General features: G+C 43.2%; 1 protein-coding gene across 1 annotated transcript; it reads left to right on the top strand.

The window, feature by feature from the left end:
- The first annotated feature begins 63,616 nt into the window (after positions 1-63,616).
- FAM20C (FAM20C golgi associated secretory pathway kinase) lies at positions 63,617-124,453 on the top strand. Its single transcript, XM_052772933.1, has 11 exons — positions 63,617-64,401; positions 64,730-65,446; positions 67,281-67,453; positions 76,544-76,622; positions 109,752-109,844; positions 111,632-111,747; positions 119,846-120,026; positions 120,631-120,740; positions 122,298-122,379; positions 122,475-122,534; positions 123,305-124,453. The coding sequence occupies exons 2-11, from the start codon at positions 64,911-64,913 to the stop codon at positions 123,555-123,557; spliced, it is 1,683 nt and encodes a 560-aa protein (XP_052628893.1). The 5' UTR covers positions 63,617-64,401; positions 64,730-64,910; the 3' UTR covers positions 123,558-124,453.
- Positions 124,454-144,179: the final 19,726 nt, after the last annotated feature.

Here is a 144,179-nt window from a genome sequence, read left to right as displayed (position 1 = left end):
ACAAGTCACAAGCCCCAATCTCTTGGCTTTGGCTTAAATCTTGAGTCATTTTTCTGTTACACTCAAGCCCATCTCTTAGGATATAATACTGCTAAGATTTTACATACACCCCCCCCCCCAAGAAAAGTAACAACATCAGTAAATAGCAACATCAATAAAACAAGCTTTTCATGCATTAATTTATGGCCACTATGCATGGACAGTACCACACAGGCCTTTGCCAGGCACAGAAAGATGGAACATAAATTGGTCTTGGAGTGTGTCAGTACAACAGCTGTGATAGATCACTTTTTTCCAAAAAGGAGATTTTAAAGTTGAAAATGGCTTATATAAAATTGGCTTAAAATGAATTATTGCCAAATTAAGCTGAATGCTTGCTAAATTTTTTTAAATAGGGTTAAGAGACAGCAGAAACAGTTTTTCCTTGTGTTTAAGTATCTTGAGTGGAATTTTCAAAGCAAAAGGGATTTAATTGGCCAATGCTCATTAGCCCTGAGTGAGAACTGGGCAAACTAGTCCTTGAATTGGCTTTGATAATTGCAGATTAATATTTAGGAGTAGAAATAAGATTTCTCCTTTTGTTTTTAAAAGCAAGTCATGTTTATGAGCAAGAAAATTAAAACAGGTCTTTGTTCATCACAGGAGAGTTAAGATATATTTGAAGACAGAAACATGCAAAACCTTTGCTTTTAATTCCTCCATGGTTACCCACCCTAAGTGTTTACCCTGCCTGACCTTTCTGAGAAGCAGTCCTCCCCCCTATAAAATTATTTACACCCCTTGGACATGAAAGGTGTCTGCATCAAGACAGACATCTAGGAACAGACCAGCATTCAGGGAGCAGCAGGACTTACTGAAGAAAGGATTCAGTGAATGGAAGAGTTTTCTCCACTGCAAGCGCAGCTAAAGCTCTGCACTGCTTTGTGTGTCCTGGCTAGCCTAGGTAGACACTATGAGATCTTAGTAAGTTTGCAGATGACACCAAGTTGGGAGGGAGGGTTGATCTGCTGGAGGGTAGGAAGGCTCGACAGAGAGATCTGGACAGGCTGGGTCGATGGGCCAAGGCCGATTGTATGAGGTTCAACAGGACCAAGTGCCGGGTCCTGCGCTCGGCTCACAACAACCCCACACAGCGCTACAGGCTTGGGGAAGAGTGGCTGGAAAGCTGCCCGGCAGAGAAAGACCTGGGGGTGCTGGTTGACAGCCGGCTGAATATGAGCCAGCAGTGTGCCCAGGTGGCCAAGAAGGCCAACGGCATCCTGGCCTGTATCAGGAACAGTGTGGCCAGCAGGAGCAGGGCGGTGATCGTCCCCCTGTACTGGGCACTGGTGAGGCCGCACCTCGAGTCCTGTGTTCAGTTTTGGGCCCCTCGCTACAAGAAAGACATGGAGGGGCTGGAGCGTGTCCAGAGAAGGGCAACGAAGCTGGTGAAGGGTCTAGAGCACAAGTCTTATGAGGAGCGGCTGAGGGAGCTGGGGTTGCTTAGTCTGGAGAAAAGGAGGCTGAGGGGAGACCTTATCGCTCTCTACACCTACCTGAAAGGGGGTTGTAGTGAGGTGGGTCTCTCCTCCCAAGTAACAAGCAATAGGACAAGAGGAAATTACCTCAAGTTGTGCCAGGGGAGGTTTAGATTGGATGTTAGGAAAAAATTCTTCACCGAAAGGGTTGTCAAGCATTGGAACAGGCTGCCCAGGGGGGAAGTGGCGGAGTCACCATCCCTGGAGGTATTTGAAAGACGTGTAGATGTGGCATTTAGGGATGTGGTTTAGTGGTGGACATGACAGTATTAGATTAACAGCTGGACTCAATCTTAAAGGTCTTTTCCAACCTAAATGATTCTATGATTCAATTTTATTATCTTCAGCATTATTGAATAATCGATTCTAGTCTCATCTAGTGCCCTTGAATTGAGGGATGTAACAGCATTTTTATCTTTGTTTCCTAATGAGCAGCCCTCAGTGACCTTCATGAACCGAGGTTGGCCGAGTGTATTATTCTTTGTCTGAGCACATTACACAGCCCAACAGGACAGAGAAGACTAGTTCTAATGCTCCACTTACACTAGAAGGATCCCAGGCAGCACCCCAGTGCTCACTCTGTGACAGGCTGTTCATTTTCAAACTCTCCAGCCACAGAAGTATCTTTCCATTTTAGCATTAAGTGAAATGCAGATCCGTCTTTAAGGCGGTAGTAGGCGAGGGTGGTCTAGGATTTAAAAGGCCAACCAAAGCCTAATTATTCTACTATTTCTTTGACAAGGCTAACCCACAGCTGGCCTGTGCCTACAGCACACCAGACAGACAGACACCAAGTTCAGCCCATTCCTTGAGCATCCGCCCCAGGGTGGGATTAAACAGACACATACAGCATCTGTTTCCTTCTGTAGAGCTGTTCTGCAGAGAGACAAAGAATCTCCCTATTTCCCTCTTACACATGTGCATGGATAATTAACGAGCCCTATACAGTCAATTGCTCCTTCCAAGAGACAAGAGAAACAAGGTTACTCACTCTCCATTCATACTGTGCAGAGTGTTTTCAAGGCAGAGACCGTATCTGGCCAGAAGAGTTAAAATAAAGCCCTTCTCCCAACCTCTCAGCCATTTTGAGGATTTATCCATACCTTATAAAGCTCCATGACACCAGAATGCTTTTGAAAATCTGCTTTCTGCTTGCAGAAATGAGCAGCCAGGTGGACACCAGTCTCCATCCCTGCAGGACAGATAAAGCATGGAAGGGTCACAGGGAGGTCTTGTTACCAGGACTGAGTCCTACTCTGGGGAAACTACCTCTTTGCTTAGAGATCTAGACATCGACAAGGACCACTTACTAAAAAAACAGAAATCTGAGATCTGGAGACATTTTTGTATAAAGCTTTCTATTAAGATATCTTAACTTATCTCAGACCTGTTGGGCCGTTTCATCAGTATTTGTTTCTTTTCCTCCCATTCCCTTCTCTGGTTTAATCTCGTGAGACATCTTCTCCCCATTTGATTTTTAATTTTGTGGAAAAGGCACAGATGGAGGAAGCAAACAGAGCTTCCTAGAAGCAGCATCCAAACAGTCCCCCCTCCCCAAAATGAGGCAACTAGGCTTAGAGCACTGCAGAAAAGGCAACTTCCAAAAAAAGACTCTGCTACTTTACCTAACACCAACCACCCTCATAAGAGAAAAAAAGGGGGAGGAAGGAAAAAAGCACAATTTTCTCCCTACCCCAAATCCTCAACAAGTCCAACCTCCGCACACCCCAGTTTCAGTCAATCAAGCTTGCTGGAGCAAAGTCATTTTATGTGTAAGGGAATCCCTTAATTCATGACAGCTGTCCCTGCCCTGGCACCCCATGTACTTAGGGCATGCAGCTGTGGTCTCTCTTCTGCTAAAGAGAAGCACTTAACCCCTTCCCTGCTAATCCCAAATGAAGGCTACAGACACTAGAGCAGACAGAAAGTGAATGAGACTGATGACTTTTTATTAAACCTTGTGTATGTGGTTGCTATCGACTTTACAGCTGAAACAGATTCAATTTCCAAACAGAAACAATTGCCAGACTTTGCTCTTCCCCCGCAGAGTGACCACACCACATGCCATTCTGGTTTCCCCTTTTAATTTCAAATTTCTTCTCTTCTGGGAGTTCATCACCTGGCAATGAAACTCGGTCTCTGGAGTTTCCTGAATGATAATGAGTTCAGTAGATCTGCAGCATACAAAATAGAGATAACAGATGGTGAGTTTGTATTAGTGTGATAGTTCAAATCAGATAGACACGTTAAAGACAATGTCCCAAAGGTCCCCAAATTTGGTTCACCCTGCAGAGAGGTGCAGGGACATGTGAACTGGATTGCTTGGGTAACTTCAGCAGTATTACTCTATGTGCCAGGGGAAAATATCTCCCTGATAGTAAGGGTATTGCCAGTAATTGCAAAAACCAGGTGGCAGAAGAAGAGGGGGTAGGTATTGATATGGAATGGACCATGCTCTTCGTTCAGGTTAACGTACTAGCTGAAGATGGAAGGGAGATTTGTCCATGGGTGTGCATCTCCCATCTTCTTTGAAGGCATTTTGCTCCCTCAGCCTCAATGTTTCCCACACATATGCTCACTTCTAAGCCTCCTGACCTGAATATTTTTTAAGGACCAGATCTCATTCTCCACCACACCATTGAACATGGGGGAAATGTACCGTTTTAGAGTGGTTTTACTGAAAGGGCAAAGAGCCCCGTGTGGAATTACAGAAAAAGGATTCTGTGAGAAAAAAACTTACAAAAACATGGGGCCCAGCCTGAAGCTTACTGCAGCTTATGTGAATCAGGAGTAACTTGGTAAGTAACTGGTGAAGTTAAATAGACAGAATTCAGAGCAGAGAAAAAAGCAGACCTTTTAGCCTCATAAAAAACAGTGTGTGTATGTGGATTTACCCAAAGGCATTAAGGAGGGGCTGTAGTACCCCTTTAGTGCTGCCAGCTGCCACACACTCTCACTTCACATGGTAGTAGTCATATGGCCTCAAGACACCTTCACTCTCCCATCAAGACAGAGTTGCATCTGCCATTAGCACATTTCAGATCTAGTTTTGGACTCTGGTTTGCCCTGCAAGCTCCTGCATGCCATTTGGCAAGGGTTTATGTCATTATACACAATTAATCTGTAGCCTTCTCCCTTTGGATTGGGAAGAACAAGCTACAACTGTACTCAGCACACACCCTCACTGGGCTGCAGCTTTTATCCTACATCTGGATCCTCTCACTAAGTCAGTCAAGTACTGTAAATATATTTTAAAAACACCAAGACTTGTAAACGCTGCAAGAAATTATTACTGTCTCTAAGTGATCGAGAAGAAATATGCCCTTTCATAAATATGAACCATCTGACTCCAGAAAAGAAAAAAAGAACAAACAAGGGCAAGAAACTGCTGTTGCTTACAGTTGGCTTAATCCTAACTGTGCTACACAGACACCTGATGCCATTAGGTTTACATCGAGTGTCACTGCATGTTGACCCCACTTATAGATGTAAGAGGTGGATGGTCCCTTCATATTTTTCAGCAGCTGGGACTTGCGTGGGCTTAAATACTGTAGTCAGGTAGGTGACAATACTAGAGGTTTCCTGGTACATGGCTACGTGGGAATGATTAGTTTAATTAATTTCTGGGTCATTATAGGGATCAATTCTGGTGTTGTGGCCCATTAAGCTAGTTTGGTTTGTCCCAAAGCACTTGGTCATTATTAGCTCAGAGTCAATAAGCTCCATCACACAACCAGAATCAATAGATGAAAAAGAATTTTGAAGGAAAAGAAAGAAAAGGATGGATTTTGATCTTACTTAGATCAATAATTTCCCAGAAATTGGTGGGATTCCCTGATGTAAAATCAATGTGAGCAAGTTCAAAATTGAGTTGTTTTGCTTTGTCAAGAAGATAAAATGGAGAGCTTGGACTGTGCCTTTAAAGAGAGACATTTATAAATTAAATTTTATTTGCAGCATCTTGCTCTCCAGAGATTTTCTCCCCATTTATAACCTTGAAATATCTGTGTTCAGGGAGGGAATAGAGGGATTTTGCACATCTGCCTGAAAGGAACCTTTGATAGTACTTCAGGTCAATCATCATTCACAAAAATATTTATCCTCTGTCCTTGCCTAAGATAGAATAACTGATGCTCCATTTAAAACCAGTATTTTCATTTAGGACACACCATTGGAGACGGCTGACATTTATTCCCCATGGTTTTGGCATTAACCTAATGTGTAGCCTGGCACAAATGTCACCCACGGGGATGTGAATATCTTCAAGGGAGCAGACCCATTGCCCCATGCATTTTGCACAAGTGCGTTATCATTACAGGTGTGCTTTTGAGCGCTGTTAGCATCAGACTGTCCCACCCTGGGCTATAACACTCCATGGGGATAAATCCCAGTGTGACCGAGCTGGTGGCAGCCTTTAGGACCCCTTGAGAGAAAAGCTGTTGAAGGATATATAGATGGACCAAGTCCATACAGTAGGTGTTTCCAAATCGTAAACTGAACTATGTACATAGGTAAAATAAGCTTTTTTACTAGTGATCCTTTGAAAAAGTTCCAAGGTGGTTTTAGATTACTAATTGGCAAATCCTGAAGCACATTTCACATAGGACTCCAAAATGTGTGTAAAACCACACATAGTAGGTAAATGCATGCTCTGCTGAGTTCACGTATAATTAGTTTGTATGGCACCATTCAGTAAAGCAAACAGCAGGTTGTAAAATCATAGTTATATGATCAGGCTATGCACAAGCAAAAGAGGATCCCCTTACATCTGCAAGTTAACAAGTTATAGAAAGCTCTTCTTTCAAGTCCGAGCAGGACAGGGGATTAGTGAAACCAGTTTTCACCTCCAGAGTTTGAACTTGTGTTTGACCACTCATCCAAGGAAGGTGTGAGTGAGTCATACGGTCTCACCCTTGTGAATGTAATAAAACCCATGAACAGTACAAAACAGCGAAGCACACCTTGATGTAACGATCTGCCTCCGCTTCAAATTTCAAAGGAAGCTTTTGGTGAAGGAATAACATGGTGTGCTGACTACAGTCTCTGAGAGCTCAGTGTATCTCTGAGTCCATGGTATCTGGGCAGCAAGTCAGAGGCTCCAATCTTCAAAGGGTATGGGCAGGGGTTACTGCAGGGTTACCCTCAGCATGACCCTGTGGGCACTCCATTATTTCACAGTAATTGCCTGTTTCTAGCTGCTACAGCATTTCCCGCATATAAGAAAGTTCACTTCTTAACTGAGGTATTGCTCATTTACTGGGTAGGAGGTAAGGAACAGCTCTTAAGGGTAGTCAAAGAGCTGCAACTTCAATGCTTCATTTTCACTGCAGTGACTTGTTGAGCTCCTTGTTCTGTAAGAAAGTTACAGCTCCAACGGCAATTTGTAATCATTGATAACTGGTAATGGTGGTCCTCTGAGCTTCACTGAAAATCCTAGCCAAAATGATCATCTCCTTTGGCTATCAACTATCCAGTTCACTTACAATGAAAGTGCCAGAAGATGGAAACACTAAGAAAAGTCACTCCACTAGGGTTCTTTTTTTTTTTTTTTTTTTTTTTGTAAAATATTACATCTGTGCCTGCAGTAGTTCATTTTAGAGTTGTGACATTTGGCAAGCCCCCAGAAGCCCCAAGTGTTCATTAACAGCACAAGCCAAATGCTCAGCAAGGAGACTGACAGTGTGAGTCTCTGAACTTACCTCTTCAGGCTAAATCTTTGCAAAGAGGGAAAAACATGATAGCTTAGGAAGAGATGCAGATAGAAACTTCACACCCATTCTGGCCACCCAACTGAAGTTAACTCCCTGTCCCTATTTCAACTCTTCTCCAGTTAATGGTTGCTTTTTAATGAATGTCGACTGTTAGGATAGGAAGCACTGTCAGCATGGAGTAAAGGTCGTGATTAAGAACACAGATTTGTTTCTAATGTATTTGTAAAAAATACTGGAGCATCATTACAAACTTCCATGGGCTTTAGGCAGTTCAATCTCCAACGCTGTTTATAGACTGTTTTGCTACAGCTACTCAAAGGATGATAGTGACAGCAAGATATGATGACAAATTTTGCTCTCTGGACACTCATGGTGGGATTCTCTGCCTCCCCCTTTCACCATCTAAGGAAGGTGAAATTATCGCTGGTGTGAATTTTATGCAGTTGAGGGTGTAACAGAAAGGTTGAGTGAGTTCAGCTTTGGAGGTGGAGATAGAAGTTCAGGCCTGGGAACAATCAGGACTTTTTATCAGACATTTCAGAGTGTGAATCAGTGCACGAAACCAAACTCTGCCATGAGGCAGAGCAACAGCTCTGTTGCCTTGCAGGTGTATCTATTACTGATGTAATGCATCTCTGTGCTTCCAAAAAGTCACATCAGTTGGTATTGTGTACATTTTAATGTTTTGCTTGTTCTCCTTCCCTCTAAGAGAATGGTTATGGTCTTACCTCCTCTCATTCATTAAATCAAACCTTGTTCTCAGCACAATGAAGAGTATTCCCCACTGGATAAACTTGCTCTTGTGCTGAGACCTTGTCAGCTCGGTTTCAGCCTAAAGCAAAATTTTCTGGCTGGGTTTATAAGCTCTTCAATATAAAGGGATTATAATGGAAATTGCAATTTTGCCTCAACTCTGAGAGCCTGCATGCCCTGCAATGAGACATTCAGTACCCCACCAGACTAGTACACGTGCCCTCGGGCAGTATGAAATGACCACTTTCCTGTGTGACAGCCAAACCTCATGACTCGATACAACTGTGTGGTACGTTGCTCCACTGATTTGTTTTTATAGGAGAATAATTAATTCACAGTGACTGACATTGTTTTATTCCCACCCCATCACTGGCATCTTGTCTGAGTTACGTCATAACCCACAAATTGCATATCTTTTTTGGCTGCTGATGCTCTCTATTCCCCCTTCTTTAGCATGATACTTATTATAATCTGCTCTCTTATACTAAGGCCAAGACTCCTGCTGTGTTTCCAGGTAATGTATTCTTTTACTGAGTGATTCATTGGGGAGGAGAAAGGAAAGAGAGAAGGAAAAGCCTTGAGAGGAAAAATGTCCAAGTTTCATGATTTCTTAGTCTCTGAAATAGTTCCAAAATTCCTTGGTGTTCTGGAGGTCTTTCCCTGCACGATGAAAGCATTGGGCTTTTGTATTGTTTGCTTCGTTTTGCAATATTTTATGATTCTCATATATTCTGAGTTGTGTTGATTTGTGACTAGTTTTTCATCATTACCCCGGGAGGAATTTTCTCTGGAAACACAGGAAAGAAACAACGCCCTGAAGTGAGAGACTGCAAATGAGCAACTGCCATCAGACGATGGATTCCGTTATTTACCCAGTTCTTGCAGAATACTGCAGCATCTGATCACTTCCCAAAATGATAAAGTGAAAATAAAAAACTCTTTCTCCCCCTCCCTCCCCTTCCCATTTACCTCCTGCATCAGGTCTACAGGCTATTACATAGTGAGGAAGAGCCACAGTCTTCCCCAGCCAGGGAATAAGGCTCTGTGATTAAAGAGGTAACCATGGATGCAAAACATGTCAGCTCAATTCCATCCTCCAACACATATTTTCTGGAGCGAACTGCCTAGTACAGAGCATCTAAAGCCCCTTGATTTGTAATGAAACCAATAGAAGTTATAGATTTAAATCTTGTTAGGAAACAAGACTCCAGTCTCTCTCTGTCTCAGATGCAATCTGTGAAATGAGGATATTATCATCTCCCCAGCTCACAGGCAATAATTGATCCATGTAGATATAGAAAACACTCAGATTCTGAGGCCATGGGAGCTGTTGAAATATCTAAGAATGATGACTCCATCTCCTTGCTCTGGGGTTATTCTTGATTTACAGAAATATAAACGAGACCAACTTCTCGCCATTCATATTCGAGAACACTTCCACAAAAACAGTGATTCCTTGAGCACTAGAATTCAGGAACCTAATTTCCTATGGATTTGCATCTCTATGCTAGGAGTCCCTCTGGATCCTCTAATGAGCACTGAATTCATGATACAGCCATTCTTTCAACTGGGCACTAATAGGATTTCTCTTCTTTACCTAGCCGCCTACGTTCATGAAATGTGTTGAGCTTATTCTCCCTACCTGTCTGTCTAACCGGCCACCAAGGCTCGTTTCCACTAAGAAATTGCCTTCACTAATTTAAAACATTCATATCCTCAGCTGCTGTAGCAGAAAGGGTATAAAGCCTAATACAATTAGTTTCAAGCCAGCTTTACTTACATGGGAAAAAAATTACACTTGCTTTCAGTTCTGATCTCCCAAAAGACTCTCATCATTTCAAATTCTGTTTGTATATCCCTGAAACTATATTGACATCAAATCAGCATAAGTTAAGTGAGAATCAGTTAATGGAAATTTAATCTATATCACTTAAAATTTTGTTTGTCAAAATCTTGGCTTCACTATACAGTGTAAGGGGTAGATACAGAGCATTCTCACTACAGCTGGTAGAACTACTCCCAATGTGCTAGTATAACTAAAAGCAGATTTGCAAATATATCCATATCTAGGGAAAGTGGGTAAAATCCTAGTTTCAACTTTGTAGTTGAATGTAAGGGGCAATAATTTCACCACGAGTTTTCTCTGGAGCAAGAAAGAATGATTCCATCAGCTTGGAAGGGTGTTTTCATGTCCCATATCGTTCCGTAAAGGAAAATAAAGGCAGTAAAAGCTGATTTTCATTGGAATTTGCTTGACCAGGTTTATAAAGACTTGTAATATAGAAGCATCAACTTTGAAACACATATACAAGCCCAGATTTGAACAACAAGCTTCTGGTGCAGTCTGCATTTTTTACCTATTCTTTTGCTTCAAAAGCAAATGGGCCTTTTTTGGAGTATATATAGAACAATGTCTTTTGGACAGCTTTCACATTAGGTGTCATTTTATGAAGCTGAGTTTCTTATTCTTGGCTACTGACACTAAAGCTGCAGTTTTTATGAGCACATTTTAATGTATCAATTTATATTCAGAACAAAGAACTTAGGGTTATCCCATCATCAGAAATCCTTATGAGCTTGATTTTTTACTGTTTCCATCATGCAAAATTATGGTTTCCACAGAAAAATAAAACAAGGTTTTCCTTTATTTTCTTTTTTTTTTTCTTTTCTTTCCTCCCACAGTTTATTTTTGGAATAGCAAATACTTGTGGGTTTGTTTTTTTAAAAAAAAAAAACCAACAAGCATTTGTTGCATATTATAAATTGGAATGGAATGTGCCTTTTACTAACCTGCTAGCCAGATGTGTAGTTTGGCACACTGACTGAATGCTGGTTCTCTCATGTAAAGACCCACAAGACAGTTTGGGTCTGAGCTGTGTTATCTAGTAGGGCAAAATTCTTGCAGTATCAACCAGTACCAGATAAGGGTTCCTTTTCTCCATGTTTTTTTCAAAGCATTGAGAAAACCCTATAAACTCTAAACGATTTATGTGAAAGTATTGAAGTACCTATTAAAGATGTTCAGGTAGGGAAATTCTCACTAGTATGAAGTAGCCAAAAAAGAATCATCTGTTTCTTCGCACCGATACTCAGAGATCTGCTACTTATTCACAAGACAGTAAGATGACATGTCAGTATTGTACCATTTACCAGAATGTATGTGTGTGTTTATCACGGCAGCATGAGTCTATAACTCTCAAGGCAATTTTTTTTTTCCAATGAAAAACTGCAGAAATACATCAATTCCTCCACCTTCAGAAATTATATTTTCTTTTGAAAAAGCATTTTGATGGAAAATCCCTAGTCAGCTCTTCTTTGCATAAATTCTTAAAGAATTTATGTGTGAATTCTCTCATGCTTCTTAGTGGGTGATAGCATCCCCTGAGGGCAGAAACTCTTTGCAGCATTTCTTGCACAGAGCTGCACTGACCTCCAGGGACTGCACACCAGCATATAGCTCCATGTGTGTCACGGTCCTTGCAGGATCAAGGTCTTACCTGGTATTTTGGAGTTTTCATTTACATAAGCATCTGTGAAGGAACATGCTTTAAGTATTTTACTCCATTTAGGCCCATAACCTCAACAGAGGAAAGCAGAGCAGAGACAGAATTTATACCACCATAGAAAGGAGCTATGTTTTATAAATGTCTCTATCCATCAACTTAAATGTTTGTCTTTTTGTTGCCTCCTATACTATAATTCCCTTGCGCAGCAAACTCCTTAGGCAATACCTTCAGATTTTAAACTATTTGGGTGTAGTGAGAACTCCACATTTTTACAGGGTGCTCCACCTCTTTCCTGGAGTCTTGCCACGGCTTTGCAAGTCAAAAGAGATTAAAATGGACCTGGAAACCAATCCAGCTGTGTATTTTACACCAGATAATGCTGGAAAGATTTCATCCTGAGACTACACTCCTCACTCACTATGCTCAGGAAAGAGAATATATGCTGTATCCATGGGGAGAAAATGCATTATACAGAAAGCTGGAGTCCAGAAAAAGATTCCTAAGCCCCACCCATAACCCATTTTAAGAGAAATAGCACTCCAGCTCTTAAAAAAACGCAACTACTCAAAGGTACCAAAGATCCTCACGTCCATTTTCCAGAAGACGTTTGCTTTGGTTGCTTTCAAATCCCAGGGCTTGCTTTCTTTGCTATGTCTCACTCTGTTAAATCTTTAGTCACTTAAACTGAGACAGAGTTTGCAAGAACCTTCTTGAATGTTGCCACCTAGAAAAATCCACGTGCTGTCTTGACACAGTTCATTAGGAATTTATCCATCACTGATAGCAGAAACAGATACTCAGCATTCAATCCAAACATGTGACACTGCAGGAGAGAGCAATGGACGTTGAGTATATTTATGAGGAAATGAAAATGGAGAAAAGCTGGGCTTTTGGCTTCTGTCCACTAAGTTCTTTCACTTTAAATGTTTGCCCAGGCTTCACTGTATCTCTGCATATTGTATTAGCCCTAGCCTTACATAGCTCTGTTTTCATTATTAACCTACAGAGGAATTACTGGAAGACTCTGGTGTGTTATGTATCACATAAACCCTCACAGGGCTGCTATGGCAATAGGCTGGGCACCAGCATTCATTTTTTAACGCTCTGGGGAATGGACCGATACTTCAGAGAGACTAAATAAGTTGTCCCAAACTAAGTTACTTAGAGCTCAATATAATTACATTTTTCCCTGCAGAGGTGGTAACAGGAGGCTAAACTGTATTTTGGGCTTCCCATTCAGTAACATCCACTTTTCTGCAAAAAACAAAGTTAACTTCATTGTTTATCCTCATTTAAGATTACGAGGGACATTCAGGGTCCTGTGCAAGATGATTAATGTCTTCAGCTGCCAGTGAGCAAATGGGAGTTGAAGATGCTCAGGTTTGCACTTTAGTTAAATGGATTTCTGCCTGGACGCAGCCGCTGGACTGCAATATCCGCTCCTGAGGGAGTGCCAATGGCTGCGGTTGCTTTGCAATTAAGGAAAAGCTCCTGAAAACAGCCAGGCTGCACCAGAACAACATACCAGGACTCCTTGTTTCCAGCAATGCTCATCAGAAGATGTTCAAGAAAACTGGCTAAAAATGAGGATCCTTATAGACCCGCCTTTCCCAGATACACCCTCCCAGCTGCCACCCAGAGGTTTATTTCTGCTTTGTGAAGGTGATGTTATTCTCTCAAATTTCCAGTCTGTTCCGTGCTCATGGGACAATGGCATGTCCCTGCAGACAAAGGACAACATTCTCCATTTTGATTTGTCCCTCTAACCTGCACTGCACATTTGAATCTTGTCCCATGCACTCAAAAATCTGTCCCTAGCACCAGCAGCATAGATAAATAATATTTCCAGCCTTCCAAGAAGAGAAAAGGAATGAAGGACAAAAATGTCCCTTCATTTGTCTTTTGCGTGCTGGATTTTACTGCAGATTTATTAATGTCTGGAAAAAATCATTAGCATTCTTTAAAAAGTCTAACTCTCCAGCCAAAACTAAAATTAATTTGATAGATTCTCCTTGACTCTCAGTTATTAGGTGAGTGCAGAAAATGTTCATAAACATGAAGGACCTTGACACTGCAATCTGCAAATTGCCCTCATAATAAATTAAAGACTTTTTATAATGTAATTTCTCATTGCACATCTTGCCCTGCTCCTTCTTCCAAATAAGTTTTTTTGTATATATTTCAAGCTCCCTCACTTTCTCACAGTTGCAAGATCTTTTATGTGACTGAGCGGAGTATTTTGAAACATTATCTTCACCAAATAGTTCTAACAGCAAACATGAAATAAAAATGTGAGCAGTACTGTTCAGTATCACTTCAAGACTTCACAGTGTGCTACAGTTTGGTTCAGATGTTCATGAAGATATTCTAATTAAAAATCCCAGTGGATTTGCTTTCTAAGAAAACTATCATTTACATGATAATGTTTTATGTCTCAGAGAGAAACTGCAAATAGGCACTGAAAAGAGAAAGAAAGAAAAAACCCCTGTGCTGCAAGGACATTTATATATGAAAACTGGGTCAGAAATCATTACAAAGATTACAGCTATCAGAAATACGGTGTTTTCAGGTGGATAATTGGGTTTATCAAACTGCTTTTTAATTTTGGTGATCTGATTGGAAATCTGACATTGTAACCTGCATATGATATCCTTCAGTCCTCCCATTTCCATGTAAAAGAGAAGAGAATTTAGCCCACTGAGTGTGATGGGAGTTTGCCTTAATAAGCAATGAAAGTTTGGGTCCAACACGAGACAGAGCTGAGGGTGGAAGAGCAGTATCTTGCTGGGCACAGGTATGAGATGTTGTCACTAATATAATCCTGAGATATATTTTCCCGAATTTAAAACTGTAGAACCCAACTGTACTGTGTAGCCACATACATTTTATTAGATTATTCCAAAGTCCCTGTAAGTGGAATTTAATTCTTTTTTTCCTCTCTCTTTATACTATCCTTGGTGATAGTATCCATATGTCTCAAATGTAAGATAATTTTACAGACTTTATTTTGGGTTTTTATAAATATTTACATTTTCTCATAGTGCTGTTTCTTTCATATAAGTCACACTGTCTCTGTCTCACTGTTGGTCACACGCTTTCCTTGCTTGTAAAACTGTACAACATTTTCACACATAGAGTGAAAGCAATAAAATTCCCCTTTTGCTGGTGTCAAGAGCACATCAAATTAATTTACTTCAAGGTTCTTTTTTTTTTTTCAGATTTTAACAGTTAATAAATTGCTGTTTTGCTTTAGAGAAACTAAATGTTTTGCTTTCTCTGACAGAGTGTCGGAGGCTCAGTGCCACCCTTAATTACCACAAACCATGGGAGATCTATTGACTTAGGTGGAGCCACATCACTCTAACAACTGAAGACCTGGTCTCTAATGTGCTGTGAAAATCAAGTTTTCCAGGAAACGCAGTACAATGAACTTACAAGCTAAATAGGGAAAATGTGATCCTTCACTGCCTTTTTTACTGCACAGGCCATTCATAAGGCACCCAGCATTATGGCAACCCACAATCTTTATGCAGCTGCTTTAGAAGCTGAAAAAGACACTCCAAGCAACAGGCTTAAACATTCAACTCGGTCATATCTCAACCAGTTGCTCTACATTTTCAATAATTTTTTCCACAGTGAGGACTCATACTACAAGGCTTTTGTCTTGTGGCGTTTTAGCACAACCACTCTAAAACAAAATTGAAAAACCTATATAGACAGAAATTCAACCTATGTGTGTATATATATATATGTATGTATGTGAAAGTTATTCTTTCTCCAGGCTCTGCAGTCTTCACAGTGGCTGAACTAGTTTAGTTCAAGTTGCCAGAAATAGCCTTTTCAGGCACACAGAGCTCATAAAATGGTAGGTGAAGTTTTGAGCGATGGCAGCAGGGGACTGGGACAAAAGTTGTTAAGCTACCTTGGCTGTTTTCTGTGCTTGTGCTCCCACTGTGATTAACCAGTCAGCTGTACTGAGCTGGGATCCCAAACCCCACATCATCTCATTTGCTCCAGTAGTTCTTTTAAATCTGCAGAACTTAGAAACAAAGTAGGAAAATGAGTCTAGTGACTTATTGTAGGTGGACAATTAATTGTTCCGAGATTACAGTCATGATTACAGGGCTTTCATCTCAGGTGATGCTAATTAGGTTTTTAATTCTTCTGCACACATACATGACACCAGAGCAAATTCACTGCAATAGCACTGGGGAGGCCGCATGCAAATCCTCTCTGTTTATCACCACCAACCAAACAGCCCTAAAAACTACTAATCAAACATATGGTTTATTGAAATAAGGCACTGTCTCAGTTTATGCAGTGTCTAAAGCCCAAGGTCTCTGCTCAGGACAGTTTGCTAGTTGGGTTTAGGAATATAGTTTTACCTATCACCTATGGTAAAGCTATGCCCAGGTATGGCAGTCCACCCTGCAGCCGCTCCTCCAACTGCAGAGCAGACAGACAGACAGACAGGCAGGAGATAAATCTGGTGTATATGCAGCCCCGACAGAGTAAACACAAGCACTTTTCTTATCAGTGTTTGGGTGAAGTTCAGGCAAAGCCAGAAGCCGAAGGAGACATCCACTTCTCCCTGCTCCTGCTGAAGTTGAAGAGGACCTGGGGTAGGTCCGTAAGGGATCCAGAGGAGCAGGCAATTAATGCCACGTAGGCTGGGATCCATCAGCCTCAAAATGCCTGGCAGTGGGTGAGTGTGCAGTCCCTGCTCCAGCTTGGAAATTCAAGTACAGTCAGAGGGAGCTGCAGAGGAGCCGCACGCCCTAACGCGGACTGGGATGGGGCTGCTCTCTGCCTGCACACCCAGAGGTCTGGTGAGCACAGGGAGTTAAACTGGTTACGCCAGTGATGTGGAATCAGGCTGCTAATGCAGGAAAACAAGGAGGAGGGAGGAGGGCAAAGCAAAGCATGGGAAAGCACATGGGAAATTTGGGAGGAAAAATAATAAAACGGGCTATAACTGCTTAGTAAACATAATTTTTTTCTCACCCTGGGAGAACCCTGTTTTTCTGAATGTATCCTACATCATAATGGCACATGGAACAAATTAACTTGCAGCCATGACCTACATTAGGATCAGAAAAAGACTGTTCTAGCTAAAACAAAGTTGTGAGCTGATGTTGTCAAAATACTGAGCTGTTGTTTTCTTACAGCCTTTAGGATGATCCCCTGCAGCAAAAGGCTTCAATGTATTCAACAGCAGAGCGTGTCTGTTAATAGCTTTCAAGCATTTAAGTCCTCAAATCCCTGGGAAGCATGGCTATCCCTCAGTCATTAGCCTCATTTGATCTAATGGGACAAGCACAAACAAGAGCAAAACCAAGGAATGGCAGGAGTGGAAACAACATTTCCCAGAAACATTCAGTAGGTGTGAAATATCTGGAGTCCCCAGCATAACCACATCAAACTAGTGAGATATACATCTACTTGGCACAACCGTACTAGTTTTGAAATTGCTTTAGCCCTTTTGGATTATATCCAAAGTAGGAAAAAGCCAGTACAATCTCCTCTTCTGCAGAAAAGGCAAAGCAATATTTGTTCAAGGGGCCCGTGCACATAAATGAGCCATGCACACTGGCAGAAGGGCTGGATCCTATTTTTGAAGCCATATTTTTTGCAACCTAAAGATGCAAACCTGAGAAGGCAGAGATGGGTCTCAACCAAGATGTTGAGTCCCAAGCCCAGGAGCAAGCGCAGAATCTTCCCCTTCCCTCTGGCTGGTTTTAGTCTCAGTACGTTTTCAGCAGTCTGGCTCCTGCGTTCACTTCCATTCCCCGTGTCCCAAATTCAGCCTACACCCTGTATGTGGAAATTAGCCTCTCGTGAAAGGATTTGCAGCACTATTCCATAACAAAAAGCTCCAGCGTGCTCTCCCTGTCACTCTGTTCTCTGAGGCTGTTGAAGTGGATATACTAACCCATAACCAAACCACCTTTGCCAATGGACTTGAATATCAAGTCACAATTAGGAGGCTGCAGTTGACGACGCATAACACAGAAAAGTATGACAAGACTGACAAGACTGAAGGAGTGCCACAAAATGTCATCAAACATTATCAACCGCCATTGGGCCTGGAGCTTTCCCAGGGAAGCCTGCCAAGGAGGCAAGAGAGTACGATGTCTGTGACTCGGTGGCAAGTAGCTTCAGACAATGTAAGAGACCCAGAGTTGTCGTATATAAATCTCCAAAGGCTGGTTAAAAAACAGCTAGTGAAAGCAAGTGAAGCAGCAGGGAGAGAACTCTGGAGGCAAATGTTAGAGCATCACCGAACCATATGCAACCCTACAAAGATAATGGTGCTAAATTACCTCTCACTTGCATTGGTTCATTAAGAATTTGATAGAGCTCCACTGGTGCCACTGGAAGCCTGCTCAGAGAACTAAGTGGACTCTGGATCAGGCCCTAGGACTGGAAAATATATTAGGTCATAAAGCACACTATTACATATTTTATAAGGGAAGAGCTATCAACGTCTGCTCCACCCAGAGAACATACAAAAAACAGCTGGAAATAAAAACAGCTGTGCATATCCCAGCCCCTCTTTAGCTGCAGCTTCTTCCAGCTACTCCTGAGCTCATGTTAGAAAGACATTTCTATGGCTCCCTATCTGTAGGAGGAATCTTAAAACACTGAGAAAACAATTCTGTTCAGTGACGTATGTGAGTAAAATAATTACAGCATAAATAAGATATATTTGACATTATTGTCAATTATTTGAGCTACCCTCTGGCTATGCAAATGTGGACGATGAGAGATGTGTTTGCAGGCATCTTTAATAAGTGCTTCTTACATCACAACTTTTCAGCCAAGATTTTGATATTTGCTAGCCAGATTTAAAACTATTCTATGAATACAGTCCAAATAAAAGTATCCGTTGCTTATACGTAAGATTCTTCTGTTAAGGTCTTCACAGAACAATGGGCAACAGGGATATGTAGTGGGTGGAGGTATTGCTAATGAGACTACTACTTATTCCCAAGGCAGAGATTTTTAGACCTGTACTAAATTACCTGCCTCTTGGGCAAAATTCTTCACTCTCACTCACACAGCTGATTTTGATCACACGTTCTGTGCTAGATCCATTTGCAAGTCTACCACCATGTCATCTGCACTTCCAAGAGGGAAAAAGAAATATATTAATCTGTAGATGGATGGATCCGTGGTGCAAGCTGGACAATTTTGCATTTAATTTCTTTTCCATCATGTCTGGGAGTTGGACCCAAATGGTGTTCTTTCATCATGATTTGCCTTCTCCTTTAGTCATATAAACTAAAATATGTGTTGCATTGAACTGGCTGCTTGATCACTGAATCTAAATATCCAACAGTTGGTAAAGAAATTGGTTTACTTTTCTGGCATATAACCCTGGCTCCCTGGGAATAACAGACAGATATTTAATTATTATAAGGACTTCTATTTATTTTCCTAAAAATAAATGATAAAAAATATAGAATGCTGTACTTCTCGGAGTGCCCTTGTAAAATATAATGTATCTGAGTGGAAAACTTGCCCAGAGTTTTCCATGACACACCAAATTAAATACGAGCTCTGTTTGGAAAAGACATACAGTATGCCTAAGGCTGTTTTAGTACTGCTCACATGGAAACATCACACCATACAAGTCTCCATTGTAACCCACGCAAAACTGATATTGCTCCCCAGGAATTCAGTCTCATGGCCTGTGCTGGTGGAGTAATAGATGTCAGTCTGCATGGATAATTGGGAGATTCCTGGGTTTTTAGCTCTCTGGAGTAATGCTAGCCTCAAGTTGCACATAGGACAGATTCTAGTAATTCACTGTCTCTTTGACTATGGCAGAACTACAGATGTCTATACACAAGCGATGACTTTTGGACACTAGCGTTGCTGATGCATATATATCAGGCATATAAGTCCTGAAGTTTTAGGTGAAATGCTTCTCCCATCTGATTTTATCCATGGGATAAGAAGTAGAACTAAAACAATTGCTCAATCATGACAGAAAAGCCTGAAGGTGATAATATCTGCCAATTTAATGTGAAAGTTGCCATGACGTAGAGGAATTCCTGGGTGACATAGTGCTGTGATGGCAGTTCCCCCTCCCAACACTTAATAGTAAAGCTATTGCCGCTGAAGAGGAAGGGCACAGAGAACACCAGTGACATTAAGTGTCTGGGCCATGAAGATCGAGCCTGTTGAAATTAGTTTTTAATAAATATGCTAACACAAAGGAAATTCCTGAACACTGAACAACAGCTAGCGTGGTGCCAGGAGTCAAAAGTGGAGCTGAAGTGTGAGCCAGCTGGCCAGCATCAATGCCAGGCAAGGCAATGGAAAGTTGATAAAAACTTCAGTTAATAAAGATAATTAATTAAAATAATAAAGTATAGAAATATAATTAAAGCCAGTAATCATGGTTTTATGGAAAACAGGCCTCATCATATAAATCTGATGTCATTCTTTGATGAGATTACAAGTTTGATTGATAAAGATAACTGCAGAGATGCAACACACTTAAGAGTTTGGTGAGTCATAGAACTCAGCAGAACACAACACGCTGATTCTAAAAAAAATTATGAAACATCTGTAGAAAAGAGGTTGCTTGTAGCACGATATGGTTGGAGGTCAACCACAGTCAATGGTTGCAAAGCTTCAACAATCTGACATGCAGGAATCAACATCAGAAAATAAGAAGTTAATCACGGAGAGCAGTGTGCATCGTTTATCAATTTTGGGCACTTACGATGCATTTTAATCCAGCCAAATGCAAAGATTCACAGCTATCAATGAGGAATGTAGGCCGGACTTGCAGCAAGGAGGACTACATGGAAAGAAGTGAGTTGGGAAAGAGTTAAGCAACTGAATATGAGCCCTTGTTCTAGGAAAAGGAAAAAAAAAAGGCAAATAAGCAAATTTGACCTTTGGATACACTAGAAGAAGAGAATTGGCAGGTGGATTTTTACCTCTGCACACAGCACCAGCAAAACCATCCTGTTTTAGCACTTGCATTTTTTAAGGCTGCTGAAAATTGGAGTAAAGAAAGAGTCTAAAATACCTTAGTAAAATGTTTTACATATTATTTATGGAATCCAATCAGTTTAACTAACCAGCAAGACAACGGAAAGGTGACTTGGTTCTTGGTTGCAGTGTGTTTGTACACACAAAAGAAGAAAACACTGGGTATCAAAGGACCCTTTCATCTAAAGGAGCAAAGCATAACAGGAAGCAAGGTCTGAAATGTGAAGCTATACAATTTTAAGTGAGCAATTAAGAACGCATTTTAATAGGGAGAGGTATAAACCGCTTGGAGAAAACACTGAGGAAATGGTGGATTCTGCCGTTCTCAGCATACACAAATCAAAACTAGATTCTAGTTGTTTTTCTGGAAAAAAAATAAAACAAATATAAGTTTTCAAGCTAAATATAGGGGTAACTGGCCTTCATTAAACAAAATGTCAAAGTAAATGATCTAATGGTCCTTTCTGGCCTTAAACCAAATGAATCTCTGAAGAAACAGAGACCGCTTTTTCTTTAAAAAAATCACATGATGACTTTTGGTTTTCAGCCAGTTGAAAACATGATCTAAAATTTTCAGGGTTTTGACTGGTTTTCCCATTCTGCCTTGAGTATTTCAAGCAGATCAGTATAAATATTGATAAAACATATTTCCCACCAAAAAGGAGATAGTTCAGTCAATAATTTCCATTGGCATTCATGTATTTTTATATGTTTATGACTGGCTTTACAAAGTGCTGGATTCCTCTCAGCATTTCCTGGTGAAAAGCAGAACGCTTTGTCATTGAAACATCCATACAATTTTGTTTTGTATTTTCTTCTTACCTGTATATAATATTTTGTGAGTAATCAATGAAGTGAATGAACCTGACGTATGAAGTCATTGTTTATTCCTATCTCTGCAGCCAGAAAGAGTTACATCACTGCCATCTGCTAAAGTTTTTCATTTCTGTAGCACATGATGAGATCATATTAATGTGGATCAGTTTCTCACCGCAGCACTGTATGTGGTGTCACATTTTTTGCATACCTCCATTGCTGTATCATACATTAGCTTAACAGACAACTACGTGGATTTGTGCAAATTTTGGATCTGAAGCTCATGAAAGAAGATGAAGAAATTTAATTCACCTAATGGGATGGGACCTCCAGGACCAGTTTTTCCCAGCATTGCTTATGGTATGTCTTAGTCCTTCCCATCATTTTCCTATCACGATGGGAAGACACTGTGCTGCTGGACCACGTGGTGCTGATTCACGTGGTCTGAAGGGCTTGACATAGCTCACACCCACGTAGCAAAAACCTAAAGAAAACAACATCCTTTTGTGTCACCAGCAAGGTCAAGGCTGGGTGTTTATTTAGTGATACGGCCAAATACGAGTTGGTTTATCTCACTGGGGCATTCCACTTTGGGAAAACAAAGGATGAAGTGGTAGTTCCTCATGAAAGGCATACACTCTGCTGCGACCTACAGGCCACAGCCGGTATGCGTTTGACAAGAAATGCCTTTTTTTTTTTTTTTAGTAAGAGATTTTTCACTCGGTTTTCCTCTCAGTGTTCTACTGATTGTAAAGGAGTTATTCCTGAATTGTTCAATATCAATGAAAGGACAATTAGGTGCACTCTGTTTCCAAAACTCTTCCCTAACAAGTACCAACATATTGTCCTCCATCCATCTCCCACCCACGCCAGGCATTTACAGCTACTCTCTCTTTCTAGCACTATATTCACAAAGTAAAAAAAAAAAAAAATAAAAAAAAAATCCTGCTCCATACACTTGCTTAAGGTATATTTGGAACAAGTACACAGCAGAGTTGCAGTCAGAGCTGCATGCTCCATACCAACCTTCCTCCAAATGAAGTGAAGGACTCAGGGGGCCAAATTACATCCGAGGTGTCAGGTTGGAGTAACCTTGGGCATCTTCACTAGATTTTCCCCATCTACCAAGTTTGAGAAGATAATTTGTCAAATAGCCAAGTCTGTATTTCAACTCCTTTACTACAGACGTGTGAAGAAGCACTTATAATGCTTGGAAACATCTTCTCCTCCACCCATGGGGAGCTCACAGCCCCTTGGTTTTGCTGATGACAGTCAAAACTCATTCCACATTCCTGGTTAAAGCATCAGTTTTAATTATGGGAAAAATCAATCTAGGACCCCAAGGAGGAAGCCACGGGCTTTGCCCGGCTGGTAGTGGTCTGACTCGCCATCTGTTCTTCCCTTCGCATCATTTTCCTGTTGGGGGATGGTTGCAACCATCAAATTACTAAGTAAAAAAAAATGTGGCTGATTAGACTCCACAAACAATAAGTAACCAAATCACCTAGAAGATGGTACACATAGGATGTGGAAGCTGTGCTTTTCCGGTCTTTCACCGTTTGTTTGTCGCTATCCTTTGTGCTTTTGAACATCTCCCTTTGTACATGAACACTTCAGACGCTGTCAATGATTTGCTTGAATCATACACATTTCCAAATAACTACATGGCCCTGCACCTAATGGTAAGCTCAGAAACCAGAAGCAGTTTGTAAATCATTCACAGATCAACCAGAGAACAGAGCCTTGGAAAGTACTGTTTGAACAGCTATAATATACTTAACAATATTGCAACAAAATGTTGATACTTGGAAATCAATAGGGTCTGACAAACTAAGTATAACTCTGCGGTCACAAACCTGAGTTTAACTAACTTCAGAAATATTACTAGGCTGGATGAAGATGAAAATTGGCCTTTTCCTTTACAGAGGGAAGAAAACAATGATTTCCTGCACTGTGGTCACGTAGAGATTTCACCTCCCTGCTGCCGCACCGCTCTCCTGATAAACTGTTTAATCTCCCTGACCCAGGGAACACCGATTCTGCTGATTTTCTAAATGCAGTCAAGACACGCAACATGCCTCCATCTCAGACATGTCTGGAGCCCTGAATGAAGCAGCATGACAGGACATGCACCAGAGCTGCAGTGAGGCATGAGTCAGCCTCCTCCAGCCATAAATCTAAGTCATTGCAAAACTCCCTTCCATTTATTCCATCTGATCCTCTCCCCTGATTAATTTTGCAATGGTGTAATTTTAAAAGCACAGTTATACTCTCTGAAGGAGGTACAGGATCTCTCAGGGAGTCTTGGAGCAGTGTTGCCAACTCACATGATTTTTATCTTGAGCCTTATGATTTTTGAGCGTTCTTCAGCTTTGGCTGCCAGAAGCATGCAATGACATGAGAAACACAGCTAGCTCCTCTCTTAATTTTTATTAATAGTAATTTTCTAGACTTTATGATTGTACCCTAAAGACCCAGAAATCAGAACGCAAAGGAAAAAGGGGCCAATTTATTAATTTTAACTGTGATTTTTAAGATTACTGTGTAATTCATGAAATCCTGACTCAAGATACTTTTCTGTTGAAGTTGGCAGCACTGTTTGCTTTCCATCCTCACTAAACTGCCCCTTAATATTATTATAAATTAACTGTCTAGGTTATTAAAGAAATGGGGAATACAAACTCTCTGTATCTGGAGGCAGAACAGCAACCTGAGTCATTTTTCTCAGGTGCTTGCAAAGGGGTTGTTGGTACTGGTTGAGGAACGGGGCCATTGGGACACTGGGGAGGAGAAGGGAAGGAGCTAGGTCCTAAACGGAAAGGCAGAGAAGAGAAAGAGAAGGTGAATTTGCCCTCCCTTAAGGAAATGCCACTCCATAGAGCCTCCCGGAGGCAGAACACCCTCTTTGGCTGCTTCCTCCAGGATGAGATGAGATGAGATGAGATGAGATGAGATGAGATGAGATGAGATGGGCTGGCGAGAAGCAAAGGCACCTTCTGCAAAGCAGGTCCCCACGCACATGGCTGAGTCTGCTTTTCCTCTGGTTTCCACAGGACTGCAACTAAGACCAGCTCAGAGTCAAGGAAATACTGTCCATATTTAACCAGCTTTGAACCCAGAGGGACAAATTATACATATTCTTGCAGTTACCCAGCTTCCAAAATGAGTTTCTCCTTCACCTTTCCAGGTGCCAGGGGCTGTGCACACAGTGGATGCATCCACAGTATCACTGCTCTTCAAAACATAAAGGCTTGCAAATAAATGGGGGGGGGGTAATTCTGTTCTTGGGCATTCAGAAAGGCTTTTGCTGAAGTCTGTTGTGGCCAAACCATGCTGCTGACAGGGCCAAAATCTCTATGTCGTTAATATAGCATCCAAGCTCCCATAAAGGGGAGCTTTGTTAGGGACAACCAGTTTTGACCCTGAGGAGGCATACGACCATCAGAGCCACTGTGTTTTTCGGGGGTAGGCAGGAGGCTGTACACAAGTCACCTTTTCCTCTCTAAGAAAAGCTGCTTTGACACCAGTTAGGCAATGGGGACTGTTGCTCATAAAGGAAGTGCCTCTGCCCAAAAACATCATGCCAGAATATTCTGTGGGTGTATGTCCCCTTGCTGAGCTGTAGCACGGTCACTAGCTGGTGGCCACAACATGAGTCCTCTTACACTTGGCATCCTTCTGAAAATGTTACCTACTGAAAGCATTTAATTAACTGCTAATTCTAACCTTCAGAACAAACAAAACAAAACGCAACTGTTAAGCTCTGATGACTTTGCAAAGAACCCCAAAAACATAACCTAGGCATCCCCTGTAGGCACCAAAGGCAAGTGGAAAGGTTGCCAGACTTTGCATTTGCTTTCAGATACTGTGGTCATAAAGTCAACCTCCTACTTTTAGAGAACCTGACATCATTTTTGCATGGGAGGAGGCATTAACAGCCTATTTGGGCATTATCTTTGAGAGAATATTCATTTAGCAGATATTAGCTATCTCTGGATAGTAATGCGCCAGTGAAGAAAAATGTGTTTTGCTTAAGTGTTCATTACAATTGCAAGTTTCACTTGCTTTAAAACAACTTGCATATTAAGTAGCAATAATGTAAGCCTCATTAGGGGCTGCCCATATGTCTGGCAGTGAAAGGATACATAGCTCTGGTACTGTGAAAAAAAAATAAAGATTTGCAACAGTAAGCTGTTCCCAATCTTTTCCACTGGCAACCCCACTCTGCCAAGCTCCTTATCCGGGTGGAGGCTCCCACTTCTGCTACTGGTTTGACCTGCAGTCATTCCTCCTATCCTTTATGAATAACTACTCACATATCTTTCCATCTGTCAAGTGGTATATTACTCTGTAAGTGCAAAATAGATGACTGGTATGTCCATTACTAGATTGGACTACTAGCAAAATAAAGTGATATTCAAGGAAGATGAGTAAATGTATCAACATGCACCACTAAGGAAGCATTCATCCCAGTACAAATGGAGAATTATGCTCAGCTGTACTGAGCTTTGCCCCAGAGAGAAGGAGAGAGACCTGGAGAGCTGAGCCTTATAGCTTGGTAACGTATATAATAATATTGGCAGAAGGGTTTTGACAAACTGAACATGTAAATATGCCAATTTGCATTTGTAAATTTGCAAATGTAAATTTGCACACAAAGATGTAGATTTCTAAGTGTACTGAATATTCTGGGAATGTGGACCTTTGGCTCTGAGTGAAAAAATTCAAGATTTGGTGTATGAATAGCCAGACCCAAACTAATAATGGAAGTATTTCACCCAAAACTGTAAGAAGTAGCGTATTTTTCATGCCTCTAAGCAATAAATATTGGTATTTCCTGCAATCTATAATACAATTAACTTCAATTTCTTCTAAGCATGCATTTTTATGAAGTTAGAGGAATAAAAATTCTGACTTTGAAACACAGTCATACTAATAGTAATAAACTACAAAACATGTAAGATCCAGTTTATCATTATGCCTCAGTTGGATGAGATTAGCTAATCATGCAGCTTATTTTCCAAACATCTATATGCTGCTATTGTTTGTTTGTTTGTTTGTAGTTTTGGCAGACAAGCCTCAAAAGGATGAAAAGCATGATTAAGGATTTATTTACACTTTCTTTAAATATCAGCAGCATTATGTTATGAATGATGCTTTTAATCACCTACCCAATTCTGCGTTTATAATGTCACCCATAAATTTTGAGCACTGATTTTTTGACAAAGCATTGCTGGTTTTATGTGCAAACCTACAGACCCTCATCTAACCCTCATTAGAGTCAAGAATCAATAGCTCTTACATACATCTGGGCATTCAACCAGGTCCCATTGGTATCTTTTCAATCGCACAAGAGCAACTTGCAGCTCCATCTCACAATCTAAACTCATGTTAAATCTATAGTTTTAAAGCCAGTCCTTGGAGAGGCAGAGGTGAATGCACTCACTTTTACAAAGAGCAGACCTACTCTTATTGGTGGCTTTTTAGCAGTAGCTCTGAAATCAGTGTGCAGAAGAAACATTTTTATCCCTATATTTCAGATAGGCAAACTAAGCATGAAGTTACACAGCACGCCTGAGAAGATCCATCAGTTTACCATTGCTAAATGTGGGAATCCTGCTCCCTTTGCCATCACTGCTTCTGCCTCCTCCTTGCACAACCTGTCCCTTGTAAAATACACCACTGAGCCAGTTCAACCCACTAATCCGGCAGAAAACTATCCACTTTTTCCACCTGGTTAGCAAGTTTGCAGCAGTTACCTTAAAGCCACACTTTTACATCTCCAAAGCCACTTTATTGCAGAGGACTACCATGATATGATCACAACATTATATAAAATTATCAGCATCAATTATCAGCCTTGAGCCTGATTTTACCCCCACTCACACAAATCAAGAGGAACCTCACTAGCACATAAAAGAGCCATAATTGAGGGGAGACTCAAGGCTTCAAGATCCCTGGGTACCCCAAATTGGTCCTGCCTTTGTGGGCTGTAGTACACAGGCTACCCACTCAGTACCTTGGATGCTGCCTCTGAGAGGGAAGGGAAAAAATCAAAGGCTGAGAACAAAGAAGGTCATTCAGCAGCTGTTTCAATCCTATCTCTGTTTTAACCATAGCCTCCAAGAACTAAGAGCTGGGAAGACTTATTAGGTCATCCTAGTCAACTGCCTGCCAAAGCAGGAATACGCTCTGTAGTATTTTCTTGAGGGCTTTTATCCAGCTTATATTTAAATGATTCAAGTAATGGGGATTCCACGATCGACCAGACTTTGCTGTTTGGAAAAACTCACTGACAGCCAGCTTACATTTCCTCCTGCTCATTTTCATGCCATTCTTACTTGCCATGCCTGCTTCTACCAACCAACACAACTTTTCCTGTGCTTTTGAAGCAGCTTCCCTGTCCCTGCCATGCTGCACTCAGGATGGGATAGAACGAGGGAAAAGGTTGACTCATGTGAAGTACAGCTTTAAGCACAAATGTATCTCCAAGATCTTGGGAATACTTGCTTCTTGGCTGCTGGCATAAAACACAGCATTCCTGGGAATATCCTGAGAGGTCTAAAGCACAAACTGGTGATCTTAAACTAGATACCCTGCCCTGCTGGGTGTCTCCACTGTCACTACTGACAGCTGAATTATACCCCTCCCTTGAGCTTTTATTTAAGCCATTCAGGCTTCTTTTAAGCATCCCTCCATTTACAGCCCTCCCGCCCTAACTGACATCCTTCCAATCTGTCCAAGGGAGCTTTTGTTCCCCCGACCCACTCCAGAGAAACGAGGCCCTTTGCAAATTGCAGACCATCCTTTCAATTATATTTCTATAGTAATGCTGGCACATTAGTTCCACTTATCCTTGGTTAATAGTTCAGCTTATATTCAAACAGCCATTAACATAAAATCAACACAGCAATTTTGTATGAATTCTCATATCATTAATCCATTTAAAGTGGATACACAGTTCACACTCCAAATTCACTTAATTATTGACTTAATAACATTTAAAGAGGCCATGGTCTTTGGCTCCATTGGAATGCAATTTTTTTTTTTTTTTCCTCCCCTCTCCCTACTTTTATAGGTTTTCTGCAGAAGTTAATTTTGCAAGGTTTGGTTAATGCTTGGAGGCGTGTCACCTCAGTGAGGAAACCCCCACCTAATTATAAGTTCAATCTCATAAGGAATAACCTTACAGAGCCTGTGGGCTGATTGGTAAGAGGGTTGAAAGAGGAGAAATGTCCGTGACAGGCTGCATAAAATGAACGCCATTCACCCAAACCCTTCTGTGGGAGGCAGCCCTGAGCATCCCAGCCTGAAGCATCCCGGGGGGCTCTTTCAGCCTCCTCCACTGCCGGGGGCCGCAGGAAGCCCCCACGCTATCCTGCTCTGGTGGCAGCCACGAGCCCTGCTGAGGAAGGGGAAATAATTACATCTTCCTCTGTATCTGATATAATTAGCTCTCTAGCTCTGGCAAGGACAGCGGATATATCATGATAATTTCTAAGCACTACACACAAAATTAATAGTTTCATCAAAATTGTCTATGGAGAAGCTTGTTTTCCTCCATGCTTCGATTCAATACTTTTTTCTCACTCCTTCCCCATCCCTCTCTTTTCTCTCCTTGATGTCATCCATCGCAAATGATGTTTGCGCTTCAGCTGCTGTTACAGGGCAAAAGCAATCAGCAAGCAGCGGGTCTTGCATTTCACTTTGAAAAATGTCAGGTTAGGACTTGTCTGAGTCCTCGCATAATTTGTGCCGCTGTTGGAAGCCTTTCCCGGAGACTTGTCTTCCTCCAGTGGCTCCGGTGGGATTTGGGAGCACGAATGAAGATCTGGCAAGGATCAGAAAAACATCTGAGAGCCATGGGGAAACTTGTGCATGGCTGACAGACCACTGTCCCTTCCAGCCTCCCTGTGTGGTCTGGGCACTTCCCTGAGGGCCTCTGGTGACAGAGCGGAGGGTGCCCAGCACCACGCAGTGCCCCAGGCTGGATTCCACCTCACTGTCATGCAAGGCAGGGCTATAGGACTCAAGCAGTAGGTAAGTCCGTGCTGGACGTGCTGCTTGCCAAAAGCCCTTGAAAACTACTTTGAGCCACCCCTGTGATTATGGTAGCTCATTTCATTACCTTAAGGCCACTTCTGTTTGACCTGGCTACATGGCAAGCCACATCTCACAGTACAGACATATCCTACACACCCTTTTTCTCCTCTCCAGGATATCAGGGCAAGGCAGGCATCCCTGCTGCCCGTAGTACATTCATAGCACTATATTGGCAGGAAAACGTCACTATAATAGACACCAGTGGAGACTAATCGCATTAGGCTTTCTGCTTGAGAAGGGTCTTTGGAGCCTATGAGGCTACTCTGTTTTTCCCTGCCTTTCACAGAGAAGTAAATGCTTGGAGGACCGTATCAATGGAGAGGAGCCAAGTTTTATTAATGCACTCTTGCCACAGACATTCAGCAAAAGCAGAATCAGATGCACAGTGCTGCAGATTATAAGCAAAGATTTTAATTTGGATAGTGTAGTAAAGAAAAGAGCAGAACAGCCCAGGATGGACGATAACCATAGTGTGTGGTTTCTTCTTCTCAGTTGGGCCTTAGGGTGTTTCCCACATCTTCACCACACTTAACTCCATTCCCTCTTAATTGAGGCACATGGGAATCCCCAGATAGTATCTGCTTGTGACTGCCTTTAAGAGAATGGGTAGGAACTTGATAAAGCTAGGTGCAACTTTGCACCCATTTTATTGCTTGCTTGGTTATCACACTGAGAATAAGTCTCAAATCTCAAATAGGAAACAACATTTATCTGCACCAGTAAAAGCAGTCCTTTTTTGTTTAATGTCTGCTGATGCATCTACTTATTTTATAAGGCAACACTGTAATCCTGCTTTTACTAGAAAACACAATAAAAACATCGAAAGGAGTCATAAAACTGCCCCTGAAACTCTGTGACATTTCACAAATACTGGCAAACATCTCCATGTTCTTCCTAAATTTGCCACAGATTTTCCAAATATTGTGTTTAGAAAACACAGTCCTCATAAAGAACAGCTTCTCTAAACAAGGTCCAGAGCCTGATTTCAGGCATTATGCAGATCAGCAATCTCACTGCAGGCATTTACGTGTTCTTTGGGACCACGGCTCCTCTTGCAATTGCCGGGGAGATGCAGGAATTGAGCGCTTGCTTGTCCCTACCTGCACATGCAGCGGTGATCATGACTCTTAGCAATTTGAAGGGTATGACAGGACAGGAGAAAGTCTACTGAAAAACACAGACTGCTCCTGAACAGCCAGATTCATGTCAGGATATTCATCATATCGCCCAGGCAGCGCACAGTGTGCAGCACCCAGGGCAGTATGACTACAGCAAGGGCTGGACCTTGCCGTGGCCTTATGGCTCAGCCCTGCAGCTGAGCTCACTGCCCTACGGCACAGGCATCGTACACGAGACTTGAGAGCGTGAAAGGCTTTGTAACCAAAACAGCTCTATTTCTACCTAGCATTTTTAAGGGGGGGGGGGGGGGGAATAAATAACCAAACTCAAATTGTTTGAGTACAGCACACGAACAGGTCAGGGTGCAGAGCACACCCACGGTCTGCCCCCCCCAAAATCTGCATCAGATGAATCCCCCGTGCAGTGACTCAGACAGCGTGTCCCCTGAGCTGCGGGTCGGTGCATGCACTGCTGGCACAGGCAAGCTTTCCGGGCAGGCAGCCCTGCCAGCGCTAATGGTCTCACTGCGCTGCTTCTCATCCTTGAACGCCCAACCTGGGACGTGTCTGGACAAACGCGGCTGCTGAGCTCCAGCCTTGAGCCAGAACAGACTCGGCAGCCGGAGTGGAAAAATACCTCTTTCCCATGTGTATCCATTCACTCCTATCGGCTGCTGCTCCTACCTCCCCGTTCCTCTCCACGCTATACATGAGTTAATATAAACTAACTTGGAGGGCTGCCCTGCTTTGGAGATTCACGTCATGCTTCCTGTTGGGCCTCTCGCCATCCTCATAAATCTGTACTAAAATTATGGTGGTTGTTCCCAGAATAGATCATGTCATAATCAAATCTGGAACAATGCGGTTAAATATTTTCTCCATCTTACTGGATCCAGCTATTTGCTGTGGAGAAACACCATTGGAGGGGACAATTTAAGGTTAAGAGACCTCAAATTTAACACAAACACCTTTTCATGAAGACACTTAAGAGAAAGAAAGGAAATGAGTCACTGCTGGGCTCCTCTGGGGCATCCGCCAGCAACGCTCAGCCGGAGGGATGTACCTGTGGATGCCCCAGCTATAGCCAACTCCTGTACACAGCTTCCCTATTCCAAGGTGCTGCCTAAGAGGAGCACCGAGATGGTCAGAAATACCAGACTCAGAAATAGAGGTAATTTCCAGCAAGACAGCTGTCTACATTCCCATCGACTTTGGTGGGATGAAGATTCAGAGTCCAGTTGTAGACCTGGAGACCACAAGAAGGTCCAGCGATGCACAGCTGTAGATCAGAGAACAAACACCAAAAATTGTCTTTCTTTCCAAAAGGTGGAAGTTAAGCAGATACATCCATACACCCCCCGATGGCATTTGCACATAGCAAGTATTTCAGGGAGGACACTACAGCACAATCTGTTTTGTCTTTCTTGCAGAAACAGAAAAAAGAAGAGCAATACTTTGATTTCCATGTTTGTATGAAAACAACATAATCCTGATTACTGTATATGCTTCTTGAAAGGTAGAAGGACACATCTACACTTTCATCTGTATTTAAAAAAAAAAAAGAGTAAAATGAGAAAACATGTTCATACCAATCAACAAGACAGATTAGGATTTTATCCAGTGTATGTTTTAGACAGATGGGCCTTTCTTAATGCCTTGGATTTTCCCTCTCCCCACTTTTTGCAGTTAAGATGCTCAGCCAACTATTGAGTCTTTTCTATCTGTGCTGAACCATGCCTACTCCCCAGAAAAAGACGACAACAAACCACTTAAAAGCTCATGTCCAGCCTTGCTTCCCAGACCTGAGAATTCACTGTACTTTTTATAGAATTATGTCTCTGCTAATTCAGCTCTACCTGAAATCTTTAGATCCTCTCACAATTTTCATCTAGAGCTCTATGATCTACATAGTCCTGATCATTTCTGCAGAGATAAATGAAGTGCAGAAAGACTGAGCTACTTGAATAGAACATAAGAAAGTCTGTGTTAATGAAAGGACTTAAAGCCATATCCACCAAATCATTGATGGTGCTCAGAGCACTGGAATTCTATCTGTAAGAGCATTTTATTGCAGCCCTGGGTCACAACTGGACATCTTGTTTCATGGAGGACATGTTCAGATGAATTTCTCTTCCACATCAGAACAAAACACCAACATTTTAAAATTCCTTGCAACAGAAATTTTGGATGAAATAGTTGCTTTGGATTTATCAAAACATTTTGTTTCTGCATGAATTACTTATTTTTGACAGTTTCTGTGACAGTAGGAAAAATATAATTTGAAATTCCCCAAGGGGGAATTGAAGTTTCTTGTTTTACTACTGCAGACATGGACCATCCCAATACTGCTGCAATTTTTCTTGTCTTTTTTTTTTTTTACCCCTCTACAACAACAACAAAAACACAGCTAAACAATATGATTTCACGGTTTTGATTCTGTCCCCGATAGAAAGATACTCAGTGAACATTCCTATGGACAGTCCTGTCTTGTTGTCAGAGGTACCAATCAACTGAACAAGCAGATTTTGCTCTGCCTTTTTTGCTTGTAGATGTGCATGTACTGCCCAAGCACAGGGTTGCTGTGGTACCATTGCCTCTCTCCCACACTTTTTTTTTTCTTCTCCTTCCTTTACTCCATCAACACAACTTTTCTGCAGCAGAAAGAGATGCAAGGCTTGAGTCAGTCAAGCTGCAGTTCACAGCAGGATTCTAGAAGTGCTGGGGTTCTCAGATTGTGAACAAGGATTTCAAATAAGAGGTATTTGCTGTAACATGAAGCAGATATAGTCTAAATTGACTTTTTGGAGACGAGCAGGATTCTCAGCTGCTCTTTAGGAAGAAAGGCCTATCTAAATTGTTACATCAGTTCTGCAGCGGGGTTTCACAGTACTCATTAACTACCTTGGGGGTTTGGGTGGATTTTTTTTTTTTACTCTGCATCAAGTATGCATTGCTGTCCATGTGGGGTTTTGCTGTAGGCAGCCACATATTTTGCTATTGTCTCTTCCTTCCCGCAAAACCATTGAAAATTCCTCTGCCTCATGTGTTATTTACAAGTTTTTGTGGTTTTTTGTTTTATCAGTTTGAGTGGGTGGGGGAAACTCAGTTTTATGGATTTTTTTGCAGAAAAGTAGAGAATAGCTTATCTCAAAATCTCCCAGTAATGGTTTGCAATTTGTCAGGGACTACCCTGTTTTACAGAAGATAGAATACATGTTCCTCTGCTTTGGGTCCTGAACTGAAACAAACTTTCCTCTGAGCAGGCTGCGATACTGAGTGCTCAAGTCTGAACACCAGACAAAAAAAGCGAGCTAGCGCCGCAGTTCTGGTCATGCAGTGATCTGTGGCTGACAGCCTGTTTTCCACAGTGGTTTTTGGTGTACTTACTGGGTTAGGTTAAAGCTCCTCCCGTGTTACTCAGGCATCAAAGATGGGAGGCAGATTTCTACCCTCAGAGTATCAGGATCAAAGGAAACAGCAAATGGAAAAAGACAATAACTACATAATAAAAAAAATTGTATAAGAGTTTAGAAAACATGGCGGCGTGCATCACTGTTTCCTCCTTCTTGGGTAAAGATTACACAATGATTATTTCCTTTCCTGGTTCAATCTGTTTTAGCAGAGACCACAACTCCACCTCAGCGTGTGGCACATCAGGTGGCAGGTTGTACCAACCCATCCCGGAGAGATTCTTCCAAGATCCACGCATTGAACAGTCCTCCCCAGCCAGCACGCAGGAAAAAACCAGCTGTTTGACCCCCCCAGGGGCTGGGAACAAACAACACTCAGGACCAGAAACATTCACCTCTTGGAGCTAGCAAGGGGAAAAGGTCTGCATGAAATGTTCTGTTTGTGCAGGTGAAAAAAAAAAGAAAAAACAAAAACCTTGCTCTAGCTGAGAAGCCACCCATATTTTTTCAGCTGCATTCGGCACAATTTTGTATTTGCATTTAAATCAGCACCCTTGGAGCAGGGTGGAGTCCAGGTTTGAAAGCCAAGAGTCACTTGAAAACATCTTGCTCTGTGAGCCAAACTTTTCGTATTTGATATGGCCAGAAAGATGGGAAATGCCTTAATGGGGCCTTTGAGAGATGCTCACGATGAAGCGTCCTTTGAGCCTGCGTTCACACAACAGCCACGGGCTGCTCACGACACCCACTGCCTGGTGTGGGTGCCCTTACACCAGCAGAAGAGTGCCTGCCCCAGTGCAGCTTATTCCTCCAAGCCTAGGACTGGCTTGCATTAGGAAGGATGTGCTGGTACAGCTCGACCACACACACCCCTAAGGGAAATACAGCTCACACCCATAAAAGAATTCATTTGTCAGGATAGCAAACAAGCTATTACAGCAAAAGGATGTTGTTGCTGTATAAGTCTCTCTCCATCAAGGCTTTTCTCCAAAATTAAAATGAAAAAAAACGTAGAGAAATTGTACCTCTGTGAAGCAGTAAAATGAGGGTCAGCATTTGAGAAAAGATTTTTCTTTTTTTGGAAGGAAATATATATAATCTGGATCATTTTTCACTTCATTGAAAGAAGTCATGGGTGGATACTGTTATGAAACAGTTCTAGAGAGGTCACAGAAAGGTGGTGGAAATTGGCTATTCAGAATGAGAGAGAAAAACTCATGTTTAAGTACAGTACAATTTTACTCAAGCAACTAAGAAAGATGGGTGATAAAGATTAAATAACTCATAATACTATCATTATTTATAATGCTTACTACAGACACAGGACACAGATTTGAAATAGGAAATCAAGCCAATTTTTTAATTACTAGTGATAAAATGCTTTAAACTCTGCATTAGCTGCAACCAATACAGTGCCTTTGATTCCACTAATCTATCTTAATTGATTAAATGAATGCACTTCATCTTTGAATTTTATTGCCAGCATATTCTGCCACTTTCTATTACAATCCATTTCAGAAGATACCTGATGATCATACCTGAACACCCTTGATTCCATTCTCACTTTCATCCTCTGATTAATTACCTGGTTTCAAGCAAACCCGGAGCGCACGCGTCCCATTTCTCATGAAAAGATGGCCCCATTGGCTGCCAGCCAGCTGCTGACAACCCAGCTTTCCTGCAGCAAGGGACTCCAGCACATAAACGCATCCAAAACATAGCACATCCAACCTGACCGAGAACAAATACCTTTTCTACTCGAGTCTCTGCCTCGGTCAAGTGTTGCACTTCATAGAAGACCCCTTTGGTTCATGTATTCCTTTCCATTAAAGGGTCTTTGGGCATTTTTAAATGAGGTGTTAATATACAGCTGCTTAATAGAGAGTTTTGTATGTGTTTCAATATTCTGTTTAAATCTAGTTAATATTACGATGTTTTTCCTCTGAAATTTATTCTGGGTTTCAGGGTGCAATTCTCATTTTCTAGAGAATCTGCAGAGTGCCTCTATGAAGGGGAGGGTAGCGGAGAAAGCCCCAAGAATTTGGATAATGTGAAAACTGCAGCTGCAGTATTTGAGTTAGAGACAAAAGAATTTATTCACCTAGAAGGGAAATATTCCCTGAGATAGCAGGCAGCAGAACACCCAAGTTACATCTTGCATAACATTAATCATGAAAGTATAGGTACTCAAGCAGTCACGTAACGAGCAGTGTATTACAACCAAGTTACTAGAGGAATACAGGCCTGCATTTTGGTTATTTGTCCCTAGGGAATTCAGTCAGAGCTCATCATGTGAACTCAGAATACAATCTGACCCATATATGCTATTAGAGTATTGCACATAGCACTGACTGGATTTCTGAATGCAAGGGAAAATGTGTTAGCACAATCCCCAGAATCTATATTCATGAGGGCAAGTGAGGTAGATAATATGCAGAGACCAGCAGTGCAGATAATTAAGAGGAAAAGGAAAATAAGTTCTGCAAGGGAGAAAAATGGACAATCTCTCTTGCTCTGTCACTGTTTTGAAGAGGGAGTGTTCCAAGAAAAGAAAACTCTCCTGCTTGGTTTTGAGTTATCCTAATGACTGGGGATGCTGTCATCACAGTGATTAGGTTAGGCTGAAGAATGATAAACCTGCAAAATATCTTTTTGTCCTCACCACAAAACAGAAATTCAGGAAATACTCGTCCACATGAGACACAAGCCTCACAGCCGGCTAAGGTCAGCAATTTTTACAAATGATTGCCATGCATGTTAACATGGCATGAAGGCGCTCTCAGAGCAAAGAACTAAATTTCCTCAGCTTCCAAAAGCTCCAGAGGGGGAATTACAACCTGCAGATGATGCCTTTGTTACAATCCACAGTCTCCAACAGAAAATACATCTGGAGCCAGCAACTGGGATGTGCTTTAATACCAGAAACATAATTCCTCTATAACACAGTATAAATCAATGTCTATTTTCTTTTTCAAACTGATGCCTACTAAGGCTTGTCTCCAAGAAAATGGCTCTTCCAAGTTCCTGCTGCACTTAAGTTTTATCTTATATATAGATCTTTATCTTATCTACTGCATGAGTCAAGTAGGGGAGGAGGCTTTCTTATCTTTCTTAGCCAACAGGGAAGAGCTTAATGAAAAAAAAATATCTTATTGTTCTTCTGTTACAATCTGCTTGCAGCTCCCAGTGAGGCTCTGATACCCGATGGAGATACGCTGATACCCATCACACTGCTACAAACATTTCTTTAGATCCAAATCGCCCATCTGAGTTATTCTACAAGAGCCTAGACAGCATTTCACTATATTTTTCCTCCATCTTCTGGACTTCAGAGCATGCAGGTATGGCTATATTGTAATCCTTAGCTGGAAAGTTTCCTCATTAATATTAAAGATTAAGTGTGATAAAGTTAACCATGTTTACACATGAAAGGTGATTCAGATTAAGACAGCCGTCTTCATAATGTCATGGCTGTTTCTTAATAACTCCTTGTGCAGACAGCTGTAATTTCAAAAGATCCTCTCCAGAGCAGACCTTTATTTGGGGCATTTGTTGAATTCAGAAGTTAGTATCATCTCTGCTGCCACAGTTTCAGGAGAACTTGAAGACAATTTAATCTTACTAAAGAAATGCACTAATAAGTTTAACACCTAAAGGAGAACCACCAAAAGACTATTCCTTCTGAAGTGCTAGGAAGTATTTTGACTTTGCTAATTTATTCCTGCAAGGGAAGGCAAATAAGCTATCCCAGCATATGTCAGCTTTTATGTTTTTAAAAGTTTCACACAGGGATTCACACAGATATAAGTTTTTCTTACTCTTTCTGAATTACAGACACCAGAGAATCAATTCTTCAGGTGTACCAAGGGCCACAGCCCTGACTGGCTTTGCTTTCCTTTATCAAAATGCGATTAAAATACCAATTCCATCTTATCTTTGCATCAAATTTGTGAAAAGGAGCCATTTTCTTGCAATAAATTCCTAAAGATTTCGTGACATGAGCAGCAGAGCATAGTAGAAGTGCATAATAAATCAGTCCAAATTCTAGCTGTGTCTAAAGGGTTTATAGAAAGCTCTCTATCCGTTTTTCACACTCCAAAATCTGAATTATAATTAATTTCAGGAATCAACCAACCTACCCTTACTTTAAAAATGTCAAGCTGAGGAGTGCATTATGTGAGATTACAATTAATCAGAAGTGCAGGCGCGCACGCACACATCTTCCCACTTAAATTCTTTGGCCAAAAAAATATTACAGGAGCCTTGACAGATACTAAATGATCTTTCCAAGTAACACTTGCTGGTGATAAATGTTACAGTTTTGCAGCCTCGTGCTAATACAGAGCTTTTCAGCAGCAAACAGGCATCATTTGACAACTCCTGCATTAACTCTAACGACATGCTGATGGCCATGACAGCTTTCTTTCTCTTGCATTCGCTATCCCATCTGGAAAGAACTCCAGGGATGGAAGAGCCCAGCATGGTAAATTATATAAGAAAAATTATCAACATTCACGAAACATTAATGAAACATTAAGCATAACTGTTTCTTAGGACAATGTTGTTATTTACTCATTTTCTTGCACAGATTAAATGAGTTATGAATAACTGCTGCTGTCTTTGGCCCCAGTGGTGCTTGCTAGTCTTACATTGCCCCGATGAAAGGCAATGGGGCTTTCTCTGCCTGGGTCTAACACTCTTTCGAATATGTGACTGCACCCCAGACTACCCAAATGTCCTCCCAAAAAGCAACTTCACGTTTAGAGCAGAGCACTGGCACGCTTTTACATATATGACAGGAGCGAACACAAGGGACAGGGCTGGGTGGGCACCCAGCAGGCATTGCCCCTCTCTGGGCAGGGTCCTTTCCATGCCCTATCTGCTCCCTTCAGTGGCTAACCAGCCCTATATGCTGGGAGGGAGAAGAACCAGGTTGCAAACACCACCCTTAGCTAAAGCAAACCAAAATACGAGTGTTCACAAGCTCTCCCTCCCCTCCACTGCAGCAATGCCTGACCTTCCCTCTCCTCCTGCCCGGCCATCTCCCCAAATCTTCCTGCCTGGCAATCATACCAAGAAAGGGCATCTCCTTTCCCCTGCCTCAGCTCCCAAGGTGCTAATGAAAAGGCTGGACATAGTCTGTACAAGGCAATAGTCCCAGAAATATCATTTTGCTTCACTGTCACCTGCAAGGGGTGAGGAACAAAAATAACTGCTCCCTAATTTAAAACGGATTTCAAATAAAAGCACCTCCTCTTCCATTTATCTACCCATGGAGCTATTTTTGTCCAGTTCACTGGGAGAATTGTTACATTCTCTTGCGCCTAAAATATTTTGCTGCTTTAATCACTGCACAGGACTCCTACCTGCAGTAAATGAACTGAGCCAACAAGAGAAATTTATTACAGCCGCTGGCCAGAGATCAAATTCTTCTCTCATCAATTATTTGGGCCACTATTGTTTCTAGCAGTTTCTCCTCTTAATAAAACTGATCACAGCCAAATGTTTGGCTGCTTCCGTAGGAAATGCCAAGACTTGTTATTTCATTATATGTGTGTTCTCCTTACTTGTATATTCTCTGGAAGGGTTTTTATATAAGAGATGAGCATTGTCTGGCTGACAAAGTATGACTAAAGTACAAGCTGAAGAGCTGCAAGATAAATTCATCCTCGCAGTGCTGCTGCTGATTTTCTACGCAACAATTAGTAAAAAGCACTTTTCTTTTGCCCCTCTATCAGAGGCAGAGCTGACAGTTTGGTTTTTTGGTGAGAGGAAAAAAGAGTAAAGGAGAAAAAGTCTGGGCAAAGTCCATTCCCCTAGTCCAGCCCTGAAAGGAGGACATTACTTCTGTACAACCCTCCAGGGGAGGGCTGATAGAACACAGAGTCATCTTGTCCCTAAGAAAGCTCTTCCATACACTGTGAACCAAATGCAGGGATCAAGTGGTAAGGACTTAGAGTCTACATTACTTTTTCCTTCCCTTGTAGGGGCACAGTTAGGATGCCCTCTTCCAAAAAAAAAAAAAAAAAAAAAAATCCCTTGGCAATTCCCACCCCACCTCTAGAGCAGCTCCAAGGACCTGTGGATGGGAAAGCAGAGTCAGCCATAGCAGAGGCTAGGAGCAAAACAGGAGAGCTGAGAGTGATACTGGTCTGGCAGGGAAGATGCAACAGCACTAACCTGGGAAGGACTGGAGAGGAAACATGGCAGGGAGTTTCAACTCAGGAGGGGCAGAAAACCACTTCAGGAGTCAGAGCTCTGAGGTGACAGGACCCACGTGAGCTGGGGAGCAAGAAGCCGGAGGCAAATGCATCCCCAGCCCCTGGGTAAGGACTCTGGCACAGGGCATTATGCAGAGAGGGACTTTGCCATCTCAAGCACCAACCAACTTGTTTCCAAACCCACCAGTTGCTGGAAGGTGAAGCTGGATCACAGGATTTATCACTGGAAACACAGATGATTTGCTTGGAGGAGCCATCCTGACAGCTTCACAGAAACAGGAGATCACAGTGGCATGCCAGGAGATGAGCGAGGTCTCCCTGCCACCGTGAACTTGGCACCGGTGGAAAGGCGGCAGCGAGGGAGCTGCTGGGAACAGGCCTATTTCCGTATGTTTCTTTTTGAGCATGGCATCACCTCAGGAGGGATTAGTGTGAGAAGTCAGGGCTCTTCCCCAGGCTAACAGGAGCTCAGCATTTCATAAAAGATGCTGGCAGCTTTGGGGATCCTTGGCACACATGCTGCAGGAAAGACACTTGCTTGTCCTTGAATAAAGGGCTTTAGCATATTATGTACTGTGCACACAGGTGGGATGCTCCTGTTGGAGGACTAAAAACCATGCTCTCACCTCCCCGAAATGAGAAAAGAAACCAACAAGAAGGAATCGAGAGCCCATAAAAGCACTGAAATACAGAACATGTTCCTAAGGGTTATAAGCCTTCGCTTTGGCAGAGGTGCCATGAGAAATCCTCGCCAGGGATGGGCACAGAGCAAGCACAGAAATAGAGAGGCCTGGTTGTATCTCAAGGACTTTCCTCATTCAGCCTAAAAGCAGCTTTTACAGCAGTTTTCCTAATGGCATTAAGGCAAACGTCTCACAGCTCCTCTAGCTCAAACTTGCTTCATGTATTCGCCCTGAAGTCTAGTTCAGCAGCCTTAACCAACGATCACTTCAGCAGTCTCTAAAAGAACAAGTTTCCATAATCCATACTTCTCCAGCTCTTTCCACTGTCTCTACAACATTTACTCAAAGGCAATCGAGAAATATCAGCCAAAAAAGCAGGTGCTATAAAACTTCTTTTGCCCTGTGCTGGGCAGGCCTCAGCACCCAAACAGACAGGAGGAAAAACTTCTGCTGGGACACAAAGCAGGAAAGTTGCCGAGAGCAATTATTCCGACACCAGCAGGAAGATTCAGGGCTAACCCATTAAGGCACCTCGGTGCTACGTTGCTCTGCCAGGGCATGTGAGCTCTCAGAAAAACAGGATTTAAAAGCTAGAAGATTTAACATCTCTGCCACTTAGTGAACTGAAATTTTATTCCCATAAGAAGACTTTTGGGTCCCATTCATGTTTCTGAAGAGACTTCGTGGCTGGAAGTGAAGCTCCCTTAATAACAGTGTAGATGCGACTAACCGTGATAGTAAACACCATGAAGTGACTTAATCTGCTAGCAAAATCATCCACATCCCTAGTGATGTAGCACAAGATATTCTTAATCTTGGTTTCATGGATGGTAGGGCTCCACATGACAATGAAAATCTCTTTATTTTAGACTTCTTGTTTGTAGAGCTGGATTTCACAGTTGCCTTGTGATGTGGAGAGAGAGGTTACAGTCATGCGCAGGTCTGATTCCTGACAAACCGTTTTTATATCTGTTTTTGAAAATACACCATTCTGCAGCCCCAATCCAGGATTTCACTGAAGTCAGTGAAAAGTCTAATTTGAAGAAACTGTCATTCACTTGATCACCTGAATTTTCCTCTCATATTTCTCAATCATAATACTCTTATTCCCTCATTTTCAGCTATGGTTCATTGAATTACTTGTTTGAGAGGTCAAAACCCAAAACACCTCAAAGCTCTAGGTTTCTTCTCATTCTTCTGTTTCTAACCAACTAGAAAAGTAAGAAAGAAGTAAAGGCAAGACTCAGATCTCATTCACCCAGAACACAGCTGAGCACCTGCATGCACATAAGCGGTGTAAAGACCAGTCAAATTAAGCTAGAGAAAAAGGTTTGTACGCATCATCCACTGGCTCTGAAGATATATCCACTGAGTCTCATTTGCCCTGATTCAGGAGAAAAGCTCCAGAACCACTGAAATGAATGGCATCTTGCCATTCACCATGAGGACTTTAGAATTACCTCCGTTATCTTGCACGAGTCATTTTGCTTCCCTTTCACTCATTTTATCACTTTGGAAAGTGAGAATAAAAGTATTCTTCTACTTGACTGAATTACCTTTGAGATCTCCCAGTTTACCTTTGAGGCCTCCCCCAGTGGAAGTTGCCAGTCTGTGTTATTACAGTTAGATCAGTCTAAGACCAGCATTGGCAAAGCGTGTCAGAAGACCTCAACCTTGGAGGTCTAATTAGAACTCCAGTTTCTAGTGGGAACAGAGTGCTTAATCTAGAATATGAAGAAATTGTCTTGAATCTACTATATAAATTGATTTAAGAGATAGATGAAAAATTAAATGGTATAATTCCAAAGGTTAACAAACTCAAGGGAGTCATTAGACAAACTGTGAAAAGATCATCAGTTTTAAAAAAGAGCTGAATCAAAGATAATGGAATTCAACCATTTCAACTCAGTTTTCCTCATTTTCCTCAGTTGAGGAAACATTGTAAGCTCATGTCAAACAAAAGTGTTAAACGGTAATTTCTACAACGTTTATCTTTGAGTATTATGTTTAAATGAGGCTTTATAAGGTAAAGGCTGGTGACTAACCTGCTGTAGTGGAGAAGTATTTAAGATATTAAACATGATCTAAAAATTATTGCTATAACCCATCATTTCCTAATCCCTTAACTCTTAGGAAGGATTTAAAATAAATTATATAAGCTTTAGTAAACAAATAAATATACCATATAGGAAACTAAAAATTAAGCAGACTACTTGAAAAGGAAACGTACATATTGCAAGTGAGGTTTAAGGGAGAGTTTTCCAAATTACCTTGATGAATTAAGAACCTCATTCTCATTTAGGGGAACACTTCGGAGCTATGATAAGGAAAGAATTTCTTTGGGAAAATTTTAAACTAAAATTACATGACAGAAGTACTTATTTTATGATTTTTGACAACAAAAATATACAGTGCAAAAAGGCTCCTGGAGCTCCTGATTGCCTTCATTTCATTTCTCACCACAAAAGTGAAACAAGAGAATGAAGGAAAGATTACATTGCCAGGTTTCTCATTTAATAATGGTGAAGGAAATAGTTACCTTAATGCATTTGATTATATCTTAATAATCACAGTCACCCAGTTTCTTTTTAAACATACCAAATTCTGTAACAGAAAAATATCTTTATACCGACCGCAAACTGTTTGGTCCTGACCACTGACAAGTTGTGACAACTGCACTGAGCCTTCTGGGAGAGTGTAAATATAACTGGCTTTGCGCCCACGTGAGTATCATCTGTCAACACAAGAGCGTTATCAAAGCTGCAAGGAAGGTAGGGCCATGCATTGCAGAAGTTTCCTGGGGTGCTTCGGGAATAATAAAAAGAGCCATGCACATGCATATGTAGGAAAGGGCTCAGTAAAAGTGTGCAATACAAGAGCTGCCCTCTGAATTCCTGATGTTCCCAGGCTGTCCTCAGGGATATTCCCGGAAAAAAGTTCTTTTTAATACCGGTAGAGCTGGTTGAGGAAAACTCTGCACCTAAGATGTGCCCAAATGCTGAGATAAGGCTATCAAGTGTGCCAAGCTGTTAAAAAAACCTGATCCTTTAATAGAAAAATAAAAATCAGTCACTGGAATGTAACTGAAACATCCCAAGCCTGAAATGGGCTTTCTCAAATTTGAGCTAAAGCAGCGCAGAGGACTTTCAGGAGCTGCTTCCCTTCTCTTTTTCTGTTTTATATTCTATCTAGCTTCTGCGTCTCTCCTGAAGGCCTGACCAGCCAAGGCTTGCAGAAATTGCAGCGTGGCTTGTAAACTGCATCAGTCTCAGCCTTTTGTCTGCTGCCCAACAGAACCAAAATTCAGCATCAGAACTGAGACTCTTTTGTGAGGAGCGCGTCAGCAGTCACACGGGAAGAGCAAGAATGCAAATCCACCACCTGCTTCCCAGGGAAAACACAGACCTTTCAGCAACAGCTGCATCTGACCACCGCTTTGTCTCCTCTAGCACTTACTGCTAAGTAAAAGAAATTAGAAGTTTGAAAAATTAAATGTTTCTTTACTAAAAAAGCCATCTCAATGAAGTCACACGCACGGGCTTGTACGCTGGGACTTGGCATTCTGATACCCTCTGATGAGATACAGCAAGGCAGAATTTCTTCTACCCACCAGACTTTCTTGCTGCCTAAAACCCTAGGAGCTCAGCTCCCTTCTTAGTCCCTCACAGCTGGTTGTCCAGAGCAAGATCCTAGGGGGATGGAAATGAGGGAAGTGTGAAAATTTGCAAAAAAATATGCAGGGAGACGCACATGGAGGAACAGTAGCTCAGCGCTGCCCTGAGACTGCTGTAAAAGGATGCTGCAGATGGGAAGGGAATAATCTATTCTTCATGTGCATGGTAGGTTAGACAAGAAATAATGAGATAAAATTACAGCTAGGGAAATTCAATTCTGACGTCAGGAAATACTTTCTAATGGTAAAGACTGTTATGCCCTGGAATAGATAGCTTAGGGAGACTGGAGAATATATGGTGCTGGTGGTTTAAAGAGATAGATGAACTAAATGACCTCCTGAGGTCCCTTCCAAGCCCATTTTCTTTAATTTAGCATAAATCATTTCAAATTTCTCCATAGACTCTTGCACCTGTACTACCTCTAACTTTCCAGACTTAGTGGATGTGCTTACTTCTGAATTAATGGTGCCTTTGGGATTTTTAAGAACAGTATATAAACCAAGTAATAATAATTATAGTATTTTATGATATCGTTTTACCACAATTATACACAGACTATAGCTCCATTTAATCCAAGAATGTCATTAGGCATCTGGCTATGCATCCTTCATTCAGTCAAGAACATCAGCCATTTCAAATAACATTTTTCAGCTGCTCCCAAACAACATTCACAGGTTACAAGGCATTAGGCTGTGTGTTTAACAACACTAAAGTGTTTGAGGCAGTTAACTGGAATGGCTCAGTTTGTGGCATTACTCTGGCTGAACAGTTTCTGACAGTATGCATTGTAAAAACTCTGTGAGAGAAGCACTTTTGGGGGGTGATTTATTTAGCCTTGCCACTTATTTTTATCAAAATCACAACCTGAAGAGTGGGCCTAAAGAGGCAAAAAAATGAAACCATCCAGACCTCCTGCAAGCAAAAATCAAAACAAGACTCTGGTGATCACTACGAATCTGATCTTGCCACCCATTGTACACACTGGCATCAACCCAACAAAGCACTTAAGTGCATGCTTAATTTTAAGCATACAGGTAGTGCCATTTAAGCTAATGGAATCACTTAAGTGCTTTGTTGGATCAGGGCCAGTCTCCTCAGCATCTTGCAGTGTCAAGTATGCAGAGCAAGGGCTTCATCTAATTGCATCAGACTTTAATTGACAAAAATCAAAGTAATGCAGCCTTCAGACTGAACCCATCTCTCTAAGGCAGCTATTATAATCACAGTGAGTAGGGCACGGTTTGTTTGTGCTGTCCCAGTGCCTGAAGTGTCCTGTTGGATTTGATCCACCATGCCTCATCTCTGGTATAAGCTCTTTCTCAGCAGCTCTAAGTTTTCCATCCAACATGCTCTCATCGAAACAATTGATTTGTTCACCTGTCCCAGACGATTACACTAGCTTCTCACATAATTATGTTGTCTTTCATACCAAGTATGTTCTATCATTTGCTCTTATCTCCTCTTGATGTACACTCACGCTTAGGCTATGGACTCTTTTAGAAAGTGTTTTTACTTGTGCTTTGAAAGTCTTCATGCATCTGTGGAACTACAAAACAATTTATCAGGAGAAACACTATTGATGCTGCAGCAACTGAAGAGAGCAGATCACATAATGGACAAGCCTAACATCTCCATAACCTGAACAACAATGCTTCTTATATATCTAATTTATTATTCAACTTGCAAGCAAAGGAATAGCGTGTACATAACAACCCATTAGCCTAGGTAGTCTCACCTCTATATAAGCTCCTACAACAGCAACATTGCCGTTCTGAAACAGTCCATTTCAGAAAAAAAAACCCCAAGATATCTAATTCAGCATGGATGTAGAATGAACTTCTCACCACAGTGCATTCCTATAAACACAGTTATGAAAAGGAAAGAAATGACACATCTGGGAATTTGTCAGACTATTTAATTTAGTTAATGCAGTTACTGAAAAAGGGTCTTTGAGAGTTTTGTTAGTAGTGTGGGTAGAGCACAGTGACAGCAAAGTGTTGAGTGTTCCTGCATCTGTACAGCCCCACTCACATAGGCAAGCCCCTTGCTTTAATTGCCTTTATCCAAGCATGAAACAAGTGCAGGGCTGAGCCACAAGCTAGAATCAAGATACGGCAAGCAGAACAGTAATGGGTAAAGAGGGGAAGAAGTTTCCAGAAATGCAAGGGGAGTTTGTAACATCTTTTGTCATTGTATGTTTCCATGGTCACACTTAGAAAATAATCATCTTTCATCCAGAGTTGCTGAATAGACTTATGTCTGAAAGGCACATTTCCCTATCAAATAGGGAAATATTAAGAAGGAGGTGGGGAGGGTCACGTAGTTGGACCTTGCAACGGCAGTATTTCTGTAGTAGCTCTCTGAAATATAACTATGCCTTCAGAAATGCAACCACATTTTCCTGTGCCTTCTGCAGGAAGCGTATTTATGCAGTTAAGAGCTCAGGAAGCAGTTTTTCGCAACACCTAGAAATGATATGCCACTGAACATTGACCGTCCTCGCAGCAGCTGGGGGAAGCGACATCCCCCAGATCTGCAGCATCTCAACTCCTTATGCTCTCTCTGATAGTACCTCTGCTGCAATCATCCTCTAACACAGACAAGGAGGCAGGAATAATTCAAATACAGAGGTAATATTTAACATATCAACACGTTTAAGTTAGCACGTCTGCAAACATGATTCGTCTTCTTGCACAGTCTGAAAAAACATAAGTCTCCCCTGTATTGGAGAAGTTGTGCTGAATTTCTAAGTTCTTACCCACTCCAGACTCCTGTTGAAATTAACAGTCATGTGCAGCAACTTGGAAGATGTGAAGTTTCAAAAACAACTTGAAACAGCTCTTTCTGAAGAAAGACTTCACTTGTCGGCAACTTTGTAAAGAATTTTGTCTTTTGTAATGATCTTTTAGAAGAAGCCGAGCCCTTGTATGTACTTACAAAACAGGTAAAAATTAGCGATCCTCGATGAATGCACTTAAATGCACATGAATTTGGATACAGTAGCAATTTTGAAACTCCAGATTGCAGGTGCACCTTCACACCTCACCAATAATACAAAAAGTCATTGGGACCCTTCAGCAATTGAGTTATTCATGGGGTCAGACCCTGAATGAATGCGAGAGCTTTCCAATTGCCCTTTGCAACTACCTCATGTGTAAGGATCACTTTCTAAAATGTGTGGGCAAGACAAATATGAGGATATAAAAATCAATTCAAGGAAAAACTAATTTTAAAATGTCAACAAGTCTATCCCTCAGCATTTACTCAGATCTCATATCAAGTCCTACAACTCTACAGTGGCTATGTCTAACAGGGTCTTTTCCCTAAAAACCACATTCTAGCTGCAAAAGTAATCCAAACACTTTTTTTTTCTTTTGTGCCTGTCCCACAGAAAAGGACTTTTAGTTGTTAACTCAAAATTTAGCTTTTAATCATATCTGCTCAGAACAGGGTTGAAGCTGTGATGCAATGCACAGCTTTCCTGCAAAGCATATGGTATTTGAAAAGTGAGTAGAAGGGAAAAACGACAGACAGGAAAAGGTTCAGACTTCTCTAGCCTCGGTTTTGCACTGCGTGGTAATTATACTGAAGAATTCATGACTCACTTTGGTGCACTACTGTGCGCTGCTAAATTAGAAGTTTGGCAAGGACACCAGACAAATGATGAAAGATATAATATTGCTTTCTCCAGCATAACTCATCACTATAGTCTCATGGTGTTTCAAAGGCCTTTTTTTAGCACTCTAAGAAAACAAGGTCTTTTTTAAACAAGAGCACCATATTGAATCAAAAATGTACTGTATGGAAGTTGGCAGAAATAGGTAAAATTCCTCTTAAAAAAATCAGCCTTTCAGGTAATTTGGTTAATTGTTCCCTAAAAGTTCTTTCTGAGTCTACACGGAGTATCTTACATGGAGACTATTTAAAACCGTTGTGCATTAAAGCGTAAGTGACATGGAGATGAAGCTCTTCCACTATATATTATTCATAAAGGAAGAAAATGTTTTCTTACACCAGCTTACAAATGTGTATTGTCAAAATTATTTACATAAAGGCTCCCTAGTCATTTGACAGCTGCAATGAGGCCAAACACACTGGAAGATGTACACATTGGGATAGCACTTAAATTAACTCTTAAAGACAAAACCTTTTCTCGGAAGGATGGCAGTCAGTCTGGAATTATGCAGCACATTGGAATTAATCCAGTTTTGCCAGATGCAGCCAATCCTCCATGTAATGCTGAACTAGTTATTCTGATTTGTAGTGAGAAAGAATTGCTACCAGTCATAAGAAAGAGGCACCAGCATTTAAAAAGTTTGCTGTGTGACCCAGAATTAACTTCTCAATTTACCCAGATACAAAGCAAATAAAAATACCCAGCTCCCGAGCAGGGCAGGGATGGGAACGAACTGCTATTAGGCATTTGCACATCTTTGCACAAAAGTTATTGTAACATGCAAGTAGTCATAAAGATTTTCACAGCTCATGGCAGTCAGAGGGTTTGAACATGGAGAGAGTGCTTAAAATGTTAGCAGAAATCCTGTCTATGAAACTTGTCATTAACTTCAAGGCCCCCCTGCATAAACCTGGCAAATTCTCAGAAATAGTGGAGGCAATTATTAGTCTTAAAGTCTCCATATGCTAAACAACCGCTGCTCTGTATATTATGTATTTTGTTTAAAGGCAAGCACAGAGATTGCAAACAGTTATTTTTAACTCTTTTCAGTATACAGTACATCTGTTGTGTTTTTGATTTCCATTAAAAAGCAGAGTCATTTACTGATCTGGCTGTCATCCAGATTTCTACACGAAACACATGGACTAAGCACAAAATAATGCTGTTTTATGTGCATGGGTGCATGTATTTATTATCTGCTATGATAATTAGAAATGCAGTTAAAAATGCTTGGGGGGCTTTGAAGGAACAGCTTATCATACTTATCTTCTCATTTCCTCGAAGTCCCTGGGCTTAAAAACATTAAGAACAAGGCCATGAAACTTTTCGTCATGTTCACATGCTGCTGCTGTGACATACAATCCCATTGACTTCGCTTACTTGAGAAGGGGATCCTGAAGCTGACTGTAAAAGGGACACAGATCAGGGTGTACCAGATACCTTGAGCATAGCTTTAAAGAGCACGCATTGAGAAAAGCCTCCAACAATAACGAGCTACCGAAATATCTGCCAACATGGACCTCAGCCAGCAAGTCAAGCAAATTAAAAGCTGCAATCACTTCTCTGACAATTCTCCAGCAAAACTTGTCCTGAGTTTTGCCTCCCCGGTGAAAAACAGAAAATGATCAGTGTGCACCAAAGGTCAGTAGGTTCAGAGTATCTGAGACCAGCAAAGGGAGGAAATTAAAACGCTGCGAGGGAACCGCAGAGTGCCTTGCCAGCAGCCTTTTACAAGCTCACCCCAAAGCCTGCCGAAGTCAACCGGACTCTTTTTGTAGACACCACCAGCTTCAGGTCACATACCGGCTCATCGCAGGGCTCCAGTGCCCTCCTCTCCCCTGATCTCAAAGGTGGCAATGCAGCATTAGAGGGAAGAGTGACTCTTCCAAATAAGTGCTGAATTAGAGCTAGAGAGGCCAACACACCACAACACTGCTCTTACTGAAACTTTGAGCCGAGTGAAGAAAATATAAAGATATTCACTTGAATTTGAAGATTAATTCCAAGGTCATTGTCTTGGCAACCCTTCAGCATTTGTTTTCCATGCCTGCATGTGAGGAGACCTATTTCTAGCCAGGACCCTTATAAAATCAGCAGGCCTAAAACACGAACAACCAGATGTTCAGAAAAAGGTGAAATCCAGATTGTATATTTGATTTCTGATGCGGTTACATAACCTGTCCAGGAGAAGACGAGCCGATACCCCGCGGCTTACGCAAGCGACCCAGATGGAGCTTTGCTCGTAAGGCAATTCCTGTTATTATTAGCAAAGGCACATCTGGCTGGCCCCGCCATCCCAGCCACAGCCAGCCCCTAGCATACGTAGGTCCCAGCCCATTGCCATTAGGGGACAGTCCTCAATAGGGTGAGTTACAAGGCTCATCTACCTTCTGTGGCAGATTATGACACAGAGATGCCATTGGGTCCCCTCACCCCAAGCAGGGCAAGTGCTCACCATGTGCCCGCTTACCCACCGGGCAGATGAGAAAGTACAGTTGTTTCAGATGTGCAGAGTCTCAAATTTTTCCTCTTTAAGGACAATGTGATCTTCTCTCACTATGATTTATTCCCCTGGCCTTTATATGCCGGCTGCATATGGTACTAATTTCACACCCATTTTCAGATGATGCAATGAAATTAAATGACACGGCCATAGTCACACAGGGATGGCAGCATTAACGCAGACTCCGGGAAGAGCTCCTTGTTTTTTTGCTCTAAATATGGGTGTACCATTTTCTTTTATATTGTGTTACTGCTCTATGGCTGTCAGACTTGCCAGACAGACAATACCATCTTATGTTCCAAAACCTACAGTTCAATTTAACTTTAGTGTCCTTCAGAGGTTAAACTTCCATGGGAAATTATTGTTGGAGAAATATGGCTTGCATATGTTTGTGCCAGAAAGCCGTTCCTGCTGCTTTTCTCCACAACTGTGATCCCTGCATTTTTTTTTTTTTTTAAATCATGACTCAGAAAGACTAAATAAAAGTTCAGCTTGGGTTTCAAGAATGCAAATGTGCATATTCAGCACCCAGGGCAAGTTTTCCCACTACTGGCGTTAGCCTGCCCAAGTTGAAAGGATAGCACTTCTGGAGGCTCCGACTGGCAGCAATCGGAGTCGCCGCCTGCCCTTTGAATGCTGGGGTCTGGAGAGCAAAGAAAAGGAGAAAATAATTTTCCACAGACCTTTCTATTAAAAGACTTCAGAAGCGATTGCCACTGCTGTGTCTCTCACCTCTCTAAGCCTCAGTCCTTTTTTCTCCTCACTCTCCTTTTCTGCTGTTTGTTTCTCAGCCCTTCTGGCTGTCAGGTGCCAGTAAGTGAAGAACTAAATTACTTTAGATGGCACTTACTGCGGGGTACAAACAGGAGCATGTTCTTGCTGCCACTGCAATGAAGAAGCAGATGAGAAAGTGCTGCTGCATCGAAACACAGCCTCTATAAATTTAATGGCAGAAAAGAGGCTACAGGGGCATACAAACCGCCAATATTTCCCCCTGGGGTAAGGCTATTTGTATTTCAGTGCCTTCCAGCATCCTTACCCCTCCTGAACCATTTTGCAGCAATGCTGATGTCTCCCTTCTGAGAGCAAACCAAAATGCCAGACCAAGTACGGAGGGGGAGGTTCAGCTGGTTTCTTTGAAGTCTTTTACAAGCAAAACAGTTTGGGTCTGGCTGGACTTGTGAGATCCACTGGCCATTTCACTCTCATTTTGCCACGGGTTTGTAACACAAAACCAGGTGGAAAATAGAGTGATTAAGCTCTGACTTTTGTGCTGCCTCTGTAATGGGTTCACCCTGGAGTGTGCTTGGGCATCTGTTACACACCGCACACCCGCAGCAAGCCTCGTCCCTTACCCCAGTGCTGCTGTCACTGTGCCCCGAGCATCAGTGCAGGGGGAGCACATTTGGAGCAGCTGCACAGCAGGACCTTTCGGTCCTAATTTATATGCTGATCTCCACATCAAGTTTTCGAGTAACAGCTACGTGCCAAGAGTCTGGCAAATAGCATCTTCCTTAGCGCAGAAAGTAACCCTACGGACTTTATTGGCAGCGGTACCTCCTATGTTCTTCTGCACCTCTCCGTAGGTGGCAGACAGGACAAGTCACACGTTGTCAGTCCTCCATCAAAGACTCCCGAGGGAAAGCAGCCTTCACCCTACCGTTACGCACACCCCCAAGGCCTACCCAAATTCAAGCACATACTAGTGCTCTGCCCTTTGCCATCTGCAACCCCTCCACCCACTTCTGCCACTGCCAGTGGTACAAAGCAAAGCATCCAAGCAGTTCTTGACTACTCACAGTGCTATTTCTACCTCTGGTCTCTAGGGTAACACAGAAGGCACAGCCTACCTGTAATTATTATTAGAAGGAACCTATAATTATTATCTCTGGGTTAAGAAACAATAAAGTAAGTGGAAGAAAATAAAATAGGAAGTATAAAGCAAGTGTTCATACTGGACTGCTAGCACCTGCACAAATGATACTCAAAGCTGCATCTCATGGTCTGTTATTTCCTCGTTTTATTATTTCATGTCCTTCATTTTCAGTCCTTCTATACAAGACATTTTGTTCTTTTGCTTCATAATTTTGTTCTTTAATTTATTTGTCCCCGTTTCCTTTTGTTCTGCCTTTGATGTTTATCCTTTTAATGTTTCTTTCCAAAAGCTTTTCTTTTTTTTTAAAACCCTACCAGTTCCAATGTGCTGTCTTTGAAGCATTTTTGGATTTGCTGCTACTTTGCTCTTCATGCAATTTTTATTTTTCTTGCTGGCTTGTTTGTTATCTGTGGCACAGAAGCAATCAGATACAAGGAACCTCATTGCATCAATCCACATCTTAACTAAATACAAATATTAATTTTAATTCTCACTTTATTACCCCTAGCACTTGACTTACCTACCTCATTTCCATTTGTGGACTGGAATTCTAAAGTGGACCTTAGTGATAACAAGCAAAAAAATCTTTGTGGCCTTACATTATATGAAGGTCTCCAATATTATGAATGTGGGTCTTGCAGAACTCGGTCCAGCAAAGTGTTGACCAGTAGCAAGTTGAGGAGGACCTCTACTCACGCTGCTGGTGTTATGCACAAGGTCTCCACCACGAGCTGAGCAGGACCTCTACTCCTGGTGATGGCATTATGTGCAAGGGCTTCACCAGCCTTTCAATCTGTTTGGTCCTCGAATATCAAACTGCCAAGCTGAAGATCCACGATCAGAGCTCCTGTTGACTTCAGCAAGCAAACAAGGAATCCAGTCAGGTTTTGCTGCCACCTCAAGCTGAGGGGAACTGATCCAACTGCAGCAGCCTCTTCCATGTCACAACAAGGCAAGGAGCTCCAGGGGCATGGCACTACCCCTTTGGGGATCTCGAGCATTAGCCCTTTTCAGATTTTTCTGGCTACATCAGTGCTGAAAGGAGTAACACCTTTGCAAAAAGCACAAAGAAGTCCAGTCCCTGGGCCCCGACTAACCTGCCAGAAGGGCACAATCTATATTTGAAGACAGCTGGAAAGGAGATAGAGAGATGCATACCTTCACGCAGCAAAATGTGAGCATAGCAGAGCTTTGCAGCCACTGCTACTACAAACCCCTTGTGCTCTTGAAACTATTAGCTCCAGCAGAAACAGCAGATATGCCATCTGAAGAAGGATTCATATTTATAGAAGTCACCATATGAGCATTTGTGTGTATGGCAGTCACGTCTAAAGGGTCCCAGCTGAGATGTGGGCCACACTAGCCCTGCTCTAGCTAGCTTTACTTGAGTTTCTGGAATATTTTACAAGACAACAGCTACTTCACTGGCTTGTACCTATTCTGCATGTTTTCCTATGAGAAAGGACAGAAATCAGAGCAGACAGCCATGTACAGAACGCTAATCTAAAAGATAATAGGAAAAGCTTTGCAAGGAGAGAATTCAATTCACTTTGTAACAAGAAAATGTTCCTTTCTCACAGTGACACCCAGAATGGTCAATGCTTGGTTCCTGCAGGCTCAGCTCTGTATACAGAGGTCGTGATATTTTGTCAGCAAAGAAAACAAAGGTGCCGAGATGGGCTAGTCAATAATTGACTGAGCCTTGTTACTCACTGCAATCTCCATCTCGTCACCATGTCCCTGTCTCAAAGTTTCAGTTAAAACTAGAGAATCACTTCACTGAAAAAGAGTTCTTGCCTTGGGGAAAAAGAAAAAAAAAAAAAAAGAAATCACCATCACTGACAACAACAAAGACTTCCTATCTGGTTTTGTCAAAGGTCACTCAGCAGTTAGGTCCATTTACGCTGTGACTTCTATCAGCTGTAAAGAACATAGAACAAAATGCACACTAATATTCACTCCTTTGGTTTCAAAAATTTCCATGGAAACCTTTTTTTTTTTCTTTTTAAGTTACCTCAGTCTTCAAAGAACCAGAGAAGGAAAAAGCCTGCACTTGAAACCACTTTCACTTTGCATGTCTGACATTCATGTTTGCAGCCCACCCGAGAGTTATAACCTTGACACTTTTCTTGGCAACTGCCCAAAGTTTTTACCTTCCAGCAGAGAAGGTAAGCGAGCAACTGCTTTCACCACTGGATTACAGGCACTGTGCATATATATTATCCCCATCCTTCTTCTAACCTGTATTCCACCCGAGGACACTGCTCTCTTGCTGTAGGCACTGTACAAACACAGAATAAAGGATAGGCCCTGCCTCAAAGCATCCCCCCTCTGAAGAGACAGAGCAGATAAATCAAGTCTTATTACTCCTACCTATATATGGAAATCTGTGTTGGTGTCTCTCAACTAAATGACAACCCCAAAGGCAATTAGGTCTGACTTACAAGGGAGTCTACGGCAATTATGCTTCCAGCTCAGGCACCTAAGCTGTCTCAAGTGTTTGAACACATCCCTTGGAGAAGCTCAAGGCCTGACAAGAAATAAGAGAGCCAGAAAACAAACCTGCCCCAACACCCTGGCACGCTCCCATACTCATAGATCATCCCTCCCTCGTAACAGCACGGCTGCTTTACCATGAGGGCTACACACATCCTTCCACCTTCAACGGCGAACGCAAGATAACCACGTTTAATCGCTAGGGTTTACTGTTGCGACATATCGATAGAACAACCCAAGAAAGTGAGACTGTGTGAAAAAACCCTTAGGGAAATAAAGACAAATTTAGGACCAAAACTGTAGAAAAAACTGGCGACAAAACGGTTCCAGGAAATGCCATCCTGCTGATGGGAAGGGAGGGAGGGAGACACCCGAGACCCCCACCACCCCCCTGCGCAAGCCAACAGCAAACTCCCCACATCTTCATCAAGGGAAAGGCCAAGCCATCCCTGGGCCCACCTTAACTCAGGCTAAAATGGATTAATTCAGATCTCGAGGGTGTCTAGCAGGAACCACGCAGGCTGGGATTGGAGCTGCTGCCTCGGCCAGGTTACGGCAGCACCAGGACACCCTGGCAGAACGGGGCAAGGAGAGGCCCGAACCACAGGGCAAGTGGCAGTTCATTAGAAAGGAAATCTAGTTAGAAAGGAAGCTAATAAATTTTTAAAGCTACGTATTTGTTAGGGACTAGGAACACAGAGAGGGTACATTTTTAAATTTAAATTTTTACAGAATTGTGTTTTCACTGTGACCTATTAAGCAACAATTCATGAGGTGGGAAAGAAAAAGGGCTGCTGGAAACTCAAGCACCCTTTGCAAGCACCTGCCTTTCACATGTCTTTTCCTAAGCTTGCAGTGACTTTTATGGCAAGGCTTGATTAGACAAAAATATCATCAACTGTTGGGAAGAAGAGGCTTTTTGGGGTTTTTTGTTTGGTTGGGTTTTTTTGGTTTTTTTATGTGACAACTATTGCACAAGAATCCTCTGTGGTCAAAGTTTTCAGTAACTTTAATATCAAATTACCAAAAGTGGATCTGTGATTGCGTCTGAACAGTGTTCAGGAAAACACTTTAAGGACAGGATGCAAGAAAAACAGAGGGGACTGGGGAAAAGAGGAGGTGCAAGGGGGTTCTCACAAGCCCTGCTCTCATTAGAGAGACTCACTCTGCTTTGCATTTCCAATCACATCACAATGTCCTTAGGGATACATGATTGCTTGTCTATATAAGGACAGTACTAAGTTTAAGGCAGTTCATGACTCAAAGACTCACCTGAAGTCCCAGTGTTTCAGACTTTCCTGTGCAGAATGTTTTTAAGAGTTTGAGCTTCTTGTGGGGTTAAAGTCAGGAGTATGACTTATTCTCCAAAGAAGTGAGACCTAAATATCATCATTGTCCCTCTCCGGTAGTGGCTTTTAATAGATCTCAAAATGCTCTAGGTTATCCTTCCTATCAGATGAGGAAACAGAACTGAAGCAGCTTTCCAGCATCACATAGGCAGGGAGCATCCGAGTTGGGGAGAGTCCTGGTGTCTCCTGGGGGCAGAGTAATTTGCAGCCTGTGAGGTTACACTGCCTAGTTGTAAGATTCTCCCATGAGGGTTTTTTATTAGTATTTAAATTTCTATTTCAGGCTGTGGCATGCTTAAAATGTCTTTGTGGTTTGCTCTCTTACTTCCTCAGGTTTTTAAAATTATCTGATTGAAAATGTAGCCAGCCAAGAGGAAAAAAGCTTAAGTTAAGAAGTCAAAGCATCCATACAAATCAAAATTAGACAGCAACAGAAAAAGAATTCCCAGAAGAGCTTCTTCAGTATACAATTAAACTGTTCATGTGTGCATGCATTCATGTCTTTGTATGCACTCAAATGGGTCTGTGTGTGACTGCACTCCGCAGCATGCAGAAACTTCCTGCATGCATGTGTAACTACGTCTTGTTTTAGCAACAGGACACATTTTCTCCGGGCATAAATCATGTAGCTCCATCAATTTCAATGAATCTGCAAAATGATTTTATGTGTAATTTAGCAAGCCATGTTTTATACACTTTAAGATTCATGCACTATTACCCGAACTCAGAAACTCCACAAGGAATACAGGTTATTTGACCACAATTCTTCTTAAAGGAATCAGTTGTTATTGGAAGACAAAATTATGATAACTCAAATAGTGTATGCTCTTACATCATGTGCATCAAGATAATTTGTTTTGACTTAGTTTAAATAATCGTTTTTAGATAAGAACACAACCTCCTAACAGCTAATTTTCTTTATGACATCCTACCACTTAAGAAGGTAATTTTTCAGCCTCTTTGTAATGTAGCTATATGCAAGCTTACTGCTCCACTTGAATGACTAGAGCAAATGTGATCCCTCCACAGGCCAATCGCATTGCTCTAGCAACAACAATAACAGGTTTTGTTCTTGCATTGCCAGGCAGCTCTTTGTTCCAGCCAATGGAAGAATTAAGCATTGTGGACCAGATCCTCAGCTGATATAATTAGATGGCATTTCATTGAAATCAAGGCCAGCTGATACCAGCTGAGGAGCTAACCCTTGATCTGCAGCAGCAACAGCTGAGCAGTACTAAACAGGCAGGGAAAAGCTTTCTGTTTCATTGCCTTGATACGAATTCTCTTTCAACAGGTTTACCAAGCAATCCCTGGGGTTTTGGATCATCCAGAATATTGTATCCCAAATTAAAGAATGGGAACACTCAAAGCAAAAGGCTGAAGCTGGAAGCTTTGGCCTTCTGAAATCAGTTGAGGCTGGTGATGCACTTCCAGGGCGAGCTACCCTTTGCCCAGCTCTGATGACATGACAGTACCAGCAAGCTCTGCCAGTAACAGGGGAAGCCAATGACATGTCCCTCCTTCCGTCACTATTTAGCTCAAGCTTGCAGTTCAACGTCCCTCCAGTCAACCTTAGCAAAACCATTACAGGAAGGAATGGTTAGCCACACTGCCTGTTTGATTTGGGGGAGGAGATTTGGTCAAGTTTTGTTCAAAAAATATCACATAGCTAAACAAATCGTGGGCTGGAAGGCAACAAACACAACATTAGTTTGCCTTTTTTAAAAAAACATATATTAGCACACCACTTCAAACACCTATCACTGATCCTCCATACACCAACAAGAAGTTGACTACAAAATCAAGATTATGGAATTGCCTTGTGTTCAGTGTCAAGCATACTCCTCAGCAATAAAGGTGACTTTCAGTGTGGGAGGTTAATATGCAGTACCCATTAGCTTGCCAGTGTGATCTGTGTTTATAAGGCAAAGCACCAATAAATTGGGTCAGCACATGAATCTTCAGAGGGAGGAAAGAGAGGGAGGCCAGAAAGAGCACCCTAGGCAGCATCACCACAGGGGCCAGGCAAGGCATGTGATGCCCTCGGGACTTCCAGCATCATAGATAGAGGTTTTCAGAAAGGAAAATCCATTTTTCCATTAGAAGTAACAATAAAAATATTACGTTGATTGAAAATGTGCAATCAGGCCTGACTTACAGTTTGCCCTGCTGCATTCAGGCTTTACATCAGAAGGCTGTAAACTGTTATAACAGAAAATAATAGCTAGATATGTTTACTCACCTAAAGCCATGCTTCATTTATTTACCTGAATACATTATCACGTACACTGACCATTGTCACTGCTCAGTGAGGCAAGCAGACAAAAATGGGGAAAATAAACATCTACACAGATTTCACCAGCAGATAAGCTATTAATTCATGCACAAAACAATGAAGAAATGCCAGGATATACGACAATAACCACTCCTGAGTTCTTAATTGTATTATTAAATAAAAGCAGAAGTAGAACATGCAAAAGAAGTGCTTAGTATTAATTGGTAACATCAAATTAAAAAGCCTGTTAGATCCAAAGCAATCTTGGCTTGTGATTGTAGTAATTCAATGTGAAATTTCCAATAACATTCAAAGACTTCCAAGAAAACAGAGGAAAGCGATTTTAATTCAATGGCCAAAAAAGAAAATAAAGAGTTGATGTAAGGGACTTGATTTCATTGAAATTATTGAAATGAGCTGTATGCATAACTTATTAATATCATAATATTCTGTTAAGAACTTCTTATTTCCTTGTTTACATAATGCTAGCAATTATAGGGGTAATGCTGGTCCAACACACAGCAGAAACGAAAAGCTATTTGCCACGTACTGGAATTCCATATGAAGGCATACAGTTTAGATAAGGAGAAATATTTACATTTTTCTTACTGAGCCCAAGACCTTGGGAAGTAAAATAACAAACAACTAACTTCAACTACCCAAGTCAGGCGTTATTACAAATACTCTATGGCTCTACACACACAAGTTCTGTGGTTAAAAGCTTGTTTGAAAAAAAGGTTGAACAACAGTCGGCAGTTACCAAAAATGTTTGCTTTCCCATCAACCCCAAGTCTTGAAGGCAAATGTTTGAAACCAGGGAGAGGTAACTTGCATGCAAACGCTGCACTTGTGCCAAAAGCAAAGGGGCCAGGGCTTCAAGGTACATAGACAGGGAAGTAGAGCTGAAATCCAGCTGGCTGGACACAAATCCCCATTTCTTCCCTTGCAGCAGGAAAAGGGAACCATTCCTTACTGGGTGTGCATCACACACCCCCCAGATCCCAGCACAAGCACAAAAGCTCTCCTGCACCAAGCTCACGCTTGCCCCGAGTCAGCAAGGAGGTCGTCCTGGGAAGCTGCGCCAGCCTTGGTAGCCCTTATACCTGGTCCCTGAGCTTGCCTGCCCTGCCCGCTCCTTATCTTGTACCTGCCACCCAATTTCCAGGCTATCCTGACCTGCAGCCCAGCTCCTGACTTATCTTAGTGGCTTCACACATCTACAATCTGTGGTTTCCTAACCACAAGCCACCTCAGCCCTCCTGACCCAGCAGATATTCAAGTTCTCATCTCCAGCCTGGCCCAAACACCAGGCTCCCTGCCAGCCCCACAGGGCCACCAACAGGAATGCAAACACGAGATTGTCACTTACTTTTGTGTTCCCAGATGATTAGAGAGGCAGGAGGAGCCCCTTCGCTCACACCCAAGGCACAGTAGCTCCAAAACAAAAGCAAGGTTTCATTCTTGCACCTATTCAGGGGACAGATCAATGGGAAAGCAGCGAGGCTGGTATCCTCCTTGTGTTGAGATGTGCTAGAGATGGAGCCCATAAAGGAGAGGGAAAAATCTAGATGTGTCTTAGCTTCGTTCCCTTGCTTTACCAATCAGCACAGCTTAGAGGCACAGACAGGCTGTAATATACTACTGGTGCCATTCATTAACAGTCTCCAGGATGGAGGAAGAAAGGCTCGGGAAACAGAATTACACCTTGCCCCGTAGTCCAAAGCAAAGCCACAAGCTCGCTCTCTGCTAGTGTTTGCCAACAAGCCAGCGTGTCTTATTTCACAGATGACCACATCGACGGGTAAAGGCATCTGTAGATACTGAAGTTGCAAAACAAAGACTTATTTGATCTTATTTTCCTTTAAAGCTTGCTTTATTGCATTGAATAAGATGACAAAAGAAAAATCTGATTCAGGTAACAGCATCTGCTCGTCCCTGCTGGGAAAGACTGAAGCCTGAAAGATATCAGGCAATTTAAGGAAAATTATACCTGCAGACTGTCAATAGGAACACAGAACTTCACACTGAAGGCAGCCCCAGTTAACCAGTTTGCAAGATATTTCCCAAGACTTCGAGGAGACTGGGACCAGAGCTGACAGACATCCTCTTGTCCATGTAAGAATGGCACCAGCCCAATTGACTGACCCACGGGAGGTACAAAGGATGATCACAGCAGGAGTTGCCCTACTTTATTGCCCACACCTGGGTTACCAGCACTCTTCATCCTAAATCACCAGAGAATGAGGGGTACTTCAGAACAGTGCACTGAAAGACCCCATGGGTCTTTTTTTTTTTAAAAATCAGACTTGCTAAAAGCAGGTGTTACTGCTTATTTACCAAACTGGGGTGAGGTGGCCTTTGCCCTTCATGGGCACCTCCAAGCAGTTAGCTGCAGGCCAATAGAGCCATACCTCCACTGCAGATCATCACAGGAGATTCTCCAGCTGGTGACACTTGCTGTTTCAACATTTTGACTTCACTAGCATATGATGTGCTATTTACACTATAGAAAAGCTCCCCCCAAAAGTAGTAAGTATACTCTTGCAAAAGTGAGACTCAGTTCTTCCGAATCCCACAAAAAAGATGGAAGGTGAGGGAATAAATGCAGAGAGGTAAGACAGCTTTCCTTCATTCACATCTCGAGGGAACTGGCAAAACTTGTCCACAAAGGTCAGTTACAGAGGGGAACAGGGTACATCCACCAGTCTCCCATCTTCAGATAAAACTCACATGTTTGAAATGCTCAAGGAACAAAAAGCTCATGGAAGAGAGTTGGGGAGATGCAGTTCACAGGCAGACACAATTTAGATGAAACCATACTTAACTGGAGAGCGAATATGCACCAAAGGTCATACTGATAAGAACAAAAAAAAAGTAGTTTCAAGGAATCAGTTACTTGTTCACAATACTGCTATTTCACCTTTTGAAAACCATGTAATTAATTACATCTAGTTGCTTATATTTCAAAGCTAATCTCACTTTCATTATATAACTCTTGCACGTGGAGTTACAACATGTTTGACACAATGTTCTGTTACTGCAAAGTAATAGATGTATTCAAACAACTTTAAGAACTCATGTAAGTAATTTGCAACTTTCTCTTCATCATATCTGTAAAGGCTCACCCCCCATCTAATACTATAGCCTTCAGCTTTAGTAGGTCAAACACTAAGAAAAAAAAAATAATCTGCGTAGCTACAACCTGTAACCTACAAACCCTATTGTGCCATGCTAAAGCAGATAATGTGTCATATTATCTATTCTTACATAAAGTGCTACAAGCAGCTCACCCAGAACCCCTTAAAAAGCCACAGAAGAGGGAATACAAGTGATACACAGGGAACAGCGTATCCTGCACTCACCCCCCCCGGAGCACTAGCTTTGGCTGCCCTCCTCCATCACTCCACCCCCAGAGACACAGGCTCTAGCTTCCACCTGCCTCCTTTTGTCTCCTTGGGCTTGATTGATAATCCAGCTCAGCTGACTTCCCTAAAAGACAGCACCAGAAGGTCAGCAGGAGAAAGGCTGCAGCCACAGGCAGGAAAAAACCCAAAACCAAGCTCCCCAAAAAAACCCCAAACCAGGCAGATAGTCTTCCACATGCCATTCATGCGGCACCCCAATCACGTATCATATCGCCCTCCAGCAGCGTTGGGTTCCCCAGTTGAAGCAAAACTGCAAGGCTCTTCCTGATGGACCTAAAATGCCAACTTGCTAAACTAGGCTAAAATAAGCTGAACTTTAGCTCTCTGCATAGAGACGTAGTTAACTTATGAACCAAACTCAATTTCCCAAGCAGAACCGTACAGACTTGCTATCGAGCACTGGTGGGAAGCAATGGCACACAAGGAACCAGTGTTACTGTCCTCATAGCCGACTGCCCAGATGCCCCTTGGCTGAGCTGATCTTGGTGAAAAAGTGGAAAAAGATGGAAAGCCTTTCTTCTGGCTCCATAGCAAAATGGTTTGCTGTGATTAAGTACACCTGTACTTGAAGGAGCCAGGGTGACATATGGCTTCCAGGGGAATTGAAGTGCTGCATCTACAGTGAGTTGTACCTCTGAACCCTGGTACTAAGAGGTCCCCCAAGGACAGCAAGTCTCGCTCCTCCATAAAGGTACAGAGCAGTCCATAGGATCGTGGCCCCGTCGGCTGTTTTTTTTCTTCAACCTTTTTTTCCCATTGGAAAAGCAGTGGCTTCCCTTATGCAAAACATGGGGACACTGTAACAGTGCATGGGGGGGGGGGGGCAGAAGCACATTACCTTTCTCACTCCTACTGCAGCCCCACTCAACGACTCTTTGAGCCCTGCTAAGGACCATAAAATCTAGGGGACCCCCTGCCCAAAGACAAAATCAGCAGCCCAGAGCATCCCTGCCTGATCACCTGAAGACCATTGGAGTGGCTTTTCCTTTCCTCCAGACCGCCCTCAACCTCAGACAACCATCAACGGCACTCGCTGGGCTCCGGAGGCTACCCTGGCCCCAGGACCACCGCCTCCATTAGCCATTAGGCCACCGAGGCACGGAGCCAACCGTGCAGCTAACGGCAGCAGGAGAGAGGGCAGATTACCCCGCAGCACGCACACGGATTATCACAGCCTACAGGATCTCGGATTAAGAATAAAGACTATTCCTCCGGAGGAAGCGGAGCGCACACTTGCCGTGTTGACCTTGCTCCGGCGAGGGGCTGGGCGCGATGGGGAACGGCCGGCCGGCCGGCCGCTCTCCAGCCCAGGCAATGACAGAGCAGAATCGCTGCTCCCAGCCTGGGCGCACAGATCGCGCTTATACTTTGCAATGTTATTAGCGCAGATTCCTCTCTCCGCTACCATTTTTTTTTTTTTTTTTTGCAAACGTTTGTGGAACAGACGCCCTCTCCTTGCCCCAGTTGGAGCTGCAGTAGAATGAAAAGGGGGGTGGGAAGGAGGGAGGAGAGGAGGGGAAAAAAAACCCCCGCTTTTGGTTGAGGTTTTCCTGTTACTATCACTGTAGCGTTTATTTAGCCAATCTCCTAACTATGACGTGAGGAAGGCAGGAATCATGGCTCGCTCATAATATTTAACACACCCACTGAAAGCTGGAGCTGCAGAGCTACTAGTCCAACCAGTCTCCAGAATTCAGTGTAGCTGAAAGAGGTTTTCACTCTGCACCTGCCAAAGATCTCTCCCCCCTCTTCCCTTCTCTCCCCCTTTCTCTCTTCCTTCCTCTCTCTAAAAGGCAGATCTGTAAGACCCAGCAGAGATCAAAGACGGGACCTCTTTGCTAAAAAGAACCTCTACTGATTTATATTAGTTTCTTTCCTCTAATCCTTCCTCCCCCCCCCCCCCCCTTTTTTTTTTCTGTGCCATATTTAACCTTTATGTTGCAGTTTTGCCATCAGACAGTTTTGCAGCCAAAAAAAACCAACCCAAGCCAAAGCAAAAGCCCAGCTCGGATACAGCAGCCACCCAGACTTGATCTCAGTTGAAGGTATTAATCTCTCCCAAGCACTGGACGCGATGGATGAAGAAACTGGAACCGCTCTAAGAAAATTATTTTCCGGCCAATGTTCTTAAACAGTCTCAGAGAAGAGAGGGAGCGAAAGCGAGCGGGAGAGCACTTCTGCTGCATCACTGGTCAAATTCAAAGGAAGGGAGTCAGCGTTTCCAGCACAGCCAAATATTATGGATGATTTTTTTTCTTCTGTCGCCTTTCCGTACAGGTTTTCTTAATATTATTCTTCCCCCTTCCTCCTCCCCGTCTTTTTTTTTTTTTAATTATTATTATTTTATTTAATCAGAGCTAGTGTCTGATGCTGGTTTCTCTCCAAGAACCAGTTTTCCCTATTTGTTGTGATCCCTGTAATAAAAAGAGAGAGAAATCGTGAACAGATGGCTCTATATATTGCAGTGCCGCTGGCATTGTTTTCCTATTGATTTTAAAGGCTCGGTCCGGTGCTCCTTTTTTAATCCCCCCCCCCCCCCCTTTTTTTTTCCCTCCCCCTCCTAAGTTCTTGATGATACTGAGAAATGAGGACCTATTGTTTTTAGCCTGTTTGTTTCTCGGCGCCTATGGAGATAACTTTATTGACTTGATCGCTCGCTTCCCGATCCGAAAGGAGCAAGCCAAAGCCCCGGGGGGGGGCTGGAAGCCCCACGCCCGCCCGGGCTTTTTCCGCGAAAGCTTCTCCCTCCCTCCCCCTCCCCCGGTAATTTATTAGCCGCCCCGGCCATGAAAATGCTCCTGGTCCGCAAGTTCCGGGTGCTGATCCTCATGGTGTTCCTCGTCGCCTGCACCATGCACATCATGATCGACCTGCTGCCGCGCCTGGAGCGCCGGGGGACCGAGGGCCGCCCCGGCTGCTCCTGCCCGCCGCCCGCCGCCTCGCCGCCCCGCGCCGCCCCGCGCTGGCCCAGCAAGCACACGCTGCGGATCCTGCAGGACTTCAGCGCCGAGCCGGGCTCCAACCTCTCCTCGCAGTCGCGGGAAGCGGCCGAGCGGGCGGCGGCCGGCGGCGGCGGCGGAGGCGGCGGCGGCGGCGGGGGGGGCGCGGCGGCGGCGCGGCCGCGGCGGCTGATCGCCCCCGGGGCGCCGCGCCCGCCGCCCCCCGCCGCCGCCGCTGCCGCCGCCGCCGCCGCCCCGCTGGCCGCCCTCTTCCAGCACCCGCTCTACCGCGCCGCCCTGCCCCCGCTGGCCGACGGCGACCTCCTCTTCAATGTCAACAGCGACATCAGGTTCAACCCCCGGGCGGCCGAGCAGCCCGAGTGGTGAGTAACCGGGGGACCGGGGACAGCCGGCCCGGGTTTGGCTCGGCTCGGGCCGGCGGGGCTCCGTACCAAGGGTGGGGGTTGCTCCGGGTGTGGGAACGTGGCCCGGCGCTGCCCCCGGTCCCTGCCTTCCCTCTTACAGCGTCGGTTTTAGCCGGGCGTTCGCGGGAATTGATGGCATGGCTGGCGCGGAGCGGGCAGAGGGTTAAACGGGGCGATTCGGGGTCACCGGGAAAAAGGAGAAATCGTACGCAGGCTTGACCGGTTGTGTTCCTTCCGAAAAAAGCCATGAAATACAGAATAAACGCAGGAGCATGAGAAGGCTGGGGTACTGAGGCCAGGCCAAAGGGTCCGTCTGCCCCCATATCCCTTCTCCAGCCGTAGCCAGAGGCAGATGCTACCCAGAAAAACAGCGCAAGAAAGGGCGAGCGCAGAGAGCCTCCCTCTCCGGTACCTTCCCAGTCTCCCACTCGGAGGTGTGGGGGCTAAGCAGGGGGACCAGGCAGTTAATAGATGAACTTTTCTCCCAAGCAAGGTCTGGTATCACAAAGGCAGTCATCCGAGCAGGTATTTCGGCCTTCGGGATCTGCTCTGTGCTACGTTTTTCATCCTCAATTAATTCCCAGGGTCCTAGCACCTCTGCTGCTCTCCAGCCTTCAAAGCAGCTAGTTGCCTCTGTGAATCGTATGCCCTGTTGGCTTGTAAGAAATGCTGAGAAATTTCAACGACTGAAAAATCAAAAGGCTTGTCTAATACAACAGCACCCTCTTCCAAACACACTGACATTGTAATGTTTAAACAGCTGCATTGTACCGTGCAAAAGCTCTGTCAAGCCGCAGAGCAGCCAGCATGAGCTAAACCTTTAGAAAGAGAGGCTAAATATTTCTGATTTCCACCCCACGAGCGCATGAATTGTCCAGGCCCCTTCCATCTAAGAATCAAAACTGACTGTGAAGTGAAATAACCTGAAAAAGTTCTGGTTTCTCTGAGAGGAGAGGGGAGGAGAAAAAAAAAAAAAAGAAAAAACAAGAGTCACAAATGTACGAACATCTGGAGATGACTAAAAACAGAGGACTTCTGGATCGAAGAAATGTGATGGTGTATGCAGTAGGTGAAGAGTGAAGTTATCGCTGATGTCCACCATGCAGCTGCCTGTTGTACCTATTTTCCTTAGTGGCTGCAGCCAAAGTTCACAGAACTAACATGAAATTGAGGAGTTAAAAGTCATTTTAACAGTTCTTTTCTGTAATAGGGAAGGGGCAAAACCATCCAGAGTTGTTTTTTAGCGACCGGTTCAGAGTGATCCAGTTTCTTCTCGTTCTCTCTTTTTAAAAAGGAGAAGAAGAGAGTGGGAGCGTTTGGTAGAACAGGTCAAGTCACCGCTGCACTCTCCATTTCCAGACCCAGGTCCCTGTTAAATAAGGGTTCGGGATGATGCTGTCGTTTGGGTCAAACTCGTAAAAGATGTGTGCAACATAATACAACCTAAACACAATATCAGACTTGCAGCTCTGTGTTTCTGCTATGTAAGGGCCTCTGCTAATGCTCAGTGGTGTCACCCCGAGTTTTGCTCCTGACTTTCATGGGTGTTAAATCAGGCGTGATGAGGGGAGGTGAAAATCTATCTCCCCCTTGGCCCCAGGTGGGAGCAGGCTCCTGGCGTGCAGCCGGCGCGGGGACAAACCAGGGACTTCTCCCACCCCTGTAGCGCTTTGCTTTTCCAAGTTGTCACATTTTGAAGCCCTGTTTCTTGATGCCTGTTACAAACGGTAACATTATTTTTCTCTCCTCATTTTTGGGTTTTTCTTGTGTTGTTCTTTTTTTTTGGTGGTAGGCAAAACGAAGATAATGAAGAATTTTTGCCAACTGGAGAAACCTCCATAGACTCCTACCCAAACTGGTTAAAATTCCACATTGGCATTAATCGGTACGAGTTGTATTCCAGACACAATCCTGCAATTGAGGCTTTACTACAAGACCTGGTCTCCCAAAAGATAACCAGTGTTGGTATGTTCAGATATATATCATTTTTTTATCATTATTTGCTCATTGTTCAGGATCTCATTGCTGTTTGAATATTAATATTTTGCATGGCTTCTCTCTGGCGTGCCTACAACGTTGCTTCCTGACTTCTGTGCTCATTTTCCCTGTTTAACATAAAGAGATATTGCCAGCTCTGTATTACCTGAATAATTGCAAAAGTCTGCCAGCGAGGCAAACCCCATTCATTTCAGAGATCTTTTAGTCACGAGCAGGCTGAAAGTGCCCTATTCAGTTATTTAAAATAAATATGATAATAAAAAAAGGATGGCGAAAAGCAGAGAGCATCTCGCACGAGCTAGATTTGCATTATTAGCCGACTGTTATTTAAAAGGTTGTGTCTGGCAGCGCTCGTCTTCCCGAGGAAGGAGAGCGTGGCTGACCTGCAGCCCTGCAGCGATGGCTGCGGGAGCACCCGGCACCGCGGGGCTCTGCGGCTCGGCGGAGCTGCAGCTTCCCCGGGCATCGCGCAGGGAGCTCCAGGCGAGCCAACCTCCCGATGAGCAGAGTTCAGCTCTGTTTATTCTGCTTGTAAATCCACAACGGGTACGTGCCCATGTCAACCTTTGGCTCCGGTTAAACAAGGTGACACAGTTCAGGGCTTTTCTCCGGGGCTGTTTAATGACGACGTGCGTCTCTTTGAATTTAGCTGCGTAGCAGCGCAGGGGAAAAAAAAAAACCCACAACCCCAAACGAAAGCCCTGGGATACTAAACAAATGCACACCCCGTGGTTTGCAGAGGTAGAGAGCTGCAGCACGGCCGGCGGTTTCCGTCAGCCACGCAGAAAATGAAGTTGCTTGCGCTGACCACAAAGTTGCTAAGTCTGTTTCAGAGGGATGAAATAGCAGGAGCTCTGTAAAAGCGCTGATGGTGTGTTGGCACTGTGGGATGAGGTCAGCAGGTCTTTAACCCTGCAAGGCAAAAATTCCCCTGGCTTCAGCAGGAAACGGCCTGGGCAAGAATAGCACGAGCAGCCCTAAGGTTTACATTTTCCAGTGTGTGAATCACAGTGGCTGCTGAGCAGGAATAAGGGAGATCCTCTGTCATCAAGAGCGGATTGATTTAGCTGATCCGGATGGAGTAGGTGTAAAATGCAGGATGCCACAGGAGAGCTTCGCCTCCATGGATGGAGCTGCCCGGTGGCTGTACTTGGCACACAGCTCCGAGCTCTGCTGGGGCAGGATTTTGAATAAAGCAGTTTGCGGTACCCAGGTGCCATCCCACGTGTTGGATTCAAGGGTCCAGTGGGCACCCAGCTCATGAAAGATGACAAACGGGCTCGTTTATTAACCCGCGATGGGTTTTCTGTCCCGCAAACTCTGGATCAGAGTGATTCATTAAGGAGCTCAGGTTTGACAATTAAGCATGTATTTTCCCTTTTCTAGCTCAGGTGTGACACTGCAGGTAGCAGCAAACTCTGCCCATGCTCCTCTGGTCCGTGCGGGAGGGTAACAAGGACACTGTATGGATGTGGCCCGGGTGATTTTCTCCTTGACATAGCCCTCACCTTTCCTAACCTCTCCCGTCAACCAATTTCTGGAATATTAGTGACACGTGCGAATGGGGATTGAGCCAGCACTTTATAACACATTTGTTAATGTTGCTCTTTGAGCACATCCATCGAGGAGGAAAAGATGCAGGCTTGTAACCGCAGAGAGCGGCAGTGCCCCGGGCAGCGCCCAGGCTGTCCCCAGCTCTGTGCAGAGGTGATGCTCAAGCAAACCATCTCCTGGCTCATCTATTCAGGTTTACACAAAATGCATTGGCCGTAGCGGTGTTTTGTACTGCATGGCTGCTAAGTGTATCGATCTCTATTTACCTCTTCAACACTTCAGAGCTCAGCCGTGTTGTCTATGCAGGAGGAGAGCAGTGTTTGCAGCAAACTCAGCAGCATTCGAACCATGAAGTCTGTCACTTCTGCAGAGCAGTGGGATGGTTAAGGTTGATGTAGGGACATAGAAGCTGGTGGGAGAAAAAGGGAGGTAGGAATGAGAAGTAACAGTTTACTACTCACTCTTCACTTGATCTTCTGGGCTTGATCTTCACTTGTGCTTCTGGGCATGTTGCTTAACCTCTCTATGCTTCAGTGAACCTAGCTGCAAAATGGTTATCATAAAAAATAGGAGTGAAATCCTAACCCTGGTGACGTAAGTGGAAGTTTTGCCATTTACCTCCCTGGGGCCATGATTTCACCTAATGTGTCATATAGATGTGTCATGAGGTTTCCATTAATTATGATTTTGATAGAGCTTTCAGATCAACGGGGGGAAAGGGCCACGGGACCACAGAGGAAGATTTACGATCGTTATTAGCGATTTCCTATGGGATTGTCTCTCTGTTAATGTTTGAACAAGGCTCTTCAGAGCCCAGTAGGGCCTCTTATGCCCCTAACAAAAACACCGAGCCATGGTTTCTATCAATGATTCAGTACAATTTCCATAAACTAAAACATGGGGTACATTTGGTATTGGTATCGGTGGCTGTGGGAACTGAGAGGGAATGATTCCTACACATAAATCCCAGTCTAAAATCCAGCATATGGAAGTGCAAGGGGTCTTTTGCCAATGTAGAGATGCCAGGATCTGAATTTTGCTGGTAGCATCCACTGCCTGCCTCTGTGGGGATTCAGGAGTTTTGTCAGGTTGCAAAGCAAGAAAGAGCATATTGTTAATATACTTTCTTTTTTATTACACAGTGCAGCATCTCTTATTTTATGTTGTTGCAAATTCTTTGGGTGCTTAAAAATATATGTTTTAAAATAATACCTGCCAGTTTTCAGCTTACTGCAGAGCAGCAGCAGGGATTCAAAAGCATGTAAGATGATTAATAAAGAGTAATATATTTGACTAAAGGGCATTTATAGGGCTGTTATATTGTTTTGCATATTCCTGCATATCTTCTAATTTTGCTGGGTTTTTTCCTTACGGTCCGTTTTTGTTGTTTTGCTTTTTGTTTTCTTTTTTTAAGGCAGCTGCAAAGATGCCAGGTTAGAAGTACCAAATAAATGGAAACCTTCATAATGCCCAATCTTCAGGCTTCTTTTTGTAAGCAGGACAATTAAATATACAGGCTTACATGCATTAGATGAAATGGGATATTGCTTTATCCAGTTTCTTTCCAGTGTTCAGATTTGCTTTGGCTCTAATAGAATTAGGTGATTTGCTGTGCGAGTTCTTGATACCTACAGTAATTAGATCCAAACTGCAGCTAAATGGCTTTCTTAGCCACATTGTAATTTCTCTGCTCAGCTTGCATTATTTATGGAGGAGAGCGGTGACCAGATTGATCCCCCGCCATCTATCAGAACTGCTCACACGACTCTGTAACGTGCAGTGTTATTTTAAAATGAAAACGGTGACAGAAGCAATTCCCAAGAGCAGGGAGCACCAAGGTGACATTTTCTTGATGTTAAAGTTTAAATGGAACAAATCAATGGATGGGAAGGAGCATCACATTCAGCTCCCACAGTGACACCTAGAGCTGGCCTTGAAAAGGACAGGGTTACGCAGAGCTTTCAAGCTGAGGATGTATTATTCTGTGCCCTGCATCAATATATATATATATATTTCCTATTCATTTTGTTCAGCATAAAGGGATAGCTCTTAATTTGATTTAATTCGCTGAAAATTTCCTCTTGCCATAAATAGGAGCCTAGAGAGAATTGGTTTTGCACTGAGCACTGAAACCCAGTTTTCAGAAGAAGCACATGCACAGGCAATTGCACGTTTCCTTTGCCTTTCATAACTGTTTATTGCATGCATAAATAACCATAGTTAGCTATTTTCTTGCATATTTACAAGGCGTCTGTGCATAATTGTGGCAGCACTGTCAGCAGTTTAACAACAAATATGGCATGGTGCATTGTAGAGGCAGTGTGGTCTTGGTCTTGCTTGTACTGCTGTCCAGAGGAGCTGTGCTGTGGGATTGCCTGTGAGCAGAATAAGCTTTTGTAATTCCTGTGTTTCATTGGGTTTTATTTTTTGATTCTTTAAATTCTCTGGTTGGAAAGGTTTGGAAACATTACCTGACTGAGTTCATTTCTGAACCTGCAATGCCTTCAGTTTGTACAGGCAGTAATTAGAAAGCAAGCACACAAGATTACTCAAGCAGTGAATAAATGCTGCAATTAACTGAGGTGGACTCTGCTTCAAGTCAGTAAAAAAAAAAAAACAAAGAGAAAGACAAGACGCTAAATATTGAACATAAATTCTGGTGCTAAAGGAAATTATAAAAATCTCATCCAAAGGAATGGGAAAAGTGCTGTTGAGAATGTGTGAAAAACACAATGAAATGTAGCACCATTGATCTACTGTATAAGAAAACAATGAATCTGCCAAGAGTCAACAGATTGATTTAATGTACAATTCCAGATGAAAGGAGGGGACTTAAAATGTACAACAAAGCCTCTGAATGGTTTCACAGATCTCTTCCCCTCCAGAAGTCTTTTACTCTCTTGACTAAACGGGGAAAGGCCTTGAAAAAAAAGTTAGCAGAATTGGCTGAACAAGAACAGATTAAGAGATGATGAGGGCTTGAATTTGTTTTGAAATATGTTCTTTACAGCTTGTACAGGGCCATGTCTCTAGCCTGGGGCAGAGTATTACTTGTTAAAGCCAATCAACACGTTTATGTTAGATTTAAGCTTGATCTATAAATAGGGTTCCAAAATGCATCTGAACATCCGCTGTTTCAGATGTTAACTGCATCCCAGGCTTTGACTGGATCTCACTTCTCAGGCATTAGCATTGCACAGTTAAATACATTTTTAAATGTTTGTTGGATTCTGACCAAAAGCCAGGTTCGGAGTCCTGTTGGGACTCTCGCTCTCCATCAGAAGACCATACGGTCTAGACAGGCCAGTAGGATGAGGGCTATCAGGCAGCGAAACAGAGGAGGTGGGAAGCCAGACCAATTCAAATTCCAAATCCTTTGGGGTCAAATCCCTTCGGGCAACATTGCATCTCCACTAGGAGTGAGTACCAGATGCTAGCCAGAAACCCTGTAGCATACCGTTATAAACAGGTGATTGAGAGATGATAGGTAGTGCATCTTCTGTATTGGATAGTGTCCATGGATCAGGAAGGGAATTCAGGTCTTGTATTGGTGAGGGGACAAGGTGGAGAAGTAGCAGACGTGGCATGTGGCCATGACAACAGGCTCATAGATGTAAATGGAGTGGGGATTTTTGGAGGCTTGATCCAAAGTCTATCTGAGAAAACAGAAGGAATCCCACCGATTTCACTAGTCTTTGGACAAGGCTCCAATCCCACAGACACTCAAGCAAAAAGATATCTCAGGGAATTTTTTGCAAAGCCTCCTAAAGTTAGGAAGATTTCTGATCACACCCGAAAGCCGTTGCAGTGGGTTAGCAAGAAAAGTTAATGCTGCTTTCCATTTCCTTCTACTTTGGGGGGAAAAGAGAGGCTTTGAGTTGCCTGAGGATAAGAAGTAATGATGGTATTGGGATTTGTTTTTAACACTATGCCAGTACATCCAGGAACTGTATGAGACTTGATTTGAGGTACCTGCTGGGAGCTAGCAGGTTTATAAAGTCTTTTACAGAGCTGTTCATGACCTGTGATGATACAGTATATTCACAAATCTTAAAAAAAAAAAAAAGGTGAATTCAGAGTGTGACTAGTGGTTCCCTTGGAGTCAGAACAGCTTTACGTTGCAAGGCCTTCTTAAAAATACCTAAGCCTGCTGATCGTAGACGTGACAGATTGCAATGGTGTAGCATCCTCCAGTGTCTTGGGAAATTGTATGTGCTGCTTCTGGGTATTACAATTTCTTCAGAAATGTTCCTGCGGGCAGTAGGTGAAGGCACAAGGGCATGTCCGGATGAGCAAACAATGTTTGTTTGGGATAAGCTCCTGGAAGATGACGGGGCTCCTGCTGTTTGGCCGTAATGGCCAGAGGGACTTGTTTAACTGAGGTCTGAGCAGGAAAGGGAGTTGCTGGAGGAATACAGCTCAGAAAATGAGAGGGAAGGCAGTAGGCAGATGTAACGCTAAGTTAGGACAGGGGAAGTAATCTGACCTAGAGGTCTGAGTGAGTCCTCTCCAATGAGATCTGCTCTTTTCTGGCATTGCCACCCCCAAGATTTGGGCACCCTGGACTGCTCCCAAGTCTGCTTAGTTCAGAGGTGCATGAAGGGTCTTGCTGAGTTCAAAAGGACAGTCTAAGCTCAGGTGTTTCCCTCTCTGCAGGGATTACAATGTTAGACTCTGACTAGTCTGGACTTGGAGGGTGGCTTTGAATCACCTCCAGCCTGGCCAGCACATCCGCGGCACCGAACGAGCAGCCAAAGTGGGAATATCTGCGTGCAAGTCCGGATCACGTGGGGGGAAGCCAACGTGGAGCTCTGGCACGGGTTGTTGGCCACGATGCATGTGGCTTCCAGCACGCCCTGCTGTAAGGCACGACGGGACGCCGTTCTCACCAGTGTCTGTTTTGGGGAGGTCCAAAGTTTACTCCTAGTAGCAGTGGAGGGACAACATGCCAGCAAAACTTGTGTTCAGTCGAGGCTACTATTGCAACCAATTAAGGCAATACAATAAGATGGATCTAAAAAGACCAGGGAGATGCTTTTGTCTTACTTCAGCTCAATTCCTTCTGACAGGAAACCAGGCATTTGTGTCTCATGGAAGAATTATTCTGAATTGTTAATCTTCTCCATACCTTTCCCTTGGTGATGACACGCTCGTTGTTGAGTTTGGCTGCTAACAAAATCATTATGTGTCGAGTGGCTTCAATTTGCTGAGAAGGCAGTCTTCTTAGTGTATCTGAAACTTTGTGCTTAGAAAAGGGCATGCTGGAACATCCTTTCTTCTTTTTCTTTGCATTGCTGTGATTTCCCAAACTCTTGGCTTCCCAGCCGGACCTCAAAATCGGCTCTATCTTTCTCTTTTCTCTCATGGGCTTACAGGATCTTTGGTATATTTTGGACATACATGTCTCATGGAGGAGAGGGAGCCAATCTCTAAGTCCTGAGCTCCTCAGAATTGAATGAAAAAAACATAAATTACATCGATTTTAGAGAAAAAACATTCTGTCTTCAGTTGGTGTGAGCAGTCTGCAAGCAGCTGTGTTGAGGTCGGTGGGCTGGGGAGAGTTGTGTCTGACAGCCAGGAGGCAATTCTGCCCTTTGGTACTGAGGCTGATAGTACTGACCTATATGGAGATAGCCCACATAAACAGGGATGCAAATACAGGTTCTGCCCTAAAGAGCTGGGCAAATCCCGCGCCCTCGGCAGCAGCTGGGCACGGAAGGTGGTTGGGGCTGGTCCTGGGCACGGCAGGGGCAGCTCCAGCTGCCTGTTTGCTGTCCGGACTAACCAGGAGTGTTCCCAGAGCGTGTAGCTGGGCTGTGATGGTCCTAGGGCAGCACATGTAGGTTTTTGGCTGGAGGATTGCTGCTTCTCATTGCCTTCAGGCTCTGGGCTAGGTACAAAAAGGCCTACTGCTCCTTCTTCCCTCAGGTGCGGATCAACTGACACGTTCTGCACAAAAGAGGGAGTTTAATATGTGAAAGCCATGTGCTTCTGCTTTACCTGTTCAGTACAAGTTATTTAATGCCCTTTAATTTCTAATTATTTATTTGTTCCTTTGGGATAAACTGGAAATGCAAGAGAAGGCTGGGGTCAGCAAAACAGCAAGGCAGGAGGGATTTTATTCTAGGGGAAGTATAATTACACTGACCAGATTTGCATAGCATTTTGTTGCAAAAATGTAGATTACAAGTGCTGAAAGAGAGCTGATGACCTGTCAGTAATAAGGCAGAGAGATGAGTAATTAAAAGGATGTGCAGCTAATGGCATTGGTTGGAGGAAAAAAATGTACAAGCTATATAGGTGGAACAAGGGCAGCTCTAAGCCAAAATTTACAGAGCAAGGTAACTTGACGTTATGTAGTTCTCCAGTTGACACAGGTTTTGTCAGAACTGTAAAGAAAGGGATTGATTACCTGATCATTCATAGGAAGCATTTTTAAAGGACTGACTCATCCACACAGACACGACTGCCATGGCCTGCCTCTCCAAACACAGAAGTGAATTAAGGAATCAGGGTATAGGTCATTTCATTTATTCAGAGCAGTTTTGATTGAGATGGTAAAAAAGCAGCCGGTTTGCCAAAGTATGTATTTATCTTTTTTAAGTAGCCTTATCAAGTGAAATGCGTTTTTATGAATTCTTATATTAAAAAAAATGGCTTTAGAAACACTATAATCTGGCTGTTAACATGATACTGTCCAAATTGTTCAGACTGGTATGAATAAATGTCAGTCTTAAACTCCCATTAGCTCTCAGCTGGCAAGTGAGCACATTTAATGTTTGAGCAAAGATATCCCTCGGTGTGCAATGTGGACCGCAGTCCCTGCCGCCTCCACGTGCCCTCTCCTACCCTCCCAGCAGAGCCAGTGACCCGCTCCGCACCGCTCTGCTCTCGTGTACGAACCACCTTGGGATCCCTTCAAGTTAATGGATGGGCTTGGATACATATCCATTGTGCGTAGAGGAGATGAATTTACATATCTCTACTGCTTTGCAACAATTATTAAAATCGCAGCAGAGATCAGAGATTGCTATAGTATCTGCTCATACTTTTAATTAAGGAGATGTCTGCTGCGCATTGGACTGTACATCCCAGCTGCAGTTGTCTTCGAAAGCACCCCATCTCCTTCCCCAGTGTGTGTCCCTTGTTAGAAGGAACTCCAACAGTGATGGAAGACAGAGAAAACAAGACTCCAATGGTCTGTTCCTATACACGCCATTCAGTTAGGGTGCTTATGGAGGTCATAGTGGTCAGCTGAAGAAGACAAAGACATGTCAGGGAGTACAATCCGTTTTTAGTCCTGGTCGGCAGCTCAAAGCCCTCCCCGGTACTCTGCACCCGCTGAATAATCTCTTGTCCAGTTAGGATTACCCTGCTTGGTGCTCAGATGCTGCAGTGCTGAATCTAATAGAGAGCAAAAGATACAGGATTTTGTTTCAAGGAAGCTGAATGTAAGTAGATCCACATGTAGCATTTTAAAGCGGTTTTGTCTTTTCCCCACAGCGATGAAATCAGGAGGCACCCAGCTGAAGCTGATCATGACGTTCCAGAACTATGGACAAGCATTGTTCAAACCAATGAAGTAAGTAAAAAAAGTCTGTGTTGTAAAGTGAAATTGTGGTGGAATAGCCTGTTGCTATCTTCTAAGCCGTTAAAAGTTTACTGTAGTATCTCTCAAGGTTAACGTGTCTGGTTCCCTAGGCTCGCTGCTGAATGTAGAGCTTCAGGGTCTGTGGAAACCTTGCCCTGCTAGGCTCATACTAGGTACTGAGGAGTCTTCAGATACATTACAGCCTTCTCAGGAATGTTATTCACTCTGATCTCTGTGAAATCTCCCATCATAAATACAGGATGTTTTCAGCATTTGTTTCTTATGTAAACTTACTCCGCAGGCCTGAGCTTTATCTAGTGTCAGTACTCCTCTGGAATATGGCCAGACAAGAGAGATGGTTCAGAACAGCTTTGCAAAGAGCTAAATAGTATTTGTCCGATAAATTATATTTAATCCGTTGATTTATTGTTGTTTGTATTAAAGGTTCGTATTAGTCATTTGGCTGTGGCTATGCTGACTCCTATGAAAATAAGTTTATCTGAGAGCGGTACTGCAAGGTAATGAATCTAGAAAGGGAAGGACTAGGATGATGCAGCCTTGGTTTGTGCCTGCCTAGATCCCATTGAGATGAGGGAAGTTATTCAGATACAAAGCAGATGTAAATGAGTTCTGAATCCTGACCTGTATGTTTGTGTTGTAATAAAGAAAATGACTCTGTGCTTATTGTAGAGGGTTTAGCAAAGACACTTGGGGCTGCAAAATGTTTAATGAAGCTACTCAGTATCTGTGTCAAGGGTACCACTGGAATAATAAATTCATTTCCTTCTTTTGTTCCCACTGTAGGGAAGTTCAGTTAATTTCCTCTAAGACGGTCCATAAAAGACTAAAGTAACCGAGAACGAGTGGTTTGGAATATGTGTTGGCATTGTGTTACAGCAATAGTGGGGAGCACAGCTCAGGGGGTAAGCTGCTGGCTGGAGACTGAGAAATTCCCTGTTCCACTATAGATTTTGCTATTCTGACCTCAGACAGGTACAGATTTGACTTGATCTTACTTAACTGCCAGAAGGGCCAAATAATTGGTCCCACTTGCCTTCAACCCGTTTGAGCAGGAACCCTCCTTACGTGCTGTGTGTTCGTCCTGGGAATCACAAGGAAATCCTATGAACTTCCAGGGAGTACAAGGCATTTGTGCAAAGGCCAAATGCCTCTGTGTTATTTCCCAAATTGCACACAAATTTCTCCCTGTTTCTAGCGGATCATTGATTGCCTGAGAGAGGTCAGAGGAAGCACAGATAATACTGACAAGTCAGAGGGAGGGTGGTATCAGAGGGCATCTGCTCCGACATCTTCCCTTCCTCTCTCTGCCCTCTCCCTGATCATCAGATCATCAGATTATCCGTGCATGGGTCCATCCCCTATATCTGCAAGTTTGATGCATATAGGTACAATTCTTAATTGTGTCTTGTCCCACATGCAAAATGAAGAACCCAGCAGGTTCAAGCAGCCTTTAAGTATTTGGCAGAATCATGGTTGCGCTGTTGGCTTTTTACATAATGTGTGATTTGTTTGTTCTCCATTTGCTCAGATGCAGATAATCTCAATCTTTATCATTGGTATGACATTGTAATTCTGGGAATGCTAATGAGGTCAAATCACAAGTTTGCCTTTTCTACTGTACTGTATACAGCCTCAGCAGGATGATGGATGACAATAGAGGTATAGCCACATTCCTGTGTAGAAGCAATTACTACCATCCACTAGAACAATAACAGAAAATGATGATGTCTTAATCACTCCCTTTGCTTGATTTGAAGTGCAGCAACACCCTATTTTCTCACTGCTCTTTGCATTACATACACTACTGGAAAAAGCAGCGTTAGAGCTGCCGTGTTCCCAGGCACCACACCTTACGGTAGCAATGCTGCCGCGTTTGTGCTGAGCGTCGCTGAACACATTAGTGATTTTGAATAAGGATGTTTGCAAGCATTTGTCTTCATTCTGATAACAGTGAACAGGGAGCCAGGTGCTCGGCTAGCGTAAATCTTCCTAGCTCCTTTGGCATCTGGTCCCATTGGCCTCTTTCACCAGCTTGTGGACTGTTGTTGATGAAGTTCTTGGAGAGGTTGGCAGCATCATTTCTTTATACAGAAATAAGCAGCCTAGAACTAAAAAAAAAAATAAAATAAAATAAATAATCAGGCTTTAAAGCTATGAGACTTCTTGTAGGACCTTCTTGAGGCCCTAGGCACCTTCTAGGCTGTTTCTGGTGCTCCTTCTTTTCTGCAGGGTACCCTTCTGATCCAGGCTTCTCAAAGCTGGGTGTGCCTTCCCAGGACAGGAGGCTACAGGGAGCTCACAGATCAGGGCCAGACATCTCTGGTCATCAGGACTGGCAGTATAAAGTACATTTTTTTCTAAATAGTTTAATTTGAGGACCACAAAATGTCATCCTGGTGGCTACTTCTGAGATGAGGTGAAGGAAGCCCTTGGTGGATGGTCAGGACGTCTCCATGCGGTGCATGCTGTGTGTTTCAGTTGTTAACTCTGTTATCAGCTCCATGGCTTTTCGAAGCAGCAGAAATTATGCTTTTCTTTCTCCTGAGTTGATAAGCCTCTTCATACAAGCAACCTTCTTCATGAACCCCAGGTAACAGGAACATTAAATAGTACTGAGTGTCCAGCTGCAAGTGAAAACTGGGGCCTCAGTTTATCTCTCAGTGCTGGAGGGGGCAATATGAGTTTCGTCTCTATATCAAACTGAACTGAGCCAGTGTTTTTTAAAGAATAGAGTTGGCATCAGTAGGATTTCAGGCCTGATCCCAAGGAAAACTGGTAATCCAGAGTTTCCCACCCTGTCTGGGATCCGAAGTGCTGAAAGCTGAATGGTGTGAAGTACATATAGGGTAACACGTAGACACGAGACCAGTCTCTACCTGGATTTGATTCATTTGAACTACCTGGAAAGCTGTTTTTGCTATACGTTGCCGTACTCAGTATCTTCCAAACTGAATTAATACCTGTTTGAGCAGGATTGCGGCGGATAGGGGAGACCCTCTGAACCCTTCCCTGACGCAGTCGGGCATCTGCTAGCAGAAGGGGAGGTCTCCAGACCTTTGGCAGTGACTTCTGCAGGGGAGTCACAGCAAAATGTACTCGCTGGCAAATTGCTTGAAACCCTACAGAATTCGTCTGACTTGCTCTGCCCTTTCCCAGCCTCCCAATTCCACGTTGAATTTATCCAGGGAGCAAGCCAGCTCCAGAAAGGCCCAGGCAGGATTTGGAAATGAGGAAACCAGAATCTGCCTTTGGCACCTTTTGTGCTCAGTGTTTGACATTAACTGACAACTCTTCATTTGGTCATTGATTCAGGCTAGTGGAGCAAATGAGAGGAGGGAAGCTTAGCAGTCAGGGAAATGTGATAGCGGTAAATAAAGCCTGATCAGCTGCAATTATTTTATTTATTTGTCGCTCTGCATCTTCATTTCTGAAATAATTGCCCATAAAGTATTGCAGAGCAAGCCAAATCTCTTTATAAATCCTATGGCCCAGTGTAGATTCCTTTGCTAATTCCAAATGCATCATAGAAAAAGCGAGTATTTGCTAAAACTCCAGGGAAGATTTAATGTATTTGCAATGTATCTTACAGTTAATGTGTAGTTTTATTTAGCTCATAACAGTTCAATCATACAAAATTATTACCATATGGGACAGGAAAAAAATAGCAACCTCCCCTTCTCCCATGATTAGTGTGTATAACTGTACTAGTATTGTACAGCATAATAAAATTTATTTACATGATCGCTGATATCTGCAGCTGCAGCTTTCTATAAGACTTATCAGTCAGGTAGGGATGGTGTAGAGCCATAAATTTCAAAGGGTTTTGGCTTATTTATCCAAAAAGAACATGCACTTTATAGTTTTGTTTGGTTTCCCTTTGTTTCTGCTAGCTGGTGGAGTTAAATAGCTGGCTCAGCAACAAAACCAACACACTATTTTTTTTCCTTCCAAGGCTTTATTCTTGAAGGGGGAGATTCTGCTCCAGCAGAGTCAGGGTTAGGATTCCTATTGCATATGCTGGTGCCAGGATTTTGAGAGAGGTTTTTACAGCTCCTTATGGAAAAGCCAAATAGGATCGAATAGAAAATGGCATTTTGTTATAGGAGTTGTGAGAAAAGTGTCCTGTGGTACGTGTTTAAGAATGACATCTCTCATTCCCAGTTTTATAGACTGCTTTGTAGAAATGTGTAGAAAGGGTATTCATTATAAAATCTTTGAGGTTTATTTGTTCCATTCAAAGAAGTACTAGTGTATCTAGTGAACTCGCTCTTGACTGAAACTGAGATAAAAGCCAGTTCTGTTCCAGCTTTAGATTTTGCTTGATATTTTTAACATCTTTCCTTCTTCTGTTTTTACAAGTTGCAGTACAGGATTGGTAAGAGCCACATGGCTGTTTCTTTCAGTAACTGGAGTTCGCAGTTAAAGTCTTTATTAAAGTGGCACCAATTAGCATCAGGGTGATATCAGGCCAGAAGAGACTTTTGGGGTCATGAAATCCAGTCTCCTTGAATCGCAGGCGATTATCTCATGAAATCCCGTTCATTAACTGATCAAACACTCCTGATCGCCTTGTTTGTACCTTTTGCCCCCGCTATGCCTCCTGAAACTCGCTGCTGTAGAAATGTTGTAGAAATGTAGAAATGCTGTGGGAGCATCTCCTGGTTCCTGCAGCCCTCAGAGACACGACCCATCCCAGCACCAGCCACAAAATAAGCTGGTAGTCACAGTCTAGTGCAAAGCTAGCGCCCTGCCGAAATAAAACAAGCACACTCACCTTTAAGCTTCCGTAACGTTCCTGTGGCATATCTTTTGGCTCAAAGACATACACACTGTTAGCTGGGCTGAAATCTAGCAGCCAAGGTCATGGGGAAGATAATATTTTTGTTTCGAGTGGCAAAGGAAAGCTTTTTACTGGCTTTTAAATGTCATACATATAGCGACAAAGGATTAGCAACGTTCTTTAAGTTTCTCTTTGATTTCCTTTCAGGATTGCTCAACAAATAATGCATCTTTTGATAGGGATATTAAATAAGCCAAACAATCCCCGTAATATAAACAACTGTTAATCGCTTTCATTTCCTACAGTAATACTCCCTTTCCAAAGCTGCAGTGTGACTGTTGTACCTGTGAAATGCAGCCTCCAGGCCTGATTATCATATCAATTAGGCTGGTATAATTCTTCCGAATTGGTAGCATTGCTTCCAAATCAGAGGAGTTGAAATGAACCTCAGAATCGGGGCCACTGGAAGATTGCTTTCCTTATTACATTGCATATCATGCTGTTTTGAGGAAATATATTTTGCAAACCTGTTGCATTTCAGCTGGCAGGCATCCAGTATAAACATACTGTTATAAGTCAACATAGCAATTAAATCAAATTGCAATGTTTTCTCTGAGCAGCTAGAGAAGTGAGATATGCATACAGTAGCTGCTATGCTAGAAGCCTTCCAGGATTAACACTTCGGCACACTGGAATGTGCTGTGTGAAACCTGACTGAGCAGTCGCTGGTCAAAGTACAAACCCAGCCGCTATGTTTTGTCACTTGGCTTAAGCCGTGTTACTCTACCGGTCACTGGAGAATGCTGGTTCTGTGCAAGGTGTGTTACTGGCGACCTAAAGCTGAATAAACTGGTCGGAAAGGTTGAAGCTGGTAATCCCAGAATTCAGCTTATAGAGGAGTATTTTAAAATTGCAAGGAGTGCTGTCTCGTTACATCATGAAGAAGAAATGTTTTCTTTGCTGCTGGAAGTAATAATCAGTAATCAGATATTCTGTAGACCTCATCCGTGAGATTTTGGGGTTTTTAAGGTCATTCAAATCCTTACCTACCAAATCCCTGCTGAAATGTTTACCCGAGTGAGACTGACAGGCAGATTTGATCGTACTTACATCAGGAATAAATCTGGAGTAAACTGGATGAATTATATCACTTGATATTTAAAGTACATGAGATCTGAATGTGGTCCTAAATTAGGACAGTAGAGGTTGCCGTGTAGTATTTTAGTTCTTTAACTTTTGGTATATTGTGCATGAAATATTTTTCTCTTCTATAACTAATCCTGTTCATCAGATCAGACTTCTTAAGTATTTCAATGCAGATTGTGTTTTCGGACTCAGCCCTGCCTCTGGTCCAAATCTCATTTATGCAGATCGGAAAATTTGCGGTGACTTCAAGGGGAGCTGGATCAGGACTGAGGCTGACTGATGGCCCTGGACAGCAATGAAATCCAGTCTTCTGTCTGTCACTGTGCACCGCATTTCCCCTTGCCACAGCTCAGCAACTGCTGGCTGAAATATTGATCAATCCCATCCAGCCCAGGAGAGATTTGTTCTCAAATTCTGCAAGCATGTTTATGAAATGACCCCAGAGTCAAAGTCTGCAAAGTCCAGGTAGCTCAAAGGTTGTCCATTTAGATTAGGATCTGTAGGGATCCGTGACAGCAGCGTTTCACCGTGCTGACAGCCAGGAAGGAGAAAACAAACCTCTTTCCCTCTTTTTCGGCACCAGCTCTGTTGTGGTGTCCCAAGCCGAGCTGCCCTGGGTTTTCCCCTCCTGGAGCTGGGCAGGAGCTGCTCGGAGCCGGGACGGGACAGTATGAGTCCCGGCGGTGGGAGGGAGCAGGCTGTTTTGCTGGATATCACCGTGTCCGTGGGGTTCAGCCCCATGCCAGCACTGGGAAGCTGCCATCCACCACTGCTGGTGAATTCTCCCCCAAATCCCTCTCCCCTCGCTTCCCACGGCATCTTCAGCTCCTGGCAGAAGAAGACTTCGCTCCGCAGCTCACAGAAACGTCAGCCCTACAGTCTCTGTGACTGGGGCTTTTTGCACAAATAATTCAAGCCTTGCCTTTTTCAACTCGTTTGTTGGGGTTTCTCAGGCAGATGATAACACGATGCTCAGTATCTGGTTTTGTTCGTGTCTTACACAGACACAAATGGCCACAGGTACTGACTGTACCTGCCCCTTATCACCGTTTTAAGGAAGAGCTGAGTGGGCAGTCATATTTTACAGTAGTGAAGTGTCTCTGCTTGATTAGCTGCTTTCTAAGTGCTTGTAGAATCTTGCTAATTAGTCTTCGGGAACAAAGACATCCTGGTGTTTATTTTTTCTTTAAAGCCAGTTATTGCAGCAGCTAACTTTTTTTTTTTTACATGTTACCACAGTGTATTAGGAAAGAAGCATCTTCAGTGTCTGATTTTAATCAAGCTACTTCTTCATTTTAATTTTCTACATACCAAGAAATGCAGTCCTGTGGCTTTGTCTTTTAATCAGACACCCACTTTCAGTTCCTCAGTTTATTATTTCACACATTTTACCCTGTATCGTCCGTGCAGAAAAGCAGCAAATGTTATCGAGGGAAGAGCTGGCATGAAATACGTAACCTGTAATTTACTGCTAAGTAACAGGGCTTGGCACACGGGGGACTCGTTGGTGTAGCAGTGAAGTAAGATGTCCTTAGTAAATCTAAGCAAAAAAATGTGTCCAAAATGTTTTCAGTGGGATATGCAGATACCACTACCCTGAAATATTTCATGGGAATTTGTCTCCGTTTCTCTACAATTTATAATCCTTAAAGTAGGCTCAAGAGACTGAAATTCAGGGAGGGAAAATGATTTGTGCAAGACTTGTGGTGTAAACTAGAGGCTGAAGCTGTTTTCTCTCTGGAGCACCACGCACAGCTTTATCCTGGAGACAAGTTGCACCGTACTCATCTCCCCCCTTGGGAGGAGTTATTTTTGGATGTTTTATGGAGCTAAATTGCTCCCCCTCTGCCCTTGGTCCTTATCTCACACAGGGATAGCTCTGGGGATCCCCACCGCTTTGGAGGATGGAGATGGGGATTTGGCCACTCATGCCAACATTCGTTTGGAGTTTGTTTACTCTTAGAACATCCAGCTCCTTAAAGCCCTCAACATTTCTACAGGTTTCTTGAGTTAGGGCTGCTGGCTATCAGAAGGGGCAGGAGATAAGCAGCAGGGCAATGGAGCTGATGAAGCAGCATGTCTAGTGGCTGAGGACCTGCGTCCAGCTTTGCTGGAGGTCACCGGTTCAGGCGATACAGTCCCGTGTGGTCAGTGACGATACGAAGGCTGGGTGGCATTCGGGAGAGACCCACAACCAAAGTAACAGTGTCTTGCAGGTCAAGACAGGAAGGTTTTGGCGAAGCTGAGAGCCGTAGGAGAGAGCGCACAGCGCACGTCCACACGACGCCCTTGGCGCGGTGCTATTGGTGACTCACTGTTGTAAACAAACAAAAAAGTGGGTTTAAAATAGCCGTAATAGCTGTTAATAACACAGCTATAGGACATGCTGGACATTTTTGACTTTTTATTTTTTCATTTTCAGTATCTGGTTCAATAGTGTTAGTACTTGTTAACTTACAATTTTCCACCCTGCCGTAATGTTTTGCATGTGGGTAAATAAAAGTGAGAAAGCCTGAAAGACTCATTTGCATGTGAAGAAGTAGCAGAAACCCAGAGTAAATAGCATCTGCAAATGTGTGGGAGCTGGAGAGTAGGGGGGGACAACAAAACTGTTGTAAATAGAAGCAGTTTAAAGTGCTGGATTATGCGCTACGGATAATAAAATACCCCAAGCCAGCACGTAAGCCAGATACTGTTCTCAGCAGCAGCGTCCAACTGATCCTGTTAGCGCTTCAAGCCCCTTTTGTAAACCTTGCTAATCGGTGGTCCAAATTCTTCATGCAGGGGTGGTCACCCGGCCAGAGGACAAATAACGCCATGGCTGTGCATGGAGACCTGTAATAGTTAGCAGAAATATTGCACACAGGCTTCAGATACACACAGTCTGTATATGGATTTTAAACTGCTTTGATTAGCTGGCATGAAGCAGCAAAAGAAATGAAGATGTTAAATTAATCTGTAGATTTAAGGGGAAATCTAGCAATGACTGGTATTACTTTCTTTAGTTTTCAGTATGACTGGCTTGTATTTTGTTTAATTCTACCTCCTGATACACAAGAAGAGAATTTTGACCCAGCGTATTTGTGTTTCCCTGTATTTTGTGCCTGTTTGAATCACCACGATACGATAATCCGGCCAAAATTTCAGACAAATCTCTTTTGCATCTGATTCTTTAGGGGTTTATTAAGCAGAAAATCCGATTCCCAGGGCATAAACCCCAGAGGTTTTTCAGCCTTTCATGTTGCAAGCCCAGGTTCTGCGTCAGGGCCCTGAGTGAGCCTCAACCAGGAGGAGGGGAAGAGCGATGCTGTGGTTCCAACGCCGGCTCTGCCTCCCGGGGCCGGGGCTTCTTGCCGGCAGAAGGACGGGATCCCGCAGCGAGGAGGCTTTGGGCCAGCCCTGGGCGAGGTGGGGACAGCAGCCGTCCCCTTCGGCAGACACCCAGTGCCACCGCGAGCTCCGTGTCTCCCCCCGGTCACAGCAGCAGCCAGCCTGACATCTGCGGGCTCTGACACCAGCAAAACAGGGTGCCCAAGGAGGGCAGAGCCTGCTTTCCCCGTTGCCCGCCTAATTCTCCCATTCCCAGAGCCAGCTCCCAGTTGAACCCGTCTGTTTTTTGCAGCCTCCTGCCCCCAGGTACAAGAGCTGGGTAACTGGGAATTCGGCCCCAAACGTGCCCTTTTTTGCTCTGCCTGACCTACTTGTTGCTGCCCGTGGGGAGCCGCGGGGGTTCCTGCTCTTCTCGTGCCTTTGCTTCGGAGAGTCAGGCTTTTGTGCTGCTGATTGTATCACGGTGTCTCGAAGTTATCTTGGCGTGCGCTGGGTATTTTGGTACAGAAGCCGCTTTTTATGTGCTTCTGTAGCACTCAGGGCACTAATGCTTCGCCCGAAGCAGCGGCGAAGCCTCCGCTTTCGTGCCGCGGTACCGCGGGGCAGTGCCAATCCGGAGCGAGTCCACGGCTCCGGGCGGTGTAAGCGCAGCTGGGGTCCTGCTCCGTTAGCAGTCGGCGAGGCCGCGCGGAAGAGATGGGTTTTGCGGCATATCCAGGCCACCTATTCAAATTCAGGCTCTTTTGGCACCCGTGAAATTGTCTGACAACTTGTGAGCGGGCACCGTGCCACGCAAGCAGATGGGCACGAATGTCCTGGCAGCCAAGAGCCTGGGATGTTCATCTGGCAGAGGGGAGCGAGAGCAGAGCTCCTCGGTGCTCATGTCCAAATGCCCGTCCCTCCTGAAGTTACCGTGGGAAGAGCGGGCACGGCAATGGGGTGTCTGGTTTGGGCACGGGGTGTTTCACAGCAGAGATGATAACTCCCCACGTTCTCTCCCTGGTTCCTGCTGCTCCATCGCCGAGGACAAGGTAGTTTCCGAGATGCTTTCAGCCCCAGCTCCCCGTTTTGTTGGGGACAGCCAGCACCAGCGCTGTCCTGTGTCCTCCAGAGACTCACCCTGAAGGCAACAGCACAGCAATTCTTTTTTTAACTACCTCTGCTAGGTGGTTTCCTATGAGAGGCTGGCTCTTGCCAGAAGTGAATCCTGGGATAAAAGGATTAAAACAGCCTCTTCGAGGCTTCGCAGAAATTGTCACAAGGGCTTTCTTTAAAACATAACTCCAGGGAAGGCTTATCGCCCCGAGGGGCAGCTTTTCTCACACAGGGATGCATTTCACGATGATTGACACTTCATTAATTAACTGTTATTAATTAACCCCATAATCTGAAAGGATGGGGGGGAAGAATTCCTTGCAGGCCTGGATCCTGTCATTTCTTTGAACACACGAGTCCCCTGTTCTGCTGCACTCCCAAACCCATCTGTCTTTGGGACCAAAGGAGCTCATAAAGAAGGCAGGAATAATGAACAACTTTTATAGCCCCCCCTTCAACCACCTTCATTTCCTGACAGCCGCCATTTAAACATGATTTGCAGGAGTGAGACTATTTGTACATATTACTCTGAGTTTAGAGGAAGAGAAACGTGAAAAAAAAAATCAGTTGTTGCCTTTCAGCCTCCCCTTGTTCCCTGCTGTGCTGCTGTGTAGGATGTGATGCTGTGAAGGATGCGGGATCCATCTGTAATATAACGCTGGCTCCGCATGTGGATGGTCACATACCTCCTTTTAGGCTGGTTGTGCTACGAAAGCCCAAAGTTAGGACAGAAAACCATTCTTGCCTGTCTGTTTTAGCTCCAGCGTGATGACCTCCCCGCTGCTCTCCATAGCCTAAGCCATCCTAAAGTCCTGAGCTGCACCCAGAGCGGCAGCAGAAGGGACAAATTCTTCCCGTGCTGACTTCAGCTGGGCTTTGCCGGTGTCCTTGAAGACTTTATTTTGCTCTAATCATTTTGAGCCAGCCCGTATCTTCTGCCAGTTCTGCCTTGTGGCCTCTAACAATCTCATATGTCAGGCAGCAGCATGATTATAGCTTTGTTTAACTTACTTTGCATTTGCCTTTCAAGGAGCAACAATGCAGCAATTCTGTAGACTAAATGTGGCCTAAGAAAAGAAATTGTCCTGTTTATCCACAAACACCAGCTTCTTGGGGTGATGCCAATCTCGATAAGACATCAGTGGTGCTGATAAGCCAATAGTCATAATCACCGATCAGTGTTTTGCTGATGTTTTGGCAAGGTTTTGTGTCCGATATTGTTGACCCTACGCTTTTCCTCTTATGTGCTGCATCCTTTGGCAGGAGAAAGACCTTCTCAGGGATCAGAATGGTACCTATATCGCAGGAGGTGCCTAAAACCCATTATGTTTGGCATGGCTTGTTCCTTTTATTGAGGGTTGTATATCAGGGTTCATCCCTCCCATGCAATTTGAGGCACAGCAGTATTAATCCTGCCATTTTGCATCTCTGCAATTGGGAATGGTCTCACATTGCTGACATCTGAATTACATTTTTAACAACAATTTCCTTTGTTACATAAAACGAAGCCAAAACAAACACTGGTATTGGAGGCTCACTTTCTGGTTTAAATAACACAGACCTTTAAATGGATGAGGGCTATGAATCATTTTTGTGTAGATACTGGGTTTGTGTTGTTTACTTGCTTGTCTGTGAAGGATTTTGTTCTTTTTTTTTTCCTTGGCAATGTAAGTCTATCACTCTTGATGCAGTAGGACAGTTTGGAAAAGCTCCCTGGTCCCTCTTATCTAACTCTACTGTTATTAGATTATTGTATTCTCTCTCCTCTCCCTTCCCCTAAAAATTTACTCACTAAAAGGGTAAAATTGCAGTGTATCGAATTGCCTGATATTGCACCGAATCTTTGTTGCAATATCTTCTAGATTTTAATAGCTACAGGCCTTGAAACTATTTTGGTGTTACCAAAGACATTTAATATCTGTGAACTTAGGGAAGGTATTTTCTGGCACTCAGCAATGACTCCAAAGCCCCAAAGAATTACACTCAACAGCCCTGAATTTCAAAGCTTGACATCACTGCGAGCAAGGAATACAAATCCATCAACAGGAGCAGGATTTTAATTGCTTTTGAATGATTCTATAGAAATCTAAAATTGCTTTGTGGGATGAAAAAAAAATCCCCACTTTTATCTGTGAAGAGGTTTTAATTCTGGCGAATAAAATAAGTGGCTGCTATAATAATACAAGATTTTTTCCCTCTGACTGTGTAGCTGTTCCTTCAGCCCCTGCGTGCTGGGATTTTATCCTTGAGCAGTGAGACATCAGAGTTCATCAGATATTATACGTGGCAATTGCCAAACCAGGAAAGGCTCTTTGGTGGCTGGAAGATTTGTGCTTCCATTACATTAGCTGTTAAAAAATGAGACCACCTGCATTCTTTTGCAATGTGACCTTCTCTAGTTGGTCATATGCTGTGTTTTCTCTGTGATCTGATCTGATTTTAAGGGTAATCAAAAGGCCAACAGTGCTTTAAAACCCAGTAATACCTTGACTCTTGCTTTATAGTTTTCTTTTCTTTTTTTTTTCTCTTTCTTTTATGAAAGGAACAAAAACCTCTGCAGACGTTTCTACATCTGGCTTAGCTTCTGGTTAAATGCATCCTCAGGGAGTGCTGGAAAATACACCTTCTCCTGTTTAGAAGGGAAGCAAATGAGTCATATTTTCCAAAACAGTTTTCAAGGAAAGGGATATCAGAAGTTGTTTGTATTTTCCTGTTTAATAGATCTGGTGAATACTTAAAAATGGTCTGCGTCGCAAGAGAAACACCACCAGGGTGTGAATCTTTCCATTGCCTTGGCAAACGGCAAATGCCTTTCCAGCGGGCACGTATCAAGGGAGCGTTGGGACGGTGCAGGTTGGGATGGTCCCTGCCCTGTCCCACCCCTCTGTCCCGTGGGGGGGTCACGTACTGTGGCTGTCCCGTGGACCGGTGTGGGGACAAAACCCCACATGCGTCCTCCTCGTGTGAAGGGCGGAGGAGAGCAGCATGTCTCCCACCCCGGGCAGGTTTGCAGGCAGAGCGGGTGTTTTTTTCCCCTCCGTCACGCCCTGGGGGGGCTCTGAGAGGGCTCACAGCCATCTTCGGGGTCTGGGGCTATCGGGTCTCGGCGGGCGCAGTGGAAGGACTCTCCTGGGTTTCAGAGGGAACCAGATCTGGCTTCTCATCTTATCTCAGCATTTCTGTTTGTCGTTCAGCTGGAGGAATCCCCTTCCCCTGACCTAAAATATTCAGGATGCCCAAGGGAGGAATCGCAAAGAAGGAGATATACAGGGCCCCCAAACTGGAGACCACAGGGGAGATGGGGAGCCTGCCCCATCTCCTGCCTCTCCGCGTGGCTCCTCGCCAGAGAAACCCTTTCTGAAACCCTGAACAAGCCTCAGCCCGGGCCAGGGCATGCAAAAGGTGCTAAAACCCCCATCTCCACCCAAACTGACATCACCGATGTAGCTAAACCTTTCCAAAGGCTCTCAAGGACATTAGCAGGCATCTCTCAAGTGGAGTCACAATATCGTCTAATACTGGTCAGTAATAACATTTCCTTAACCAGGGATTAAAATTATTATTGAGCTTGTTTTAGGGAGAGAAAAAAAAAAAAAGACAATCTAGTATTTTATATTTTAGTTAGCTTACAAAATTAAGCTAATTAATTAAACTTACAAAAAGGTGATTGGTTGCAGCATCTGAAATTCTGCACTGATATTTTTCCTGTCATGTGAAGCACGTTGATACTAACATGTATTAAAGTACAGAAAACCTTCCTATTGAGGGCTTTAAAATATTTTTAATTATTTTCAGAAATAAACCTGGCCATTATTGTATTTTTGAAGGACAATTATTTTGTCCTTTCTTGCATAACTACACATTTTAAAATACATTTTAAAATAATTATTTTTAAATCATTTTTCTTCAAATTGACCATAACAAACCAGACAAATCTCTTCAGGATTAATTTTCCACCTAGCTGAAGAAATTAGCTATTGCTTTCTCCCTCCCACCTCGAAGCCGTGCTAGAACGGTTACCTGGATACCCTGCCTGTAAAGGATGTATGTGCTGAAGCAATTTAAATAGCCTGATTTGTCATCTAACTGCAGACATCATTAGCAAAGCATTATTTGGCTGGAACATTGTAGGCTGAACATGGATAACTCCTCTGTGTTGAGAGAGATTTAATTTAACCACCTTGTGACCAAATATTGCCTGTCTTGAGTGTGGAGCTGCAGCAAGTCTAGTGTGAGGAATACGAGCTGTATCTGCGTGGGAAATTATTCTCCTGTGGTGTATAGCTATTGGAAATGTACTCTGCATCAGGATGAAACAGGGTCTTTCAAATATGTTGTTTCAGAATCTACTGATTTGTTTATTTTGGGGCAAGGAGATAATTTTTGTATGATGGGGAAGAGGGAAGGGCAGGAAATAGAAGCCTGGCTTTTGCTTTTTTCCCTGTAACTTTTCTCCTTGTCACAGTCCCTGTTTTAATTTATTCCTCTGGTTCTTGTCTGTATTTTTCAAATGGCAATTCCATCAGGGTGGAAGGACCCTTATAATCAGGTTTTAAAAAACATGCTCGTGAAATTACAATGGTGGCTTGAAATTAATTTTACTGCATACGATAGTGTGTAAAGCAGAAAATAGTGGCCTCCTCTGATAAATCCTGCATGTCAGAAGGCAGAAATAGTCATTTACTTGGAATCTGACTATTGAGCGTGGTCAGGGAGGTAGTCTGTGCATAACAATAAGGAACGTGTAAAAACAAATCTGAGCTTTGTAAAGAGGATTTTGTTAGTTCTCAGATCACTTTTTAGGTCTGGACTGAACCTAACATACCATTTTAAGGCTGTAACCAAAATCAGGTTATTTATTATTGATTCCAGTATGATCTGGAAAACTCAGCTAGAGTCTGGAGATTTGTCAGGTAGGTTCAATAGACCTGCATTCTCTCATCTAAGCTAATTCTGCAGCTACAGCTGAACTGCAGGAGCACCGCTATTGCATAGGTGCCAATTACATATTTCTGAACATCCTTCTTGGCAAATCAACTCCCAAATCAGGTTCGGGACTCATAGTCTTAAATGAAGCATGGTTGCAGAATATTCTGCTGATCTATGGTGCAAGTCCTTTTCCTTTAGCAGTAATTGATGTTACAAAATGTTTTATGGCTTCTGTCATTAGTATTCCCAATTGGCTCAATCTACAATTTACTTCATGCTGTAAAAATGCTAAGAATTTCCTACTGATTAGCAGCAACAGTAGGGCATGTTTCTAGATTTATCAACATGGGATATTTTTGGGTGGGTAAGGAGTCTTTTGTCTTTGAATTAAAATGTGTCTAGGCACTCTTTTTTGTTACAAATCTAGCAAAACGAAGATACTTTTGACGTGGTAATTAAATTCTTTCAGTGGCATACAGTCTACTATGCACAAGGCTTCAGTATAATGAATATATTTATTTCAAGGAAACCTACAGTATTTTCCTTGCCATTTGTAGGACTCAACATATAAATAATGCAGACCATGCTGTGCTGCTTTTCAGTTCATCCCAGGAAATTATGCCATTAAAAATGCCACGGTTCTTTCAGGCACACACAGACACAGCAGGTAAAGAGAATATTCATGTGATGAACAGTGACAGAAGCAGCATCAGCAATACATAACCCTGCAAAGCACACCTCAGACAATGAAATTGTTTGCAGTAATTATAGCGTGGAATGAGACTGTTGTTTAACTTAACGTCATGGCAGTCAAACTATGATCCGTCAAAGTGGGCTCTGAATTTGTAACCCAGGGTTAGGACTCAGAGATGCAAAATAAGGTGAAGTGAAATGAAGAGCTCTGGAGCCTCCCCTGCCACCCCAAACAAGCACAGTCAATAAGCATAATGGAAATTATGCACTTTGAGCAGTTTTGGAAATAAAAGGTCCCCATAAATTCCTCACAGACTTGTTTTTGTTTGTGAGCACATGCTGCCATTTGAAATCCGTAATTCAGATGTTAAAATATCTCCTCTGTGAAAATAGCGGTCGCCTTTGCAGTGTTCAGGCAGCAAAGATCATCTGGTGTATAAAAGCGCAGTTGTGTCCCTTTGCTTGGTAAGGTAAGAGTGTTTTGTATGTTTAAGAAGGAGAATTTACCATCTACCATTTGTAGACATTACTTATGCATAAGCAGAGCTTTAGTACGTGTTGCAAATGGAAATCAAGTACATGATGTGCCTAGAAGGAGTTTATCTAACTATTTATGGGCTGATCACATTTTGAGCTAGAACTCACTTGGTTATTTTTAGTTAAGTAACGTTACGGTAGTAGTTGCCTTTTAAAGAAGCAAGAAAATTCTCCTGGAATTCACAGACCTTTCTTGCTGGGTCTCATTTCAAACCTTAATGTCCCCATGCTCAGTGTCCTTGGAGGAGAAGCTGAATCCCTAATGCCATGGGGCTGCCCGTCTAATTGCGGATCAGTGAGTTGCAGCTCAGAGACAGACTTTAAACTCCCACAAAGCAGCTTTGTGTGTCTTTGTGCCTTTCCATTTTCCCTCCCAGCTGTGTGCAGAGCACTCGCATGGGTTTTGCCAACTTGGAGCCACCCTCTCTGGTTTGGAAGTGGACTGTGTCTGCTGTCTGGCAACCCAGGTTAGGTTTTCCCATCCCTCAAAGGTGGTACCCATGTGGAGTGCATGTGTTTGCCCGGTGGTTTTGGAATAGATTCGTTTTCAGAGTTGGAGTTAGGTGTAACTGGTACAAAGGGACATTGTACAGGAATGAATTCAGCTGAGCACGAGGCTCGTGTGTGAAAAGCCTTTGCTGGATCTCTCAGAATAGTTCAAAAAGCCAAAAAATCTCACTGTCTTTGAAAAAAAGCCTCAATCTGCTTTCTTGTCTTTATTTTCATGAAAGAAGTTCCAATAACTTTAGAGATGCAGATGTAAAACATAGCTACAGCACATCATTAGCATGAGTAACTATTCCTTCTTTCTAATAAAAAAGGAATGGAAAACCATTAAAACTCACGAAATAACAAGGCAGAAGCATATAATTTAATATGGTCATCTATTTGGAAATGCACATCGTGCATAGATAATCAGATGTATCAGCAGGGAATCCGCAGCCATCTAACAAGTAAGTTGTTTTGCAGTTGCCATCTGACCTGTAGATAAGTGGAAACAATGTCTTCATTAAACTTACAAAACTGAATATTGATCATTAGCAAAACCAGCACTGCAAGATGCAAGGGAAGTCTTGCTATGTCCCCAGGAGCTGTGTGTGTGTACCTAATGGCAGGATTTAACTATTAAGGTCATATCAAAAATAGATCTGCTCTTTGGCCACAGTGCTTACTGGCCTGCTGCAGAGGCAATCGGATTTAGGATGTAGTTTAAAGACTTACTGTATGTTGGGGGAGGAAAAGGTGTGTCTGGAAATATGTCCTAAAAGACTTGACTTCACAAGCAGTGTCCAATAAAGAGTCTTTAGTGGGGATGAACTGGCTCTGTAGTGGAGATGAACATTGTACTGAATGCACTTTCTTAGACTGACTCATCCCCCCGTCCTTTCCAGCAAGCTATGAAGCAACCTGTACTAATGCAGAGCTTTTGGAAACCGTGTTTTCCAACCCTGCCTGAGACTGCTATAGCCTGGTCTAGTCTGTACAGGTTTCTCCAGTGCCTTCCAATAGCACTGAGCTGGGAGACTATTATCTGCCAGGTGTGGTTTCTTCTCTTTTCCTCTTATTTTTTCCTCTGGTGTAAAAGATGAAGAATAATTGAGTGTTTAATTTTGATAGGACTTTACAGAAGGGGTTTTTTTTGGTTTTCAATGTTTGCATTGCTCTGTCCTCTGCTCCCTGTTAGTGGAGGTGGGCCAAAGCTGGATGGTGGGAGCGAGAGGTGGCAATGCTCCTTGATTCCGGGGGCAGTCCATCTCACGCTCCCAGAGTGCACAGCAGTTATGTAGGTGAAATCCCTCTTTTAAAGAATGTGATTGATGTGACAGCATGGCACCAGTGTATGCAATGCTGGAAATCAAAGGGTGAAGCTAATATTTTTAAAGATGCAGCTAAAAAGGTCTATAAATGTGTAGAAAATGGAATGGCAAATTTAATCCTGCTTTGCACCTTTGCGTCAGTTTGCAGGTATTCCTGTAGGTGAGCAATGAACCCACTTTATTTTGTTTTCTTTGTTTTCCTCTTCTACCTGTTTCAACCAATAAGCCGATTCAGAAAGTAGTCTGACCGTCTGTAACTAATCCTGTAATACTTTCTTGACATTCATCTTGCTGTTGAGCATTTCTGTCAATACAATCATTGCCTGTGAGCTGCATGGAAAACAGTGCCCAGGAAAAAAAACAAACAGGTTTAGTTCTTACCAATATTTGTGATAAGATGAAGACCTTCACTCAACTTTATTGGAATTTACTCAGGCATATGGTAATAGCAGCCTACTGGAGATTGCTAGGGAGGGAACTCGAGGGACCTGTAATAAAACACAAGAAGATGGCTTGTGTATTCTTTTTTATCCAAGATCTCAGTCCTGAAAGTGTCAGACACACAGTGTGCTTTGGACAGAGTTGAAATTCCAGTATTAATTTAAGACTCTTCTACTCCTGCTCTTGCTTAATCCTGCAATATCCGCCTTGATATTAGCAAGAGCTGTGGAAGATGTCATGGACGTATTTAAACTAAACACTAAAAACAGAGGTTACGTCTTCTGTCCCCCACATCCAGGCATGGACAAGAACAGGGTGTTTGCTGTCACAGACGGCTCGTTTAGTTATTCACTTTAATCTGCATCTGCTCCACACTCCACTGAAGTCAATGGGAGACTTTTCCCATGACTTTGCTGGCCCTTAAATTTGAGTATGGGCAGGTCAGGTCCCAGTTTATGAATTGGCTCTGTCCTTCCTCATCCAGTTCACCTTGAACTCAATGGGAGACCTTCCACTGAGTGGAAAGGAAGTTGGATCAGGCCCAGGGAAAAACAGTAAGTGCTGAAGGAATGAAATGGTGAAGTCCAATGATTAAATCGTGCGATTGCTTTGCTCCACCATATGCTTATCCTGACAGTTCATATTAAAAGGTAGGAAAACTGAAATACAAGCGTCCTTGGCTTTAGTAAAAACATAGTCCTCTCTTTGAAACCAGACTCCCACACAACTCCTGTGGGCTATGCACACACATATCTATTGCACTGTACAGTAGATAAGCTTCATATTTTGTAGACATTTAAATGCAGTTAAAAATTCAAGGAGAGGTAACCAGACATGCACTGTCAGAGAAAAGCAGCTGCATGTCATAAATCAGGTCCATAAAAAAAAATTTTGGCAACAATGTCATTTCACTAAAGGTTTTACTGCACAACTTTTGCAGATTTTTCCTCCCTTCTCTTGTCCTCTACTCGTGTCTCTTTTTTCTTGTGCTTTTTTTTCTAAGGACTGCTTTCATTATCAACCCTCACATACTTTATTGTATAATCTCCCCTTATCTTACCAAGCAACCTCAACATAGGGAGGCTTTGAAGTTTAAATTAGCCGAACCTGATTTCTAAGTCTTGTGAAGGGGAGGAAACACCTGTTTCACATTGAACACTAACTCAGCTGAGTCTCGCCGGTGAAAAGTGTCCCTCTCTGTATGCCTGTACACACGCACACACAAATACACACACACCCCCCCCCCTTCTTCATCTTCACTCCAGGTTTGAGTGGATGCGTTTTTGCGATCCACCAAGCATGAATATTTCTCTGCACCTTGAGCATGGGAGTTCACCGAATGCATTGCACTTGATGGGAGATGTTCATATCAAACAGCAATTGCCCTGAGCAGCCAAGCCAGCGAGAGTCTTTCTTCCCTTGTAGTGTCGCGGAGCAGATCCCCTAACATCCTTCTGCTCTTTGGTTTTTTCATATGGGATATTTTTCAGAGATTTCAGTAAGTCTTTTTTTTACTTAAGACGAGCAGGTTAAGCTCTGAAATCCTGCAACTACTGTCCTTTTAACTGATGTTCCTCAAAACCTCCACCTACTTTTTTTCCTAAAATGCTGTGTCTATAACTAGGATTAAAGGAGGAGAAGGATAATGCTCGGTGGGGAGGGGGGACTACGCTTGCAGCCCCCAGAAGCAGGGCCCGTGTGGAGGTCAGGAGATTAAAATCCGCCTTCTCAGTGGAGTTGAGAAGAGGGAAGAGACGCTAATATGGCTTGATTTTCCCCTAGGAGTAACACAGTGATTCCCTGTGGGCTGCAGAGCGTTAACCCACCCTTTATCCAGACGGTTGCAAGCTAAAAGGACCCTGATGTGTAATTTCCAATGTAATTTGTGAGTCATGTGGTGCCCTTAATATAAAGCGCGGATTAGCGGTGGGGGTTTCCAGCCTGGAAGAGGAGAATTTTAGAGAGAAAGTAAAGTTTTTTATAGTTTTGTAAAGCAGCACAATTAATCTGTGAAACGGCTACAAAAAAGGGCTCCTAACCCAGTACACTCTTACTTATGCAATAAATGAACATCCAAAGTTGAGAAAGATACAGTTAGCTAATTCAAATTTATCCAGAGAGTGAAATGTTTGAGTTAATACTAAGACGGTCCATGGATTTTTTCTTCTGGAAAAGCTGGAGCGTCCTCTGACCGAGGCTGAGAAACGCTGTTCTCAAGAGGTTTAGGAGCAAATACCCTGGAGTATTTGCGCTTGTAAATCACCTTGGCAGCTGCCAGTCAGAAAGCAACTACCCGAGAAATGCTCAAAATGACGAAGTGCTGACGTCCGCACGTTCCCAAACACGTAACACTTTGCAGACAGGAATAACCCAGGTGGGACACTTGTCTGTCAGGGGAAATCAGCCTCAGAGATGTGTTGATCAGCTGCTGGTTTTTGCAGCAGGATGGGGCCAGTGCCCATGAACAGCCGGGGCATGGTGAGCAACAAAGTGCTGTTCTGTATTCCTTGTTTAGGCAAAGTTCTGGCTGGGAAGAAAATACATTAAAAAGTGGAAGTTTACCTGCGAACTGCAGAAGCAGCTTAGGGCAAAGACTAAGTTAGACGCCCTTCACGGAGATCATGTTTGCTGACAGGAGGAGTAGTAATGAGACAGGAGTAAAAATAAAATAAATAAAAAAAGAGAGGTTGCATAGTTTGCTTTATTAGAGCAATGAAATACCGCACCATATCAAAGCGATTCCCATTTCTTTTGTAACCACAAAGTAGTCTGAAACAGGCAATTACACCTTCTTTCCAGCTCAGAGAGGCACATCACCCTTTGCCACACATTAAGAAATGTTAATAGCAGCGGTAAGGGGAGTTCAGGGGTGCGTGTGCTTTATTGGGAAATCACACCTCCGAGGAATTAGAAACACTCAGCCCTGGGGAGCGATTATCTTGCAGTAACCACATGCCTGCTGTCCTCACTGGCATAATTATGGAAGATTCTCAGGATTTGGGACTGAAACAAGCTCGAAAAGCAAAACCTGCAGTTCTTCTGGTGAATGTTTCCCTCTGACCAGCAGAAGGACTGGGCACGAGCGCATCCTCTGGACCCCTGTGCGGGGCACTCCTGGGGGGTTCTGCTGTGTAGTGGCTTGAGCTGAGCGGTCGGCTGGCGCTCAGAAGACCTGGGATTTGCAGGAGGAAATTGCACAAGGTGCTTCGCTGTTCTGATCTCCTGTTTCTCATTTTGTACTGGCTGTGAGGACAAGATCCAGACTTTGAGATCCATAGCTGGTAAAAGCAGCTCGCTGTACAAATGAGAATTTCATGCTCCTTTTGATGTATTGGTCTACACATACACAGCATGTAGGCTCTGTCCCGTTAATGATTTTGACGGTAATTATTTATCTGCAAAATCTTGGGCACTTAACTCTGTGCAATTCAGTATCCAGTAGCTCTTGAATGGTAAACTGTAAATAAAAAGCCAAAAGTGTTTGACTTCTGCACGGGTAGGTGGGAAGGGAGGAGGGAGCATGCCATAAGTTAGCATGGTTATTCCTTTGGAGTCCTTGGAAAAGTGAAGCTCCCCTGTACAAATGCAGATATGTAGGTCACCCATGACACAGAACAGTGAAATTTGAAAGGATTTTTCACTTTCATAGCTGGAGCTTGAGCATCCTTTTATTTATTCTTCCAAGCCACAATAAAATGACAGCTGCTTATGGCTAATAGAGAGGTGTGATTGTATTAGGTTTTATCCCTCTTAAACAATCTTAAGAACTGCAAACATTTCATTTGAGAGGGGGAGAGGAGAAATTCAAACTCTGAACTACAAACTGAAAGAGGGAGCCTGTACCAAGTGGACTGAATACAGAGTGCAAACACTGTGGTGCTTCTAGTTGTGTCAATATTCAGTCCAAACAACTTCTTCCACTTGGGCTGGAGAGGAAAGTGTTGGGTCTTTATTGCTCATACATACTGTCTGTGGCCCTTCAGCCTGTTCCTGTACCTCGCACGGCTCAAATGGCGTTTCTGGAATATAAGAGCTCATAAAAGTTGTCTGAGCTTTTCTAGATCTATTTGTATTTCCCTGTGTGGGGCAGGAAACACATTGAAAGGCAGGATTTGAGTCTTATTTCTGGTTAGTCTGGCAATATAAGTAAGAAAAGTAATTATTTTTTTGTTTAGAGGAGTTGCAGTGCTTTGCATGGTGCAGTTATTCGGGTACAAGGAGTCTTGAGCACACCTAGGACCTGCAGACCTCAGTGTCAACCTGAAAGGTGACATCTGGGATCTACCAAAGCCTGTGGCCAAACTGATTTGTACTTCTGGCAGAACGACACATTTTTTCCCCAAAGTACTTATTGTCGTGTGTGGAAAAAGAAGGAAAAAACCAACCGTGAGTCTGGAAGTGGACGGGGTGAGTGGCCAGAGCTGCTGCGGGGATCTGGTGCTTATCACTGGCTTGTTCTTGCAAAGCGCTGAGCACAAAAGAGCTCCGAGGAAGTATTAAGTCTGTGCTTGACTGTCAAGGACACGTGTAGTTCACTGGCTATATGTGTGCCCAAAGTTAAGCATGTGCTTAATGAGGCTAGAGTGCTTTGCTTAGGGCAGAGCTGAATCCTTAATAGCTCCATGTTTTGCAGCTTTTGCTGAAAAATGGGGCTAATATTTTCCTGCTTCCTGGGAGATTTTGAGGACAAGCTTACTAGCATTCACGGTTCTCATAATGATGGGGAGGAAACTCATGAATAAAAAGGAAGAAGTTATGTATCAATACATCAGATTCACAGTAATTACTTTTTCCAACCTATTTTGAACTGGAACCCATTGTGAACCCTGGAATTTCAATGGCACATATATCACATACAGCGAAAAGAAAAAATCCAACAAGCTGAAAGAAATTTGAGCTCTGCTATGCTTCTAATATGTTTAATGTTATTGTTCCATTAAATCCCTACCCTTAATGACCCCGGACATATTAAATAACATTCTCGGGGCTGAAGAAATGCTTCAGACTTCTAATTTTACATACATTTTTCCTCCTGTGCTCTCAGAGCTCTGCAAATATTACGTACCAAAAAACCTCTGTAGAAAATATTCTGCAGTCTTTTTCCTGAAGAAAGGCTGATGGTACCTGGGCTCACACTGAGCTCTGTTTGCACTGCCTGTTTTTCAAAAATAGTTTTTGCAGCTGTATCATTTTTCATGTTTGCAATTTATGGCCAGCAGACAATGTACAACAGAGCCTCAAAGGGATAAATCAAGGGGAAAGATGACAGATATCATGGGCTTGGCATGGCAAAAATGCTCACACCACTTGTTTAAGAGCACAAAGGAATCCAAGCCACACAGAAGCAGAAAATACTGATAGTGATATAGTTTCTTAATGACGATACCTTAAAGAAAGGTGCAAAATATCATTGTAGCACCTTGTTAATGATGCCTCCTGCTTATTTAATTGCTACGAGGCTTTTTTTCTCCCTGCTGTGGCAACAGCGTTGACCCTATTCGCGTTGGCACTGGGAACTCTTTTGTTGTGCTGTCAAGTACCTCTTAATCTTTCAACTCCTGTATGTCAGGTCAGGTTTCTATCTATATCTCAAACATGAATCAAATCTTATTTCTGGGGTAAGAATTTTTTTATCTGCAAAGTACATCAGTGACAGGAGCTTCCTCGAGCTTGCCTTTCTCTTCATACCATGACTCATGTGTTTTTCTGTACAAGCCCTGCTTTTTCTGGATGGTAGAAAAAAATATCTAGCCAACGGGCACTGCCACCTAGCCACCATGGCATCAACATTCATCTATTCTCCATCCCACATCCCCTCTTCCCACCAGCACCCCGAAAGAGGGAGAGGAAGACGAATGCTCAGCAACTCCCACACACTTGCACACCTGCAATTCTGCGTGCGTGTGCTGCCTCCCGTGCAATCAGCATACCAGTATGGATTATATACCTCCCACTGAGCTCCCTGCACAGAGGGTAGGCTTCTTTAAAGCAAGGTATGAAGAGCTGAGCTTCTAATTTTGGAAATACACACTTCAGTCCCCACTACTGACCAAAAAGCAGCCATGTGTGTCATTACAACAGAAGCACCCCTGTACACAGCTTACAAAAGCGGGCGTGAAAAGCACCTTTATTTCACTCACCCCAGCACTCAGTGGTTCTGCTTTTCAGTAATAACCGAGATCAGCCTCTATCCCATAATGTTGGAAAAACTCATCTCACCTCAAGTATTTTAAACTTACTTGCTCTCTAACACTGTGCCTGCCTCTTAAATTTGAGATGTTTGTAGGGGGCAGGGGAAATACAGGCAAATATTATAAAGAATGATCCTACTTGTCTGGTCAAATCATGTCCAGTACCAGAGCGGGCAGTATTAGATATTGATGTATGTGTTGGATTATATATTAGGTGCACGTAAATACATCCATCTAGAGTTTGGTAGCACTGGAGCTCACCTCTCTGGTTCTGTATGGCTTACCTGCTTTGTAACAGCATTGCATTTTGCTTTCTTTTCAGCCATCTTCTAAATAATAATAACAACAATAATAACAACTAATTAACGTAAACAACCTGGGAATCTGAGCTCTGACCAGGCTGAAAGTGCAGCCCCCAGCACAGGGACCCCCCCCTCTTTAGCCGCGTTTCCTGGGAGCGGGAAGGGGACTGCTGGCTGTCGCGCCGAAAAGCGCGGGTGGGGAAGACATCCTGACAAATGTGCTTACGCTAATATTTTTTTTCCATTTGCTTTTCCCGTGGTGACAGGCAGCTACTTACTAGGCAGAGCTGGAAGTAATATTCTGAATTGCTGAAGGAAATTTTCCCAGTTGATCAAACTCTTATGTGTTTTGTGCTGATCAAAGATTCTCTTCATGTCTTATGCATCTGAAAGCGCAAAAGAATGAATGAAAAAAAGAGCTATTCTCCTGTGCTGGTAGACAATGAAATGATGATTGGTGAGATTATGCCCTGACTTTACTGTCAGCACAATGTCAGTGAAGGCAACGGTATAGAGAGAGTACATTTTGAGATATTAATACCAAATCCAGAACACTAGAAAGAACAGAAAAGCCCCAAAGAAGAGGAAAATGTCTGGGTTTATTATTATTTTTATATTTTAGTGGAGAATAAAATGAATCTTTCATATTCTTGGATCATATTAGTTACCCTGATTATTCATCCCTTCATATCATATCTGCTTGTGTAGTCAGGAGTGGTAACTCATGTTTTGCTCAGGTGAAAATCTGCTTTTACACATATATATATCTCTATCTACATCTTGTGCATGGGATGGCAGGAGCCTTTCACTGGTGCTAGTCCAAGCAAGGGACTGGTTTTGCACAACTGCCCTGATCTATGTAGAGGAATCAGAGGTTGCTTCAGTGTCTTCTAGAAACAGTGCTGGTTTTAAGGGGAAGGCCTAAAGTAGGCTTTCAAGGCTTTGGGTTGGTTGAGCTTTTAATGAATTAAAAATAAATGAGTTGTGCTTAGTAAAGAAGGGGCCTCTGAGCTGAGGAATCTGCAGTCTAAAGGTGTTAAGGCTTAATTCCCAGGTCTGGGCTTGGGGATGCTCTTTTCAGGAATGGGAGCCAGTTGTTCTGGTGTGTCTACCTTCCTAGGTTCTGGCATGTATTCCTTCCTAGGAAAGGCACTCAGCTCAGCTGCAGCAAGTCTTACTGGGATGGTTTTGCCTTGATCATGGAGCGAGGAAGAAAAGCGAGACGGGAAATTGGCAGAAGAGTAAGGCCAGCACATGGGGACAAGGAGGAGAGGGCTGTAGCCATGGGGTTGTGAAAGGACATTTGGAAGGTCACGTTATAGCGACGTCTGTCAAGAATGGTTTAGGTATAGCTGATCTTGCCCTGGGGCCAGGGGATGGGTTAGGTGACCTCCTGAGCCTTTTTTTCTTTGACTCCGCAACTGGAAATGGAAAGCAAACCCACCTTAATATACTGTTTCCCTGTGGATCTTCTCCCCCTCTTCGCCCCACTGTCCTCCTGTGCCAGGTAACGAGATATTTATATATACAAATGCTCTTTTGGAAGCTTATTGTCATTCTCTGCATCGGAAGTTTATGATTTATATTAAGCTAACTGGTCCTTGAGCATGTGCTGTTGTCAAGCTCTCTTCATCTGCTCGGGAGAAAAGCACTCCGGGGCTGGCATGCAACAGCATGATCTCGGTATTTATCCTTTTGGCGGTTTGCTAATTATTCCTATTGCCATCACATCCCTGTGTGAATTTCTGTCTTTCTGCCACAGTAAATATTCTCTCATTTTTTCTAGCTGCAGAACTGCTACTTAAATGGGAGAAGCCTGAATATCCTGCAGAGGCCCATATTGTCATTTGGATGATAGCGATGAAACGGGCCAAACATCCTTTCTGTACCACTTAAATTGCATGTCTTTGCATTCCTGGATTGGCCACTCTTTTTCTGGACCGTATTCTGCTCTTGTAAACAGCTCGTATCGTTCCTGGGAGTGCTCTTTGTAGCAGAACACTTTGATAAAGCCAAAGCCATCAGCTGCCAAGACTCCATAAGGAGTCAGAAATAGGCACCAGATATCTCCGCTACTGTAGATGTAGCTGCTTTAGCAATATCATTTATCTTCCTAAGGACTTACCAAGCCACTAAAATGTATTATAAAATTAAGTGGCATTTTTTCCACCTGTTCTAACTGGTGCCAAATGCATCGAAAGCCCTCCGGGATGATACGACTCTGCATGTAAAATCTAAGTACCCTCCTAAGGACTGCAGCTGCCTCCGAGACATCATTTTTTTTCCATGGGCTGCCTCCTTCACTTAGAATAATAAGCTTTAGATTATCTCAGGGCACTCTAGATGCCCCTGCTGCACAATCCAATTTGACATAAGGGTTGCGGGGGGGCGGGAAGGAAATCTTGCAAGCAGACACCGGACTTTCAGTCTGAGTTTCCTACTAGTACAAAGAAGAACTTCATATGCGAGGGTTGGGGAGATTTCATGCCTGTCTGTGTTGGAAGAAAGGCTCTCCGGACTTGATGGAGCATCTGCGCTTCGGTTGCTTGCCGGAGCAAGGGGCTGCCTACAAAGCCCCACCATGGTGCTTCCAAACGCAAGAAGTCCCCAAGTCCCTCGCAGGCCACAAAGTAATTGAAACAGCAGCAAACTGCTGAGTGGTAGCCTTTTAGTCTTGTATTAACTATATTTTATCACTCAGGTAACACTGTATATTAACTGTTGAGCCTGCAACTCGGCTCCAGGACAGGTATTTAAACACCTTAAATACTCCCCTAGAAGAGAGGAAAGCTGCTTTCCAAAGGAGAAGAATAGCGACCTATAGCTGTGGGTAGACCCGGATAATCTCCAGTTATCTGTTCCAATAGCCAAATTACGCTCTAATCAATGTTAGTCGTGTCCCTGCCAGTGCAATTACCATACCTTGTTGGCCTGTTCCGTCTCTTAGTGATTTTGCTGCTGCCGAATTTCCCTGGCTGGAGAGGGTCAGGGTCTCCATCTGCAAAATGGGCTAACCCAAGCAAACCCACTCCCTGCTGTGGCAAAGCTCATTGTTGTGATCCATAATCATCCCTAATCCCCGTGGTTGATTCCCCTGATTACGTGTCAGAAACGGAGCGCAACCTATTTAAAAGGAGCTGTTTTCAAATCAGCGGCACGTCCTTTGATTAGTTAAGGTACACGGGCAGGTTTGACGCAAAAGGTGTCTCTGAAATGTCTCTGGACTGCGGCATAGGAAGACAGCATGTGTCTGTCAGGATAACACTTGACTCAGATTGGGATGTTTGCCCTATTTTCTAGCTTTTTGGCTGCTGTACAGATAATAGGACCCCTCCAGAGCAGAGGAAGTCTGGCATCGAGGCAGGATTCTTTTGAGTAATGGATGGCCCTGGTGGGTATTAATCCTGGTAATTTAGGCAGGTGTACGCAAGTGATCCTGGAGACTAAATATAGATTTCCATGTTAAAAGTTTAGTTTCTATACCAGCATTTTCTGAAATGCCAGAGAGTCTGCAGAGCCTGCAATCTCACTGTGGTGATGAGGTTCACGAATGGCAGGAAAAAAAAAAGGCAAGAAATTATTAATGTTGGGTTTTGGGGGATCAAGTAATTGGCCAAAAAGTGTTTACAGAAACATTTAAGAAAAACTTGAGGCTTTGCAATTATTTCTGCACACGAATCGCTGTGTTGGTTTATCCAAATACTACTGAACACCAAAACAGGTCCCAACCATAGCTAGGATGGAGCTGACTCACCAGATTTATTCCTGACTCTCTTCATTTATCAGAGTAGCTTTATTTCTTGTATTTGTAAGCATGACTTGCTTTTCTAGCCACAAGATGAGATCACAGTTGCATCTCATCTTGTGTCAAAGCAAATGTGTCCCTGTCCTGTTTAAAATCGTTCTTTACTTCCCGTGTTTTCTCCGAGTTGTGCCATGGCAGGGAAATTTTCATGGACTTTGATTTCCCCTTAGTTCTTATTTCTGCTCTACTAGTCTTACCGTGCTGATTTGTCTTTTCCTTATGCTGTAATTGGTCTGGTGCCACTGTGTAATTTTTAAGTGTGTGCAGTATCAACAGACCTCCATCTGTCTCTCCTCCAGAGCTTCCCAGCCTGCCGTTATAAATATCTGCCAAATCCTTCTCCAAAGAGAGATCACCAGATTCCAACTGTTTGCAAAATAAGAGCTGCTGCCAGAAATCCTCTCCCACTGTCTGCAACCTGTACAGAACCTGTCCCCTGCACGTTGTGAGATGTTACTGCTGGCACTGAGGAGCTCTGAACATTGCTTTGATTTATTGTCCCTCAGAAGCGTACCCTTCTGCGGAGGTTCAGCATATTGGTCTGATTGCTTATATATCTTATTATGTGTCATTTTATTAGAAAATAACCTTCAATAGCCATCAAGTAATAAAACCAAAATAACTTGAGGGTTGGGGTTTTTTCCCCTTTAAAATGCAATTCTGATTTAAAACATGCTGTGGGGTGGATCGGTTCCAGTGTCGTTTTAGAAGATACTTTACTTGATCTGGAAGGGACTCAGAGTGCATGTCCCCTTTCCCAGCCTGTCACTTAGAGACTGAGGGCCAGCTACCACGATCTAAAGCCGGAGTAACTGATAGGACTTGCTGACCGTACATCAAGAGTTTGATCTTCCATCTCTCTATACATATACACAAGAATAGATCATTAGAAGAATTAGCACCAAAGCAGGCAATGCATATTTAGATTGTGCACACTAAAAAATAGCAACTTTTTTAACGTGGATAAAATAAAATCAGGTATAAACACATTGGATAGAGAAAAAAATATAGAGTATGATGTAGGTGCCCTTTTAACACTGTTAAAGCCGTTCTCGTAACAGCCCATTGATTCCATTGATGCAAAGCTGTGTTAGGCTCATGTGGCTTTTTAAATTCAGTTGTATGCCTTAGACTATGATCATCACACAGGTTAGTGTTTGCTGGTGGTACGGCAGCTTACTGTGGCTGAGGAATTACCAACGAATCTCTTCAGGTGCTGCGGCAGACATCAAATTAACAATAAATGTATGTTTGAATAAAACTCTTGCCAGCTAAAGTCAGATCCAAGGAACAAGATTCCTGTTCTGTCTATGGGATATTGGAATAAGTCAGCAGAAAGGATTTTTCAAGGTTATTTCAGAAGAGGGTTTCACGTCTGGATCTGCTACAATTTAGTTCTGCAGAGCTTTGCGAAGGAACATAAGGAATGTAAAGCAGCCTGGGGGTTTCAGAAATCCTCCTTCCAGTCTACATTCAGAATAACCCAATATTTCCAGGAGACAGAAAAGTGGGTACCATACTTGTTTGACATGGGCATGGACCATGGGGACTGTGGCTGGAGAGCGGTTTTCTGTAGATAAGTAGAGGGAAGCAGCTGCAGCGCCAAAGAACCTTGGGAGTTTGTTTCATAATGTGTAGTCAGGTTCAAAAAATACCGGTATTTCCATTGCGTAGATTGCACTGTGGATTTGGTGTCCATTTTTGAAGGTTTTAGGACAATCAAGTTCATGATTTTCTAGGAGGGTGCGCTACCACTTAATAATACATTATGACAGGAGAGAAATATGTACAAACAAGTCTAAGCCTGCAGGACAGCTATACTTACTCCCAAATGAATAATATCCCCAGCCATTGCTGGGGGTGGCAGGGAGCAAATAGAAAAGTGAAATTAGAGAGACCGGACTATACCGGCGGTGATGTACTGACTGCCCGGCGTGTCGAGCAAGCAGCACACAGGAGCTGGGCCGGGGGTATAGCTGTGCTTGCAAGACTGAGATCTAGCCCTTATTTAAGTCTGATTTTCTAGAGCAAGATTTTCTTGTAAAGGAACATCCGTGATTTGTTTAAAGTCTTTGGGAGATAAAAAGCAGATGGCATTGATTAGCTAATTAGTAATATTTTCTGCAACTTTTCAGCTGTGCTGATATGCGTAAAGTTTGCAAAAGCTTGGGATGAATCTTTCTCTCTTAGATTTGTTGAAGAAATGGAATATTTTAAAATCTGGAGGGAAGGGAAAGTTACATACAAATGTGTTATTTTCTGCCCAACGGAAATATGTTAATCTTTCCCTTTGAATTTATACTCAGGCCTCATTTCTTCATTTTTGAGGGGAATATGCGCAACGAGGTTGCAGCTCTCCTAGCTCTTGTCTTGATTTCATGGTGTATTGCGCGATGTGCCATAGGTTTCTGGCTCTCCCGTATTCCTCTTTGTGGGTGCTCTCCTTCTGGTTTTGCATTTATTATGGAGACAAAGCAAAATATTTTTTATTTTATGCCAGGCTCACTTTTAGCGTGTCTCCTTGCGAACCCTTTGCAGCCACAGCAGTGCCCTAGCAGGACTTCTGCCAAGTGTTGGCCACCTCCGTGACCACTACTATGACAGTGGTCAGTGCTGTTTTGGCCAGAGCATCACTGGGGTGTTGGAGGCCCTTCTGACGTTGAGTTATATTGGACACAAGTCAAATATCTTGATGTTGTCTCTATGATGACAATTGTTCATCATTTAGGGCAAGATAGAGTACCTCGCCAAGATGTTAATGTAAAGAAGAATGTCTGAGAAAGGATATCTGCCTTTCAGACCCTGCTGGTTGCATAGCAAAATCTTCATATAGCCAAAAAACCATGACACTCATCTGCTTTCTTCAGCAAGGTAGATACGTGAGGGCTCGCAGGCAGATACCAGTCCCGGTAGTCGTGGTGGTCTTTGTGGGAATAAGCACGGGTAGACACAGCTTTGCGTTCCCAGCAAGCCCCATAATTAGGGCTTGCTGCAAATTCTCTGGAGGTTTGAGCTCTGCACCTGCACCACCCCAAAGCCTTTCATGCAACAAGGTCACGATGCAGAAGTTGTATTTTAATTGCCAGTGTGTAGCATGGGTGACGCACGAGCTGTCAGCTGGCCGCCTGTGACAGCGGGGAATGAGAAGGAGCTTTGTTTTCCTCTTCTGGGGAGCTGTCTTCCCTTGCAGATGCTCCACAGAACAGCTTTGCAGTGCTTATCTCCTATTTAAGACTTCACAATAGGGCATGATGCAGGTTGAGGTGGGACTCAGACACGGTACTGGTCAACTGCCTGAGTTGTGCTCCATCCAAAAGCCATCAGGACTGGGAATTGCCTAAAGTGAGACCAGGATTTTCTCCTCTGTTATATAGAGCTTTCTATTTTCCATGGAGTTCAGTGTTGAAGCTTTAGCCTTTCCATCAGAATGACATTTTTTATTGGTTCTTAAAACTGAAGAAACAACAAATTCTGCATCCTCTCTGGAGCACGGTCTTGTTAATGTTCTTTGAAACATGACATATGTCGCGGCCGTCAAACTGCAATGATCCCATTTCTTCTGAAATGAGAAAAACATGTCACTTTTGGCTCTACGTAATACAAAGGGAGAGTCATATTTTAGATACGAGCTGCATGGCTGCCAAAGATGAAAGAAAAATGTTATTACTTTTGGAAATTTCATAATTACAGTTAATGATAATTTAATGAAATGACATTGTCTTCACCGCTATCACTAATGAAATGTTTGAGAGTGATAAAACAGATCTTGTTAAATAGAGCGAGAGTCTTGAGTGGAATAGCTTTGTGACAGCAGCCTGCATGCACAAGTCTTGAATTCCTATTTTTTTGTTTCAGTAGTTTAAAAAAGAAGATAAAATGAAAGCTACACGGCAAATAATGCACACATGAAGTATTTAAAGGCCTTCCATTAAACAGATGATACTGAACTCCCGAATAACATGCTGATAACTGAGTACTGCTCCTTAGAAATGCTAACCCTTCATTAAAACACTTTCCTTGTTTTTCTTTGCAGACAAACCAGAGAACAAGAAACGCCACCTGACTTTTTTTATTTCTCAGACTATGAAAGACATAATGCAGAAATAGCAGCATTTCATTTGGACAGGCAAGTAAAATGGATTTGCATTAAAAGAAAAGTGGAAATATTGTGATAAGTTTCTGCTCTTGGCCAGCCCTGTAACTGAATTACTTTTAAAAGAGGGGAAAATGGAACAAAGGTGGGCAAACGCCAAGAATAAATGAAATGGCAGATGATGAAAGGGTAGATTAATAATTAGGAAGTGTGACTTGCTCTGGGAATGAGAAACCTGGCAATAAGTAATTCTCAAAAAGAAAGAGAAATTGTATTGAAGAGAAGCGGAGAAATGAATTTCCCCTGTGATCTTGAAGTGCATATGGAGAGGACCCATCTCCCGGGAAGTACGTCGCACAAGTGTGACAGGAGTCTGGCTCACCCCATTAGCTCCAGGGCACGCAAATCCGAGCGAGACGTGGGGAATGGTGTGAGTATTCAGAGAGGAATAATTGAGATGGGGAGGGAGTTCTGGTTTCCCAGCAAAAAGCTGCGGCCGTCCCATATCGGGACCATGTTTAGGCCACAAGTTAGTGGGAAGGAGAGGGCAATGGTGGGCATCCCATGCTCCTGTTAGCTGAAAGTGTCCCCCCAGGCAGAGTTAGTGCAGGGTATGGTGGATACCCCAAGACTGGGAAGGGACTGCAACCCCCTCAGCCTACCCAGACTAGGAGCAGGACTTAATAATAGTGATGAATTATTAACGGTATGGCTAGAAACCACGGCATTTCACAGGCTGGGTTGGAACTGAAGCATCTTTCACACCCGAGTGCCAAGAAACATCCTTTCAAAAGCTTGAAGCTTTGGGGCCACAAATAATTTGGGGGTACGTGTAGTATTGCTGCCTTCTGGGTTGATGGTTAGGATAAGGGAACCTGTCAGCGGGTGACACAGGGTAGACTTGCCATTAAGAGCTATCCTGGTCAGATCCTTCAAGGATCTTCTATATTTTATTGTTGTTGACCTTGGTGTTGATCCCTTCTGCTTTATATTTTATATTGCCATTTTAAGCAGATGGTGCTGTAGGAAAAAACATTAATGGAATTCCTGCAGGGAGGTACGTTAAATATCCACACACTAAGCAGAAAAAGCAGTTGCTACCCAATGTAGAAAATCTTATCAGCAGACAGTGGACATAAAAATCCCACTATGGGGAGGCTTTGTGTGGGGACTTTGCTCTTTTACTGTATCTAATAGCAATGCTTCATAGGCAGTTTTTAATGATCTATTAAGACGAGGAAGTTTGGGGTGGAGAAAGGCTCTTCACCTAGCCTTTGCCTGTGGGAAAATTTTTCGTCTCAGGGAGATTGTTTAGGTTGGTATAAGGGTATTAAAACAGAGAGGAGCAGAAGCAAATAAATCAAACAAATACTAAGACTGCCAGAAAAAAAATTACTATTAGACGGTGTTTATGGAAGAAGGAGACTGAAACCCCATTCCTCAAGTCACTTAGAAAATTGGTGAGCAAAATGCATGTTATAACAATCCAGAAGTAGCACAAAGTCAAAAATAAGTTCCTACTGTCTCTTATTTCTGGAATTCTATGTGTCTTCATTTTTTTCATGGAACAATGTGTCCCCATACTCTTCTGTATTTTGCATCTGCTCAATACTTCGTAGGGAAGTCAGAGCTGATCATATTCAGGACATATTTTGTAATATATTATACAAAGGATTATCCAGTTTAAAGTTGATGGGCTTTTTACTCCTTAAAGACCACAGATAAATGTGCCTTCAGAGTGTAATGAACCTTCCTAAAACCTATCACTATCACTGTATTTTAATCCTTTACATAAACTATCTCTTCTCTTTCTCTTCCAGGATCCTGGATTTCCGTCGCGTGCCACCAGTTGCAGGTAGACTGGTTAACATGACGAGAGAAATACGAGATGTTACTCGTGACAAGAAACTGTGGAGAACGTTTTTCATCTCACCAGGTAGTCTGGGAAATAACACTATATTCTTTCTATCCCGCCGAACACGTACTTAAGGGAACAATGCGTAGATTGCTTAATTGCTCAGATATTTCTAATAGAACTGTCTTCTAGACCTTTGAATAAAAATGAATGTGGAGACATAGCCTACAAAGAAGACTTTATTGTTTTGAATTGAGTGCCTTTTCCCCTTGACAAATTATCTGCAGAGACAGGCTTTTATGTTCACAAAAGCAATGTATTCAACAAATGTTTTATGTAGAGCAATTTCTAAAGCAATTTCTTCTGTTGCTCTCAGTTTACCCAAAACCTTATTACTTAGCCCATTAGTTATTTAGACTTTTTTTCTACTGCAGTGTGATCCGTCACTTCTGTTGGTCAAATTTCTCAGTTTTGACTGGAAGACCCAAACCTAATTTTCTGAGAGTCATGTACTTCAGTTTTTATTACAACAGGAGTTCGAAAAAAATCAAGCAAATAGATGTGTAACATATCCTGCTTCCAGCTCAAATTCTCTGCTGGGCAGAGGCCAGAGTAGAAGTGACCTGAATTGTTCCCAGTCCTCGTTCTTGCTTTGAGGGCTGACCCCAGGAACCGATACCACTCTCTATTACTCTTCACTCTTTCACAACATCTGGTGGTACCAGCCAAGGATGGAGCTCCGCAGGGTGGGAATTTTACAAACAGGGTAAAACCATGCCCTGCTCACCAGAATATACAACTGGAATAGGTAAAGATGGGCAAAGGGTGGGAGAAAGTGGTGTCATCTCTGTTTAGCATCTGGATGCTGAGATGGAGAAATTAAGGCTCTGAGTTAAAGGCACAAAAATACATGCTTAAGTATGTTCTTAAAGAAAAAGCTATATAGGGAAACATTCAATTTAAAGCATGTAGCTGTGTTCCAGTGAGCTTAACTCGTATTATTTCAGCTGCGTGCAAACGTGCTTTGCTGAACTTGGGCAGTGACTTGTGTAACAGGCAATCTGGAGCAGAAATCTCCGGAGATCTCTCCCTTGCTCTGTGTGTGATTGGCCAGAAACTGCTTATCCGAGATCCCTAAAGTCAAGATCCAAAGACTTAATTACAGTTTCTTCCGACATAACTGTAATTTATTGCTGTTAGCTAGGAACCAGCCCTGTCATTGCAGAGCTTTCTCTCTTAAAATGTTTATCACACTTTTGTGATCACCAGTAAAGTCATTATTATGACTGTTATTTTTAGCTTCATATTTATGTTCAGCTCTGCAGGACACAGTTGAACAGACAGTTATTTATTCCAGTAACTTCACTTGTAAAATACATTACATAATTACAAAAGATTTCATCTCACCCCGTGTTACGAGCGCTCCAGTTTTACATGTACAGTCGTGGTGACAGTACATGGTGACAGTGTTCACCAAACCTGATGTGCAGACATTTCTGTGTGCTCCAGCTGGGCACTTGTGCCTCGGTCACTTTCTCTCCCTCTTCTTCTTTGTTTCTCTCTGTCTACATTTTTTTTTTTCTGCTTGATTTTTTTGTAGGCAAACAATCACAGACGTAAGATGGCAAAAAAATCTTGTGTCTGTTTATGTGCACAAGGTACTTTGGCTCCTTTGAAATATAAGCCATTTTATTCCCATTTTAGCAAGTAAGACACGGATTAGTAGGTTTGCTTGCTTTTTAGTCTTCCCAGGTTATATATCAAGGCTTAGGGCTGAACTTGAGTGATTTCTGAGAATTATAAAACTGTACTCAAGTACTGAGCAGCTTAGAGCAGCCAGAGCACGGCAATGCAGAGTTAAGGCTGCCGGTTCGGATGAAGATCTTTATCTTGTCATTATGAAATTCTAGACATCCAAGGGATGATCCAAGCATAATCCTTTATTCAAATTTATTTAGAGACCTCAGATAAATTCAATTAAAATATTTGATTAACTATGAATCAGGCTTTTCTGGAGAATAAAACGCTTAAGCAATTAATTTTTCTTTCAATTTTACATTTCCTAAATCAATATACTTTGCTTAAATCATGTTGGTTACTTGTCAGAGTTCTTCCCTACAAGTCCCCGGTTTAATTAGTCGGATTCTCATTAACATATGCCCAACCTCCGTCTTGTAGTTCATACTGACCTTAAGAGGCAGGCATTAATTAATGCTTAATGAAAAAGTAATAAAGGTCCTAAATTAAGCATTTAGAAACAAACTCACAAACCTAGCAGGCAGCTCAAGCGGCAGATTGAGGGCAGAAAAGGGAAAAGAGGAGCGTGCTGGGATGAGCCCCACGGCCTGGGGAGGTGAGCATGGGCAGGGAATGGGGAGCCTGGGGACGACTGGAAGAGGCTCGCTTGTCCCCTCTGGCAGGTGAGGGGCAGCGAAGTCTGTTGGTTTTGAGGGAGAACTGGTTACAAAGCTGAGAAATTGAGGTGTGACGTATAGATACTTGCAAGAACCAGTCTGTGCCCCTGCATTAAGCTATCAAGGCCCCTCTGGGACTCCCTTTCAGGTGGCCGTGTCTCTGCATCTCCATCCCCAGCAGTGCTCCGCGGCAATTAATGGTCACGGGGACACGTGGTGTCTGCTGGCAACGTATCCCTCTCCATGCACCCGTATACATCTCTCAAAATTAAACGAGCACTAAATGTAATTGATTTTATAGAAAGCTCGTCCCCTCAGGCTGGGAGACCGCTGTTTGCAGTGGAAACCCTCAGAGGGTAAATATTGATGCCGCTCATCAATACACCATGTTATTCCCTGGACCGGCACGGGGATGTGTTGGAAGAAACCTCACTGCATTTCCACGCCTGGGCCATCTCACTTGTCCCATCAGGCATGGAAATCAGGGCCAGGAAGCTGCAGGCGGTTGTAGCTTCAGAGCACGCCGCAGAGCGACATCCATTCTTCCATTGGGAAGTGGCAATGGCTGCGAGCGGACAGGTCAGCCGATGCATTAGGCTGCATTCAGAGAGAAAGCAGATTGCAGAAAAGTGCACTTCCAGGCAGTTTGGACTAAACATGAGAAATGGAATTAGGTCAGTAATTATTTAAATTAATTTTACATCCTTTGCAGTAGGGCAGGCTGCAGTAGCCCTGCTACTCTTACAAATGAATGGTAATTTGCTAAGAAAAAAGAGACATATTAATGATGTCAGCCTTCGTTTTGGAAGTAATTGAGGCAGCAGCTTAAAGAAATCAATGTTACACAGCTAGTAAGCACTACATTTTTGTTCATATTAGCCAATTCCAAGGGATTATGGATTTTTTTTCCCCTCTCAGCAAACAATAGCAATTCTGAATTACCTATTATTTTGAGCAGGTAAAAGAAAGATCTTTTCATGCATTGCTGTAGTAAATATTCAGGATTCTTTCCAGTACTCCAATTGCACAGGCTTGCTAAATGTCCTCTATTAACAGTCATGCAAATCTCAATAAAAGAATTGCTCTGCCAAGCAATTTGCTTTAAGGTATCTCCACTTGTTCCTTTTCTTCCTGAGAAGAATTATTGTTCAGCTATCAGGATGACGCACAGAGAATGTACAGATGAGTACACAGACACTCTGGTTCTTAATTGTTGTAATTAGTTGGAGTTTCGATCACCAGACCATGATTTTTGCATGGATTTCATTACGAATCGTATCCATTCATCCTCAGATAATGAAAATCAGACATTTGCAATGCTGCTCGGGATTCTCTTGCCTCTCTAGTGCTTTGGGGAAACAATTTTGTTTTTTAATGAAGCAGGAGTCTGCAAGTTGCAAATTCGCAGCATTTGAACATTTCAGCATGTATAAACACCCCTCCCTTTCTGGTTTGCCAGCACTGGTGCTGTTGCCATTTCTACCCGCTCTGCAGGAGGACAAATTCTTGGCGGTGACTTCTTTTGCAGGTGTACTTAGGGACAGGGGTGCGTACAGAAACACCCGTATCGGATAAGAGAGGAACATATGGGCTGGGCAGTTTTCATGGGAGGAGAAGGACCGCACTCCAACAGGCCTCATCTCCCCTTTCCCTCTTATTTTTGCCTTTGAAAGGCCAAACCCTGCTCTTGGCGTGGGATTGCCAGCAAAGCACTGGGCTTGTGTCTCTAGCTGGAATTTCACCCTCGGCCTGCTGTGCAGAATGTGGGTCACCTACTTAGGTTTCAAAGAGGCTTGCTACTGCACCTCGAAGTCTTAATTGAGAACTGTGTTCTTCTATATTTGGTACCTCTTTTTTTCTGCGTTTTTAAGAAACCTTAAAAATGAATGTTTCCCCAGATAATTCAGGCTGCTTCATCTCACTGCCTGTATATAAGAACTAGGGTAGACATATCAGGATGTCTATTCTGTATCAATCAAAGCAGTTAATTTCTTCAATAGTAACTTGAGATACAGCATCCTTTCATCTCCACTACCCCCAGAAATCAGACAGGAGCCGTGGAGACCGAGTACCACAGGTCTGAGCCCACAGGGAGAATAACAGCCGGCAGAAAAAGCTTTGCCATTGAAAATAACTTCTCACCGAGAAATACACTTGCGGTTTTACCGCAAGTTTGCTGTCGTAGTGACAGGATGCATCCCGCCATCGCTCGGACTCCCATTGCAGGCGATGGGGGCTCTGGAGGAAAATCAATAGCTGGAGGAGCCCAGCAGGAGCGGGGCTGAACGGCCCGGCGTGGTGCAGGCGGCACACGTGCTGGCTGTGTCACTCTGCAGCAGCAAATGCCATCATTGCCATAGCCCCCGAGCTTTCCTGAAGATTTATCTGGATATGAATGTGTGATTACTGTCAAATGATTAGTCCCAGTTGCTTTCGTTGACAATATGGAGCAGGGTTTCATTGTTCCCGAAGTTAAATTCAGAAGCAAACTATTAAACACAGTATTTATCTTCCCACTGTGCAAAATGCTGTGTTTAATATAATTCCTTCTTTGAAAGGTCAGATTTACATAGTGAGCAGCAGAGGCTGCGATAGCACGGGAGGGGCATTGCTGGGCCTTTTGCTCTTCACAAAACTGTTACGGTGGCAGATAACCGAGCACCAGCTTCCCGCTGCCAGGTGGAAAGTCAGGTCATAGAAACCCTTGAAGATAAATTGTCTCAGACGATCAAGATAAATCTGGGGGGGTTCTCTCCCTCCACAGACGAGCGGGTAATGCCGACGCAGCTGAATTGGAGCACAAACCCCACTGCAGCTTCAAATCACTGGAAACATAAGCCCTCGCTGCAGCGCAGGGGAGAGCCCTACTTTCCCACTGAGGCAGCAGGTGCCCAGGGAATAAGGGATCTCTTTAAATCTCCTCTCTTCGGTGCTAGCCTGTAGCAAGCAGCATCTGTATGTGATTTCTTGTAAATCATCCCTTGTGGCAGCCTGGAACCCCTTGAAATATTTTGTCTGCAGTAATTCTTTTAAGGTTATAAATCACAGATGTTTCTCCCCAGTTTTTAGTGGCTGAGAATATCCCAACCTTCCTACCGGCCCAGTATGACCCCCCCCGGTTTGCAGGCTGCCTGTAGCTCGCAGTGCTGCCCACAGGTGCTTGGACAACTCTTCACTTTCATCCTGAATTATGGAAGAGGTTCACAGGGAGGCATGAATCCCTCCTGGTTTTGCCAGGACGATCAAAGGCGGAGCTGAGGCACCTGTGTTAGCCCTGCAAAAGCTGTGCCAAGTCCGTGCTGCGACAGCATTTTTGAAAAGGAAACCCATGAGAGGTTATAGACTGCAGGGCAGCACGCCCAAGGCTTGCGTTAGGTTGGGTTTGTCTCGATGTTGACTTCACGCTTGATTTTAGGCTAATGAAATGAGTGAGTCTGAAGGAGAGCCACTGAGATGGTCCTGGAGCTGGTACATCTGGTGTACAAGGAGAAGCTGAGAGTTTCAGATTTTTTTAACCTGGAGAAGCTGGCCTGAAGCTGTAGCTTGGACTAGGGGCTTCCAGAGTCCTTTCCAACCTGAGTTTCCCTAACCATGATTGCTCTTTTCCCATGCAATTTGTAAAAAGGTTTTCAAAACTTCACTTTCAGTGATATGAGTTATATTCCTCAGTTGCTTGAAAGGAAAAATGAGTGGGGTTTCTGTTTAGAAGCTAATAGGCATACCATGTGATGAGCAGTACCAAGATTTGTGCTGGGGTTCATAGGAAATAGCCAAGCTGAGTGGCTTATCAGCCAAGGACATGGTCACTTCTTAGCTCATGGGAAGTCTCAAACTACTGTTCCTTTAATTAAAATGGTAAGGGACTAAGTATGCCTTCTATGTAAGAAAAAGCTTTTAAAATAATTTTTAAGAAAGGATATTCTGCCTGGTAAAATGCTTTAAATTACAAAATTAAAAGTATAGACGTGCTGAGTGCTCCCTTCCTTCCTTTTTTAATTTCTGTTCTTCACTTTCTGTTCCCTGAAGTACTTTTCTTTCAGTAATTGTCAGCGAGGTTTTTGACCACAGGGTAGATATTTCTGGACTGAGTCAGGATGTATTTAACTGGTATGAGCCAACCCTGTGAATGTAAATATACAGTTCGGGTTGGAGTTGTTCCTGAACACAGAGAGATGGGTGGCCCTTGTGAGTCAGTCACAACAGAGGGTTTCAAAAAGGCTGTGTCCGGAGTAAAGTAATCACAACTTAATGGATAAATCTGATGGCCATCGACAGAGGCTTGGAAATGAAGAACTGAGGCAAACTGTCAAGTAGTAACACACCAGCCTTTTAGTCCAATTATATGACGTAATTCCAAGGTTAGCGGTTGGTCTTGGATAATACGGTTAATTAATACAATCAAAAACATCACGAAACCTTATTGCTCTTCCACATTCTCCTTCTCCTCCTTCCCCAGTCGCAGCTCTTTGCCCTGTTTCTCCCTCCCTCCTGTTATCTCCGTAGCACCGGGACCGGTATTGCTCCCTGTCCTCTTGACTCACCGTCTCCCTCGCATTGCCCACCGGCAGCGTACCATCTCCGCTCGGCACTTTGCCAGCCGCGGGTTGGGTCCGGACCGGGGAGGACATCACGGTGATGGGCAGGGAGGCGTGCTGCAGGGCATCGCTGCCGTGAAAACCCACCAGCTTACCTTTCCAAGCCGCGTGGTCTTCTGTGGCAGGCAGAAAATCACCTCCCTCTATTCACCAGCCCTTCTTGCCTCATTTATACTGATCCTGCCCAAAGGGAGAGTAGCTCAGAAGCGATATTTGAATTTAGGGGCCTTGTGGGGAATGAGGAAGCAATGTGACTTCTCAGCTTCGTGCATTACCATAAGGAAAGGGCACAGTCTTCCTCTAATGACATTTTATGTGCATAAAGCAATGTCAAAAGAGTTGTAGCACATCGACAAGACGATCAGCATTGTGCTGCTGTTCTTGTTCATAGTCCAACATTGGTGGGGGTTGAGGATGAGCTGCTCTCTCCCACCTTCGGTGAATTCATGTTGGAAGAGGGTTCTCGTAAAGAGGTGGGTGTTCTTGTTTGTACAGAAATATGTGGTGGCAGCTTTGGGGAGGTTTTAAGGTAACACATGCTCCAAAACCTGCTGCAGGTTTTTTTTTCCGTAGTTGTTGGAGTAACTTGATGCGTGGAGAAAGAAATTTGTGTTTGGGATGTGTGCTGACAGAGTTACATCTATGCTATTTCCACCCTCCACACACACTCCCACATGAGTCTTCATGGTAAATAATTCTCCTTAGTAAAACTGCCAGTTCTTCTCATACCAGCAAGTAGATGAATGAAATGTTGTTGTCTGTTCTTAAAGAAACGAGCCAAGATTTTGAAAGGTGACTTAATTTTGGGCACGTGCCACTTGTTTAGCTGTGGCATTTGGGGTTCCAGCCTGGGGTAACAAATATATCCCAAAGGATGTATCAGTCTGGGAAAATGAAAGGAGAAGGGAAAGGATTTAAAAAATAAAAAAAAAAAAGTGGTTTTTTGGAATATAAATAGACTGGAAATAGTCACAGAGAGCTCAGCATAGGGCGTGATCCCAGGCACTGAAATGAATGTCTTTCTAGTGGTTTCAGTGGAAGAAAACTATGTGTGGTAACGGGGTTTTGGGTCCGAGATTTATTTCTGCTCATACATACATCAGTGCTTTTGTGAATTCTTGAACACTAATTTAAGGGTAGGTTTTAAAACTCTTTTCCTTTATTTGCCAGCCAACAACATCTGCTTCTACGGGGAATGTTCCTACTACTGCTCAACAGAGCACGCCCTGTGTGGAAAACCAGATCAGATCGAGGGGTCTCTGGCTGCTTTCCTACCTGATTTGTCTTTAGCAAAAAGGAAAACCTGGAGAAACCCTTGGAGACGTTCCTACCACAAGCGCAAGAAAGCAGAGTGAGTAGTGGTGAGCAAAGGGTACGCCAGCTGCCAAGGGCGATAGGAAAATAAAGCAGTGCTAACAGTTACTGCCCTTGCCTGATCTGAAGCATTGAGACTTAGGAGAGCATCTGCATTTCTTCAGCAGGTCCAGCTCCTGGGAAGGGATAGAGTACTTACACTTGCCAGGAGCTCCAGCTTATGGTCCTGAAAGGACCTTCAATGGCATAATTCCCTCGTGGGACAGATACCTCCAGTGGCTTTGACAGGATGCAATGGGACCTGTCTAAGTCCTATCAGAGAGAGAAAGATTCACTGCTATCAGCAGCCCTAAACAAGTCTCAGATGTTCTCATCATATGACTGATGGTGCAGCTGGTCTCCTAAATCTTTAAGCTATTAGCCAGATAGTTTTCAATCTTGTGATTTTCTTCCTTTTTCATCAGTCACAATCTTTATCGGTTGCCTGCATTACAGGAAGCAGCCTGAAGAATTTGCTGCCTCTACCTGACCCTGCCCTCAATCGAACGTGATGCAACTAGATCTTTGCAAAATAACATTTTTTTGTAATACTCAGTAAGCTTTGTATGTCACATAAAATATCGAAATATTGGCTTTTCCAGATGGGAAGTTGATCCAGATTATTGTGAAGAGGTTAAACAAACCCCCCCGTATGACAGTGGGACCAGAATTCTGGATATAATGGATATGACAGTTTTTGATTTCCTAATGGGTATGTTTCATCTCTTTCAAAAATTAAATGCAACATTTAATTAGAATAAGAACCATTTCTTTCTACACCGCTCTGCATAGCTCAGCAGTTTGCTAAAGCGTGGATGAAGCTGCATTTACTGTATGTGCCGTTCTGGATGATTATGAGAAAATGCAGATTTACATGGTTATATATTCCCATCAGTGCAGATTAAAGGAACAAAGATGTTCAGAAATGCAGGGTGCTGATGAACGCAGGTCAGGCCAGTCTACTTCACAACAGTTAAGGGCTTCAGAGTTTGCTTTAGTGAGTGCTTTACCATTATAATGTATGGCTCCTGGATGCACATGCAAGGGCTGTTCATTATTAGCACATTGTTCTCAACCTGCAGTAGTACTCACTGCTGCTTGCTCTATAAACTGTCAGAGGGGGGAAGAAAATAAGTATTGCTTGGTCACAAAGGCAACTGTGGTATGTATCAGGAAGGTTTTTTGTGTTTATGTAACCTGACTGGAATAAAATAATTATTAACAAGCAGGTAATAGTCACCTATTCCAAGCCTGCTCAGTGGTTAACACTGAGACGTTCTCATATGAAACCTGTTCTGCTGCAGCTAGTATACCTGTAAGGTGCCAATATACATACTTGATCCTTGGACACATGCCAGCACAGACACATCCTCTGCCATTGCCACTACTGAGATTTCTGCGATAGGCTGCAGCAGAAGAGGCCAAATCACAGCTCAGGAGCCATATGTGGCATCAATAAGTGGCTCGAGACCCCTGCCATGAAGACAAAATTCATAGCTTGGCACCAGTACTCTGCACATTGACCTTTAGAAGCAGATCATGCATCTGCCTGCCGTGGGTGTCCAGAGCTGTTCAGCTGTACCACTGCAGTAGCATCCTGATCCATATGTTAGAGCCATAATATCGTTTTGGCTTTCCAGGCAGCCAGAAATTTGGACAAAGTTCTTACTAGAGGAAAAAAAGGAGGTTTGGTTGTAGTTCAAAAAGTTTAATACCATATTAGCAAAGTCATATGGATTAACATCCCTGCTTGAAGGATGCATTTTCCCCTCCCTAAGCTACGTCTCGCACCCAGCACGTGTACCATGGGTGCTTTGCACATCGTACTGACCCAGCGCTGGAGTAGCAGAGCTCGTTTTCACCAATGAAGCTCTGCTGGCTTAGGACATAGCTACCTCACAGGTGACCAGGCTCCCCAAAGTTGAGATGCCATCGTACTTGAGAGGGATTTCCTTGGCATACACCAGGAGGGGTTGCTGGAAGGTGGGAAGGTTGGGTTTGTCTCCTGATGGGTCCTCTAGAGCTTAAGTATAAAAGCTTGAAAAGCTCCCAGTGGTGTAACAGCCCATCTTCCAGTATCGTGCCCTTTGGGGTTTCCACAGTAGAAGCAGATTTGCTCAGTAGATCCGTTGCTTTCTCCACCCTACACAGCCATCGTGTCTGGGGAGCACTGGGCTTCTCACTGAACCATGGCTTTTGTATTATCCCGGCCTGCAGGCTCGGCAGCAAGCCAGAGTGAGAACGGTCTTTTTTTCTCTTTATTCCATAGGTAACATGGATCGACATCACTACGAAACCTTTGAGAAGTTTGGAAATGAAACATTTATTATCCACTTAGATAATGGAAGAGGGTAAATACCTTTAATAATCTTTCTGCAGAAAAGAAAAGAAAAAAGTTAGTCTTTAAAACAGTGTTTGTCATGCTCTTGCTCTTATCTTTAAACAGGTTTGGAAAATATTCCCACGACGAACTTTCCATATTGGTGCCTTTAAACCAGTGCTGCAGGTACGTTTCACCTCTGGAGTTTTTTCCCTTTTTATACAATTGTTTCCACTAATAGGACTGAAATGTTGAAGTGAATCTTTTATTGCATACCACAGAGAGGAGGAGATGTTACCATCCTGCCCAGGGAGCCTGACCTGAGCGAGCCCTGAGCATTCGCACTAACACGTTAAGTGCTTTGTTGAGATCAGGACCGTGGCTGTGAGCTGTTGTGAGAGAGGCTTTATTAAGACAAAATACACGTCCCATGGAAGTCAAGTAGCAAAACTTAGCCCAGCTTGTTCAAGTGCTTCACAACGGCTTGCCTCGGTGCCCATGGCCAGGATTTTCAGAGAGGACAGGTGATATTTAGAGTTTCAGCTCTGCACAACTGGCACACAGGGTGAGCCCCCGCTGCCATCGCCCGTGCCCCAGCTCAATGCCACGTGCGCCATGCGTGTCATTGCCAAGATGGGCATGACGCTATGAAAGCTGCACCAGGTCCAGGTGGTGCCTTAGCCAGCCGAGGAACATGAAGGCTGTCCGTACTCGACTGTAGAGCGTGCTCCAAAACCTCTCCACCTCTAAGGGCTCCCAAAGATCACTGGCCGGGTGACAATGCCAGCCGCTCATTAGGACTGTGACAGTGCCTGGTTCTCATCATTTCAGATCACATAATAAGGTTTTTACACTATTATTGCTATGCTGACTGTATGCCTTTTAGCCCTCTCAAGATCAATAGTGATGAAAATACTGATTTGCTTTTTTTTTTTTTTTTCTCCTTTTTCTCTTAGAATAAGGAAGTCTACCTATCTGCGATTACAGTTGTTAGCCAAGGAGGAATACAAACTCAGTCTCTTGATGAAGGAATCTTTACTAAAAGATAAAATAGCTCCCATTCTCTACCAGCCTCACTTGGAGGCGATGGACAGGCGGTTGCGGATTGTCCTCAAGGCTGTTAGTGACTGTATAGAAAAGGATGGTTATGACAATGTGGTTGAAAATGACTTTAACACTGATGTTAACACTGTTACGACCGAGAGGTAGTGAAATCGCAAGACTACGTTTTTACCAGCCAAGTACAGAAGTTTCAAAGAGGAAAAAGAAAAAAGAAGTCTTGCAAAAGACTGTGTATGCCACTTTGTGAATTCAGTGAATTCAGAAATGAGCTATAATTGTTCCCAAAGTAGGTAAAGTGTAGACTCTGCAAAGGATTAGTTCATTAAGAAAAATAAGTCTAATGTGATGCTTTTCATTAGTTCCTAAAGAGAGATTATGAAAAGATTCAGAAAATACTCAGATCATTGACAGACAACAGTCTGATAGCAAAACACCTCCTGTCCTTTTTGTATAGAAAGGAGGCCTTTACTTAATATTTTGTATTTATATATGGTATATCTATGAAACCCCAGACCTACCTACCAAATTTAACTAAGAGGGACGGCATAGTTTTGTGACTCACACTTTATTTGTGGTGACAGTCCACTTAGTATTTTGTGTTAACCCTTTAAGTGCTCTAATCCACTGTATCTTATTTAAATTGAATGCTTTTTTTTCCCAGCTACTCAGTATTTAAAGGGTTAAGGCATTATGAACTTTTAAAGGCAAAAAATAATAATTATTATAATAATAATAAATACAGTGGTTACCAGAAGGGAATTTCACTGATTGTGCATTGACAGGAATACTTGAATGTTGGTTTTACAAAGTGATGTAAAATGACAAGTTGTACTATTTGTCCATAAGGAGGTGGCAGCTCTTATCTTTCTAGACTATCATAGCTGAGCTGCTACTTTTCAACTTTGCTTTTGATAGTTTTGTGTAAATATATACATATATGGGTAAAAAGCTGCTTTCAGCAGCTCTAGGCTTACTTTTGCAGCATTTTTGTGGAATTGTTTGCAATGTGGTAAAAGTGCAATAAAGATATGGCAAAATGTGTAGCCGTCGTGTCTAAATGGATTCATTTTCCACTGGAAATCTTGTTCAGAGCAAAGCTGTGCACACCAGCCAAGTATTCCAGAATCAGTTGTTTAAATTGTCATCCCCTTTCGTAGCAACAGCAAATCGAGCTAAAGTAAGGAATTGGTGATTAATATACATTACAACTCAGATAAGGACCATGGTGTTGAAAATGGCTAATCTGTCATATGAAAGCATTGTTTTGACTACCATTTCAGCATCCCTTCCTCTTGCAATTATAGCTGTAGAAACAAGCTGTAGAGCAACACCTCTAAAAGATTATGGCTTGACACGCTGCCCAGAGGATTTAGATACATCAGTGCCTCTGACTTGGGTAGCAAAAGCCCTTGTACAACCCAGAAAATCTCAGCCTAAATGATCTAGAAACATGGTATTCTTAAACAAATAGTTCTGAATCATGTTCAGCTGAGTTCCTGTAACACGTGTGGAGACTTTCAGCCCAAAAGCAAGCTATAAGTTGAACAAGTAGCTGTATTTGACTTGTGAAAACATGGTGCGGTACAGAAGGAATCCCTCATCGCTCTTTTGGGTGGGGAGAGAATTTATTACGACAATATTCGTCGCAACTATAATTCAAAGCTGTCATTTGTTTCATTTTATGTCTTTCTTCTCAGGGATTTATAAACATTTACTTTAAAAGCTTGTAGCCAGATATACTAAAGTGTAGGCATTTCAGCATATTAAAATTATGAATGAGAAAAAAAGCTGCTATATAGTCTCATTCACTTCTTAGGTTGATATATTATCACAAAAAAAAATGTGTCTTTTACTATTTTACTGCCCATTTCAAGTTCCCATGACTCTGACATACATGACATACAAAGACAACAGAACATTCAGATTATACAACTGTCCATGAACTTGGAAAATTTCTGTGTTACCCCATGGCTTTTTTTAGCTTTCCAAGACCCACCTGTGGCAGCAAGGACGTTCTCTGTAATGCAGCACTTGCACTGCAGCTCTCTCTCCCCACCAGCCAAAAACCCCAAAACATAGGACTGTAAACGGGTGAAATGGGTGATATTATCCTTGCTTTATCCTCAGTGCCTGGCTGCGGTTTTCCTGCAGGCGCAGCTTTTTCTCACGATGAGATTGTGCCAGGACAGCAGACAGGGGCTATAAAATCCCCTTTGCGGTACAGCTCTGCTTACTGCTTCTGGGCTCGGGTCAGCCAGGGGTTCTGGAGCTGCAGACCTGGCTTGCTTTTGGAGAGCAGCACTTGGCAGCATCTTAGCTCAGAGAGGAGCAGATGTAGCGAAGGTCTTTGTTCTTTAGAAGCTGGGTTGCAGGTCAAGAGCTCCTGGCAGGCCAGTTCAAGATGAAGGTCTCTGCAGAAGGCTGCCTGGTGCTGTCAGGGATATAAACTTACTGTTAGGAACCTGATTCTGAATTTCTGTAAGCAGAATTAGTAGTGTTTCTATAGAATAATTAACTAAAGGTCACTTAACCTTGCCATATTGTAACCAGCTCTGTAGGGTCTCCAGTTTCTTTCCTTTCCTGAACTTTGAAGCTTCCCCTTGCAAGCTCTGTGTTACAGCTTTCTAGACCTATAAAAATTCTTCTTGTTTCCAGGCCTAAATTAGACACACAGAAAAGCTGAAAGGGAGGCTTTTCTTTGGCATGAGATGCAAGCATCTTGGAAGAAGGGAGGTATTAGCTAGGACACTGGGAGAGGTTTCCTTTCCTCTGTGCCTCTGATGAGAAATTGGGGTGAATTAAGCAGAGCTGATCAGTGCAAGCCTAAATACACTGCGGGGTGCTCAGGTAATGAATGGCAAGAGCTGAGTTCAGGCCCTTTGTGTGGCCAGGGGAGCTGAGGACACGGGTCTGATCTGGAGGATATTGCAAGAAGTGAAAGGGCTGATTAATTAAACAATCTGTGGAGTTGCTTCTCGGTATCTACCAGGAAGCTCTGGTGTGTTTGCATTCATGCTGCCAGGTAGCTAGAGCTTTGACTCATACTAATTTTCTAGGTATTTGGGAAGGGAAAAGAGTTATTGCCTTGTTCCGCTCTTTCTTTTTTTGCGTGGGCAGGGGTGAGTGGGCATGACAGATGGGAAACTGGAGCTGGGGCGTGAACTTGTGGCTCTGCCTTTCAGCTCGTGGGGCTACCACAGCCTCGAGAATAGCTCTGTACAGCCCAGGGAGGGGCAAACCTCCGCTTTTGGGGTGCATCTACATTGCCCCAAGACAGAGCTAGCAGCTGGCCTGAATTTCTTCTCCTGAAAACCTCGTGAGTTTTGGAGAGCCTTTAGGCAAAGGGTGCTGCTCTCCTGGGTGAAATGCATCCTTCTACAGGCAATGAGAGCTTTCCGAGCTCTCTCAGCGGTGGGTACAATTTGAGGGTGCCTTTGCACAGGGACAGCTTGGTTTTGGGGGGTTCTTGTAGGGAGGGCACAGGGGGTTTGGTGTGCAGAGGTCGTGCACTTCAGCACGCACGTGTGACAGCAGATTACCGCAGTGTGAGACGATGGCTCTGAACGGGCTGTCATTGTGCATTAGGTCAGTAATCCATGAACTAAGGAGGATTAGCATGACGCGGTGTAACATCTCTTTAGGAGTCCTACATATCTACCAGACAAAAAGATTCGCTCTAAGAAGATAAATAAATGTCAGGATCCAATTGGTTTGTCTCCAAATCTCAAAAATGGGTGTAGCAACAGCACCTAGACAATAACATACCAAGAAATCTGCAGTAGTCTATCAGGGGCATAACATGCTCAGCACAATAAATAACAGATAAAAATAGATAATATACTTCTAAAAGCACCTAATTATAACTGTATCTGACAGCCTAGAATAGCCTACTGTATTCTCCTGAGTAATTCACGAGAGCCTCATTTTGTTTTGCTGTTTTTCTGTTATTTAAGCATCAAAGGAGATTCACACAAATTAAAGAAAAAACTTCTCATTGTTTGAATTAGATATCACTGTTGTGATCAGCAGTACCGGGCAGAGCCTGCGATGTGTATACAAGCTGGAAGCCTGAAGGAGATTGCAATGTAAGCAACAGCTAGAAGCATTGTGTGGGAGGAGGGAACCTGGGATTTCAGCCTGACTGTTGCTTTTGGGCGCTGAACTGAAAATGAACTTGTGTTACGTGGGCTTTAAAGGGAGGAGTGTCCAAAGGGTATTCTCGTTTGTTCTAGTGGGTCTGTTCGTGGTACCTATAGGTCTGAGGGGATCCTGCTCTCTTCCATTGCAGCAATGGCATTGTCCCCTTAACAAATCCAAAATCCACCTGAAGAATTTCCCTGTGTCAAGGCTTTTGTGGCCCCAGCCTAAGAGTGCTGAGTTCCCAGCTTGGAGCTGGACATATACTAGAGCCTTGATAATTTGTATCCTGATGGAGCAAACTGTCTTCTAGTACTGAATGCATGACTGCAAAATTCATTTTCCAGATATCAGGTGTTTCTATGGACTTTCTTGCAAGTGGTTGTTTACTAAAATATTTGGGGCTCAATATGCAGAAATGGACATGCACAAGGAAGATTCTTTTTAAACTGTAAATTGAGTGTTTGAGGAGAATGTTGATTTGCCTGGGACAAGTTTTCACATGGAATTTCAAGTTATTACCAGTTAGAAGCTGCTGGATTTCTTGAGAATATTTTTTTATGCTAAAAGTGATTCATAGGTAGCCTCCAGCCATAACTCAGTCTGTGACCAGATCAAACTGAATTATCTGCTTGCTTCTACATTTGCATCGGTAAAGTACAAATCCAATGCTTTTGGGGGCTGTCTAGGAAAAAAATTAAAAGCAATTCAATTTGGTGGGTCAAAAGACCTGAGAACTGAGGTCAGACCAGCTCAGGTCATGGGTAAAAATGAAGCATAAGCAAAAAGGAGGCTATTGATTTGGCGGTACCAGTACCTCTTCCCCTAATGCAAGGTCAGAGCAAAAGTTTGTGTCTAGAGACTGTCTTCAAGAGCTGCTGGAATACATGCTATCTGCTGCTCCATCTTTTTAGAGATATTAAACACTTTCCAAGGTTTTCCATTGATGCAACTTTGATGTAGTTAACATGAAGAAATAAGGGGACTTTGAGCAGGATGGGGGGAATGCCTGCGTTTGTATCCAATCCACTAACTGAAGACTTATGTGCTGGAGATCAGCTCCTCTCTCTCAAATGACCTTCATACACAATCAGCCCCTGTCCCCTGTCAGAAGGAGCATGTGTTATGCCCTGAGTCTTGCTCAGATATGGGCCCAAACCCAGCAGCTTGCAGATGGAATTGGCAGCTTGAGCTAAAGCAGAATATCTCGAAATTGGAGGTGTCAGATCAGAGCACTCTCCACTTCTCTGAATGTGGGAATCTGGGTCATGTTGTCCCTTGGCCACAGTAATGAATGACATTAGGATCCCTACATAAATTCCTCTGCCACTTCTTCTAGAAAGGTGCTCGCTGATTGATAAGCATATGTACAAAACCACCTACATGCTTTAGTCGACCCTGATATAACTTCAGAATACATCCCAGGGTGACTTAAGATAGATCCTACCCGAAAGACAGACAATTTAAAATCTCATCCCTCCAGCTGCTGGTGCTGTACTAACGCCAGCCATGTGTCACTCCAGAGGTGGCTGCTGGAGTCTGTTGAAATATGGTGATCTCTGTTCATCCGCATTGCTCGCTGGAGCACCTCGATACCTGCAGAAGGTGCCATAAATCAAGTGAGGACTACAATCTGCATGCGTCTTCTGAATCCTCATGCGCAGCTAAATGACAAATGAAAGTTAAAGCTGTCAGCAAAATGTAAGCAATGCAGCTGAGGAAGCCCAAGTTGGGGGGGGAACGAACCCAAAATGACAAAGGCAAGTTGATGGTGAAATCCGTTCTTGCACACACTGATACATAAGCCAGGAGCAGCACTTATTGCTCTGATCTCAGGCTGAGCTTTGGAAATGGAGGACAAATCCTCTTCTGATTTGTAAACTAAGCAAATCAGGCTATCCAAAATTGCAAGCAGCTTTCCTTCTAGCATATCCTCCTTAGTCCTTCACCATAACAATTTGTGCAAGCTCTTAGTGTAGCACCAGGAATCTTTGCCACAGGCAGCACTTTATAAATAGTGACGATAAAAGGCTTTTCTGGTTAGTCCATTGAGTGAAGTTCTCATCGTTTTCCAGACCAAAGCAGAACCCTTTCAGCTGTTTTTTAAGCAACTCCTTCCTAATCAGTGAAGTCAGTGAGAGTTTTACAGAAGCAGAATTTAGGCCCATTATCTTCTTTCACTGCCCCATTTACAGATAAATAGTCTCTCTGACTTTCTCCTGGCTTTCTTAGTTCTACACTTAAATAATCTATTATTATTGTTTATCTTTTCTCTATATTTCTAGCTGTTTGCTTCACTGATTTTCACTAGGTTTCCATTTCTAATGGATGCTTTTTTAACCTGAATAAACTCCAAAAGTCATTGTTTATAAATTAAGGCATCTATAGCCAAGTCTTTGCCTTGTAATTGGAGCTTCATTTAAATGCTGGCAGTGGCCTTTAGACTCAGCTGTTTGCAGCAAGTTTCCTTAAGTTGGTCATGCCTACAGAGCCCTCGCTTTGTGACATGTCTAGTAGACTTCTATAGGAGCTTGGGTGATAATTCCTGTGAAATCACTTATTCCTCCAGAGCCCATTCATAAGAGTGTGACCAAGTGCTTTACCCTCATTGTCCATCTGAGGGCTATATTTGAGGACATCTTCTGTGCTATCTGTACCTGCACAGATGAAGACCCTGTCTCTGTATGCGTAGAAAAGCCTTGCTGAACTTTGTTCCTTAAATTCAGTATAGCAACCCCCTTCTTTTCTTCATGAGGAGGGACCGCAAGTACGGTTGGCACAAGCAACCCGCTTTTCTGGTGTAAGCAAAAAACAATTCTTATTGATTCAGTACCTACAGATCCTCCTGGCTTCAGTTGTTATCCTGAAAGTCTCCCTGAAACTGGTGTTTTGGTCCTTCAGTATTGCTCTATCACCAAAGTATTTGGAGGGGGTGGCTCTGCCATGGTAGCTGTTATGCCTTCTTTCCTCCATGTGTTGGCAACAGGTGAAGTAAAAAAAGTAACTAGAAATTCAGCTGAGTCCCCCTGATGCCCTGCTCTCCTAAAAACTCTTAACAGCCGTTAAGAGCAGGGTAAGCAAGAGGAGTCTGTTGGCTAGCTTCAGGTTTGCTGGAAGAAGTGGAAGGAAGCTCTTCTCTCTGAAGAAGCCAAAATAGGGTTAGAAAACCTGTGTCATGTCTTGGGTGTTTGAATGATAGCTCCAGTGGAAAAACAGTTTTTGTAGCGTTCAGGACACGTGGTCCTCACAGTAGATTTTTTCACTTCTTAAACAGGCAATGGCAGAGCTATCCCACAAAGCCTCCACACTCACCAGAAATGACCAGTATTTTCCTGTTAGAGGACCTAATCTAGTGAAGTTAATGGAAACCTTCCCCGTGGTTTCAAGTTTCTTTGGATCCAGCCCAGAGCAGCTGTGGAGGGCCAGTGGTACAGAGCTGCTTGCCTGAGCTTCTGAGAAACACCCTGGAAATAAGGATGTTAGAAATTAAAAGACCTTAATGGTTGTACCAGTGTTTTATTTGACCTGGTGGTGGTATACGTGGTTCCTGGCTAAAGAGTAACCCCTTAGCCATTTACATGGGGCTTAGTTTTGCAACAGGTGAAAATAAATGTTACCAACCAAGGAGGGAGGCTAAGAAATCAGAAGAAAAATACATGGACTATACAGTCCTGTGTAGTCTGCAAAGAGGATACAAACCAGCTGGCAAACTGCTGCATATTTATGAGAGCATCTCACACATCCTTGCTCTTATTAGAGCATCCTACCTCAAGCCTGTCATGCTTGATTAGCATTTTAACAGGTTCAGACACTTATTTACCAGGTCTCCCCACTTTACACCCCAGACTGGATAATTCAGACATTGAGTCCTGGCGACTCGCAGGTATGTTACCTGTCTAACGGCATCCCACAGCAGCCTAAGAGCCCATTCCTTACACATTCTCCTGTGTTGCTAGAGATTGTGGTGAACTGACTGGTTAGGCACCACTTCAGCCAGGCAACAAGCTTCTTGTTCATTCATCAGCCTTCAAACCCCTTTGTAGCGGTTCGTCTAAACCAGCACAACACAGAGTTGTGGGTTGTCCGAGCTATTTGGGGAGCTCAGGCCCATCGTTCTGTCTTCAGCCTTCAGTGCAAAGCTGCAGAGATACCAGGAGCAGCGGTCTCTCACTGCGACAAAGACCGATGCAGTTGTCCGGATTAAGTCAGAACCCAAATACGTTTAAAAAGTTATCTAAAACAAGGAAACCTGTTTAAATAGGACCACTATTTAAATAAAGCAAAGGCATAAAGAGGTCAGCAATGCACCAATATTGGTTAGTTTTAAAAAGCAGCTCCTACTTTCACAGCTTTTGTGCTCCATCGGCACAATCTGCGCACCCTGTTCCCCTATTACCAGGCACAAGTGGGTGCCTAGCTTCGGCTGTAAATGAAGTCATTAAGAGGACTACAACAATCACCCTGGTTACGAATCACATCTGCTTATGAACATCGCTTGAAGTAAAATATCGGCTATATCAATCTGTTAGCAAGTGGGGAGTTTGGTGCAGCCAAACATTTCAAAACCCGTGAGCTGGGGCTATTTTCCTGGAAAACTGGCTTCGTGGCGGTGTTCAGAGGTATGGGGGCACATCGTGCAGTTGTGGAGCAGGTTTTGGCAGACTGTGGAAGGGATCTGTGTCACGTATAACGGACATAAGTCTTACTGCAGGGATATACCCTGTAGATGTTCTCCTGATGGCTTTCTAGCATCTGAATTACTTTGGAAAATAATATATTTTTAGAACTATCCTCTGAGTCATCGAAGGGGGAAATAAAAGCTCATGATTTGGTTCGCTCGAGCAAGAAAAGTTGCTTTCCTTTCAGGGAAGGGTCATGTCTGAGTTCCAGACACTTGAGTCAAGGCTGATGTACATTGTCCATGTTTATCGCTGCTGCTTTGGACTTTGCTCAGTGTATGAAACCATGATGTGGCAAAATGTGTTTGGAAGTACAGCTAGCAGCCCCTTGTCTTCCTGCAGCATGGATCTGGGGGAGGCTGGATAATCTCCCTCCCCTGCGTTTCTCAAGGCAAGTGTCCGAAAGCATTTTTTTCTCTCTCTCTTTCAGGGAATGTACTATGGGGAGCTGCATTTTCTTCTTTCTCTGCAACATGTTCTAATTTATAGGATGAGATTTGTGGTAATTGAGTTCAGAGCTGAAGGCTGAGTCTTCTCCATATCCCCTGGGGTTTTCCTGGGAACAAGATGGATTGCCCAGTATGCTTCAGGCAAAAAATAATGAATGAATAAATAAATACATGAATAACAGCATGCCTCATTTTGCCTATCTCTTAGAGAGAGAGGAAGCTAATTCTTTAAGTATCAGAAATGTGCTCATTATGCAAAAATGGCAGAGCAGATGCACATATTCATAATAAGTACATTAAAAATCTCGTTTTAGCTCCTAGAGGACAAGTGCAAGTGCAAAATTGGGTGCAATTATATTTATCTTCCCACCTATGGTGCGCACTCATTTGAATATGTATTTGTTTGAGCTGGTTGTATCTAGAAGCATGGAGTTTCCTGTGATTGAAAAAGCAAATTATTATGACTACCAGCCTATGACACTTCATATCAGAGGCTGGATCCATGGTCCCCTGAAGTGACTAAGGCAGCCCTTCTTGAGTCCAGCTGGCTTTGCATTAGGGCAAGGGCTGGTCTCTTGTGCAGCCAGTGCTAAGTGTGTGTTAATAGCAACACAAAAGAGCAGAGGACACAATACAAGTGGGGCTGTTCATCATAACTATCACTTAATCAAACTAAAATGATGAACTGATAATTGGATGTCCTTGCAAGGACTGCACAGAGCCAGAGCCCTGGGTAGGGTCCCTTTCATACACAGAAATAAATCAGACAAGTATACTGCTGTGGGCAAAGAGATTAATCTTTGGCATGAGTGTGAGCAATAGTGGAAATAAGTGTTGTTCATGAGACCATCGGTCTGTGCTTGACTGCGGTAATATGCTTGGTGCCTGTGAATGAAAGAAGCTGCTCTTTCCTACCCTTAAAGTAGCATTAAAGACTGTTGAAGTTCTACATGCCCAGGTTTATTAAATGGTGAAAAACTGACTGGGTCTAAGGCAACTTCTTCAATAGAGAATTTATACGCTTTCACTTCGGCAACATAAAATAGCGGTAGAGATGTAAGACTAAACCCAAACAAGGACAGGGACGTTGGGAAGCCACCTGGAGAATGGTCCCACCCAGGCAAGGAAGGTGGACAAAGTCTTCCACTGGAAATTCAGCAGCAGGAGTATCCTACAATATATTCAAAATTCTTTTTAATTAATCATAAAAGTGGGATTTGTGTTCTCCCCAAATCACAATCCCTGCACCATCTGGGAAAGCGTAACCATTTTTTGAAAAATTAAACAAAGTAGTTATGAAAAATAGCACTCCAAAGACCAAAAGTCAAATGAATAGTAAGGAAAAGTTTTTCTTTTACAGGGGAAAAATTAACAAGAACAAGAAGAAAATGCTGAAAATGTTCATAAACAGAACTATTTCCTAAAAAGTGGCCTAACAACATTTTAACTGAAAAACTGTTATTCTTCTGTTCTTGCTTATTCCTGCCCAGCCTGCTCGGCTGTGAGGCTGTAGTAATAATACTGCTGCCACCGTTAGAGTATTTGGGCACTTTCCAGTCCTGCCCTGCATGACTGACATCTGTCACAGGTGGTTTTACTCAGCCAGTGCAGTATGCACGTAGCAAAGTATGTATTTTGTCTAGGGATTTTTTTTTTTTTCCACTTTAACTGATCCCGTTACTCTGATTCCACTGGAGAAGGCAAAACCTAAGAAGTAGCACTTCCATGTCAGGATCAAAGCAGAGAGCAGCGGGGTGTCCCGCAGCCCCTTTCTTCAGCAGGACCACAGCACATAACCTCAGAGAAAGCTCAGTCTCCTGCACAAATGAATTCTTCTCTTACTGACAACTATTTTGCCAGAGGAATGGAGCCGCTGCCTGCCTATTCCAGGGTGCTATGTAATAGATATCAGCTGAAAATCTGCTTTTCAAGCTTTGGTGAGCTGGGATTAATTGCAAACAGTTTGGCACTGCAGGTTCCCACTTGGCTCCATTTTTTCAGTCACATATTACGTGTAATCTGAAGCCAGCGCTTTTTCCATATTTCTTTTGCAGTACCAACAATAATTCTCTTACTTCCCCCCCCCCCAAGCAAACAAGTTAATAACTACATTTGCTGTTCCATTATCCCTAAAATAAGTGCAACTCCATAATTTGAGAGGTAGGATGTCTTCAATTTTATAAGAAGCCTAGAGTTAAAAGATAAAAGCAGGCAAAGCAAACTTCAGCATTGTGAATAGTGCGAAATTCAGCATCTGTGTCTCTAGTTTTATTTCCGAAATAAGTGTTGAAACCAGGGTGATGGGTACCAATAAGACACTACAGCAAGAATGCTAGTTAATTACATTAAGAGAAGAATCTCTGTTAAATTATTCTGGGGTTATCGTAAATATATCTGGAAATAACATAAGACAATATAGCTGCAATTGTTAGCAGAGCAACCTGTGTGGAATAGGAAGAAAAAAAATGCTGTGCTTCTGGGACTATTTTTATTTCTATAAAGAAGACTTTTGCAAGTGCTTTCATCCTCTCCAACATACAACAGGAAAGGTTGTCTGCTTTCCAAGATTTAATGAGCAACACTTCTGAATACTGCTGTGGACTCACAGGCGGTTTAGTGAATATGGTGCCAGTGGAAAGTCGCCATCATCCAAACTGAAAGAAAATATGGCTTAAAGAACAGAAAATCTAATGTTCAAGATTGTGGCTGAGGAATACAAAAGCTGAGTCTTGTCACAGGACTATAAGGCTGACACAAAACGGCACCTTCAAGGTATTTAATTGGGTCTAGTTCTGCCCCATAAGGTGCCTAACGATTTGGGTCAAGCCCTGTGTATGGTTCCTGTTGGGTTTGCTGGGCCAAATCCTGATCTCTTGATTTGCACACTGGCATAAAACCAGATGGGATTTGTCAGAAGGGAGAGGTCACGGTGGCAGACATCTGAAGCAGTCTGCTGTCCTTTACGAAAGGTGAAAGGAGGAGAGGAGAGTGCAGCTGAAAGCAGTTTTCTAAAAGAAAATAAAACAAGATATATTTCTTTTTGCAATCTATTCTTGATTTCCTTACTTAGATGGAAACAAAGGCAACAACACAAATAGAGAGTGTGACATTTAGGTGAACAAAAATTAAGATGAACTAAGCTGCTAATTATACCTCCTGTATGAAGACAAAAGACATTTTCCAAAATAACTAAATATTGTACATTTATCCATAATTAGGGCATTGCCAGAGAGGAACATGAAGGTAAGAAGACAAAGACAGGGAGAGAGGGTTTTTTATAGCTCAGGGTTTTTTTAAGATCATTAAAATTGCCACCAGAAATATGCTGAAAAAGACAAGTTTGTGGGCAGAAGCACCACAGAATGAGGAAGAAATGCCACAGGAAGGAAGAAGAGTAATTCTAGGAGTAAACAGCTACTTTTAGAAAATGCCATCTGTCCTGAATATGAGTTTGCCATATATTGTGACTCAGAAGTCCTTTTCCACTGAATTCCCAGCTTGGGCTTTGTTAAAAGTCGAAAACGTTAACCTGACTCAGATAAGGTCACATCCCATCATTTATGTGTACCTTCGTCTAAAGCCAAAACTTACCAGGTGGGAGAATCTCCAGTTCCAGAATTCATCTTGATTCCTCCTGTGATTTTGTGACATCACTACATTTTTTCGCCTCAATTTGTCCATCTATGGAAACTCGCAGGACCTGTCTGTCTTGGGAAGTGCATAGGTTAAACTGTTCTCATTTGCTAATGCATGTGGAAGATAAAGGAGTATGTAAACGCCAGGATTCATCTTCGCAAGAGATGCTAAAAATTCGATATTGCTTAAAATCACAGTTGGCAGGACATGGACAACGGGTGTAGAGGGGGTCACCTCTGTCTTTTGCAAGGAAAAGAGTCTGGGATGTCTAAAATGCACAGAGAAATGAACTGGTTTAGGTAATGGAAGGAAAAATACATTAATAAGCAGCTTTGCAAGCCATTTATACTCAATCTTCTAATTATCCACAAACATTGGAGGTGGGAAGTTGTCTTCTGAAATATGTTATTCTCCATCAAAGATTGTTTTCTTCAGGGCTTTCTGTGATATCAGTAGGAAATCAGAAAATGAGAGGGAAAACAATTAATAGATATAAACATCAATCAGGCTGGAAAACAGGCCAAATGGATTTGATCCTTTGAGGGAATGAGGCAGGCTTTCATCGCTAAGTCCTAGGCAACTCCTAAAGGATGAAGAACCGAGCAGCGAAGGAAAAAAAGCCAGATCCAGTTGAGGATTACATGGGAACAAGCTTAGGCAGAGACTGTCCCCAAATGGCTTTGTTAGGGAGAGAGGCTTTTTTCCTTATATTTTCCCCAGAAAGACTTCCCTTTGGATAATAAAACTGTGCTGGGAACAAAACCAAGCAGGAACACCCCACACAAAGAGTTGTCTTGGGTCCAACCAGTGACAGCGCCCGACGCCCTTTCAGATGCAACACGGGGGACTGTCCCTGTCCCATCCGCCTTTGTACAACGGAGCCCAAACCGCTAATGTCTCTCTTCACCCACCTGAGCCAGCAACAAAGAGGAAGGATAAGAGTGCCACATCAAAAGTCTCTCCTAGTGGATTCTGACTTAGTGCAGTTTTTAATACCACCCTTTGTGCATGATAGCGATGGGGCAAAAAATGGATCTATCTGCAGCAAATGAAAATTAGGATTAAAATGCTGATTTTGGTGAGAAAATAAAGCAGCAGGTGCTGATTCACAGTGTTTCAGGTAGTAGCGACCTTGTCTGGAGGTTGCTGAGTGTGGTGTGGCACATCTGGGACATGGGGCCTGACTGATTCCCCTTACTCTGGTTTCACCGTGGTGCAACTCCAGTGCTTTCCATGAATTTTCCACCTGATATATCCAACCATACATGAGATTACAATTTTTTCTTCATTTCGTTACTTAGTGCCAGCTAGTCCTGCTCTAGAGCTCTGCTAGTGAGCACCACTTTCATCCACAAGTGACTCTCTGACTTTGAGAGGATTACCAGTGCAAAGAAAGTCTTCCTTATGTTGAAGTACTGAATATTGCAACACAATCTTGCATTAAGTGAATGAGTTGAGCATGCTGAGTTTTCCAACACCAGCTGGAAACCCTCTTGATACTGGTGCTGCTTTGGTGAGCTGGTGGCCACTGATTTGGACATTCAAAGTCAGATGTCCATGGAAATTCTCCAGTTGCTTCCTATCAGCCACCTACTCTTACCTCTTCCTGCAGAACTGGAATACGAACACACAGCATCCACACTATTGCATAGATATGGACAGGGGCATTTAGGACACACACGCTTTATTATTGTATAAACACTGCTTGTCGCCTTCTCCAATCCCCTGCGCAGTAGAAGTGTAAAACCACAACCTGCTACAACCTGCTCTCGAACACCAGTGTACAGAACAAATTAAATATTTCAACATGGGTAGAAAGAGGGAGGGAAACTTCAGGGAGTCAGACTGCTCTCAATTAGCAGTTATCTCCAGCAGCTTGTCTGATTAATGGCTGCACACCGTGCCTATATAATAGGTGCAGGGAAGGTGCTTTAAAAGTGCTTTGCTCCTAATTACTGTGGAGACTGAAACGGTGGGTATCTCTTGTTAGAGTAAATATCTTCTCAGTCCTTCCCCCAGCTCAGATCTACGCAAGTGCCAACACTGGACCTGGGCGAGCAGACCACATCCAGGAGGGAGCGTAGCAGGTACCAGCTGGCTACTGCCAGCAGGAGCCTGAGCATGATGGACTTGAGTAAAGTTATGTGCTTCCATCAGCACTAAGCGTCCTCACTTCAGGGGACTTCATGCCCTGCGTGGACCAGAGTCCAGCTCTTTTGGAGCTGATCCTCAGGGTACAACAGCACTGATCTGTCATGCCAAGCACAAGCCTTCCCAGAACCAGGGAGCTGCTACGTGTTGGCACTTAAGCATTAGTGCTTACAGCATAACATGTTGGACCCAACTTGTGGCTGAACTGTAGTCCCATTCCCTTTTCTGCCAGAGGCAGTGACTTTAGACAAATTAATTTATTGTCTCTTTGCAACAGAGCTAAATCACGTATGCACATATCTGTGTCTTGGGGTAGCTTAGCTGAAGTGTGAAGAGCCATATTGCACAACTGGACCTAAACTGCTGTGACTTGATGTCTGCCCCAACTTCTCAAGAGTTTGTCCACTCAGCTTCTGGCTTACAGTGACCCGTGATGTGCTATAACTCTTTCCCAGTGACTTACAGGAAAACCTTGTCTCTACTTCCAAGGGAATGCATTGGAAGATCATTGAAAACTTGAACAACTTCAGCCTGCATCCTTGCTTCGTGGGAGGAAAGCAAGTGGCACAAGTGAATCTCTCTTAGCCTGCAGGAATCAGCAAGCCCAGGCTCAGCACACCACCAAAGCTGAGCAGAAGTGAGACCTCATGGTTGTGGGCACGAGGCAGGCACTTGGAGTCACTTCTTTCTTTGGTCTGCTGAGAAAATGGTCTTACACTCAGTGGACAATTTGCTCTGTGCCAAGTCTGGTTTAGCATCTACAGAGCTCTCTCTTGTACCTGCATATCAACAGGTCTTTGGGCTTGGTTTAGCTGTTAGGACACACTGGTGCAACTTTCAGGCCAGACCAGTCTGCTGAACTGGTTTCAGCAATGTGGGCCTCTGGCACGTCAGGGAGAGATGAGAATGATGTCCTCTTCACCAAGCAGCTTCTTTGCTTCAGGCATAAAGGTGCAGGTAATAATAGTCACCAGCCAAGAATTTGGAGATCTTTTCAGAAAAGTCGCTCTACCAGCACCAAACCCATGGCTGTACTATGAACAGGAATGCAACAACATTTCCCAATCACAGCTGAATTACGTGAAAATTACAATCAGTTCATGGCTATCTGAGCAACCCTATTCTAAACCTTGCTTCCCTCTCCTCCTTTTCAGTAAGTTCACTTAATCGCACATTCACTGCAAAGTAAAGAAAGGTTTTTAAGTACTTTTACCTTGTAAAAATATCAAGTCTTCTTTAGAAAAAAGCACTGGTGAATTATGAATGAAGGCATGCAGTGCTGAAAGTCCCCACTTATACATTTTTAAATGTAGCCTTTCACTTCTGATAATACTTTTAAAAACCCACTGGACTGGAACTTACAGTCTATTGCAAAAAACAGCCATATTTGCACCACATTCCCTGATCTGAAGAAGTCCCAGCTGCTCCAGTCATGCTGTCCCCCTTGCAACCTGGAGAAGAGGCCATCAGGTCTGAGCAAAGGTTACTTCAAAGGGCAGGAGAGGAAGAATTCATTGTAAATAGCAATTATACACCTAGAAGAAAATGTAAAGATTAAAAAATAAAAAAATTAAACCCACAAAAATTCATTTAAATTTCCAGCACCAGAGTTCTTATTTTGATGCTTTGCTGGGCAGGATGGTTGCTGGTGTGGACATGCCCAACCCCACTAAGGGACGTCCATGGTCAAGCAGTTTGTCCAGGTCCCCAGACCTGCGCACAGACTCAGATTTGACACCTCCGTTCCCAGCGGTGGCACATTGACCTGCCAGGTGTTGGAGGGGACGTGTCACCTTGGAGGACACAGTGAATCGCCGAAATGTGCCAGAACGAGCCTTTCACTGAGGCTTCTGAGCTCAGGTGTAACGTTGTGCCAACACAGCTGTGTTGCACCTGGCTGGCAGCTGGGTCAGGGCCAGTGCTGGATGTCCTCAAACACTCACAGGTGCTGAACGTCCTTAAAAACCTCTTGAGGGTCTCCTTTGCAAACATTGTTATTTTCTTCTGCAGACTAAGAGACCTACCAAGCTTGAGATAAGAAGAAACTAAATTCAAGTTACGTGAACAAGGAGGGAGAAGAAAATCCCCAGCTTATCCTTTCCTCTCAGGCACTGTCTCTATCAACCTTTTTTCAGAGACAATTTTTGTTATTTCAGAGTTAACGGCCAGGAGGGGACCTTAGACCCTATCTAAACCTGATCTTCCTTATGTCAGTGTTTCACCAGGTATCCCTGGGCTGAGCCCAGTAATTATCTGACGAAAGCAGTTACCTGAAGGCAACTACAGTTGATTTGAAGCCACAAGGAAATGGCAAAGTGACCTGCTTCCCTTGGCAGCTTCTTCTGATGCCCTCCGTTTAACATGGGTGCATTCTCTCCAGTCTGAATGTGTCACTTTTTTGCTACGTGCTTTTTCACCACGTTATATATATCCTGCAGTCGCATTCCCTTGCAACCTTCCCTTCAGCTAAGCTCTTCCAATTTGGCAGCGGCAGTCTTCTGAGCTCCCATCAGCACTCCGAAACCCTTCAACACGTGAACAGTCCCATCGCTGGCATCACAGGTGCTTGATCAGAAGCAAAACAACCTTCTCCTATCTACCTACTCTCCAGTCCAGCAATCGGACCACATCTAGGCAATTACCAACTTTGGAAACTTAGGCCTTATCTAGAAAATCTGTTTTCTATTTATTTAGCATTAATTATAGTCCTGTCCATGCATTTTATCTTCATAGGATTCACTATCCACCTCTTGGATGACAAGATGTCCCACCAGCAGGAATGGCTGGCCCCATTCAAGTACTGACACAGCAGTAGCACCCTTCTAGTCCTGGACTTTACCGTGTTCAAGCTATCAAAAAACAAATTCTCATGGGCCAGGGACTTCCTTGGCCAATTCTTCCAAGATGCTTAGTGGCAAGAATAATTAAGTCTGATTTTTTCACTAGCAGATGATACCTAGCATTTTCCTAGCTGGATGGACCAGGAGGTACCAGCGGAGCTCATGTGAGAAGAGAGCTGCTTTCCAAATACAGAAAGTATCTATTGGATACCTCCCCCTTTCCCATGACTGTGTCAGCGTCCATTATCTCTACGTAACATTAGGCCTGTGATTTTGCTAGGATATGTTTTTGCTTAAAAACAAATCTCTTTTATTTTCCTTAGCCCTTCCTGCTCTGCATTTTTGGATATATATTTCCCCCTCACATTCATTTTCTGGACCGAATGATCTCCAGTTTGTGTTTGCTGCTGCCCATTCATGCACAAACTCTTTCTCATGTGGTATAGGTTGCTTTTTTCACTCTAGTGGGTGCATTTATTTCATCAGTGAATCAAAAGTGGGCTTTCACCTCAAATTGCTGTCTTCTGTCTCAAGTGGAATTTTTGCAAGATTTTTGCATTTTAAGAATTGGCATGTTTTTATTCCCATATTCTTTCCTCCTTTTTTTTCAACCAGTTCCACTTGACAGTGATCAGCTTTGGGAAATATCTCCTCTGTAGCACGACGTATACACTACTGGTTTTGTTCACTAAAAATTTACAGTCAGCAACCTGTGGTTCTGAGCTATAAATACTGAAAACCATTAAATCAGCTCTCTTACTCAGCTCTCTGATATTTCCCAGTCTGACCTCTGAAATGCTGTGCATTTCCTGACGCAGACTCCTGGATTAAAAAAAAAAATTTTTTGAAAAATCAAATAGAATGGTTTAGGTAGAAACTTAATGTGCAAAATATCTCAAGGTAAAATAGAGTATGGTGCACCAGGTTTTAGGAAATATGCATATAGCATATGGATCTGGCTCTTATCCCAACACTTAAGGGAATTACCAGCAGCGCAGTGTTCCAGTTCCCCGTCATTGGCAATATGCGTTCCTGTAAATGCAATTAAAAAATCTCTGCCCAGAAAAGAAATGGGAGAGACCCTAATCAAAGCAAATGACAGTCTTTTCTCAAATTTTTTATCAGACTGCACCATCTAGAGGGCGGCAGCAGCATCACCCAGCTCCAGCTCAGAACTGCTTTTGGAGGGGTACCACCGCTGCAAAGGTATTTCTCCATCTCACTGTATAGAAAATATTTCTATAGCCCCACTCCCTCCTTGCTATAGTCGGTGCAGCTCTGCAGGAACGTATGCTATTGAAAAGGTTTTCCTGGCTCTGTGCGAATTGCTGTCAAGGTGCGCAAAGGCGAGGGGCTGGGTGTACCACGGCAGGATGAAATACGTCCAGGGACATGACCCTGACCGCGGTAACTCTTCCCTGCCCTCATTAGCATCAGACTCTTCCTTTAACCTTTTGTTATTATGGTCAACCTCTAACCAGTAAGAAGCCTTTATACAATATGATGTATACAGATCTCTTTCATTTCTTCTGCTTACATCTTTTTTTAAATAACTATCCTCACCATCTCTGCATGAAAGTTCACTGTGGCCAAGCACGTCCTGTAGCCAAGCAGACCACCATCTGGAGCCAGCAGTTGCATGGGTGCTCTTATTAAATTCACCTTAAGCTTAATAGTCACCTCTTATTTGGCAAGGGAAGTATTTCCTGGTTTGCTATGTGACAACTGATTTATCAAACCATTAATCAGTTTATTATTAGGTTATTAGCACATGTTACTGTATTCATCAATGCACTGTTCAGAGGAGGGTGAATATTTTTGCCAAGTTACATAGTGATCCATGAAATCTTAGCTAGAACTGAGGTCATCTGTGAAGCAAAAAAACCGCTCTTGAACACTGTGACAGCTGGAGAATATTTATCTTTCAAAGAGAAAAACCTGTTTCCAGTCCCTTGACCACTTATCTAGAAAGGTGGGCATCTAGTGGTGCAGTGGGAAAATAATTTTCTTATTGACTTGTTGCATTATCAGTCGACGGCCATTAGGTGCTACACAGCTGGGGGAGGACTGGGATGCTGCTACAAATGGCAGGGGATGATTCAGGGAGCAGTGAAGTTTGGCAGAACCACCAATTCTGCCTCCAAAGTGCAGGTCTATGTGATGTCTCAGATATCCAGCAAAAGATGTGTCCAGGCTCAGCTTTCCCATCAGAAAATAAATAAACCATTAATAAAGTTAATTAAATAAAATTCTGAACTACTACAAAACTGTTGGAATAGGCCTAGAGATTGAGGCAAGAAACCGCCTGATGCATGAATGCCTGCACATAGACAACGTCTTCATGTAATTCTCATTTCTAATGCAACCAGCCTAACAGCGAGAGGCTGGGGGGAGTAGGAAGAAAACATACAAACTAAATGACCAGAACAGTGATGGTCACCCTCATTTTGCAGTTTAATAATTTTTACTGTCATTCTCATCTTTGCAGGACCTTGACCTTCATCCTCAGGGAGCACAGCGCAGAAGCCGAGTTAAATCTTTAAATGCGTTTTGCACAAAAAGTCCTTGCTGCTTGGGCGTGAATACGCACCATGAAGTTTTTTAGGCAGCTGTGCTTGGAAATGGTCTCTCTGATGGTTTCAGCTCTGCTCCTTTGTAATGAAACCAAGCAGGCAGCATCTGGGGCTTTCCCTCCAAGGGATTAAAGGCGGATTTGATCCTGAGCAGTGAGCAGCAGCTGACCCTGAAGGAATATACAGCGAGGGAGCCCGCACTCTTGCTTAGCCTGGCATACCCTGTGCTCTCCCCTTAGTCAAACCCACGCGAGCCTGTTCAGGTCACCCAGATAAGCACAGAGGGGGCAAAGCTGGCAGGGAG

This window comes from Harpia harpyja, chromosome 21 (genome assembly GCF_026419915.1).
Source record: "Harpia harpyja isolate bHarHar1 chromosome 21, bHarHar1 primary haplotype, whole genome shotgun sequence".
NCBI classification, from domain to species: domain Eukaryota; kingdom Metazoa; phylum Chordata; class Aves; order Accipitriformes; family Accipitridae; genus Harpia; species Harpia harpyja.
Note: the sequence above shows the minus strand (reverse complement) of the source record. Positions and strands in the feature narration are given on the sequence as shown.

Excerpts from the sequence above, each read along its gene's own strand:
- FAM20C (XM_052772933.1), top strand. The coding sequence starts at position 64,911 with ATGAAAATGCTCCTGGTCCGCAAGTTCCGGGTGCTGATCCTCATGGTG. Across the intron at positions 67,454-76,543 it reads CCAAAAGATAACCAGTGTTG|CGATGAAATCAGGAGGCACC; the intron begins GTATGTTCAGAT and ends TTTTCCCCACAG. Across the intron at positions 122,380-122,474 it reads CACTTAGATAATGGAAGAGG|GTTTGGAAAATATTCCCACG; the intron begins GTAAATACCTTT and ends ATCTTTAAACAG.